Consider the following 144179-nt stretch of genomic DNA (forward strand, 5'->3'; position numbering starts at 1 on the left):
TGCCTCACGGCGCCAAGGTCCCAGGCTTGATCCTGGCTCTGGGTCACTGTCCGTGTGGAGTTTGCACATTCTCCCCATGATTGCGTGGGTTTCGCCCGCATGACCCAAAGATGTGCAGGCAAGTTGGATTGGCCATGCTAAATTGCCCCGTAATTGGAAAAAATTAATTGGGCACTCTAAATTTATTTTTTTTAAAGTATGAATGTATGAATGAGGGTCATGAGCCGTCCTGTTTTAGAAACATAGAACATAGAAAATAGGAGCAGGAGGAGGCCATTCGGCCCTTCAAGCCTGCTCTGCCTTTCATTATGATCATGGCTGATCATCCAACTCAATAGCCTGATCCCATCTCCCCCCATGTTCTTTGATCCCGTTCCCCTCCATAACTCCTTCTCAAAAACTACTTTCTGTGGTAGCAAATTCCACACACTCAACACTTAGTGGGTGAAGAAATTTCTCCTTATCTCTGTTCTAACTGTCTACCCCATATCCTCAGACCGTGCCCCTTGGTTCTGGATACCCCCAGCATCTAGAACATCCTTCCTGCGTCTAGTCCTGTTAGAATTTTATAGGTTCCTATGAGATCCCCCACCATCCTTCTGAACTCAAGCAAATATAATCATAACTCCGTCAATCTCTCCTGATATGTCATTCCTGCCATCCCAGGTACACAACCAGGTGGGGCCTCCCCAGGTCCTGTATAACTGCAGCAAGGCATCCCTGCATCTGTACTCCAATCCTCTCACTGACATACCATTAGCCTTCTTTTCCATCTGCTGCACCTGCATGCTTACCTTCAGCGATTGGTGTACGAGGACACCCAGGTTTCGTTGCACATTCCTCTCCTAATTTATAGTCATTCAGATAATAATCTGCCTTCCCATTTCTGCTATCAAATTGGATAACCTCACATTTATCCAGATTATACCAGGGCAGCATGGTAGCATAGTGGTTAGCACAATTGCTTCACAGCTCCAGGGTCCCAGGTTCGATTCCCAGCTTTGGTCACTGTCTGTGCGGAGTCTGCACGTTCTCCCCGTGTGTGCGTGGGTTTCCTCCGAGTGCTTCGGTTTCCTCCCACAATCCAAAGATGTGCAGGTTAGGTGGATTGACCATGCTAAATTGCCCTTAGTGTCCAAAATTGCCCTTAGTGTTGGGTAGGGTTATGGGGATGGGGTGGAGGTGTGGGCTTGGGTGGGGTGCTCTTTCCAAGAGCCGGTGTAGACCTGATGGGCCGAATGGCCTCCTTCTGAACTGTAAATTCTATGATACTGCATCTGCCATTCATTTTCCCACTCACTCAACTTGTCCAAATCACACTGAAGGATCTCTGCATCCTCCTCACAGCTCACCCTCCCACCCAAACAGTCCATTTTTAAAACTAGAACTGCATTTCTATATCTTACAAATCAATGGCATCAGTAATTAAGATTTTCAATTAATTATTATAAACAACACAACAAAATCTTGGAATTCCACCCAGGATACTGTACCCTTCTCTAACCCATTGCATCCTCTGCCCTTCCATCTATTTTGGACCCGGCATAAAATAACAAATTTTCAACCCTCTTTTTGTAATTCCAGTTTGCCTCAGAAAATGAAATAAAAATCGCTTATTGTCACAAGTAGGCTTCAAATGAAGTTACTGTGAAAAGCCCCTAGTCGCCGCATTCCGGCACCTGTTTGGGGAGGCCGGTAAGGGAATTGAACCTGCGCTGCTGGCATTGCTGCATTACAAGCCAGCTGTTTAGCCCACTGTGCTAAACCAACCCAGGGAAATCTGCCAGATTGATGGCGAACTTAACAAATGATTGTGTGTGTGTGTGCACGGCACTTGCGTGCGTGTGTATCCATATCAGGGAGGGACGAAAGGACAGAATTGCCTAAAACTTACAAGCCTAAATTTATTAGTGTGTCTGCTAAATTGACTCTTCATGGTTGTGCCATCAAATTCAAGGGAAAGACTAAGTAATACAATTTCCAAAGTAAGCAACAAAAGAAAAAGAGGGATGGATGCAGCAACCATAGAGTTACTGCCCTGCTTCTTCCATGTTACAGCCGTTTATACTTTCATTGTGTGTTCAATAATATTCGCAGACTCTCCATGCAGGTGGATCTTGTGTCGTGTGCACCAGGGGGCAGCATTACAGTATCTTTTTCAGCTTGTCCCATCACTCCAGTACTAATCCATTATCACCTGGTGCTTTTCCTGCTAAGGATTTAGCATCAGCGAGATCGATCACTGTAGGTTGTTTCAGTGTATTGCAATGTTAATGATATTTTCTCTTTTTGATTTTTTTGTAAAGGTTCACGTGCCATTTATATCCTGTGAAATGTTTATATGCACAACCTCAAGGAGATCCTTTGACCCAGAGCTCAGTTTCAAATACAACGTCACATCAATTGTTAAGTTCCAGCTCCACAATACTGTTTGGCTCTGCCTCAACTTTGCTTCTGTCTTCTCTGGAACCCGCATACATGCCCCTTGACTCAATTTTTCCAAAATACTTAACAGTCTCCTGAGATTTACTCTGAACAAAATTAAACTTGTTTAAAATTCTGGGACCTAGATACCCTTCCGTATTTAATCCCAATCACCTATCGTCATCGCACTGCCGCCTCCATCCTTGGTTATATCCATTAGCTTCTAATTTTCCCTAAATCCAAAATACTTGTTTAAAAAATGCAGAATATGGCACAACCCTTGCTACCATGCCCATCCCTCCCCCTTCCTCCCCCCTCATCTTTCTAGCCCTTGGACACTAAACATTACTCTGTTAAAAGTATGTCCCTCCTTACTCTCCTCCACCATGGGTGGCAAAACTTTAAGCCACTCTTGTCAATCCATTCTGCTTTGCTGCATATCCCACTCCACTTTGTGAAGACTCCTGAAAATCTACCTCTTTGACCACGACTTTGGTCACCTCTGACCCTCATCTCCTTCCTGATGTCCACGTCTGTCCTTCCTCCTGCCTTTTCTGAAGTGCCTTGGAGCGTCTCAGTACGTTAAAGGTGCTATCTTAACGTGAATTGCTTTTATTACTTGGATTTTTGTTAAAGAAGAGAAATAACCATGATGAACAGGATTGCTGATGCAGTCCTCAAAGTGTTTTTATATTGTTGTAATATATTGTATCGAACCTCAGTATAAACCAGCCGAGCTCTCTTTTTCAGTGACAATGGAAACCATGTATTCATGGGCTTCCAGGTTTTCCATTGAAACTACTTCATCTGTGGATCCAATTGGTTTGCAGGAAGAAGGTTATTTGGACATTGCTCTCCCAGAACCCAAATTGCACTGAAACAGAATGTAAATGTATCTTTTGTCTTTTCTGTTTGAAGATTGTATCCAGTCGGAGAGCATTGCATATGCAATGCCACTTCCTGTTTTCCCACATCTTCTACCCATTCACACCGACACTTGTGATTAACTCCTAGTTTCTATGTCCATGTGCTTTTTCCAGACTGATTGATCACTGACGGAGAACCAATTTGCAGTGTTGGTATGGTAACTGTATATAATCGGGTTTAAAGTGTCGAAGGAGAAACTATAGCAAGCAGTTAACATTTCGAAGCACATTACACACAAGAAATAGATCATATTGTCTGTCACTTTCAAGTTGTAAACAGATTTTCACTTTTGACTTGGAAGGATGAATGCTGGAAATGGCTGAAGCACTTCGTCTTCAGTTCCCAACTGCCCTGAAAACGTTGATGCTTTTTGCCCACTTGATATGCCCATTACTTACTTTCACGTATGCCAGCTTGGTTCAGAGGTGGCCTACTTGCCTCAGCATGAGTGAGTTATGTGGTCAAGGCCGCTACTACATATGTTGGCTCTGAGGGTTTGATGTGTTGCTGGGGATGGCAGCTAAACCGAACCCTTGTTCAAAAGCAAATCACCGTGGGTGCTGGAAACCTGAAATTGAAAACAGGAAATGTTGGGAGCACTCCGTAGACCTGCCAGCACCTTTGGAGAGAGGTTTGGGGTTAGTGTTTCAGGTTGATGACCTTTCATCAAATCCCTTGTCTTTTTGTTCATATGGATGTAAACGATCCTCAGAAAAATCTTCTGTGTTCTGAGCAACTTTTTAACCCTCAGTTGCTGTGCAAAAATTTGCTGCTTCATTTACCTACATAACAACTAAAATGTAAAAAATTGGCTATTTGACTAATGCTGTTCCCGTCCTTCATCACTTCCCAGCCTTCTGTTTTTTTGTGTGCTTAAATAAATAGAGAACTGTATTTAAACAAAACACTGCATGACTAAGTGTTTTAGTGCAGGCATGAATTACTCGTTGTTAACTCTACTTTGTCAACCCTTTCCCTTTCCCTTTTGTCAATGTCTTCAGGGCCTTTGGTCCATGTTCAGTTGGAATGCTTCGACCATGAGCATGGCTGCATCTGTTGTTCTTGTTATATTCTGCTTGTTGCACAAGCAGAGCTTCTATGTACATACTACATTCCAGTATTTTGTGTGGGAACTGAATAGTGCCATATAAACAGCAGATAATGTACTTGGAGTAATTGGTGCAAGAATTGTTGCTGTTCCAATTCACGGCTTCAATGCATAATCCGATTGCATTTGTTGGAGCCTGGCCCAACAGTCAGATCTGAAGCTATATTTAATTGGGTAGCCAAGACCGCAGCCAGATCCAGAACCCCTCTAACCAGACAGCTTGGAACTGTGGTGGAATCCAGAGCCTAAAGCAGTTAGGGAACCTGTCACCACAGTAAGATGTGCGCTCTCTTTGCAGTTGTAGAGCCTTACAGTGTAGTTAGATCTGATGCCTGTGTACCTGACACTCAAACCAGACCTGGAGGTGCATGTGCTCAGGAAGTCCAGCACTCCAGCTGGATCAGAACCTGTGCAAATGGGGAGCCTGACACTGCACCTAACAGTATTATAGATACATAGAAGATAGGAGCAGGCGGAGGCCTTTTGGCCCTTCGAGCCTGCTTCGCCATTCATCACGATCATGGCTGATCATCCAACTCATTAGCCGAATATATATATGTACCTGACAAAAGTCATAGTGGCTTAATTCATGGTTCTGCTATCCTGTTTAAAGTATTGTGCTGTGACATTCATGTGAAGGTTTTAACATTGTGAAAGGTAGTGTAGTGTGTGAACATTTTCTGAACTCTGGGTCCTGTCTGATAGACCATAATGGTCTTTTCATCCTGGGAACCCTATGTAATCCATCAGTGAACCAATCCTAAATATCATTCCCAAATCTCAAAGCTGATCCCTAAGAAAACATTTTTTTGCAGGATGCTCATTGAGAATAAAAAATTTGTAAAATTAATCAGTAGAAAACCCAAATTTTAGTTATATTTTTCACCATCTATGTAAACACACTTTTGTTAAATGGACAGTATTTTAAACCCATGACCGATTATTTCTTTAGTTCTTCAGGAAGCTGCGCCTCTGTATGATCTTGATGTAAAACCACAGAGCTAAGATGGTTCTCAGACACCTTAGTGAAGTAGAAAGATTTCTGCAAGTAATAACTTGGATTAATGTGGAGGAGGTTAAAGTTGGATCCATCCCGGTAATTGTTCTCTTCCTGTCAATGTTTTTGGTTCTGCTCCAGAACATCAGAGGTCAGGTTTTGAAACCTCTGGTAGATAATTTGTTTAGGCGGTCACGCATGGTTTCAGCTCCACTGAATAATTCCTGCCCTGAGTTTATTTTGTGAAAACACTTCATTTTGTTTTCATCTCTAATCAGAGATCTACTTTCCTGTCACAATTCTACGTTTGAATCACTGCTATTATAGAGTTATGCTTTATTTTTCTTTTGGCTTTTACCTTTTTAAGGAGAGTTGCTGAGAGCAGAGACTATTTATAAAGGATTATCTGTGTACGGAATTAGAAGTTTCCTCATATATTTAGTCTAAACCTGCTGTTGCACTTTACAATTGGAGAGATACCAATCATAATAAATATTTCTGTTGGGGCTTTTAAACTGAGCCCACAGTTTTACTTCAATGCACCCCATGCTGCCCTCGTTATGCCACCAGAAAGCACTTGCAGATGTGTTCCAGTGGGTCAGTGCTCAACAAGAGATGTGGTCACATTTCCCAGCATGCATCACAATAGGATAAAATTGCAACTTAACTTTGTCCCTAATAAGAACATAAGAACTAGGAGCAGGAGTAGGCCATCTGGCCCCTCGAGCCTGCTCCGCCATTCAATTAGATCATGGCTGATCTTTTGTGGACTCAGCTCCACTTTCCGGCCCGAACACCATAACCCTTAATCCCTTTATTCTTCAAAAAACTATCTATCTTTACCTTAAAAACATGTAATGAAGGAGCCTCAACTGCTTCACTGGGCAAGGAATTCCATAGATTCACAACACTTTGGGTGAAGAAGTTCCTCCTAAACTCAGTCCTAATGACGGTACTATTCCTGGAAATATGTATTTAAACCAACCTCGTAAAAACTGTTTGGAATTTGTGTGAAGGACAGATAAATCACAAATATATTAGTGACTGTTCCTCTAGATTTCTCTTTCAAAAATACTCTGGTTAGCGTGCATTTAAACTTGCTTTTCATATCAGTGAATAGCAGTTTCAGGGATGCATCAATGCAAACAAATGACTAACTCCAGACCTCTCTCAAGCCAGAAGTCAACTCATACTACTTTAGGGACAGCACAGTTGCGCAGTGGTTGGCACTGCTGCCTCACGTCACTGAGGACCCAGGTTCGATCCTGGTCCTGGGTCACTGCCCATGTGGAGTGTGCACGTTCTCCATGTGTCTGCGTGGCTCTCACTCCCACAACCCAAAAAGAAAGGTGTGCAGGCTAGATGAATTGACCACACTAAATTGCCCCTTAATTGGAAAAAAAAGAACTGGGTATTCAAAATTTATTTTAAAATACTCATACTGCTTTGAGTTATCTCCGTCTCAGAATAAAGCAGTTATGGTAGGACCGTGGTTAGCACTAATGCTTCACAGCGCCAGGGTCCCGGGTTCGATTCCCACCTTGGGTCACTGTCTGTGCGGAGTCTGCACATTCTCCTCGTGTCTGCGTGGGTTTCCTCTGAGTGCTCTGGTTTCCAAGTCACGAAAGACGTGTTGTTATGTGAATTGGACATTCGGAATTCTCCCTCCATGTACCCGAACAGGCGCCGGAGTGTGGCAACCAGGGGCTTTTCACAGTAACTTCATTGCAGTGTTAATGTAAGCCTACTTGTGACAAAAAAGATTATTATTTTTATTAAAGCGGAAGCGCCCACCAATTCTTCTAGCCTTGAAAATCAGTGTCCCAGCGAATGGAATTGACACATTTATGGAGAGCTATATTGTGACTGCACCTTTGCCTCAGTCAGTCTGAGGCCAGTCTGCAGCATAACTCCATTGGTTGGCTTCAAATCAATAACTGCACTGTGATTGCTGTCTCGCTCCATTTATATTCAGACATCAATCTGTCATGTTTTACAGAGCCCAGGAAATTCTGCAAATATTCTGTATCGGGGGAGGGGGAGGCCTTGAATGAAAAAGATCGTTGAAATAAAAGGAAGATGTGATTTTAAGATTAATTCTCTGCTAAGATGTGAAATCTGCCAAACAAACAGTCCATTTTGTGGTGTTTTGAGGCCTGTTTGTAACACATTAATGACATCAGCCAGGATCCTCCATTTCGATTCCATACATAGATGCATAGAAGATAGGAGCAGGAGGATCCTTTTGGCCCTTCGAGCCTGCTCCGCCATTCATCGCGATCATGGCTGACCATCCAACTCAATAGCCTCCCCAAGTGCTACACCTAGCGGCCTCTTGAATATATTCGAGCTACGAGAAGCTAGAGAATTCTCTGTTCTGTGGATTGTCAATGGGAAAATCCCATTGCAAGCACCTCATGCCGCCAGGAAACCCACGGCCGGGGGTGTGCTGCCGGCCGAACCAGAGAACCCCGTCACCAGCGAACGGATGGAGAATCCCACCCCCATCTCTTTAGCGAGGAAATGTACACACGCATGTGGTATTTGTCATTTTTATGACAATAACAATTTTTTGACAATTAGCAGAGATTTTCCATTCCCGATTTCAAACATTTATTTCACACCAGGGAGGAGGCAGCAGATTTGAGCTTCTGCCATGCTACAGCAGTTGGCCGAAAGTAAGACCTCATTGAAAAATGGGGGCAGAAATCTCTGCCGTAGGATTCTCTGTTGCACCGGCAGGGCGCCCACATCCGCGGGTCTCCCGGCAGTGTGGGGTGGCCAGGATGGAGAATCCCGCTGCCGGTGAGGGTGCGCCGCCGAGGAAAACACGGCTGGTGGACCAGAGAATTCCGCTCAGGAAGTTTCACGCTCATATTATTGGGAACGTACCATGGTTAACTTCCCACATTTTGACCCTATCGGCAAACAGTAACTCGTTAATGAGTTACTGAGGCAAATTTCCAAATCCAGTTTATTAGCCAGGATTGTTAGTGCAGGTCCATCGAATGGTGATTCGCCACTGCCAAAAGTAGCTATTTCTCACATTCGGTAAATCAAAACTGTAAATGCTAGCAACTAAAGTAACAAGACAAGGTGCTGAAAATATGCAGCAAGTTCATCAGCAGCTCGGAGAGAAAAGATGAGATGATGTTTCAGCTGTAGACCTGTGTCAAAATGTTCAATACAGTGGGCCCAGGGTTGCAGTTTGCATTTCAGGGTTCAGTCTTCTGAGCTGGCGGGGTCAGTGGATAATTATCGACCTAATAGCAGTGCCTCTCCAACCATTACTGGCACACATCTGCTCACTGTTCCAATCTTTCAAATCCTCCCTCTGAATGCAGAAAGCAATTTGCAGCAATCCCAAGGGGGGACGAGCCATCTCCCAATTCAGTTGAAAGTTCGTTCCTCGATGCAACGTGCAACAGAAACCCAACCAAATGAAACACATAATCCAAAACAATGTACACATTTGACACTTAGGCGATCAGATTTTTTTGTTGTCTTTTTTTTTGAGTTCCTTAATTATTTCCAAGCAGAAAAACCAGGCCATTACCTGCTATGCAATGCTGGATAGATCTGCAATGCTAGCCATGGAGCTCTAGACTGTAGATAATAAAAGGAAGCTGTAAACTTGTATATATCTGATTTTATTTGAATGAGCTGGTTATCTAAACCCCATTATCTTCCTTTTCATGGTTTATTTATATGTACATATCTCAGTATTTTTTACAGCAGATGCATTTTAATGGGTACCTTTTGGTTTGCTTCACACCCGACCAACTGCTTAGGAAGAATTTTAAAAAGATCAGATAAAGGTGATCAAGACACTTTATGCAAGGCGGAGTTAACCGTGCTGACACACAGCGCCCATTCTTGTAATGCAGTATACAGTATAAATTATAATATGCAATTTAAACTGTTACAGAAATAGAATTTGGAATACAAAGTTATTACTAAATAAACACGTTGAAACTGGCTCTTTGAGAGTGTATTTGATGATTGTTATCCTGAATATATGAATGCCACAAAAGTTACCTGTGGGGGAGGAACATGCCTGCCTATTAGTGCAATTGATATCAATTCCATCTTCCGAATGATGCAAGCAGACAGTGCAAGTCATCCTGGTGTTCCTATGCTGTCTGTGTCCATAAGTCGGGACATTCTGGCAGTGTCCAAGAGTGCACCCTCAAGGTTTTATGCCTGAAAATGAGTGCATAATATGAATCTTCGAAGTGTGGAACTGCAAATGAATGATGACTTAGAGCAACTTTGAAGACTGCTTTCAGGACTGGCTTTGAGGACGTGACCTTCAGTCATTGCTCCTGCATTTCCATGCAAATCAGTGTGGCCCAGAATTTCGCCCAATTGCCAAGGTAATTTGGCTCCCTGTACCATTTTCACATTTGGGAGGAGAAGAGTAGCATCCAACTGTGCACATGACACCGATAATCAAGAGTGTGATAATCAAGATAATCAATCATAGCTGAACCGCGCTCAGAGAGCAGGATTTTCATTGTCTGGAATTTTCTTGTGTAATATTATTGTATTCAAGCAATACTAGGGTTTGGTTTGACAAATTTAAAACAAAAACTCCTATCTTCATCCTTCCCTGAGTTGCCGTGAATATCCAGCCCTGGCAGTTTGATCTTTTTTTAAACCTGCCAGTGTGTATATCTCTGTCCCTTTAGAACATAGAACATACAGTGCAGAAGGAGGCCATTCGGCCCATCGAGTCTGCACCGAGCCAATTAAGCCCTCACTTCCACCTTATCTCAGTAACCCAATAACCCCATCTAACCTTTTTTGGACAGTAAGGGCAATTTATCATGGCCAATCCACTTAACCTGCACGTCTTTGAACTGTGGGAAGAAACCGGAGCACCCGGAGGAAACCCACGCCGACAAGGGAAGAACGTGCAGACTCCGCACAGACAGTGACCCAGCGGGGAATCGAACCTGGGACCCTGGTGCTGTGAAGCCACAGTGCTAGCCACTGTGCTGCCATGCTACCCTTTGTTATCTCTTTACATTCACAGCCAGGGGAGAGACCAAGACCGGAATTCTCGGGCTGTTGGGATTCTTACCGGCAATGCACATTGGCAGCGTGGGGTGGCTCCAATGGGAAGTCCCATTGATAGGCGGCAAGAGTGGAAAATCTCGCCACCAGCAAACAGCATGCCGCTGAGAAACACGCGGCTGGGCGACCCAAACATCAGCTAACCCTGCCTGGAGGACTAAAGATTTATCAGCTTTCTGGGCAAATGATGTTTACTGATTAATGAGATTGGCAAATTGCTTATTGGTCTTTGAGATGACAAATTTATTGCCAAAATAATTAATATTGGCCTAAAACCTCTGACCAATGTCAGAACCCCTGTGTTCTGACATTGGGCAGCACGGTAGCATAGTGGTTAGCACAAATGCTTCACAGCTCCAGGGTCCCAGGTTCGATTCTCGACTTGAGTCACTGTCTGTGCAGAGTCTGCACGTTCTCCCCGTGTGCGCGTGGGTTTCCTCCGGGTGCTCCGGTTTCCTCCCGCAGCCCAAAGATGTGCAGGTTAGGTGGATTGGCCATGCTAAATTGCCCTTAGTGTCCAAAATTGCTCTTAGTGTTGGGTGGGTTACTGGGTTATGGGGATAGGGTGGGGGTGTGGGCTTGGGAAGGGTGCTCTTTCCAAGAACCGGTGCAGACTCGATGTGCCGAATGTCCTCCTTCTGCACTGTAAATGATTCTCCGCGGGTCAGACAGAAAAGTATCTACTTAGCTACATACCTTGAAAAGGCTCTGACTTTCAATCCATGATACAGAATAATTTCCTCAGTGCAGGAAAGAACACTTTCCCTCCCTCCCACTTCAGCTCCCCCTCTCAACTAGATATCTAATGGCTGGGAGACGTGTGATCTGTTTCAACTATGGATGTGACTATTACTCGCTGTGAGTTTGGTACAGATGGTGTGCATATTTCCAGCCCGCAGTTCTTCAGCTGCTGAACTATTCTATATTTTGTAGAATCCACTATGAGAAAGCAAATAGACAGAATCAAAGACAAAATAAATCTGTGCATTGAAACAGATCTTTCTGGTTAAGTAAATGCCAATGTGTTTGAATACATCTCAAGTTTGACTTTGCTACCCTGTCTGGAAGATTGCTCCAGATATTTATCACCCCTTACCTGAAGTTCCATTCAAAAACTGTTCTTTGCCTTTCAATCATCAATGTTTGTGATCTCTGGTCCCATTATTCTACCCAATTTTTAATCAGTCAGAATTTACCTTTTGAGTATCTTTCTCAACCAGCTTCACTCTAAGCTGTAAATATTTTCTAACCTTGCTTTGTGGGTCATTCTAATTCTTTTCATTTTCTCCATTGCTACTCTATCCCTTTTTGCTGACTTAGAGCATGAACTGTACATGTAGTTTAGTTATTGTCTGACCTCTGCCTACTATTCATGGTTTTATATTTAAGTCAGAGTAAGAGTCACATTACTGGCAGTATAGGTTTTAAATCAACCTTCACCTTTTTGAGCCATTAAGCCAAATTATCACCAGTATTATACAAAGAACAAGAACAATACAGCTCAGGAACAGGCCCTTCGGCCCTCCAAGCCTGTACCGGTTATGATACCAACCTTTGCCAAAATCCTTCTTTGTACCATATCCATCTATACCTATCCTATCCATGTGTTTGTCAAGATGCCCTTTGAACACCGTTAATGTATCTGCTTCCACAACCTCCCCTGGCAACGCATTCCAGGCACTCACCATTCTCTGTGTGAAAAACCTGCCTTACACATCTCCTCTAAACTTTGCCCCACAAACCTTAAACCTATGCCCCCTGGTGACTGACCCCTCCACCCTGGAATAGAATGCCTGCCCATCCACTCTATTCATGCCCCTCATAATCTTGTAAACCTCTACCAGGTCACCTCTCAACCTCCGTCTTTCTAATGAAAACAGTCCGAGTCTATTCAGCCTCTCCACGTAGCTAACACGCTCCAGACCAGGCAACATCCTGGTAAACCTCCTCTGCCCCCACTCCAAAGCCTCCACATCCTTCTGGTAGTGTGGCGACCAGAATTGTGCGCAATACTTCAATTGCGGCCGTACCAAGGTTCTATACAACTGTAGCATGACTTGTCAGTTTTTATGTTCATTTTATAAGGCCTTTTGTAGTGTGTACTAATATTAATAAACTGGTATCGATACCATGTCAACTATAAAATGTCTTTTGGATAGAATATGCAAAACAGCTGTTTTAAATTTAATAGGCATATGTCTACCTGGGCTAAGATGGTGCCTGAGTATTGCTTATTCAAGAATAAACACTATGATGCCACATCTTGGGTACCACTGGCATTGTTAGACAAGAGCCAAACTATTAAAGGCTGCACACAGCTGGATCCTCTCCTCTGGAAGATGACCCTTGATGAATAATAGAAATGCTCTGTGAGACACTATGTGCCTCAAAGTCTATTATATGAGCACCCACCCTGTCTATAGTCTAAATATATGATCCGTGAAGTCCCTGCTGTTCAGGGTTGAGTACATTCTGAAGAGGAGTTATATCATGTGTTCATAAAGAGAGGTTTTATGTTGGGTATCCAGGATGCATTTCAGTGTCAGGTTTACCTTGTCAAAGGCTGTTTGATCGTGCTTCAGTGTGTCACAAACTTCAGCCCTTTGGATTATCAAGTTAATTGCCAAAAAGTGATGAATCTTACATTTTACCGACATTCTAGAGTCGGTGAAAAGAGGACCTGGAGGCAGTCACCACCACTTAGAGGAGTAGGCAAATCCAAATCAGTCCAGTCTATGCCTCTAGAGCGGAACAGTCAAGTTTCACTTACCTTAGAGTCAGAGGGACAGAGGGCTAGACAGCTCCTTGGAACTGAACCATACGGAGTTTGAAAGGAGAGTGAAGCATCAAACAGTGACACCACAGGAAAACTGTAAGTTTATTGGTTAGTAAATATAATAATCCTCACGAGACCCATGGGGGCACATCAATCAATCTCCCCTTGGGACTCACAGAAAACAAAGCTCCCCAGCTAATGGTCTTTGGCCCCGCACATTGGGACTCGTACATTCGCCATTTAAAAGCTGGCCCAGACTGGGACAGGCACTTCTGGTAGTCCCGATTGGGACCTGTGAGCTGTGGCCTTTATGTTTACAAATTAAATGTTGTTTAATTTACCTTCTTGGGCAGCCTGTAAAACGGTTTCCTTTATTCCACAACAGACTGGCATTGGGTGTCACAAAAAACTGTGAGTGTCTCTCTCCTGCAGATGTTGAAACCACAACCCAGAAGTGTCGCATTGGGACAGCTTCGCAAGAGAGGGAACAAGTCTCCCTGCTTATGCCTGACCAGTTACCTTGACTGCCACCTATGCCTGTATGAGTCTCTTTCCTGTTGATGGTGAAATGTCACCCAGAAGTGCCCCATGAGTGCAACTTCACAAGAGAGAGAGTAAGGGACCACTGTTTATCCCTCGCTAGTGGCCTCTCTTGAGTGAGCGTGTTCGAAGCGTTCAGATTCCTTTTGGGTCCTCGCCTACAGAATTATGTTCTGCCAATTATTGTGACTCAACCTGAGTGGACAGTGAAAGAAAGGGCATGGATGTCTCTTTGACTCTTCCTCAAAACAGACTGGTCCGTTTGGCTGCAGGGCCTTGATCCTGTGTAGTCTGGTGATCTTGTAGCCTGGGAGGAGCCCTGTAGCAAGAGAAGAGAGAGCGAAGCAAGAGAGAGAGAGCCTATTGAGTCCATAATTTTTAAGGGCAAAATCCTGAATGGAGCTGACTGGCCCCTCCCACAGGTGAGTTCCAGGACAAAGGCCTGCTAATTGCTGACAGGGTGAAACTGATGCGATTAGTTTCACAATAAAATGTGCATCCTGTGGGAGGTCATGGTCGTCACTGTCGCTGGTGTCCTAGGCAACCACATGTGCCAGCTGCAGAAACTTGAACTCCGGGTTTCAGAGCTTTAGGAGTGGCTGGAGTCATGGTTCTATATCAACGAAGCTGAGAGCTACGTGATAGTACATTGGGAGAGATGGCCACACCGCAGCTTCAGAGCCTGGAGGCAGAGATTGATTGGGTGATCATCAGACAGTCCAAGAGAACCAGGCCACTAGTGTAGGAGACCCTGGGGTCCCACTGTCAAATCAGTTTTCTGTTTTGGAAATTGATCAAGTCGCTGCTTCCTCAGCGGAGTGCAGTCAGTACCAACTTTGGGGCACCGCAAACTTCTCGGTTATACATCAGGGGACGAAGAATAAAGGAAAATCAATAGTGATAGAAAATTCATTAGTAGAGGAGCAGGCAGGAGTTTCTGTCGACATAGATGTGGCTCGAGGATGGCATATTGCTTCCCTAGTGCCAGAGTAAAGAATGTCACCGAATGGCTACAGGACATTCTTCTGATGGAGAATGCACAGCCAAAAGTTGTGGTCCATGTTTGTACCACTGACTTAGGTAGGAAGGGGAATTTAGGGAACTCTTAAAAAAAATAGAAAGCCAGACTTCAAGTGGAGTAATCTTCAGATTACTCCCAGTGCCGCTTGCAAGTGATGACAGAAGTAAGAAGATAAGGCAGACAAATGAGTAGCTGGAAATATGATGCAAGAGGTAGGGCTTTAAATTCCTGGGACTCTGCGACTGGCTCTGGGGAGACAGCACCTGTCTGTACGAGCCAGATGGAACAAAGAACAAAGAAAAGTACAGCACAGGATCAGGCCCTTCGGCCCTCCAAGCCCGTGCCGACCATACTGCCTGTCTAAACTAAAAGCTTCCATAGTTCCTGGGTCCGTATCCCTCTATTCCCATCCTATTCATGTATTTGTCAAGATGCCCCTTAAATGTCACTATCATTCACTATCATCCCTGCTTCCACCACCTCCTCCGGCAGCGAGTTCCGATGTCAATTACAAGGGGTCACGATTTCAAGTTGAGAGGGGGAAAGTTTATGGGAGATGTGCGTGGAAAGTTTTTTATGCAGAGGGTGGTGGGTGCCTGAAACGATTTGCCAGTGGAGGTGGTAGAGGCGGGCACGATAGCATCATTTAAGATGCATCTAGACAGATATATGAACGGGTGGGGAACAGAGGGAAGTAGATCCTTGGAAAATAGGTGACAGGTTTACATAAAGGATCTGGATCAGCGCAGGCTGGGAGGGCCGAAGGGCCTGATCCTGTGCTGTAATTTTCTTTGTTCAAGGTGTCGGGAGGGTCATGGAGCAATTAGTCACAGCATTCGCAATCGCGAGAAGAAGTGACCAATGGCCACGACTGGCTTTCAAAAATGCCGGCTCAGCGGGCTTTCAGAATGTCGCTGTCCTGAGGATGCGTGGCCCCTCAGTTGGATCTGGAAGTGTGTAGGCCAATAGCCCATCGCAGCAGACTGCCTCCTCCGGATGCCAGCGCACTGTTCCAGGAGCAGACTTTTAAAAACTTTGACAGTTCTTCCACCAGAACCGACGGCACAGAGCAGGTCACGCGCCCTGTACACTGACATCACATGCTCCAGGTGTGAAATTACTGAGGAGGGAGTCCCCCATTTTGTAACTGTAGCAAGCAAACAACAGGACTGTGTGAAGAACTGAAGATGGATCGTTTTGGAATAAGGAAGAGAGGGCCATCGACACAACTAGCACCCAGGCACCCACTACCCTCTGTGTAAAAAACTTTCCTCGTACATCTCCTCTAAACCTTGCCCCTCGCACCTTAAACCAATGCCCCCTAGTAATTGACCCCTCTACCCTGGGGAAAAGCCTCTGACTATCCACTCTGTCTATGCCCCTCATAATTTTGTAGACCTCTATCAGGTCGCCCCTCAACCTCCATCGTTCCAGTGAGAACAAACCAAGTTTATTCAACTGCTCCTCATAGCTCCTCATCCTCATGGGTTGCATCTGAAGAGAGTTGAGACTGAGTTCCTTGCAGAGCATTTTGCTAGTGCTGTTGAGAAGGCTTTAGACTAACTCAGTTGGTGTGTGGGAACCAAAAGAGAATATTAGAGAGGAATACCAGGATGCACATAATAATGGGAAAGACAGATAGTGCTTGCACAGAGCAGTGGTTTTCAAACTTTTTCTGAGGGCCCATTTTTACCTTTGGGACCCACACCGGTCGATCTTCGGATCAAGCCGGCCACCCTTTGTGACCCATGCCGCCCGAATGTATCGACCTACATCACCCGAATTTCGCGACCCACCATTTTCGCTTACCTTTATTACGACAGGTGAGCCTGCTTGGTCCTCATGATCTCACTTCCTTTGTCATTCAGTGTTACATTTCTGTATGGGTTGTTCATCAGAGGTCTTGGAGCTCACACCAACGCTGCTTTGTCCTGCTGTGGACTCTCCTGTGAAGCTCTCTTCAATTGTGGGATCCTGGCCTGTTTGTTTCGATGGCCCTCTCTTCCTTATTCCAAAACGATCCATCTTCAGTTCTTCACACAGCCCTGTTGCTTGCTACAGCTACAAAATGGGGGAGTCCCTCCTCAGTAATTTCACACCCAGAGCATGTGATGTCAGTGTACAGGGCGCGTGACCTGCTCTGTGCCGTCGGTTCTGGTGGAAGAACTGTCAAAGTTTTTAAAAGTCTGCTCCTGGAACAGTGCGCTGGCATCCGGAGGAGGCAGTCTGCTGCGATGGGCTATTGGCCTACACACTTCCAGATCCAACTGAGGGGCCACGCATCCTCACGACAGCGACATTCTGAAAGCCCGCTGAGCCGGCATTTTTGAAAGCCAGTCGTGGCCATTGGTCACTTCTTCTCGCGATTGCGAATGCTGTGACTAATTGCTCCATGACCCTCCCGACACCTTGAACAAAGAAAATTACAGCACAGGATCAGGCCCTTCGGCCCTCCCAGCCTGCGCTGATCCAGATCCTTTATGTAAACCTGTCACCTATTTTCCAAGGATCTACTTCCCTCTGTTCCCCACCCGTTCATATATCTGTCTAGATGCATCTTAAATGATGCTATCGTGCCCGCCTCTACCACCTCCACTGGCAAATCGTTTCAGGCACCCACCACCCTCTGCGTAAAAAACTTTCCACGCACATCTCCCATAAACTTTCCCCCTCTCACCTTGAAATTGTGACCCCTTGTAACTGACACCCCCTCTCTTGGAAAACGCTTGTTGCTATCCACCCTGTCCATACCTCTCATAATTTTGTAGACCTCAATCAGGTCCCCCCTCAACCTCCGTCTTTCCAACAAAAATAATCCTAATCTGCTCAACCTTTCTTCATAGCTAGCACCCTCCATACCAGGCAACATCCTGGTGAACCTCCTCTGCACCCTCTCTAAAGCATCCACAGCCTTCTGGTAATGTGGCAACCAGAACTGCACGTAATATTCCAAATGTGGCCTAACCAAAGTCCTATACAACTGTAACATGACCTGCCGACTCTTGTACCCAAGACAAACTCAACTTGAGTTTGATAATGACTGGAATAGAGAATAGTAAGTTAATAGGTGGAGTCGGAGTAATGGAGAAAGCAATGAAGTCTAAATTGGGATCAAAGTGCATGTAAGTGACTGCACAGAGTGCAGGAAAGAAGACTGGGGAGTTACAGGCACAGATTGCAATGTGGAAATGTAATGCTGTGGCAATAACAGAGACCTAGTTCAAGGAATGACAAGACTGTGTGTCAACTATTCCTGTGTACAAGGTGTTCAGATAGGAAAGGAAGGAAAGGAGACGGTATTAGTTAAGAACATTGCAGTGTTGGAGAAAGAGGATGCCCCAGAGGATTCAAGGACAGAATCTATTTGGCTAGAACTAGGAATGAAAATGGTGAAATTATATTCTAGTCCATGGACCACCAAATAGTGGGAAGGATGGAGAGAAACAAACCTGCCGACAAATTACAGAGAGATACAAACATTATAGAGTAGTTACAATGGGGGACATAATTACTAGAATGTCGGTTGGGACGGTGGTAATGTAAAGGGGGGGAGAGGGGCAAATGTTCCTAGTTTGTGTTCAGGAAAATTTTCTTGAGTGGTATGTGTCCAGTCCAACAGAAAGGAAGCAATAAAGAGAAAATGTAGGACAATCTCAATAGGTCTGGCAACATCTGTCGGGAGAGAAAAGAGCTAATGTTTCGAGTCCAGATGACCCTTTGTCAAAACTTTGAGAGCAGAAATGCTTCAGCCAGATCAGAACTGAAACTGGAAAATGCTTTCTTAAAAAACATGATGCCTTAGCTCCACCCAGCAATGACATTGTCTCACCAAGCTGAAAATGAATTAACTCCCCAGGGAACCCACTTAATCAAAACAAAGTTGCATTCGCCCAAACTTTTACGATGGTTAATTGCATCTCAGGCTCCTAAAAACTTTGTTGTCTTTCAAACCAAGCTTCTTTTAGAAACATGACTGCAGCAGTCAAACACACTCCAGCCCAGGCTTTTAACCTTTACTTCACCAAATACATATAATCCAATATTCATTACACCAGGGTCCACTGGGTCAGCGCCATGTATGTCAAGACCTGCACCAATTGTCACCCATGTGATTCCTGGCCCAGAGGACCGGAGAATCACGCTGGCCGGGGGAATGTGGTGCCTGGCCTGAACCTCAATCCCAACGCCAGCGGAAGACTGGAGTATCGGAATGGGATCAGTGCCGGGCGCCGATCCCGTTTTCTGCCCGACGCTGGATTCTCTGCCGCATTAGGAACTCGGCTACTGGTGGATGGGCAGCAGACAATCCAGCCCGTGATCTTAACATTACTAGACAACCCCATAAGGTGAATCAAAGTGTTTCAAAGGGAGATGGACAGTTGGTTATGAATTATTGACAAATACAGAGAAAATAAGACGTTCAGATTTTAAAATTTACCTCTTTGGCCGCTGCAAGTGTTGGTCTGGGTTCAATGGGCCAGATTGCATTCTTCATTCACTTTGCCCGTGTCACTCAGAGTAAGCACAACACTGGTTGATTACACCTTTGTATCAATCATCACTTGGTTTTCCAGTCAGATATCCTTCCTGGCCCGAACACTCCCCATTTATTCAGGCTTGGGACCAGCAGCATTGCACACTGGCTTTCCTGTACTGGTAGTGAGGTTCTTTCATGGACAACAAGTCCTGCTGTGCGTATTGACACTTGGGTCTTTAAGCTCAGAAACAGGAGAGCCACTCACAGAGCCACTCAAACTCCCATGCCACACTCCTGTCCTTATTATCTCTTCTGTTTTAATAGTTCCACATCCATATCTCACTAACTTAAGGTTTTGTTCAAGCGAACAGGCCATCCCAAACCAATGCATTTGGCAATAAAGTGAGTGGAAAATTATAATGGAGTAGAAATGGACTAGGCAAGTGCGATGGGGCCAATTGAAAAATCTGAAATATGCATTTTTTAAAAAATACAGTACAGAATAGGCCCTTCGGCCCACAATGTTGTGCCGAAACTTTGTCCGAGATTAATCATAGATTATCATAGAATTTACAGTGCAGAAGGAGGCCATTTGGCCCATCGAGTCTGCACTGGCACTTGGAAAGAGCACCCTACCCAAGGTCAACACCTCCACCCTATCCCCATAACCCAGTAACCCCACCCAACACTAAGCGCAATTTTGGACACTAAGGGCAATTTATCATGGCCAATCTACCTAAACTGCACATCTTTGGACTGTGGGAAGAAACCGGAGCACCCGGAGGAAACCCACGCACACACGGGGAGGATGTGCAGACTCCGCACAGACAATGACAAATCAAACCTGGGACCCTGGAGCTGTGAAGCAATTATGCTATCCACAATGCTACCTTGCTGCTCTGCTACCGTGCTGCCCACGGAGAAATTACGTCTCTCCTCTCATTAAGTGAAAGGGTTGGGGAGGGTGGGCAAGATGCAGTTTAAAGCAAAGAAAGACTTTTTAAAATGCTAACCTCCAGGTTTTTTTTTAAAGGCTGATTCACCAATATAATTGTATTTGCCAAACTGGAACAGTAAGGGATTAGACAGTAAACCTTCCTGTGTTGTACTGATCAGACAACCGAGCCTGATTTCTTTTAACATGTTTATGTGAATGAGAAGTTTCCTTGGAAACCAGGCAATGTCAGCTCTTGATGTTGTACCTCTACCTGTCCCTTAGGAGCGTTCCTGTCGCATGATTATATTTTCTTTAATTGGCAAATGCCCTTGAATGACTTTTGTTACGTCCTCCAATCTATCTAGGATTGCTAGCAATTTATTTTGGTCTATATTAAATGAGGAAAATGCCTGATGAATAAACCCAGGCAATGTAAGGTTGAAATATCAAAATCCACTCCTCTGTTTGTAATTGAACTTGTAGTTTCAATCAAATCTTTTAAATCGTGTAAGATCTTGTCAGGCAAGATGGGTGGGATGAAGTTTCGAAGCTGATCCATTGTGGGGAAGGGTCAGATGAGGAATCTCCCACCTCTGACTCTTCTTAGTCACACTAACCCTTGGTTCTCTTTGATCTAAGGGGCTGGTTTAGCACACTGGGCTAAATCGCTGGCTTTTAAAGCAGACTAAGGCAACCCAGCAGCACGGTTCAATTCCCATACCAGGCGCCGGAATGTGGCAATTCGGGGCTTTTCACAGTAACTTCATTGAAGCCAACTCGTGATAATAAGCGATTTTAATTTCATTTCATCCCATTTTGTATTCAGAATTCCCAAGGCATCATATTAGTGGAGCAAATAAAGTTGAATTTCAAAGTTGCAGCAGCCAGGAGGCCATTTGATGCAGTGACTAGTGTCTCTGCCTCTAAGTCAGAAGCTCGGGGTTCAAGTTGCACCCCAGGATTTATGACCAAGGGAGGAGCATTCATATTGCGGCCAACAGGTTGAGTATCAACCTGAAAAATCCTTCCAACATGATTGGCGGTAAGAGTGGGATAGACTCCTGGTCAACAATGCTTGATGTGGCATGGTGCCCCTCAAGTTATAAGCCTCTGGTGTCAGGCTAACGACCGAGAATCCCAATGAACCCCAACAGTGCAGAAGGATGCCATTCAGCCCATCAAGTCTGCGTTGACCCTCTGAAAGAGAACCCTACCTAGGCACACTCCCCCAGAACCTCACCTAACCTTTGGACACTAAGGGGCAATTTTGCATGGCCAATCCACCTAACCTGCACTGTGGGAGGAAATCGGAGCACCCGGAGGAAACCCATGTAGACACGGGGTAAAAGTGCAAACTCCACACCCACAGTCACCAAGGCCGCAATTGAACCCGGGTCCCTGGCATTGTGAGGCAGCAGTGATAACCACTGTACCGCTATCCTGTTCCAGGGTAGACCTCGCTATGGGAACAGATGAAAGCCTTCCTTGTGCACCACTAGGTGTGGGAAGAGAAATACAATAGCAACTCCTCCAGTCATAAATGAAAGGATACTTGGAAAAGGAAGCCATTTCAAAATCCATGGAGCTTTGAATGCCAATTATGCCACTGTTACTTTTTTTTTTAAAGCACATGTTAATTGTCAGTTCTCCCCATCTATGGCCTACTTCATGTATAGTGAGTCTTCTGCATGAAGTTTGGAAACAATAATCTGATCCGAGCAGTTCCGATTTCTAGGGCTTTGTTTCCTTTCTTTACTAAAATGTTTTTGGGGCTGCTATTGGACACAGGTTATACCACAAGTGGTTAATCATGGGAATTCACTGTTCGGAAATGAGACGGATGATAAGTAAATCCAAAACCGTACCATTAATGCAGGTACTCTACATCAATTTAAAGGATCTGAAGTACTTGAAGTCTTCCCACCATCAATGTATTATATGGGTCTGGCACACAGAAGGTTAATGTGGGATTGAGTGAAGTACCACACAGTGATGTAAGAGTGTTTGAGTGTTGGACAGAGCTGTGTGTACTGGCAAGCATGGAGACAACTCCAAGCTTACACCCTTCACTGTACATTTCTAAATAGTTATAAGAGATAATGGGTGCAGTTTAACCAAAACATTTCTAAGTGTGGTAGCGAGCGGGAACTTTATTTTTAATTCACTCATGGGATGTGGGCGTCGCTGGCTGTGCCAGGATTTATTGCCCATCCCTAATTGCCCTTGAGGGGGCAGTTAAGAGTCAACCACAGTCCTATGGGTCTGGAGACACATATAGGCTGGATCAGGTCAGGATGGCAGATTTCCTTCCCTAAAGGACATTAGGGTGCCGGACATCAGAGTTCTCAACCCCTATGGGGAACGGGCTTCGGAGGCTGCAGGGGTGGCCGAGGACCGAGCGGTAACCACTGTGGAGATTGGCAGATGGTGCAGAGCTGAGGATCCCATGTGTCATAATATACAAATCAGTATATAATGGTGCAGACACACACTGACTGACACACTGCAAGACCAATCAACACACACAACATAGCAGCCAATCACCAGTTAGGGCACGCTCACTATAAAGCCAGAGGGCACTAGATTTCCCGCTCATTCGGGGTGCAGCCTCTGAGAAGGACAGAGCTCGCAGCTTGTAGCACAGACCTTCACCAAGTGCTAATAGTCTAGATTGGTCAGGATAGGCATAGGTCTTCAGTTTAATCTAACATAGTGTCGACCCACAGTGAAAGTATGTTCAAAGGTTCCTAGCTTAATAAAATAGTGTTGTACTACTTCAAGTGTTGGTAGCCTGTCTATGTTAATGCTGAGGTAAACGCAGTCTCCACAGATCCAGAGTACCCAACACATCGCCATGGTCCCCACCGAGATAACCTGGCAGATGTAAGTTGTTAATGTCACACTGACCTATCCCACCACTGACCACATATCCACTCTCCCGCAGAACCTGCAGCGATGATGATGGCCTATCTGGGGTGAACACCACCGCACTTCTCATGAGACCACCTTGGAGGAAAGCTCTGACGATGCTACCATATTAGTCGTGGCACAGCTGTCATCGCCACCCCCTCCCCCCACCCCCCCCACCAACGCAGTACACACACCTCTGTGGGCAATGGTAGTGGACAGTATCTGGGGCCCTTTCTGGAGAGCACCACACACCTGCTGATGCACATCAGGTGGAGGCAGGAACGCCCAAGCAAGACCGCAGTCGGAGGTCTGCTGGGTCCCAGGACCCCGCTGGGTCAGACGCTGAGCCTCTGAAACATGTTTTCCTGGAGCTGGTGTGGACTGATGTGGCCGTGAGATTCAGAGGGGGACGTCAGAGATCCTCCTGCAGGACCATAGCCGATTGGAGGAGTTCCAGAGGCTACGGGTGCAGGAGATGGCACCGGCAATGTGTGGCACCAAGGCCAGCACTGCTAGGGTGGCGTCTGCAGTGGAGAGCCTGGTGAACAGCGTCATTCAGTGGCGGCCATGGCAGAACGCCTCTGAGCATGTCATGGTCACTGGGGGACGTGACCCTGTACCAGGTGGACCTTGATGAGGCGCTGCGGAACATGTCCCAGTCCCAGGTGGGCACATTTGAGGGACTATGGAGCATGTCCCGGTCGCTGAGGAGGATCGCGGAGGGCGTCGGCACAATGCTGCGGGCATTGGGGAGGCGCCAGGACTGGCAGTGCCAGTTGACACAGGGGCAGCCGGAACTCAATCCAGCTGTCCCTCCATCCTGAGATGTGCCCCAGGGCCCTATTGGCACCAACTGGGAGGAGGAAGCTCTGGGTGTCAAACCAGAGCCATCCCATAGAATGGTGATAGAGGCCGCCAGCTCCCCCACGTTCCATTCCTCTGACAACATGGCGTCTCACAGTCAGAACTCCTACAGTGTAGCATGGCATGGAATGTGCCTCTAGCAAGGCCCCAGAGAGCGCCTGCCAGGGACATCGAAGGCCGCGGGATGCAGTGCGCAGTAGGCTGCCTCAACCTCTGTTGTGCATCCCAGGGACACCTAGACATAGTGGTAGAGCAAGGAAGGATCACTGAGAGAGACTGGGGAGTGGTAGGGTTTGTAGAGGGCAGAGGAGGAAGGGTGTAAGTGGGCTGTGTTGGGGTAGGGGATGAGGAGGTGTGGGGGGAAAGGTGGGGTGGGGTGATTGGGGTGGTACTATCAGAAGAATGGGGCAGTTGGGGACACTTTTGTTCACCATTAAAGTCTGTTGGCCTTGGTCAATTTGGTGTCTTGGGCTCTCCCCCCCCCCCCCCCCCCCCCCACCCCCACCACCACCACCCCCACCACCATAGCACACGGCAATCAGGTGATGGGTGTCAGCGAGCACTCAGCTGACAGGCAGGGGTCAGATTACGGCACTGAACGAGGAGCTCCAGCGCTTAGCTCTCTGAGGGATATCATCACCCACCCTGCCCTTGACAGTGACCCGCTAACAGTGATGACAGTCCCATCTCCGTGGAATGGTGTTACACAGACCCTGGGAGGGGGGAATGGTGGAAGTGTGGGGGAGGAGGATGGTAAGGGGGTGGAGGAAATGCAGAGATATGGGGGGAGGGGAGGGATTGGGAGAGGGGGAATGACGGACGAGGCCACGTCCTATGTAAAGCAGACGAGGATGAGGGCCTGCTTGGCTCTCTGGCCTTCCCAGACCCTCACAGCTACGGCCTGTCCTCCATCCTCCGGCTGGTCCTATCGGTCCTTCCCGGGCTCGCCTTCCAGCCCCTCCTGGTCCGCCACCTCCTCGTCCTTGTCTGCTTCCTCATATTCCTTCACATATTCCTCCCCATCCACCTCCAGCACGTCACCCCACATCTGTGCCAGCTTATGGAGGCACAGCAGACCACCACAAGCGGGTGCTGTGCCGAGAGGTGTGCTGCAGTGCACCACCAAAGCGGCCGTGGCATTGGAACCACATTTTGAGGAGTCTGATGCACGACTCAATGACAGCCCGGGTGGCCTCATGGTCCACATCGTGTCGGGTCTCTGCATCGGTCACCAGCCTCTGTTCCAGTGTCATAAACCAGGTCCTCAGTGGGTACCCCTTATCCCCCAAGAGCCAACCGGCCATCCTGGGGTAGTCCTCAAAGAGGCCGTGGATGTTTAACTGCCCCAGGATGTAGCAGTCATGCAAACTCCATGGAAAGAGTGCACACACGTGTGTGATCTCCATGTGGTGGTTCCACACAAGCTGGATGTTTAGGGAGTGAAACCCTATTTGTTGACATAGGGTACTCCCAGACGGCCCAGTGAGAGCAAGGCGACTTGTGTGCCAACCACTACCTCCCTGGACCTGGGGCATCCCGGTGATGGGGAGGAATCCTGCTGCGCAGGCATCTTGTTGGGTTTGGTCCATGTCAAAGTTTATATAATTCTCTGCCTTGGCAAACAGGGCATCCATGACTTCAGGTGCCGCATCATCCCATTGTTGAGGTGGAGACCCCTGCCTGCAGCACATGCTGTCCGTCATCTGTTCAAAGGACCAGCGATGTCTGTGCACCTTGAGCCGTTGCTGGCCTCCCCCTCCAGGTCCCTCCCTGGCAGCCAGGTCCTCAAGGTGTGGGGCAGGGTCCTGCACATGGGCCACCGCCGCGAGCCTCTGCTGACGTTGTTGCCACTGCCTTCTCTGGCATCTGGCCACCTGGCCTGCCAGCAGCACCACTGGGGCAGCTTCCGCAAGGTCCAAGATATCGTCCATACCGTGTAATATCCGTAAGGAATTGGGAGACAGTGTGATTCTGACAGTCAGAGGTGTCCCCACCCCGGAACCCTCCATTCCCCCATTGCACCTCCCTCCCCTCCCGAACCTGCCCTGCCTACGCACCCCGGCCGCAGCAGAGGGCCCTGCTCACCGGACCCCAGACCCTGTACCCCAGACACCCGCACGTTACATTACCTGGACTGGGTTCTGGTCCCCTCCCTGGTGCACACACCCATTCTCTGGTGCTAGAGATGTCCTCGGTGCTGGGCCCAGCCCCTAGTTGTTCGGCTGTTGGTTGTTACGTTCTAGGTGTTGCCTCCCGCAGTGTTCAGGCCCAGTGTCCAGGCAGCATGGTCTGATTGGGATGCCAGGCAATAACTCCCACATGCTACATGGCATGCCTACCCACGGCAATCCAATTGGGATGTATGAATTGCTCACTTAACTACGATTACTAACTCCCTATTAGCAATAGCCTTCAGCCGTGGGGCCGGTGGAAGTTATGGATGGTCTGTGGGGCAGGTGGGCAGGGGCTGGGGTCGCTCCCGGAATGGGACCATGCTCCAGGGGTTAGCATGGCAGCTGAGGCACACATTTCCAAGGGCAATTTATCATGGTCAATCCACCTGACCTGCACACCTTTGACCTGTGGGAGGAAACCGGAGCACCCGGAGGAAACCCACACAGACGTTGGAGAAAGTGCAAAGTCCACACAGACAGATACCCGAGGCCGGAATTGAACCCGGGTCCCTGGAGCTGTAAGGCAGCAGTGCTAACCACTGTGCCACCGTGCCGCCACATTTAGAACCACATTTAGCAATCACCGCACATTGGACAACGTTGGCCCTTAACACATCCTTAACAAATGCAGTTTGATCTTCTCCAATCATTTTAGGAAGACAGGGTTCCAACCTCAGAGTTAGCACCTTGGTCAATATCTTGGCGTCTACATTAAGTAATGAAATAGAATGGTACGACCCGAACTCCACGGGGTCCTTGTCCTTTTTCAGTAGAAGGGAAATCGATGCTTGTACCAGCGTCACAGGAAGGAAGCCCCACGCTACAGAGTCTTCAAACATCCCCACCAGTAACGGAACCGCTCAGCAAACGTCTTGTAAAACTCCACCGGGCACCCAATGATGTTAATGGCTGCTGTTGCCTTTATAGGAGAATGCAAGTGTGCTGCTTACTTTTAGCTCTTCTTCAGATGGTTCATGATATTAAAATTCTCTTGTTTACCCTGTCTTCTCCGCAGGGTAAAGTCTGAGGAAAGCACATCTGAGCACTTCACGTACAATGAACATAATAAGCAAATGTGGCATTGCAGTGAAACAATGATTTACTTGCACTTCCTTCAGCTGAGTATTCTGTATTTGCTACTCATGATTCAATTTCCTCTAGACTGGGAAGGCCAATTGCAAATTGAGTGTTAGTTTACAGGATGCTTCTAGTTGTTTATCATTTGCATTTTCTTCTTCACTCCCACTCCAATCTATCTTTCCTTGACCTACACTTTATCTTTTTATATTTATTTATTCAAGGAATGTGGGCTTCGTTGGCCAAGCCAGTATATATTGCAACAGTCACTGAAGGTTGGCATGCAGGTACAGCAGGCGGTGAGGAAAGCTAATGGCATGCTGGCCCTCATAGCGAGAGGATTCGAGTATAGGAGTAGGGATGTCTTGCTGCAGTTATACAGGGCCTTGGTGAGGCTACACCTTGAGTATTGTGCGCAGTTTTGGTCTCCTAGTTTGAGGAAGGCGCTTCTTGCTATTGAGGGTGTCCAGCGAAGGTTCACCACACTAATGGTGGCACAACTGACATATGAAGAAAGATTGGATCAACTGGGCTTGTGCTCACTGGAGTTTAGAAGAATGAGAAGGGACTTCCGGTTGCGGCTATGACCAGCTAAGTCGCACGTTTGGCGGCTCCTGCTACAAAGGTGTTTTCGGGCCGATTGGAGGGCCCCAACGGTGCTGGAAGGACAAATCCCGGTGGGGGAAGGCTCCCTGAGGAGAACCAGACCAACTTTATGGTCGGTACCCGGAGTGGGGTGGTAAAGAAAGCAACAGCAGCTCCACAAAAAAAGCGGGGGAAGAAGACCAAAATGGCGGCCGGTGGCGCACCCGAGGAATGGAGGAAATGGGCGGAGGAGCAGCAGGCCGCTCTCCTGCGCTTCTTTACGGAGCTGAAAATGGAGCTCTTGGAGTCAATGAATGCGACGACCACCAGGCTGACGGGAGCCCAGGCGACCCAAGAGGCGTCGATTCGGGAGCTGCAGCAGGAGATGACTGCGAGGGAGGAGGAGGCCACGGTCCTCGTGGGAAAGGTAGAGGTGCACGAGGCACTCCACCTGAAATGGCAGAGCCGTTTTGAGGAGCTGGATACCCGAATGAGGCGGAAGAACCTGAGGATCTTGGGCCTGGCAGAAGGCCTGGAGGGGTCAGACCTCCCGGGATACGTAGCAGAAATGCTGAGCTCCCTGATGGGGGCAGGGGCCGTCCCTTCGCCCCTGGAGCTGGAAGAGGCCTACAGGGTCATGGCTAGGAAGCCAAGAGCAAATGAGCCCCCGAGGGCGGTGCTGGTGCGGTTCCAGCGACTCAGCGATCGTGAGAGAGTGCTGGAGTGGGCCAAGAGGGAAAGGAGCAGCAAGTGGGAGAATTCGACGGTGAGGGTCTACCAGGACTGGAGTGCGGAGGTGGCAAAGCGGCGGGCCCGGTACAACCGGACGAAGGCGGTGCTACATGCAAAACGGATCAGGTTCGGAATGCTGCAGCCAGCGCGCTTGTGGGTCACCTACAAGAACCAACACCACTATTTTGAGTCCCCAGAGGAGGCGTGGGCCTTTGTACAGGAAGAGAAACTGGACTCGAATTAGACCCAGGGGATACTTGGCGGCCGTAGCCGCTCGGGTACTTTCAGCTGAACAAGCGGTTTTTTTTCGGCTGGGTCGGAACTGGGCAACTCTTATTGGAACGGTTTCCTTTTTTTTCTTCTTTCTTTGTTTGGATCCTGAACTCTTGCTTTGGGTTTTTCTTCTGATGTTTTTTCCCCCCTTTGCCAACTTCCCTTAGTTATTGTTATTGTGGTTATTCATGGTTATTTATGGTTATTTATACTGTTTGGTAGAGGGCGACTGTTAAGTACATTGTTATTGGTTATCTATCTGTTATTTATAATGTTAAGTTGGGGAGGCGGGACGGGGGGGAGAGCAGATCGGGGATATGGGCTCCTAGGGGGGGTTCTTTACAGGCATGGACGGGGACGGGGGTGGAACTGAAGATGGCGTGGTGGGGTGTGGCAGGGCGAAAGCGCGGGCTTTCCTCTGTTTTCCCGCGCGCGGGGCAGAGGAGGGGGGAGGGGAGGAGCGCGGGGCGTGGCTAGCAATGGCGACCTTTCCCGCGTTGGAGCGGGGCCAGGGAGGAGTGGCAAGGGGGGGGGAGGGCCCCCCCCCCCCCCCCCCCCCCCCCGAGCCGGGAGGAGTCGGAGTGTGGCAGGAGCAGCCGGGTCAGCGTAAACCAGCTGACTTACGGGAGTACGATGGAGGGTACATCGCGGCTAGGAGGGGTCCTAGCCTGGGGGGGGGGGGGGGGGGGGGGGGGGGGGGGGGGGTTAGGGAGGGACACCGGGTTGCTGCTGGAAAGACCAGGAACGGGAAGTGGAGGACTGGAGGGGTGGGGGGAGGGGGCCATCGTCATGGGGAGCGGGTCAGAAGGGGAGGGTCGACCCGGGGCGAGCAGGGAACAGGACATGGCTAATCGGCAGGGGAAGGGGGCGGGTCGTCCCGCGACCCGGCTGATCACTTGGAACGTGAGGGGGCTGAATGGGCCGGTCAAGAGATCAAGGGTATTCTCACACCTGAACGGGACTGAAGGCTGATGTAGCAATGTTACAGGAGACCCATTTGAAGGTAGTGGACCAGGTTCGCCTGAGAAGGGGGTGGGTGGGACAGGTGTTCCACTCTGGATTGGACGCAAAGAACCGGGGGGTGGCGATTCTGGTGGGAAAGAGGGTGTCGTTCGTGGCGGAGGAGGTGGTGGCGGATAAGGAGGGTAGGTATGTGATGATGAAGGGTAAGCTGCAGGGGGAGAAAGTGGTGATGGTCAACGTATATGCCCCGAACTGGGATGACGCGGGTTTTATGAGGCGCCTATTGGGCCTCATTCCGGGACTGGAGGCAGGGGGCTTGATCATGGGGGGGGACTTTAACACAGTGCTGGACCCCGGGCTAGACAGATCGAGCTCAAGGACCAATAGGAGGCCGGCAGCGGCAGAAGTGCTGAGGGGGTACATGGAGCAGATGGGAGGAGTAGACCCATGGAGGTTTGGTAGGCCGAGGGCGAGGGAGTATTCCTTTTTCTCCCACGTCCATAGAGTGTACTCCAGAATCGATTTCTTCGTGTTGAGCAGGGGGCTGATCCCGAGGGTACGGGAAGCTGAGTACTCGGCCATTGCGATCTCTGATCATGCACCACATTGGGTGGATGTGGAAATGGGGGAGGCGCGGGACCAGCGCCCGCTGTGGCGGCTGGATGTGGGGCTGTTAGCGGACGACGAGGTGTGTAAAAGGGTCCGGAAGAGCATTGAGAGCTATCTGGACTTGAATGACACGGGTGAGGTGCAGGTGGGGATGGTCTGGGAGGCCCTGAAGGCAGTGATCAGGGGAGAGCTGATCCCATAAGGGCACACAGAGAAAGAAAGGAGAGGCAGGAGAGGGAGAGGCTCGTGGGGGAGCTATTGGAAGTGGATAGGAGATATGCGGAGGCACCAGAGGAGGGGCTGCTGGGAGAACGGCGCAGCCTGCAGGTCAAGTTCGACCTGCTGACCACCAGGAAGGCAGAGACGCAGTGGAGAAGGGCGCAGGGCGCGGTCTATGAGTATGGGGAAAAGGCGAGCAGGATGCTGGCACACCAGCTTCGCAAACGAGATGCGGCTAGGGAGATTGGGGGAGTGAAGGAGAGGGGCGGGAAGGTAGTGCAGAAGGGGCAAGAAGTGAACGGGGTCTTCAGGGATTTTTACAAGGAGTTGTATCGGTCTGAGCCGCCGACGAGGAGAGGGGGAATGGAGGACTTCCTAAACAAATTGAGGTTCCCAAGCGTCCAGGAGGGGCTGGTAGAAGGGCTGGGGGCGCCAATAGGGCTAGAGGAGCTAGTCAAGGGAATAGGTCAGATGCAAGCGGGGAAGGCGCCGGGGCCAGATGGGTTCCCGGTGGAATTCTATAAGAAAAATGTGGACTTGGTGGGACCGGTACTGGTACGAGCCTTTAATGAGGCGCGAGAGGGGGGGGGTTCTGCCCCCGACAATGTCGCAGGCTCTGATCTCCCTGATATTGAAGCGGGATAAAGACCCCGTGCAGTGCGGGTCCTACAGGCCTATCTCGCTTCTGAACGTGGATGCCAAGTTGCTGGCAAAGATCCTGGCAGCTAGAATAGAGGATTGTGTGCCAGGGGTAATCCATGAGGACCAGACGGGGTTCGTGAAGGGGCGGCAGCTCAACACAAACGTGCGGAGATTGCTGAATGTAATTATGATGCCGGCAGTGGAGGGGGAGGCTGAGATAGTGGTAGCGCTGGACGCGGAGAAGGCATTCGATAGGGTGGAGTGGGAGTACCTGTGGGAGACGTTGGAACGGTTTGGGTTTGGGGAAGGGTTTATTAAGTGGGTGAAGTTGCTCTACTCGGCCCCGACGGCGAGTGTAGTGACAAACGGGAGGAGGTCGGAGTATTTTGGGCTCCACCGAGGGACCAGGCAGGGATGTCCCCTATCCCCCTTACTTTTCGCACTGGCGATTGAACCGTTGGCGATGGCACTGAGGGGTTCAGGGGGGTGGAGAGGACTGACTAGGGGAGGGGAGGAACATCGGGTATCGCTGTATGCGGATGATCTACTGCTGTACGTGGCAGACCCAGAAGGGGGAATGCCGGAGATAATGGAACTATTAGCAGAGTTTGGGGACTTTTCGGGGTACAAACTAAATTTGGGCAAAAGTGAGGTTTTTGTGATACACCCGGGGGACCAGGGAGAGGGAATTGGGGGACTCCCCTTCAAGCGAGCAGGAAAGAGCTTTAGGTTCTTAGGGGTGCAGGTGGCAAGGAACTGGGGGACCCTCCACAAGTTGAACTTTTCCAGGCTGGTGGAACAGATGGAGGAGGAATTTAAGAGGTGGGACATGGTACCGCTGTCGCTGGCGGGGAGGGTGCAGTCAATCAAAATGACGGTCCTCCCAAGGTTCTTGTTTTTATTTCAGTGCTTGCCCATCTTCCTCCCTAGGGCCTTCTTCAAAAAGGTGACGAGTAGCATCATGAGCTACGTGTGGGCGCGCGGCACCCCAAGGGTGAGGAGGGTCTTTTTGGAGCGGAGTAGGGGCAGTGGAGGGCTGGCACTACCCAATCTCTCGGGGTATTACTGGGCGGCAAATGTGTCGATGGTGCGCAAGTGGATGATGGAAGGGGAGGGGGCAGCTTGGAAACGAATGGAGAGGGCGTCCTGTGGCAACACAAGCCTGGGGGCCCTAGTAACGGCACCATGGCCGCTCCCCCCCACGAGGTACACCACGAGCCCGGTGGTGGCGGCCACCCTCAAGATATGGGGGCAGTGGAGGCGACACAGGGGGGAAATGGGAGGTCTGTTGGCGGCGCCAATAAGAGGGAACCATAGATTCATCCCGGGGAACATCGACGGGGGATTTCAGAGCTGGTACAGGGTGGGCATACGGCAGCTGAAGGACCTGTTTATAGAGGGGAGGTTTGCGAGCCTGGGAGGGCTGGAGGAGAAGTTTGAGCTCCCCCCGGGAAACATGTTCAGATATTTACAAGTGAAGGCATTTGCTAGGCGGCAGGTGGAGGGGTTCCCCCTGCTCCCCAGTAAGGGGGCGAGTGATAGGGTGCTCTCGGGGGTCTGGGTCGGAGGGGGGAGGATATCGGACATCTACAAGATAATGCAGGAGGCGGAGGAAGCATCGGGGGAGGAGCTGAAAGCCAAGTGGGAAGGGGAGCTGGGAGAGCATATAGAAGACGGGACGTGGGCGGATGCACTGGAGAAGGTCAATTCTTCCTCCTCGTGTGCGAGGCTGAGCCTCATTCAATTTAAGGTGCTGCATAGAGCTCACATGATGGGGACAAGGATGAGCCGGTTCTTTGGGGGTGAGGACAGGTGTGTCAGATGTCGGGGAAGCCCAGCGAACCATGTGCATATGTTCTGGGCATGTCCGGTGCTGGAAGGGTTCTGGAAGGGGGTGGCAAGGACGGTGTCGAAGGTGGTGGGGTCCAGGGTCAAACCAGGATGGGGGCTTGCGATCTTTGGGGTCGGGGTAGAACCGGGGGTACAGGAGGCTAGGGAGGCCGGAATACTGGCCTTTGCGTCCCTAGTGGCTCGACGAAGGATATTAATTCAATGGAAGGACGCGAGGCCTCCAAGCGTTGAAACTTGGATTAACGATATGGCTAGCTATATTCAGCTAGAAAGGATCAAATTTGCCCTGAGAGGGTCGGTACAGGGATTCTCCAGGCGGTGGGGAGGGGGGGAGGGGAGGGGGGAGGGGGGAGGGGAAGGGGAGGGAGGGGGGGGGGAGGGGAGGGGGGGGAGGGGGGAGGGGATGGGGGGGAGGGGGGAGGGAGGGGAGGGGGGAGGGGGGGGAGGGGGGATGGGGAGGGGGGAGGGGGGGGGGGGAGGGGGGAGGGGTGGGAGGGGGAGGGAGGGGGGGGGAGGGGGGGGAGGGGAGGGGGGTAGGGGGGGGGAGGGGAGGGGGGGCAGCAATGGTCCTGGGGGACATGCACGCCTGTAACGCGGGCAAGTCCTGCTCGCTGCTCATGTCTGAAACTTTAGGCTGCCTGTTTGTTAAGTTGTTGCTTGGGGGGGGGGGAGGACTGGTGCGCGCGAGAGGGCGGGCGAGGGAGGGATATTTGCCTAGAGGGATTGTGTTGTAAATAATTTAAAAATTAGTAGGGGTAAATGTCTGTATGGAAAAACTCTTTCAATAAAAAAAAATATTAAAAAAAAGAAGAATGAGAAGGGATCTCATAGAAAAACCCAAAAAATCCTGGTGGTACTGGACAGGCTAGATGCAGGAAGAATGTTCCCGATATTGGGGACGTCCAGAACTAGAGGTCACAGCCTAAGAATAAGGAGTAAGCCATCCAGGACTGAGATGAGGAAAAATTCCTCTCAGAGAGATGTGAACTTGTGGAATTCTCTACCATAGAAAGCTGTTAGGGCCAGTGTGTTGGATATATTCAAGAGGGAGTCGGACTTGGCCCTTGCGACTAAAGGGATCGAGGGGTATGGAAAGTGGGAGTGGGATACTGAATTTCCATGATCAGCCATGATCACATTATTGAATGGTGGTGCAGGCTCGAAGGGCCAAATGAGTGAAGCAAGTGAAAGGAGGGTGTGTGAGTGAAACCAGGCTGTGCGAGTGAGTGAAGTGAGGGGGTTAAGTGAGTGAATCGAGGGGGATGTGAGTGAGTGAAGTGAGGGGGAGCGAGTGAGTGAAGAGAGGGCGGTGTGAATGAGTGAAACGAGGAGGTGCAAGTGAGTGAAATGAGGAGGTGCGAATGAGTGAAACGAGGAGGTGCGAATGAGTGAAGCGAGGGGGTGCGAATGAGTGAAGCGAGGGGGTGCGAATGAATGAAGCAAGGGAGATGTGAGTGAGTGAAACAAGGTGGTGCGAGTGAGTTAAGTGAGGGAGATGTGAGTGAGTAAAGTGAGGAGGAGCAAGTGAGTGAAGAGAGGGAGGCGAATGAGTGAAGCAAGGCAGAAGTGAGTGAGTGAAGTGAGGGGTTCTAGTGAGTGAAGCATGGAGTTAAGTGAGTGAATCGAGGGGGTTGCGAGTGAGTGAAGTGAGGGAGTACGAGTGAGTGAAGTGAGGTAGTACGAGTGAGTGAATCGAGGGGGATGTGAATGAGTGAATCGAGGGAGATGTGAGTGAGTGAAGCGAGGGAGATGTGAGTGAGTGAAGTGAGGGGGAGCAAGAGAGTGAAGCATGGAGTTAAGTGAGTGAATCAAAGGGGATGAGAGTGAGTGAAGTGAGTGAGTACGAGAGAGTGAAGTGAGGGAGTACGAGTGAGTGAAGTGAGGGAGTACGAGTGAGTGAAGTGAGGGAGTACGAGTGAGTGAAGCAAGGGGTTAAATGAGTGAATCAAGGCGGATGTGAATGAGTGAAGCGAGGTGGGTGAGAGTGAGTGAGGTGAGGGGGTTTAAATGTAACGAGGGGGATTGAGTGAATGAAGCGAGGTAGCTGAGTGAGTGAAGTGGGGGAGGTGAGTGAAGCGAGGGAGATGTGAGTGAGTGAAGTGAGGGGGAGCAAGAGAGTGAAGCGTGGAGTTAAGTGAGTGAATCAAAGGGGATGAGAGTGAGTGAAGTGAGTGAGTACGAGTGAGTGAAGTGAGGGAGTACGAGTGAGTGAAGTGAGGGAGTACGAGTGAGTGAATCGAGGGGGATGTGAATGAGTGAAGCGAGGGAGATGTGAGTGAGTGAAGTGAGGGGGAGCAAGTGAGTGAAGCATGGAGTTAAGTGAGTGAATCAAAGGGGATGAGAGTGAGTGAAGTGAGGGAGTACGAGAGAGTGAAATGAGGGAGTACGAGAGAGTGAAGTGAGGGAGTACGAGAGAGTGAAGTGAGGGAGTACGAGTGAGTGAAGCAAGGGGTTAAATGAGTGAATCGAGGCGGATGTGAATGAGTGAAGCGAGGTGGGTGAGAGTGAGTGAGGTGAGGGGGTTTAAATGTAATGAGAGGGATTGAGTGAATGAAGCGAGGTAGCTGAGTGAGTGAAGTGGGGGAGGTGAGTGAAGCGAGGGGGTGTGAGTGAAGTGATTGGGTATAAGTGAAGCAAGCGAGTGGGTGTGAATGAAGCTTGGGGGATGTGAGTGAGTGAAGCAAGAGGGATGTGAGTGAAGCGAGTGGGTCTGATTGAGTGAAGCGAGGGAGGTGCGAGTGAGTGAAGCGAGGGAAGTGCGAGGGAGAAAAGCGAGGGATTGTGAGTGAGTGAAGCGAAGAGGGTGTGAGTGAAGAGAGGGGGCTGGAAGTGAGTGAGTGAAGTGAGGAGGCTGCGAGCGAGTGAAGCGTGGGAAGCGAATGAGTGAAGCAAGGGAGATGTGAGTGAGTGAAGTGAGGGGGTGCGAATGAGTGAAGCATGGAGTTAAGTGAGTGAATCGAGGGGATGCGAGTGAGTGAAGTGAGAAAGTACGAGTGAGTGAAGTGAGGCAGTACGAGTGAGTGAAGTGAGGGGGCGCGAGTGAGTGAAGCAAGGGGTTAGGTGAGTGAATCGAGGGCGATACAAGTGAGTGAGGCGAGGGGGGTGAAAACGAGTAAAACGAGAGGCATAAGGGAAGCGAGGGAGTGCGAGTGACTGAAGCAAGGGAGTGCGAGTGACTGAAGCGAGGGAGTGCGAGTGACTGAAGCGAGGGAGTGCGAGTGACTGAAGCGAGGGAGTGCGAGTGACTGAAGCGAGGGAGTGCGAGTGACTGAAGCCAGGGAGTGCGAGTGACTGAAGCGAGGGAGTGCGAGTGACTGAAGCGAGGGAGTGCGAGTGACTGAAGCGAGGGAGTGCGAGTGACTGAAGCGAGGGATTGCGAGTGACTGAAGCGAGGGAGTGCGAGTGACTGAAGCGAGGGAGTGCGAGTGACTGAAGCGAGGGATTGCGAGTGACTGAAGCGAGGGAGTGCGAGTGACTGAAGCGAGGGAGTGCGAGTGACTGAAGCGAGGGAGTGCGAGTGACTGAAGCGAGGGAGTGCGAGTGACTGAAGCGAGGGAGTGCGAGTGACTGAAGCGAGGGATTGCGAGTGACTGAAGCGAGGGAGTGCGAGTGACTGAAGCGAGGGAGTGCGAGTGACTGAAGCGAGGGATTGCGAGTGACTGAAGCGAGGGAGTGCGAGTGACTGAAGCGAGGGAGTGCGAGTGACTGAAGCGAGGGAGTGCGAGTGACTGAAGCGAGGGAGTGCGAGTGACTGAAGCGAGGGATTGCGAGTGACTGAAGCGAGGGAGTGCGAGTGACTGAAGCGAGGGAGTGCGAGTGACTGAAGCGAGGGAGTGCGAGTGACTGAAGCGAGGGAGTGCGAGTGACTGAAGCGAGGGAGTGCGAGTGACTGAAGCGAGGGAGTGCGAGTGACTGAAGCGAGGGAGTGCGAGTGACTGAAGCGAGGGAGTGCGAGTGACTGAAGCGAGGGAGTGCGAGTGACTGAAGCGAGGGAGTGCGATTGACTGAAGCGAGGGAGTGCGAGTGACTGAAGCGAGGGAGTGCGAGTGACTGAAGCGAGGGAGTGCGAGTGACTGAAGCGAGGGAGTGCGAGTGACTGAAGCGAGAGGGGTGCGAATTTGTGAAGCGAGAGGGTGCGATTGAGTGGAGCGAGGGCGTGCGAGTGAATGAAGCAAAGGTGGTGCGAATAAGTGAAGCGAGGGGTGCAAGTGAATGAATCGAGGATGTGCAAATAAGTGAAACGAGGCGGGAGCGAATGAGTGAAACGAGGATGTGCGAGTGATTGAAGCGAGGAGGTGCGAGTGAGTGAAGCGAGGAGGTGTGAGTGAGTGAAGCGAGGAGGTGCGAGTGAGTGAAGCGAGGAGGTGCGAGTCAGTGAAGCGAGGGGAGTGCAAGTGAATGAATCGAGGATGTGCGAATAAGTGAAACGAGGCGGGAGCGAATGAGTGAAACGAGGATGTGCGAGTGAGTGAAGCAAGGATGTGCGAGTGAGTGAAGCGAGGAGGTGCGAGTGAGTGAAGCGAGGAGGTGCGAGTCAGTGAAGCGAGGGGAGTGCAAGTGAATGAATCGAGGATGTGCGAATAAGTGAAACGAGGCAGGAGTGAATGAGTGAAACGAGGAGGTGTGAGTGAGTGAAGCGAGGAGGTGCGAGTGAGTGAAGCGAGGAGGTGCGAGTGAGTGAAGCAAGGGAGGTGCGAATGAGTGAAGCAGGGATGTGTGAGTGAATAAAGCGAGGGGGTGCGAATGAGTGATGAGAGGGGGTGCGAGTGAGTGATGTGAGGAGGTGCGAGTGATTGAAGCGAGGAGGTGCGAGTGAGTGAAGCGAGGAGGTGTGAGTGAGTGAAGCGAGGAGGTGTGAGTGAGTGAAGCGAGGACGTGCGAGTGAGCGAATCGAGGATGTGCGAATAAGTGAAACGAGGCAGGAGTGAATGAGTGAAACGAGGAGGTGTGAGTGATTGAAGCAAGGATGTGCGAGTGAGTGAAGCGAGGAGGTGCGAGTGAGTGAAGCAAGGGAGGTGCGAATGAGTGAAGCGAGGAGGTGCGAGTCAGTGAAGCAGGGATGTGTGAGTGAATAAAGCGAGGGGGTGCGAATGAGTGATGAGAGGGGGTGCGAGTGAGTGATGTGAGGGGGTGCGAGTGATTGAAGCGAGGAGGTGCGAGTGAGTGAAGCGAGGGGGTAAGAGTGAGTGAAGCGAGGGGGTAAGAGTGAGTTGATCCTTGATTTTTTCCAGTGTTATGCAAAATGGGGTTGGCAAAAAACTCTTCTGCATTTATGTTGTAACACTGGTATGGGGCGCTGTGTTGCAATGGGATGTTTGTAGGCGGGGAGTTTAAGCACACTATAACATGGGGGTTCATGTAAACAGCATAATGACTGTACACTTATTGCTGCAAAGTCTGTTTCACATAAATGAGGTGCTTAAAAGTCATAAAAGAAATCAAACAAAGGCAAAGCCTTGCTCTTTGGTAAGCGCTATCTTTACATTGATTATTCGACCGATATATTTGACCGTATTGCTAAGTTATTTACCACTGTACATAGAACATAGAACATAGAGAAATACAGCACAGAACAGGAACACAGAATAATAAAATCTAAAAATGTGTCTGCAGATTGAGGTTTGTGTTTGAATGTGCTCCTGGACATACTTTGCATCACTTTTCAATTGGGATTTATCTTTTTACAGTTCTACAGTTCCCTGAGACAGCTCCAAAGTGGTTGTCCCTCTGAGGGGGTACGATAGATGTGCCAGCCCGCACCCTCTCTTTTCTCAGTCCCCACCCACTTCCTGGCCTCTGCTGGCAGCGCTGAATCTTTCCCAGCACATGTTTCATGATGGCTGTCTGTTAATTGACCAGCCAGCGGGAAAATGCTTTCTGGGGACAATTGGGGGCGGAGTGTGTTTCGCGCCCACTTTCGGGCCTACCGTGTGTACACGCCTGACAGGCTAAACATTCAGGCCCCAGTGTTCACTTCCAACTGGATATCATCACACCAGCTTTGAATTATTTTTTCAGCAGCGGCAGGAGAAATGGAGATTGGTTGCTCTTAACGACGAAGGGTATGTAAAGTTCCACTTTTGAAAAGCGCGCTTGTGAAACTAAATGATTGTGTTTCGTTTTTAAACTTAATTGGTGCCCCAGCTGTCCTCTACACATGATGTAACTATTGGCTATTGTTGTTGGTGTTTATTGTTTAATGGTCCCTGGTGAGTTTAATTAAAGCTAATTTGTGTGACGCACTAAAACACTCTTGCCAACAGAGACTGAAATGTTATCTTTGGAATTCCTGCTTCCTCCAACAGAAGCTGCAGAGAGGGGGCAGGTGGCTCCGAAGAATATTTTCAAGTTGGCAATTTTCTGAAGAATCTACTAACTGTTTAAACAACTTGTGGGTGACTCATATCAGTGAACGATTGAAAATATATTAACGAAAGAGAATGGATAAAGTTATTTAAATCCAGAAACTTCTCTCTTGCTATTTGTTCCTCTTCAACTGCTGAGTTCCATACAGATAACACACGGAATCTGACCACAGGTGCCATGCTCAGTCTGTAACTCTTCAGTTGCACAGATATTGGTCTCAATTCTCCGAGCCTTCATACCGAAATAGCGTCCGGCGCGGGGGCAGAGAATGGCCGTTTACCCGGAGAATCGTTTGGGAATTGCTCGTGCGCGATCTACGTGGCGCGGCTAGGGGGCCATTGACAGAGCCCACCACCCCCCCCCCCCCGCAATTCTCAGCGCAAAACTGGCCGCGTTCCCAACGGCATGGTTCTAACCACGTATCAGCCGTCTGGTGGTAGCTGCAGACTCAGACCGCGGTCGCCCTGATTTTGGGGGGGGGGGGGGGGGATCGATCACTGGGGGAGGCCTCATGGACGGGGCCAGGGGAGCGAGCGGGTGGCATGGATCAGCAGGCGTGCGCAATCTCAGGGAGGCCTGCATTTTGATGCCACCCCACGTTCCCAGTCCGCCATGTCGCACAGGGCGGCCGCCGCCGTGTGCATGCGCGGACTCCTAACCAGAAGTGCAGGGCCCCGTATCCGCAGCCAGAGATGCGAGAAGCACTCTGGAGCCCTGCCAGCCCCTTGCAGGTAGGAGAATTGCTCAGGACTTTCTTAAGGAAAGTCCAGAGTGAAACGCCAGCATTTTTACCCTAGCGTGGGGACATAGCCCCATTTTTGGAGAATCCAGCCCCCTTTTCTCTCCATATCATGAGCCACTTTAAAGAAAGAAAATGAGTGGATGAGGTTTACCCTCACTCCGGTCGGATGGGGTCTGATAGAGCATGCATCCTGCTCCACAGAGATCTGGGCGCCATCTTTAAAGGGCCCACCGGTATCAGAACCACCATGGAGATATTGGGGGCTCCATAGAACCATAGATAAGAACCATAGAATTCCTACTGTGCAGATGGAGGTCATTCGGCCCATCGGGTCTGGATGAACCCAAGAAAAGAGCACCCTACCTAGGCTCATCTATTTAGATGAAGTTCCTGCCCTTTGTGAGCATAAACCTCATGCCATTGCTGGTGAGGGATGGGAAAATCAGGAAATGCTCCAAAGAGAATCGCGTTTCCTGATGCTCTACAGATTTTCCGCCTGCGTTGCTGTTCACTCAGTCGGTGGCTCCGGCTGAAAATCGACCCCAATATATTTTCACATAGAATGCAAGGTGCTGATAATGGAGTACTGGTGCAAGAATGCAATATTTATTTTGCAGAAAGATTAGTATATGTTATGGGTCTGGACCAGAAACCCAATGTTGGTTAAGATCCAGGATTAGAACCCAACTACTTGCATTTTGGTAAAACTGTGAAGAAATGTTACTGCACCGTAGGAATAATAACAATGACCAGTAAACAGCTTTTATGTGAAAGCAAACTTTAATTTGAACATCAAATTTTTTTTCCCTATAAATTTAGAGTACCCAATTCATTTCTTCCAATTAAGGGGCAATTTAGCCTGGCCAATCCACCTAACCTGCACATCTTTGGGTTGTGGGGGCGAAACCCACGCAAACACGGGGAGAACGTTCAAATTCCACACGGACAGTGACTCAGGGCCGGGATTCGAACCTGGGACCTCGGCGCCTTGAGGCAGCAGTGCTATCCACTGCGCCACCCTGCTGCTATTTGAACATAGAATTAAGCAGATTAGCAACAAAGAAGTAGCTTTACAGTTAACAGATACAACATCCTAACTTTCTTCCTTTAACCTGCCCCTACTCTCCAACACATATATTTCAAATAACACATATAAAGTCAAAAGTTTGGTTTTACATGCTTATCTAGGTGCAGTCTTTGGAGAGTGAAACCTTTTTTTTGCAGCAAGTTGAAAACATTCTTCGCTGCTTCGAGCCCTGGAAGTCACTCCCTTTTCCAGACAGAACCTGTCCCCTCCCATTAGCTACAGCAACTGCACTCAAAGCACACGGTATTCTTTTGTCTCTTCTTACAAGATGCGTCTTGACTTGTTTAGCCTGGCTCAAATTGTTCCAACATTACATTAGTTCCCTATCTGTAAACAGGTAAAGTGGTTTTTCATACCTATTAGCAAAACTCTTACCCTACAAAAATCACTGATTAACTCACTTGTAATCACAGCTCCGGCAGACATACCGCCTGTACACATTCTAAGTTAGTTTTTACTAGTATCACTGCAAAAATACAAAAAACAAAAAATATGACAATTTCTTATATTCATGACATATACCATGATGTTCTTTCTCTTCAGAGGATTTTGCCTACCTGCAAAGTAGGTCACCTGACGTTGTGAAGATTTTTGGTCACTGTTAACAACCAATCAAATGGCGACCAATTCAATTTTGTCATTCATGGATTTGGCTGGAAACCCAGAATGAGATTTTCCGCCTGGCCCAGTTACAGATTTGAGAGCAGGTCAGGAATTTGCGTGAAGTAACTACTGGGGGGTGGGGGGGGGGGGGGGGGGGGGGGGGGGGGGGTTTGGGGCAGCGTAAGCATGGGGGCAGGCCAGAAGGTTGATAGAAGTCCAGGGTGGGGTCCAGAATTTGGGGGAGGTCCAGCGTTCAGGGGCCCAGAGTTCAGGAGGCCCAGAGTTTGGGAGGCCCAGAGTACCCCAGCATTAGTCAGGCCCTGGAATCCAGTGGCATTGGTGAGGTCCAAGGCCTGGATACTGGAGAGGTGGGTGGGGCGGGGTAGAATGTGGGCACTGGAGGGATAGAAAGGGGATGGGTTGGAGACTTGAACACTGGAGGGAGAGAGGATGAGAGAGTCGAGACTGGAAAAGGATCTACGAGAGAGTTGAGATGAGGGGGAGAGAGGGGGACAGTTTATACTCTGATACTAAAGGTGGCGGGAACGAGTTTAGACCCTGAGACTTTGGGGTGTGTGGTAGCATGCCCATTTAAGGGGGCCGGTCCCCAGAGGTCAAGTGACCCAATTGGCCAATGGGGTGGAAGTGTGCGAACTCTGGTTCCCAGTCAGTTAGGAGTTTGGAGTATTGGAACTTGGTAGCTTTTATCTTACTCTCCGTACATAGTTGCTTACTTTAACAAATCGTTAATTTGTTAATCTATCTGGTGCTCACCCGTCTGTCAGGATATTACATTAGTGACAAGGAGCAACAGGAGAACCTTCCTGTTGCTACAGAAATCGAGAGTGCAGACCTCATCTGAAAATTTCACCATTGAAGCAAACTCATTTCACAGTCCTTAAGTGACAATGTCCCTTTTTGGTAAACTAGGACATTTGACCAGCTGTACGGAGCAATGAGCACTTTGCATAGAGTGTCTCAGTTACCTTTTCAAGGCAAATGAAATCAGAGGCGAGGAAAAGCAGTGGGTAATTCTATTAATGGCCTGCCGTGCTCCAACTTCCAACCCATTTGGCCTCTGTTGCTGCCCCCGACTCCAAAACATTTGAGGAGTTGGTGGAGTTAATCAAGGGTCATTACCACCCAAAACGCTCAATAATAATGCAGTGTTACAAGTTCAATTCGATAACAAGGCCCCAAGTGAGACGATCGTGGTATTCATGGCACGCCGAAAACAGACGGCTGAACAATGCGTGTTCCGTTCTGCACTAAATGACAAGTTGAGGGGCAGACTGATCTATGGTGTTAACGACACATCCATACAAAAAAGATTGTTAGTAGCGGCCGAGGTTACCTTAAGGAAGACATTAGAAGTTGCCCAGGCTATGCAAAGTGATGAGAGGAGGGTGATAGAGTTACGGAGCGGGGAGGTCCACCAGGTTTGGCGGGAAGCCTTTGGCAGCCATAGCTTCAAGAATGAAGACACCAAAAATAACAAGCAAAGGGGTTTAGAACAATACAACACAGGAGCGAGCTCTTCGGTCCTTAGAGCAGAAGAGAGTGCAAAGATACAAGGAATTTAGTCCACAGACCAGGAGCTATGAAAAATGCTACTGGTGTGGGTGAGACCATCCCCAAGGAAGATTAGATTCTGGGAAGCTACATGTTATCCCTGCAATAGGAGGGGGCACCTTAGGACAAAATACACGGCTTGGCAGACAGCAGCCATAAAAGAAACTCCAACTCCAGTACACAGTGTTGAGAATAACTTTGAAAACGGATCTGGAATGTACAGTTTGAACATAAAGTCTGGCAAGACATCCCCAAATACAGCTGTACTAATGATGAATTGTCAGCTGGTTAGAATGGAAGTGGACACAGGGGCCTCCATACAGTTGTTGGTGAACAAACACATCACTACTTTCAAGGGTTCCAGCCTCTAAAGTTAAGAAGAATGTTGGCCAGGCTGGTCACGTACACTGGAGAAGTTTTAAGAATTCTAGGAATGACCACAACACTCATAAGCTACTCGGACCAGTCAGCTCAACTGCCGCTAATAATATGCAGGGCCAAGGTCAAGTCTGATAGGTCGAAATTGGCTCCACCAAATTAAATTTACTTGGCTGGAGATCTTACAAATTAATGAAAGAGGCCTTCATGGCATCTTAAAAAATTATGAGGAGATTTTCCAAAATGAATTAGGCAAGATACCAGGCCTTGTGTTGATCCGGAGTCAACACTCCACAGTTCTTAGAGCTCAACCCATCCCCTATGCCTTAAATGAGAAGGTTGAGTCTGAACTCAAGCGACTAGAAGAATTAGCTATCATCAAACCTGTACAGTTTTCGGAATGGGTAGCTCCAATTGTGCCAGTGATGAAGTCAGATGGAACCATCAGAACATGTGGGAATGATAAACTAACTGTGAATCGGGCAGCCTATTTGGACCAATAACCAATGGCAAGAATTGAAGATTTATACACCACATTAATAGGAGACTTAACTTATACCAAACTTGATATGACTCATGCGTACCGACAATTAGAGTTAGATTAAACTCCCAGTGAATTTTTTATCATAAATACCAACAAAGGCTTGTACCAATATACCTGGCTGCCCTTCGGAGTCTCATCTGCCATTGCGATATTCTTGTGCATGATGGAACATTTACCACAGGACCTACCCAAGGTGGTTGTCTATCTAGTTGATGTACTAATTACAGGAGTGGCTGAGGAGGAGCACATAGCAAGAAGTATTAAAGAGATGTAAGAAGGTTGGAGTAAGGCTCCATCCAAGCTCAGGAAGTAACATACTTAGGATTCAGGATAAATGCCAAAGGGGGGACCCTATGGAGGAGATCAAAGTGATTAAAAATGCACCGCCCCCCAAAAATACATTGGAATTAAAATCCTTTTAGGAATGGTAAACTATTATGGTAGATTTATTCCCAATATTTACACATTGTTGGCACCCTTACACACCCTAATCAAGAAGTGCCAGAGATGGAATTGAAAAGAGCATCAGAAAGAAGCTTTTGAACAGGTTAAATTAGCCTTACAAAAATCCAGTCTCTCGTTCCATTTTGACCTATCAGAGGAGATAATCCTTTTATCTCTGACACGTCCCCTTATGGAATAAGAGTGGTTTTAGCCCATAAGATGGAACATGGTACCAAAAGGCCTATTGCCAATGCCTGAGGACTTGGACCAATGCTGAACAAGCCTATTCCCAAAATGAAGTGGGATTGGCTGTGATCATCGGAGTAAAAAAGTTTCACAAATATGTCCATGGACGACATTTCAAAGTCGTTACCACCCACAGCCCTTGTTGCAGCTATTTAGGGAGGATAAGTCCATTCCCCCCATATCTTCAGCTGTGGTCTAATGCTGGGCTCTATTGGTAGCAGCCTATGAGTATACATTTCAACATTGGCCGGGCACTCACATTTCAAATGCGCACGCTTCAAGCCGCCTTCCCCCACCTCAGTGTACATCACCAGTACCACAGGAGATCGTTCTTGCTTTGCATTTCCTTGATACATTGCCAATGTCGACGAGGCTGCTCAATCTTTGGACTCAAAACGATCCCTTATTAACTCGAGTTAAACACATGGTCCTTCACGGCTGGCATTATGATAGCAGGTCTGAATTGCTATGGCCCTTTCAGATAAGAAAAGATGTGTTAAGTTATGAAGATATCTTATTATTGTGGGGAGCTATGGTGGTTGTTCCCTCCCCCGTTAGGAAGCTATTATTACAGGAGCTACACTGTGCCTATTCGAGGACAACGGAAATGAAGATGCGCGCACGTAGTTATGTGTGGTGGCCTGGAATGGACATTGACATACGGAATCTTGTCAATCAGTGTGACTAATGTCAAACTGTCAAGGGTGGCACGGTAGCACAAAGGACGTTAGCACAGTGGTTAGCACTATTGCTTCACAGCGCCAGGGACCCAGGTTCGATTCCTAGCTTGGGTCACTGTCTGTGCGGATTCTGCACATTCTCCCTGTGTCTGCGCGGGTTTCCTCCAGTGCTCCAGTTTCCTCCCACAAGCCCCGAAAGACGTGCTGTTAGGTGCTTTAAACATTCTGAATTCTGCCTCAGTGTACCGACCAGATGCCGGAATATGGCGACTAGGCGATTTTCACAGTAACCTCATTGCAGTGTTAATGTAATCCTCCTTGTGACACTAATAAAGATTACTAAATGCAGCAACACTTGCTGTCTGCAGCCCTCAGGGACCCTTGAAAGTGGCAAGGTTGCCTCCGGGTGAGACTACATGTCGACTTCACTGGCCCATTTATATGCTCCATGTTCTTGCTTATCATTGACATTAACTCCAAATGGTTGGAAATACACAAAATGATGTCCACAACCCCAATGGTAGAGAAACTGTGGCAGACATTTGCCACTCATGGGTTACCTGATGTTCTGGTCTCAGATAATGGGACTGCTAGCATAAGTGTAAAATTCCAAGTTTTGTGAAGACCAACGACATCCAATATATTCAAACTGCTCCCTGCCAACCTGTTTCAAATAGACTGGCTGAGGGAGCCATCCAAACAGATCAACAGTGAATAGGATTTCCAGAATCTGTGTACAGCAACTGTTTATTGCATACATGATGTGTGTTTACAGTTTACAATAGTTTAATGGGCTACAATTAGTGCGTAATTCAGATTCTATCGGCACTTTTTTAAAGGAAATGTTCTTTTAGGTACAAGTTTTATGACTAACAACAGTGTCTGCTACATCTATATAATGCTAATAGTCTTTATTAGTGTCACAAGTAGGCTTACATTAACACAGCAATGAGGTTACTGTGAAAATCCCTTAGTCGCCACACTCTGACGCTTGTTCGGGTACACAGACGGGGAATTCAGAATGTCCAATTCACCTAACAGCACGTTGTTCAGGACTTGTGGGAGGAAACCAGAGCTTGTAGGTCAGACATAATACCGCCCATTCTGTACAAACCCCAAGGAAGAAAACATGCATGCCTCATTTCAGATTTAATTTTGGTTCAGGCTACTTGGGTTTTAGTTTGAGGAGCTTAAAGCATTGCATGTTGAGCTCTGATCAGCTGTATGCTTCTATCGTGATGGCGTTTGTGAAACCGACTGCGGTGCTCACTGTCTATATGCTGCTGGCTCATGTTTTTCAGTGAACTGGTAATCAGTCAGCCTATTCTCATGCAAATTAAACTGCATTAGAGAAACAAAGGCCTTCACTGCTACACTGCTGCCTTCCATGTATCATGTTTATCTATCCTCTTCCAATAACTCAAGCAGCACCCAGATTAACCAACCTGCAGCCTGGCATGATGAATTGCAGTGATTAGAAGCATTTTCAGAAGCCATCAGTAACCAACTGAGGATATGATCCAGTGTAAAGCAACTTGAGGCTATTTTGGTCAAAGGTAATAAATGGATGCTTTACATGCAAACATGCGAAATAGGAACAGAAATAGGTCCTTCGGCTCCTCGAGCCTGCTCTGCCATTCAGTAAGGTGATAGCTGATCTGTTGTGTTGAGTTCCACATTCCGATTTACCTCTGATAATCTTTGAATCCCTTGCCCAGCAGGAATCTATCTCCCTCTGCTTTCAAAATAATCAGTGACCCTACCTTCACTGTCTTCTGAGACAGAGAGCTCCAGAGTCGCACAACCCTGTGAGAGAAAAATGTTCTCCTCATCTCTGTCCGAGAAAGGTGACCCCCTAATTTTAAATCAGTGTCCCCAAGTTCTGGACTCACCCACATGAGGGAAGACCATTTCCATGCCGACCTTGTGACTGCCATTCAGGGACCGGAATTTTCTGGCCGTTCACGCCGGTAGGATGTTCTTGTCATCCCGCCAATGGCACACCCCTACTGAGGGTTTCTTAGTGGTGAGGGGTGCATTGGACAGGAAACTCCACTAACAACGGCGTGACCTGAAGATCCCACCGCTGGCCGATGGCCGGCTGCTTACGCAAGACCAGGATCTTATATACTTCAATCAATTTACCCCTCACTCTTCTAAACTCCAGTGGAAGCAAATTCAACTTGCCCAACCTACCCTCATTAGACAACCCGCTCATTCCGGGTATCAATCTAGTAAATCTCCTTTGAACCGTTTCCAATGCATTTACACCCTACCTTCATGGTAATAACTATATTCTGAAAATTCAGATTTATTTTACAATTTTTGTTCTGAATGCTGATTAACAGAGTAAGGCTTGTGTGGAACATAAATGCTGACATAGAGCGGTTGGGCCAAATGGCCGGATCCTGTGCTGTAAATTGTATGTAATCCCCAGGTTAATCAGAGGTGCAAATACAATAAGGCAGTGCGAGTCATCTTTTGTAACAGAGATAGACCCTGTTAATGGGAGTGCTCAGATAACAAAGCCTTGAAAATATTCATGGCAGATTCTTAACTATCTGCCACACGTAAATAGCACCAGTGGACAAAGCTGCTCTCTTTAAATAAAATAGGAAGGCTTTTTATATTTTCTGGATTGGGATTTAAATTGTAAAATTTTACAAATGATAAAGCACTGGCTGGATTATTTTGTAAACAATGAAACCCCTGAAAATGAGATGACAGTGTGAGCCTTTAAGATAGATGAAATGGATGTCACTTTACACAGATGGAGCTGTCTAAATCTCGATGAATGTTAGGAATTAAATTCATGGATCAGGTATCATACGGTTGTGCTTTTCTTTATTCTAACCATAATTGCTGACGTTGACACCCATGAGAAGGAACTTGCGAGTTTCTGTTTTTGAATTTTATGTGTTTACAGAGCAATTTGATTATTCTTTAACATGGCCAATGGCATTTGTAAAAGGATCAACTATCCAACCGAGTCTGGCGATTGTTTGACGGAATGTCTGGAAATCGTGATATTGAGAAGTGGCACCATTTGGTCAAAAAGTACAGTGTTGCAATAAAAGCATTTATAAATAGTTTAGACATTAACCTTGTTGGCATATCTCAATGGGCTAGATTGGTGTCTTTTCAAACATTTTTTCCTGGGACCCAATTTTGTCAACCGGCCAACCATCATGGTCCACGTCGGCCGGCCTTTGCAACACACACCACATTCATTTACCTTTAATGTGAAAGAGGAGCCTGCTTGGTCCTCACAATCCCACTCCGATCAGGTTCACAGAAGAGGAAAATGCACATATCAGGTGCAGACTTCAGCCAGTTCCTTTGTGTCGTCTTCATCTTTGTGAAAATGGAAAATCCAACCTCGCACATGTAGGTCATTGTGAAGAGCAATAGCAACAACATGTTTGTTTTACTCAGCACTGGATGCTCCTGAGAAATGAAACTCCGGAATACTGACCGCTTAATGGGGTTTTGGCGTGTTTGACTCTGGGGTCTCAACCTCAAAAGGAACCTTTCACCCCCCACATCTCTATCAAAATCTGTATCTTCTCCTCTCATTCACCAGTGCGTCCCGGCAGATAACACACATGAACTTTGCATCCTTATTTGCATTGGCACAATTGATAAAGCCATAGCTCAAGAAATCATTTTTATACCGCTTTGTTCCCGCGTTAAGTTTCTTCTTTGTAGGCTGTTGACCAGAGACCCTGGAGCTAACACTAGCACTGCTCTGTCCTGCCCTGGAATCTCCTGAACAGCTCCCTCCAGCAGATTCAGTTGTGAGATCCTGTTCAGTAGGTGAACTGCCTATTTTTGTGTTTGCCTGTCTATTTGTAAGAAAATTATTCATCTTCACAGTCCTCTTGCCTTGCTTGCCGTCAGCTAGAAATGGAAGAAGCTTGCCTTTGAGATTTTGTGCCAAAATAATCAACTTTACTATTGTCACAAATAGGCTTACATTAACACTGCAATGAAGTTATTGTGACTATTCCCTAGTCGCCACATTCTGTCGCCTGTTCGGATACAATGAGGGAGAATTCAGAATGTCCAATTCACCTAATAAACATGTCTTTCAGGACTTGTGGGAGGGAACCGGAGCACCCGGAGGAAACCCACGCAGACACAGGGAGAACATAGAACATAGAACAGTATAGCACAGAACAGGCCCTTCGGCCCTCGATGTTGTGCCGAGCATTGTCCGAAACCAAGATCAAGCTATCCCACTCCCTGCCATTCTGGTGTGCTCCATGTGCCTATCCAATAACCGCTTGATAGTTCCTAAAGTGTCCGACTCCACTATCACAGCAGGCAGTCCATTCCACACCCTAACCACTCTCTGAGTAAAGAATCTACCTCGGATATCCCTCCCATATCTCCCACCCTGAACCTTCTAGTTATGCCCCTTGTAACAGCTACATCCACCAGAGGAAATAGTCTCTGAACGTCCACTCTATCTCTCCCCCTCATCATCTCATAAACCTCTATTAAGTCGCCTCTCATCCTCCTCCGTTCCAAAGAGAAAAGCCCTAGCTCCCTCAACCTTTCCTCATAAGACCTATCTTGCAAACTAGGCAGCATCCTGGTAAATCTCCTTTGCACCCTTTCCAATGCTTCCACATCCTTCCTATAATGAGGTGACCAGAACTGCACACTATACTCCAAATGCGGTCTCACCAGGGTCATGTACAGTTGCAGCATAACCCCGCGGCTCTTAAACTCAAGTCCCCTGTTAATAAACGCTAACACACTATAAGCCTTCTTCACGGCACTATCCACTTGAGTGGCAACCTTCAGAGATCTGTGGACATGAACCCCAAGATCTCTCTGTTCTTCCACATTCCTCAGAACCCTGCCGTTGTCCCTGTAATCAGCATTCAAATTTTTTCTACCAAAATGAATCACCTCGCACTTATCAGGGTTAAACTCCATCTGCCATTTTTGGCCCAGCTCTGCATCCTATCAATGTATCTTTGTAGCCTACAACAGCCCTCCACCTCATCCACTACTCCACCAATCTTGGTGTCATCAGCAAATTTACTGACCCACCCTTCGCCCCCTCCTCCAAGTCATTGATAAAAATCACAAATAGCAGAGGACCCAGCACTGATCCCTGTGGTACACCGCTGGTAACTGGTCTCCAGTCTGAAAATTTTCCATCCACCACCACCCTCTGTCTTCTATGTGATAGCCAGTTACTTATCCAATTGGCCAAATTTCCCTCTATCCCACACCTCCTTACTTTCTTCATAAGCCGACCATGGGGAACCTTATCAAACTCCTTATCAGACTCTGCACAGACAGTGACCCAAGCGGGAATCGAATCTGGGACCCTGGCGCCGTGAAATGAAATGAAAATCGCTTATTGTCACAAGTAGGCTTCAAATGAAGTTACTGTGAAAAGCTCCTAGTCGCCATATTCTGGCGCCTGTTCGGGGAAGCTGTTACGGGAAGCAACTGTGAAGTAATTGCTAAGCACTGCTACCGTGCCACCTAAGAGGACACTTGACACCAGGTGTGCGTGCAGAGCGCGTGACCTGCTCACTGCTGTTGTCTCTGACCGGAAAACTGCACACAGTCTCAGTTGTTCTCAGTTAAAAGGCAGCAGCAAGCGTCATTCTCAATAGAACATAGAACATTCAGTGCAGAAGGAGGCTATTCGGCCCATTGAGTCTGCACTGACTCACTAAAGCCTCACTTCCACTCTATCCCCATTACCCAATAACCCCTCCTAACCTTTTTTGGTCACTAAGGACAATTTATCACGGCCAATCCACCTAACCTGCACGTTTTTGGACTGTGGGAGGAAACCGGAGCACCCGGAGGAAATCCACGCAGACACGGGGAGGACGTGCAGACTCTGCACAGATAGTGACCCAGCGGGGAATCAAACCTGGGACCCTGGCACTGTGAAGCCACAGTGCTAGCCACTTGTGCTACCGTGCTGCCCAAGAAATGCTGGTTGCGATGGTTGGCTGCTTCTGCCGCGATTGGGATCCCCCCACAGAAACGCTCGACTGATCGCCCTGCGACCCTCCCAACACCCACCCGCGGGGCGCGACCTGCAATTTTATAAACCATGGTTTTGATCATTTATTAACTTTCAGACTCTTATCGCACAGATATTACAGACCAGTGAATAGTAATCACACCCAGGAAAAACAGACCAGTTCTCACAATCCAAGTCAGCATATTGTTCAACCAATGGTATGTCAAATACCACAAATGATGGTCATTATTGAGTGCAGCTGTAGTAGTTATAAATAAATGTTTCAGTGCTCAGTTTTTCTTTCTCTTTGAAGTTGTTGGGTACTACTGATTTGAATGTAAGTATTGAAGCTTTCCAATTGGATGAAAAGATATTCCGTATGATATTATACACTTTTCTAAATTTTAGCTCATCCATCCAAAAGAATAAAGAACTATTTCCCTTTCCAATTTAATCTTCTCCATCCCATTCTCCTCAACAACAAAAGAAGATCAACACTAAGTATGTCTTCAAAGGTTCCAATCTTTTTACCTCAACTTTTACCGGAGAGAAGGCGTTACTCCTCGCCTCAGTCCTAAATGGCCGAACCTTTATCCTGAGAGCGTAGGCCAGATTTGTCTCTTCCAATGGAGGCCTGAATCGGGTCACAAAATGTTGAACCTAGTTTTTTTTGCTGGAATAATAATTTTCCCTGTCTTCCAGAACACATATCAAAGCCTTGGGTGCAAAATGCGCATACAAATCCTCTAAAGCTGGGTTCCCCACAGGAAAATTATATTTTCTCCCATACGCTATTTGTGTGTGATCTCCCATGTAAAAAGGCAAAGGCTCTGGGCAAGGTCACACATTGATCGGGTCTACATTTTGGAGCGTGCAGAGTTTTCCCACGCCGACAAGCAGCGCCGGCCCTAGGATTGCTGGCGCCCCGGGCAAGCTGAACTTCGGCGCCCTTGGGGGGGGGGGGGGGGCCGAGAAGGGGGGCGGGGCCGAGAGGGGGGAGGGGCCGAGAGGGGGGCGGGGCCAAGAGGGGGGCGGACCCGAGGGGAGGGGCGGGACCGAGGGGGGGGCGGGCCGAGCGGGGGCAGGGCGGGGCGGGGGCGGGGGGGGCAGACCGAGCCGGGGCGGGGCGGGGCGGACCGAGTTGGGGCGGGGGAGGGGGCGGACCGAGCGGGGGCGGGGGGGGCGGACCGAGCGGGGGCGGGGGGGGCGGACCAAGCGGGGGCGGGGGCGGGGGGGGGGCGGACCCGAGGGGGGGCGCGGGGGGGGGGGGCGGACCGAGCGGGGGGCCGCCCTGGGGGAGGGCGGCCACCGCGCATGCGCTGGTTGGCACCGGCCCAACTGCGCATGCGCGGGACCCGAGTCTGGCGCCCCCTAGCACATGGCGCCCCGGGCGACTGCCCGAGTTGCCGGTGCCTTGAGCCGGCCCTGCCGACAAGGAAATCCTGCCCTCTGACTTTTGGGTCTGGACACCCTCCCAGCATTAAGCCTATCAAGCCCTCTAAGCATTTCACTTGGTTCAATGAGATCACCTTTCATTCTTCTAAACTGAAGAGAGTAGAGGCCCGTTCTATTCAATCTATCCTCACAGCACGACACTCTCATCCCAGGGATCCATCTGGGGCAACAGCTGTATACAGTTTTGAGGAATAGCTGGGCATCGGCATGCATATTAGCGTTAATATTTAGCAGCCACTATCGGCAGTGATTAGCTGGAAAACTCAACCACTGAGGCCAATTGAAGTGTAACAAAGCAGATTTATAAACTAAGTTTTGATGTGATTGTGATCTCGGACCTGCAGGTGGTACCATTTCACAGTGCAGTTGACCTTTGCTGAAATCAAGTGACTCCAATTAAACCCCCTCCTGCACCCCATCCAATTTTAAACTTGTCCTTCTTCAATCTGTGTTCAGTTTTTTGTGATTCTTTTTGTTTGTTTCTCCAACTTGTGCTGTTCAAGGCAACTTTTTTCTTGCTTAAAATGTGTTGCTGCGTTGCCACCTTCTGGCAAGATTCCATAATATGAATCGTAGAATAGAATCATAGAATCCTTACAGTGCAGAAGGAGGCCATTCGGCCCATTGAGTTTGCGCCAACCCTCCGAAAGAGCACCCAACCAGGCCCAGTCCCTCACCCTATCCCCGTTACCCCACCTCATATTTAGACACTAAGGGGAATTGATCATGGCCAATGCACCTAACCTGCACACGTGAAATGAAAATCGCTTATTGTCACAAGTAGGCTTCAAATGAAGTTACTGTGAAAAGCCCCTAGTCGCCACATTCCGGCGCCTGTTTGGGCAGGCTGGTACGGGATTTGAACTGTGCTGCTGGCCTGCCTTGGTCTACTTTCAAAGCCAGCTCTTCAGCCCTGTGCTAAACCAACCACTTTGAAGCAACTTCGATTTTTAAAAAAATTTATGCTTTTAAATACAATGTTTTTGGTGTTAATTTTAAATCCCTCTCTTCGTGTTTGTTTCGGGGCTGGGGGGAGGGAATTATTCAAAATAGGATTTTAGACTCTGCGCTTAATCTATTAAAGCACAATTTTTTATTTCTTTCCATTTAGGAGCATGACTGCTGAAGGAAAGAGTTGCATCCATACAGCAGCTTTCACAGAACATCTCAACGTGTCTGAGAAGTAATGAAATGCTTTGCAATGTAAATCACTCTTGTAATGTGGGAAAGGCAGCTGCTAATCTGCACACAGCAATTTCTCACAAACAGCCACGTGATAATAATCAGATAATCTGCTTTTATGATGTTGATTCAGTGATGCATATTGGTTATAACTCCCCTTCATTTCTTCAAAATAACGGCCCAGGATCTTTTGTGTCCTCCTTAGAGGGCAGACCTCGACTGAGAATCTCATCCAAAAGACTGCACTGACATCAGTGCAGCTTCTACCTCAGCACTCCAATAGAGGGTTAGCCGTAGATTTTTGTGCTCATGTCCTGGAACAGGACTTGAACCCACAATCTTCTGACTGAGATCAATGGTGCTACCCACTGAGTCACAGTTGGCACAAGGAGAGTGGAGGTGGGCCTGGCCGTGGTCATGCCACAATTTGGAAATAACCAGTTTACCCGTCTGCAGATTACCCTTGAACAAATGATGCTTTGTGACACTAAGCCTCAACTGATTTACCATCAAAAGAAGTAGATTTGACTCCTATGCTTGGCAGACAACAGAGAACCACACTTGTCACTTTGGAAAATCCAAACCAAGATATTGGATGAATCGATGATTTAAGTCCTGCACTTTTCTCTTCCTTAATTCAGAAAAGATGCTCAAATGGCGAGATTTTAAAAGCTTATTGTCCAGCAATGAGAGAACTACTAAATAGCATGGCGACCGTATGCAAACAGACACTGGAGCTAAGGGAAATGGAGTGAAACATCCCTTTGGCGTTGGAGGAGCTGTACATTTTATACACAGCAGAATTAACAAAATTGATTAATCTGCTTTTTAAAATTTAACTTTGCAGCTTTGGCCAAACCAGTTATGTAGTGATCTGCGTATCTGTGTATATATATATATATATCAGGGGTCAATGTAGACGCACTACAACTAAGCAATCACTAGGGGGAGAATTGGAGATGTATAAATACACAGCCAGGAAGTCAGGACTCTTCACAGGAATGGCAGCTGGTGAGCAGGACAGGTAGCTCAGATGTAACATAGTATAAATGCTGTAGAGAGAACAAACTCATACAAATAAAGCATCTATTTCAACTGTAAGACTACGAGCTTTATTCAGACACAAGGAATAACACATGGTATCAGGTAACTTCAGAATGCTTACGAGAAGATTACACAAGATGCAGACAAAGAAAGATCGAAATGACAAGAAAACACGTACCGGACATTCGACGTGGGAAGACTTTGCTGATTCAATGAAATTTGTTGGAACTCCACCGCAGCTGAACACAACCGATAATTTAAGTCATAACTGGAAACGTTTTAACCAAGTGTTCGACATATATCATAGCTAATGATTTGAAAGAAGCCTCAGAAGAAATGAAAATAGTACTGCTCCTCGCAGGACATGAAGCTAGAGAAATATATAACGGATTTAAATACTTGAAAAGTGAAGACAACACCAAATTAGAAGTAATACTGAAAACATTTGAAGATTGCTGAAACACCAGTAACAATGCTGCTATAAGACATACAATGCTTAGAGATCAAATTGCATAGGAAATGAGTGATGCGAAACTCAACCAATCATTACCAGAACAGAAAGGTTTAATGCTGGAAATCGCGATTGAAAAGTGCAGAGTGCAAGAAAAAGATAACTTTAAGTGCTTACCTAGAAAAAACACCGATAAAGTTCTTTTCCACGGGTCTAAAGCAGTTAAAATGGCGTCGGAGCACATTTTAAACTGCCTGGGGAACAAAAGACATAAATCTGGGTCTGTGCATGCGCAGGAAACCTCAACTGCGCATGCGCAGGTGAAAAAAATATGTTTTGGGTGCAGATCGTTCTGCGCATGTGCAAGTCACGCAGGCGCAGTTTACAAAAGAGCGCACAGTAAAGGAACATCAATTTGTGCATACGCAATTGATTCCTATGCTTTACGTCACGAGCATCATGACGTCAAATGACTCAGACCACACCCACTTAAAGGGGAAATGCCCGAAATTCACAAACAAGACGTTTAAAGGCACAAAACCAACAAATTTAACCTCAAAAGGCAGAACAATGCCTGAACTTCTACCAGCAGTTAAAAATAACTTTTGCAGCACCATGGAACAAGCAGTTTGCACCACCCAAGTTCAGAGCATAATAACAAATCCAAAACAAAGGAGATGATTTGTTCATTGAACATGAAGAGAACAATAAAAACTCTGAAACAAAAAGAGATGATTTGTTTATTGAAAAATACTACTCAAACATGGCTGAGTCGGCTATGCTGATCACAGCATCAGCAACATGGTTGCAAAGCTCATCACGACTCTACTCATGGGAGATGAATCCAATACCTTGATGCAATGTCAGATCGTCGATACATTGGATGACAGCAACCTGTCAAATACCCAAGAAGAACACAACGCCACACAGCGGGTACTGACCGACTCTGTTGAGAGAGCACAGATCGACTCCACAGAGAGAACACTGCATGATACCACACAGAGAGCGATGAAAGACTCCACAAAGAGAGTGACACAAGCCTCCACAGACAGCTCGTTGACAGACTCCAAAATGGAAGCAATTAAAGACTCCATAGCGAATGTCATGCATGAACAAGACCATGAAGGTCTACCTACTGGTAGGGGTTGGTTTACCTAGGGGCTGGTTTAGCTCACCAGGCTAAATCACTGGCTTTGAAAGCAGACCAAACAGGCCAGCAGCACGGTTCGATTCCCGTACCAGCCTCCCCGGACAGGCGCCGGAATGTGGCGACTAGGGGCTTTTCACAGTAACTTCATTGAAGCCTACTCGTGACAATAACTGATTTTCACCTACCGTATCTGAGCAACCAGAAGCAGACTATGAAAGTCTACCCAGCTCACATAATCAACTAGAAGATAATGTAAGTCTACCCACTGTATGTGAAAAAAGTGACAATGTGATCACAATCGACATACAGGATGTGCAGGATCACAGCAAGGCTGACAGATCTCAGCTCATCTGTACAGAAGCGCTCAACAATCAGAGTAGAGCTACTCATGAGTCCAGAGAGACCATGTCAATTAAAACCTCATTCACTCTAAACTACCCACAAGAAAATGAAATCTTGAAGATTTTGACTCCAGAAGAGGAGCACCAAGACCCACAACAAAATGAAATCTTGAAGATTTTGACTCCAGAAGAGGAGCACCAAGACCCACAACAAAATGAAATCTTGAAGATTTTGACTCCAGAAGAGGAGCACCAAGAAACCAAAGATGATTCAAACATACCAGCAATGGCTCCAGAAGAGGAGCACCAAGGAAGCAAAGAAGAGGAATCAAATCCACGGCAGATGACTGATGCCACCAAGATCAATGCAACATCAGATCATTCTCACAATCCTCAAGAAGAAACACTCAATGAAACAGCAGATACCACAGAGGAAACTGACACTAATAACTCGGAGAATAACTCAAATTATCCACACGGAATAGTCACTGAGCACAACAAGAAGCGCAACAGAAACAATAACAATAACAGCAACAACAAAAACATCAAGAAGCCCAACAAGAACAACAACAAAAACTACAAGCACAACTACAAGAACAACAACAAAAACAACAACAACAAGCATAACAAAGACAACAACAGCAACAACAACAACCACAAGCACAACTAAAACAACAACAAGAACGACACCGAAAACAACAAAGACAGAAATGACAGAAACAACAACAATGAAACAACGACCTGTTCAACATGGTACAACTCTGCACATGAAGGACATTTGCAACATTACACTCGAAAGCAATGACAAGAGTACAAACATACCATGGCATGACAACGAATATCATAAATTCACATTTGCTCCGGAACAAACGAGCACACCAGCTTTCAAGGCAGATGACACACTAAACCGATACCACAAGCACAGAAAAAGTCCACTTCAGTCAACATCAGTGGTTCAACCATTCAAACACCTCGTGATGACTTGTTGGTTACTTAAAACACAAGAACACTGATGACATTCACAAAGAAGTTACAATATCAATATCACCACGTCAAGAACAGAAAGAAAAACTCAACCGAACAAATTCATAAAGTTTGGACTCATACATTTTTTTATTAAGATTGGACTCATAAATATTAATTGGCTTTGTATAATAACCAATATCACCACCACTTGTACAGAAATGCATATCACAATTAATCTCACTGTTTTGTACAATTTTCTTTAACACTGTACAGAAAATATGTAAAAGAAAAAAGGGGGATGTAGTGATCTGCATAGTAGATGCACGACAACTAAGCAATCGCTAGAGGGAGCACGAGAGCTGTATAAATACACAGACAGGAAGTCAGGACTCTTCACAGGAACGGCAGCTGGTGAGCGGGACACAGACAGGCAGCTCAGATGTAACATAGTATAAATGCTGAAGAGAGAACAAACTCATACAAATAAAGCATCTACTTCAACTGTAAGACTATGAGCTTTATTCAGACACAAGGAATAACACAAATTACAGAGACTTCCACCTTGTTAGTGAAATGACTGATAATCCAGCTGACATGGAAGATTTCATACTCCTCACCTTGTGGTCAGATCAGGAAGTACAGTTTGGTACAATCACGCTTGTCATTGTGCTTCTTGTAAAATTAACTTCTGCCTCATTCTTTCTGATTCCGTGTTCAGTCCTTAACTAATTCTGGTAATTTCTAGTAATCCATTGTTTGAACAGTTTAGTGCTGTTGCTTTGGGATTAACTTAACATTTTCACATAGAAGTTCAGCTTGCATTTCCTGATTCTATCCCTGTGTCTTTGTGAAGTCTTTATTGGAGCAGTCCTTTCGGAGTTTGTGATCAGAATTGTGGGTTGAGTTTCTTCTTTGGCTGATTTGATGTTGATGGTAGATTGTGCGTTGTGTATTGGAAATCTGCACAAAGATGGGCAAGTTCACAGGAAAACCCGCATGCAAGAGCTCAAGTACACGACTGGTGAATCCTCTTCAATTCTGACAGACTTTTAAAAACACCAGGTACCATTCCACCCGTTTCAACAATGCTCAAATTTGCCCTCAGGTTCCAACCTTTGTGCTTGTGAAAATTATGTTGCTGATTGGCTAAACTTGTTAAAAACTTGTTTGTGGTGGCACCATGCTGGAGTTGGTGGAAATGGCAAAGGGTAATCCTTTGAATGCAGAGGCTGGTGGGGTGGAAAGTTGACAGGACCCTGTCTTGGTCTTTGGTATTCGCTGCTCCCAATGCAGTCTCCTCATTTGGGAGACCAAAGGCAGACTGGGTGACCCCTTTGCAGAACACCTTTGCTCAGTCCATGACCTTTTACTTCTAATGGCTTGCTCTCATACCCACAAGTCTTTCACAGGGCTCCTGCAATACTGCTGTGATGCCCAACGCAAACATATCATCCTCCGTCTTGACACATTACAGTCATCTGAACTCAACATTGGGCTCAACAAGTTTAGACTGTGAACTTTTCCCTCCATCTTGACACCCCCTCTTTTGTTAAGATAACATTCTGATATCTTATTTGCCACTATTATCAATCTTCAGAATTTAATGGCACCATTAACGCCGTTCTTTGTCTTGTGTCCTTTGTCAATCTCTCCTCCTGTCCAATTCTATATTTCTTTACATTTTTACCCCTCTTCAGTTCTGTGGAAGGGTCATATGGAATCAAAGCGTTAACTCTGTTTCTTTCTCCATAGATGCTGCCAGACCTGCTGAGCATTTCCAGCATTTCTGTTGTTAAAAATAATCATTGTGTTCAACTTAGGGCAGCACGGTAGCATAGTGGTTAGCACAAATGCTTCACAGCTCCAGGGTCCCAGGTTCGATTCCTGGCTTGGGTCACTGTCTGTGCGCAGTTTGCATGTTCTCCCCGTGTGTGTGTGGGTTTCCTCCGGGTCTCCGGTTTCCTCCCACGGTCCAAAGATGTGCAGGTTAGGTGGATTGGCCATGCTAAATTGCCATCAGTGTCCAAAATTGCCCTTAGTGTTGGGTGGGGTTACTGGGTTATGGGGATAGGGTGGAGATGTGGGCCTGGGTAGGGTGCTCTTTCCAAGAGCCGGTGCAGACTCGATGGGCCGAATGGCCTCCTTCTGTACTGTACTGTAAATTCTATGAAATCTATGAAACTCTTCAGAATGAGGGTTAAGGACAATACCCAAGAATTACATGTTTAATTTTCCCAAAAATATTTTGTTTAGGAGGCAACTTTCCAATATTGTGCTTTGCTAATGATACCAATTAGAATCCAGGTTCAGGATAATGTTCCGTGGATAATTCTCCGTGGCGGAGAATCTCTGCCACGGCGGGGGCGGGATTTTAGGCGCCCCCAGGCGATTCTCCGACCCTGCTGGGGGTCGGAGAATTTCGCCCCTGATATTTGTTTAAGTGTATGTTGGGCCAGCTTGCACAGGATGTGGGAGCCATTCACCCAATTGTTCCGGGACCTGTTTGTGGCCAATAAACAAGCAGAAGAGCAGCCAGGTAGCCAGGAAACATGGGAAAGTAGCCAAAGCATGAGAGGGAGAGATAGACCGGGAGTGGGGCGGGGGACAGCTAAATCTAAGAGGAAGGAAAGGCAAACCACAGGGGTGGGGGGGGGGGGGGGGGGGGGGGGAGGAGAGGGGGGGGGGGGCAGAAGCGGGGGGAGGGGGGTGGAGGGAAGAGACAGGGAACAATAGAGGAGAGCCAGGGAGGGGGGAGCCAGGGAAACGTTAACAAACTTGGCATCCACAGGAACAGAGAAAACGGGGAAGACGGGAGGGCCGCAGAAGCGGAAGTGCGCACGAGACGACAACGGCAGCGAACTCCGTCCAGGAGAAGCAAGGGACAACACCACGACCAGATGCCTACTTATGTATGAATAATTTTGCCAAGTGTATACGTGTTGAACGGGGGCATAATACCGTCCGTTGACTTCTTGGGGAAAATTAAAACATCAGCGGCAGCAGCGATCCATTGGGGGGGGGGGGGGGGGGGAGGAGTGAGTGCTCCGTTGGGAGGGTGTGGGAAGACTGAGGCGCGTGGGGTAACGTCTAGTTAATTGCTATTGTATATTCTCTTTCTGGACTATGTTAATGTTCACTCTCTTTTGTTGTGTTAGGATTATTACTATTATGAAAAATTTTGCAAAACTTTAATTAAAATATTTTAAAAATAAGTGTATGTTGGGCACATCAATTAGCTCTGAGACTTTTGGAGAGTCCTTTAAAGAATCAATTTTACCATGAGAAATGTGCCTTCATACTGTAGGTTTTCAGTAGAATCTGATGGTTGAGCAGACTATTTTGACATGAAGGGAAGCACCAGCTGACAGGTTTTAGGTTGATATTCTAGCTGCCACTTTATGTTGTAAAGAAATATGCACAAATTAGCAAAAATATTAAACTTGGCCCTCAAGGAGGGTGATGATGGCAATGCTAATTGGAAGTACGTTGTTCAGTTCTCAATAGACTGAGAGAGAACTTCGATATCAATCCTTGTGCTCGGAAGCCATGTATACAGGCGCAGGTTTAGGGTAGGTGCAAAAAGAGATGGAGAAGGAAGGAAGGAAATCATGGCTGGAATTCTCCGGTTATTGGGCTTCTCTGTTGCCACCGGCCAGCACAACCCCCACCTGTGGGTTTTGCGGTAGTGTGGGGTGGTTTCAATGGGAAATCCCATTGACAAGTGGCAGGAAGATAGAATGCCGCCGCCAGTGAACAGCGCGCTGCCAAGAAACATGCAGTTGGGGGGGGATCGCGGAATCCAACTCCATATGTTGTAAAAGACTGCTTCACCGGAGGTTTTTAAACTGAGGGGTTTCTCCCCACCAGCCTTGATGTACTCAGAACCTTCGCCTAACTTCTGAGACACTGTCAACAGTTCAAATGAGAAGATATCTATTGGCTCACATGATGGAAATGACAATATTTTCTTTTCTTGGTCAGAACCCTAATATTAGGATCAAATGTGGGTCCCAACCTTGCACCATGCCAATTTCTGTTGGATTCGCCAGTTAGAGGCCTGGGCCGGGATTCTCCCCTACCCAACGGGGAGGGGGTTCTGGCGTGTCGGAGTGGCGTGAACCACTCCGGCGTCGGGCAACCCCAAAGGTGCGGAATTCTCCGCACCTTTAGGGGCCAAGCCCTCACATTGAGGGGCTATGCCCGCGCCGGAGTGGTTCCCGCTCCGCTGGTTGGCGTGAAAGGCCTTTGCGCCACGCCAGCCGGGCCGAAAGGACTTCGCCGGCCGGCGTAAGTCCGCACATGCGCCGGAGCGTCAGCGTCTTCTGACGTCATACCGGCGCATGCACGGGGGAGGGGATCTCTTCCACCTCCGCCATGGTGAAGGCCATGGCGGTGGTGGAAAAAAAGAGTGCTCCCACGGCACAGGCCCACCAGCCGACCGGTGGGTCCCGATCGTGGGACAGGCCACCGTGGGGGCACCCCCCCGAGGTCAGATCGTCCGCACGCCCCCCCCCCCCCCCCCCCCCAGGACCCTGGAGCCCGCCCGCAACTGCCAAGCCGGTCAGGTAGGTGTTTTGATTCCCGCCGGTCGGAGAGGCCTGTCAGCGGCGGGACTTCGGCCCATCGCGGGGGGGCCCGCCGACCGGCGCGGCGCAATTCCAGCCCCCGCCGAATCTCGGGGGGCGGAGAATTCCCAGGGGGTCGGAGAATCCTGCCCTTGAGGTCACACTCACCTTTCAATTAAGGATGGTGGGTGGACTCTCAGTGCAAGAGGGTCAATTGGAGACCCTTCTGCTTGACAGGAGCTGCAGTCTGCCATTTCCAGTAAGAGGGAGAGGGCACCACCATCTTGCACAATGTTATTCATAGACTCCCTACAGTGCAGAAGAAGGCCTTTTGGCCCTTCGAGTCTGCACCGATTAATATCCCTGCATAATTAACCTTCACATTCCTAGACACTAAGGGGCAATTTGGCATGGCCAACTCACCTACTCCATACATCCTTGGACTGTGGGGGGAAACCAGAGCAACCGGAAGAAACCCACACAGACACAGGGAGAACATACAAACTCCACACGAACAGTGACCCAAGGCCAAATTGAACCCAGGTCCCTGGCACCAGGAGGCGGCAATGCTAACTGTGGTACTATGCCTATGGGCTCTTTCATAGTTGGAAGGTATGCAACCTCCAACCAGTAGGCGGCAGTACAGACACACCATGAGGTCTCTAGACCAAGGTCATGTGACCTGTGACTCCGCTATAAGGGGAGACACTGCCAGCCATCTTCAGAAGAAGCTTGAGAAGGTAATAAGACACACATATGAATGGTCAGTGCTCGGTGCAAGTTCCAAAGGAGTAATAAGCAGACTCCATGATAATGTGCTCTGTATTAGATTGCTATCTTATCACACAAGACTCAATAAACATTCTGGTTGGGCAAGTCGAGGTGTTTGGTGGATTCCTTTGTAAAGTACAAAGGACCAAACACAACACTAACCACTGTGCTACCGTGCTACCCCTGTGCTACCGGGCTGCAGGGGGGGGGGGGGGGAGAGAGGGGTGGGAGATGCCTCAAAATGATCCTGGAATTCTGGCTCAATAGACAGCTGCCAATCAGCATTTGCTGTGGGCCTGACGCCATGGGGCTCTGACCCACGCAGGCAAAGTGGAAAACTCCAGTCCAGCTCTGATCAATGGCCTTACTGGCCTATTCATTCACAACAGCTCCCTAATGTTCATGGGTGGGCTGCCAGTCCTTTTCCAATCGGCCTCCAGGAAATGGCTAGGAATTGGAGCCATGCAGGCGACCAACACGTCAACCGTCACCAGCAAATTCTGTGCCTTTCCCACTCCTCCATCAGCACCAAAACCGTGCAGGATACATTTTTCTCACAATCACAAATCAACATAAGTAGTATGTTAGTAAGTTTTAAAAGTACAGGACGTGAAAAGACATTTGACCGGAGGACATATGGAATTCCTTTCTTAGATCTCAGATTAAAAACCTAAAATTTAAGGAATGGAGAAGGTTAGTTAAAAGTGAATTCTAAATAAATATCGAGCTACTTAATTCTTAAAATGTGTTGTGTCATCTTTTGTTGCCCTAGGAAAAGTTTCTTATTATTTTGAGTGATCATTGCTATTTTTAGACCTCAACCTTCCAGAGCAGAATCTATAGAAACATCTGAAATATCACCTTCAATTAAAATTTAGTTCAACGGAAAGGTTTTGTATGAGATTGCACTAAAGCTGTCCAGATATTCGGATGTACTCCTCAGACAAAGTTTCCTGGTGATCTCAAATCCTGTAAATTCTTAGCCAGTGACCGACTTGCAACCGAGGAAAAACAGTTAACACAGACACCATTTACTGTCTTTCTGATGTGTCCTCATGTCCTTTACTGTGGCTTGCATTTATATTGCACTTTTTATGTTATAGCATTTCCAAAGACGCTTCCCGGGAATATTATGAACCAAATTTTGACAGCGAACCACATGAGCTATTAGTCCAGGTGAGTGATAGATTGGTCAAACAGCTAAGGAGGGGGATGAGATTAGATGAGATGACACTCGCTTATTGTCACAAGTAGGCTTCAAATGAAGTTACTGTGAAAAGCCCCTAGCCGCCACATTCCAGCGCCTGTTTGGGGAGGCTGCCACGGGAGCCAAGTTGTAATTCAAGTCAGACCGATGTGGTAGAGGATGTCTTTGTGCTTTTTGTCAGTGACATGTTGCATTTCTGTAACTTCCTTTTTACAACTACAGGGGCGGGATTCTCCAAGCTCCCGCTGTGTCGGAGAATCCCCGGGGGGTGGGTGGCGTGAATTTCGCCCCGCCGTCCCAACGCCGGCTGCCGTATTCTCCGGTGTTGTTTTTTAGGCGGGGTTCACGCCAAGCGGTCGGGGGACGTTGGGGGATGTAATGAGGAACAAGCGCTAGAGACTTAGGAGAGAATTCCAAATGTTAGAGTCGTGGCAGCTGAAGGGACAAAGTGTTGACGATATTGATGAGATCAGGCAGCCGATGTGATTCTGACTGTTTTCCACCATGACACTGATTTCCACACCAAGGTGTGAATAATTCAATGGGTATGATCGGCGGATCTGGAAGTGGATGTGAACTGGACTCAGAGCCGAGAGCAGCAGCCGATTGCAATCACCTGCTGCCTGGACAAAGAACAGATGCTCAATGTGGAAGCTGCTCTTTGAGAAGGTCTGTGGTGCCTGGGCTCGGTGGCAACAGGGTGGCTGTCTCCATGGCTAAAAGGACAGAGGGAAGAAAGCAGTGAAGATCAGGATGAGGCACGGTAACATAATGGTTAGCACAATTGCTTCACAGCTCCAGGGTCCCAGGTTCGATTCCCAGCTTGGGTCACTGTCTGTTTGGAGTCTGCACGTTCTCCCCGTGTCTGCGTGGGTTTCCTCCGGGTGCTCCAGTTTCCTCCCACAGTCCAAAGATGTGCAGGTTAGGTGGATTGGCCATGATAAATTGTCCTTAGTGTCCAAAAAGGTAGATAGAGTTACTGGGTTATGGGGATAGGGTGGAAGAGTGGGCTTAGATCGGGTGCCCTTTCCAAGGGCCGATGCAGACTCGATGGGCCTAATGGCCTCCTTCTGCAATGTAAATTCTATGATTCTATAAGACTCCAGGAGAACGTTTTGATCTCCCCATGTCTGCGTTGGTTTCCTCCGAGTGCTCCGGTTTCCTCGCACAATTCCGTACCCTGCTGTTAGGTAATTTGGACATTCTGAATTTTCCTTCAGTGTACACGAACAGGCTCCTGAATGTAGTGACTAGGAACGTCATTGCAGTGTTAATGTAAGCCTATTTGTGACACTAATAAAGATTATTATTATTATTATTATTATTATTATTAATGCTGATTTTTGTTTCAAATGGACTGTACCTTCAAGCTCAAAATAAAGGTGGTCCTGATCTGCTGATGTTTAATGATTTCAAACCAATGAAATATAGCTGCATCTCTGCACTAATCTTGCCAAGAAGGGAGAACAGTCGGATACGTAAGACTTCGACCAACTAATTTTCAGTGGAGGCTTGTCGCACAATGCTTGTTGCAGCTGCTGAAAAGCAGTTGGGCATAAAACGTCCGCTTGTGACCATGGAGTGATTGGTCACATGAATGGCTGTTCCTGTTCAAAGTCACAGAAAAGGGCTCTTTTACCCAGATCTGGGTGGAATTTTGATGAAAAGGCGTAGGTGAATGTTAGAGGAGTGGTTTACCACTGGAATGGTATGTCTTCTGATCACCGGACCCGGCAGAAAACAGTGAGAGGTTTGGCTGGAAAGTTGAAACAGTCTTGTGCTTCACAGACAGTCTCTTCCCGCATGCAGGCGGGGGAGGGGCAAGCTGTAAGGCCCCAGATACAGGAACTGCTGACTTTTATCAAGGAGGAATTCCATAAACGGAGGAAAGAAATGCATGAGGATCATGCAAAGGCCATTTCAGAAGCTGTGGCACCCCTGAAGAGTACTTTGGAGCGGATGGAGAGGTCTTTGGAGGTGCAGGGGTCACAGATTTGGGAGATTGAAGGAGTGATCTTGGACCACAGCGATCGTGTGGTGGTTCTGGAGGCAGAGGTGGATCTCCTAGGAGACCTTTGTAAAATGCTGAGGGCAAAGGTTGAGGAGCAGGAGAATGCCTCGAGAAGGCAGAACCTGCGAATAGTGGGCCTGTCTGAAGGAGTGGAAGGTGTGTGTGCCACGAGGTACGTCTCGAGGACGCTGGCGGGACTGGAGGCAGAAGGGGTGCTGGATAAGGCACCTGAAGTGGACCGAGCGCACAGGTCTCTGAGGCAAAAGCCTAGAGCTGGGGAGCCGCCGTGGGCGGTGATCGTGAAACTCCATAAATTTGTGTAGAAAGAGAAAATTCTACGGTGGGCCAGGGAGCAGCGTAGCTGCGACTGGGAGGGAAATGACTGGGACGGATTTATCAGGACATTGGAGCCGAGTTGGCAAAACGGCGGGCAGGTTTCAACAAGGCCAAGGCGGTGCTGTACCGGCGGCAGATCAGGTTTGGGGTGCTCTACCCGGCGAAATTATGAGTGATGTTCGGAGGCCGGGAGTATTATTTCAAGACCCCAGAAGCGGCCAAAGACTTAATTAAGGAGCATAAACTGGGTGAGAACTGAGTGGACAATGCTTGGGAACTGGGGTGCTGGCACTATGTAATGGGGACAGCTACAGGGGGGTTTAAAAGGACAGAGGGAAGAAAGCAGTGAAGTTCAGGATAAAGAATCCAGGAGAACATGTTTGAAGTGGGTGTAGGAATTGGGGGATTTTGCCTATTTTGTGGGGTGGGGGGGTTCTGTTCAATGTTGAGATTGTAAGGAGTTGGGAAGACAGGGTGCATGTGACTCAAGCGAGAATGAGTGAGTTCTTTCAGGGGGTAGCAGATGAGTGTGAGAGGTGTGGGCGGGGGCCAGCGAATCATGCGCACATGTTTTGGGGTTTTGAAAAATTGGGAAGATTCTGGGCAGGAATGTTCGCGGTCTTAACCAGGATAGTGGAGGAGGGAGTGGACCCGGATCGTTTGGTGGCGATATTTGGGGTTTCAGAGAAGCCGGAGCTCATGGAGAGGAGGAAGGCCGATGTCTTGGCCTTCGCCTCTCTAATTGCATGGTGACGAATTTTGCTGGAGCTGTGGTTGGCATCGCCACCGGTGGGTAGCAGCATGGTTGGGTGACCTGTACGACTTCATGCGGTTAGAGAAGATAAAGTATGAGTTAAGGGGCTCAGCAGGAGAGTTTGAGAAAAGGTGGGGAATGTTTATGACCGTGTTTGAGGAGCTGTTCGTCGCAGGGGGGGTGGGGGAGTGGGTGATGAGGAAGGGGGGGTCAAAAAGGAGAAAAATCTGTACAAACCATATCGTTGATTGTTGGAAGAATGTTTCCCAGGGTGTTTATTTGCTGTAACAATTTGATACAAGTTTGAATAAAATGCGTTTTAAAAACAGAAAAGGAGTTGGGGCAGGAGGAACATGGCCTGGGGTGTGGAAAGTGAGGGAAAGCTTGGGGGAGAAATTGGGGACTGTTATTGTGAGGTGCTGGCTGAGGTGACTATAAGCTAGTCTCTATATAAATATTGTATCACTCTCGTAATTAAACGAGGCATAAAAGGATTATTTGACACGGTGATGTATAACCAGCCTACACCACACCAGAAGCTACTAAGCTACTATCCATCTCCAGCGACTTCTGAGATTATGCTGTTCACTGTGGGTATGCCCTATTAAAATGCATCTGCAGTCTTTGTAGTGCGTGCAAAGTTTTAGCCTGAGGCATTGTAATTATATGCCTTACGCTAATAAATTATGCAATATATAAAATAATTGGGTACCGCCAGCATTTAGGGGTAATGCATTTTTCATTTGGAATTTTCAAGAAGTACTCACTCTCTTTTCCTCTAAGTATAGGTGGTTGTGTGAATTCTTAGATTTGTCGATTGCCTGTAGTCTGGGGTTCATAATTGCCGCATATTTGGATTTTGTTGGCCTTTCCTCCTGAAATCATTGTATTACTGGTTCTAGCAAGAACCTCAGAGGGGGCAAACTAATTAGTGCAGTGGGTTAGTGCACTCACCTTTCAGCCAAGTTGTAATTCAAGTCAGACCGATGTGATAGAAGATGTCTCTGTGCTTTTTGTAAGTGACATGTTGCATTTCTGTAACTTCCTTTTACAACTACAGGGGCGGATTCTCCAACCACCCCCCTACCGAGTCGGAGAATCCCCGGGGGCGTCGTGAGCCCCGCCCCGCCCCGCCCCGCTGCCCCACCGCCGTATTCTCCAGCTCCATTTTTTGGGCGGGGGGGAGGGTTCACGCCACGCCGGCCGGGGGCCGTTGGCAGAGGTCCCCTGGCAATTCTCCGGGCACCGATTGGCCAAGCGGCCATCCGTTTTTGGCCAGTCCCGCTGGCGTGAATCACTCAGCTCACGTACCGGCGGGACCTGGCAGGTAAGTCGGCTGCGGTGGACATCGGGGTGGCTCTGGGGGATCCGACCCCGGGGGGTGCCCCCAGGGTGGCCTAGCCCGTGATTGGGGCCCAACGATCTGCGGGTGGGCCTGTGTGTGGGGGCACTCCTTCCTCCTGCGACTGCCCCTGTAGGGCTCATGCAATGGCCGGCATGGAGAAGAGAACTCCCCATGCATGCGGCAAAATACGCCGGCTGGTCTGCGCTTGCGCAGAACCACGCCAGCAGTTCCGAGCATGCGCAAGATCACGCCGGCCCTTTGGCGCATGCGCAAACTCATGCCGTCCCTTCGCTGCTGGCTGGAGCGGCGACAACCCCTCCGACGTCCACCTGGCCCCCAGGACAGGTGAGAATTCCTCACCTTGGGCCCCGTTGACGTCGGAGTTGTTGCCGCCGGTTTTCCCGCCGGCTTGAGGACTTAGACCCCGGAAGGGAGAATCCCGGTTCCAATTCTAGCCAAGTCCAACTCCTATTCTTCCACTCCCCAATTCACAATCCTGGAGAAATTCAGTCTCCCACCATGTTCTTGGCCTTTTGAGAAGATGTCTTGGAGACAGAGGGCTTTCATCTTCATCTAGTAGGACATCATCATCCGCAGAATAGGATAACACTTTGGCAGTATTACTGGGAAGCAAAGGGTTGGTTTCAGGATGTCTGAACTGGAGGGACAATGAAGACCTTTCAACAAAACTGTGATCAAAACGAGAAGACTGAAGAGGATGGACCCTCGGACCCTCCCGGACTGTAAGTGAAGAACTTAGGACACTCTGAGGAACTTGTTTTTCCCTCAAAGCACTTTGATAGAAAACTTCAGAAGAAGAATGATCTTCAGCTCCAGGGAAGACTGTCACAGTTGCATCATCCACTGCTCTGTCAATGATTGAAGATCTGCTGTGGGATTCTCCGCTCCTGAGACTAAGTGTTGGCGTTGGGGCAGGATTTGTGGACTTCAACGACAGCAAAACTGCCGCCGCACCTGGAACGATTCAGCGACCATGGAGGGGCTAGTCCCAGTGGCACAGGGAACACAATCGATTCCAATGAGAAATGGTGCTGGATTCACCGGGTCCATGATTGACACTCGGTAGGCTGACAATCTACAGCCGCATATACAGATTACAATATCCACACACACTCATCTCAGCCAATAAGATGGCACTGGTTGTGCTGGAGTGCCCATCCCACTGATGCGTTGACTGGGGCCAGAGGTCACCTTGGGGTTGCCCTAGGGAGACACCCATATGACCTGTGGCTCTAAGTTCACAGTGGGCAGTCAGCAGCAAGCGCAGCTGCATGGCTGCTTGATGTTGGACACTTTCCGTACCCGCGCTCTCTCCCTCAGCAGCCACGGCGCCTGTTTCATGATTTTTGAAAGCATAAGTGAACCTTGCCATTGGGAGTCCGCCCCAGTGGAGGCGGAGAATCGCGGAGGCCCCGGAGAATACCGGCTCGCACCCGCTAATGATACGCCAACGGCGTTTACTGTACTTGCATTCTGGAACGCATTGACGCCACTGTCGAGGCACTGGAGAATTGTGATTTGGCGTGAAACTGGCACCCACCATGATTTCAGCGTCAGAATCGATTCTCCGTCCAATCGTATTTCCCAATTCCAGCATCAGCCAACAGAGAATCCCACCCCTGAGGTTTCAATCAACTTAGACGACCAAGGAAAAAAATCACCAACTTCCTGTAAGATTGTCAGGAAAAGAAGAGATGTCCTCTGATGATATTTCAGAAGGACTGTCTACTTTCAGTAGGCAATGGTGAGATAGCCACACTTCTCTCTGTCCAAGGTTGCACCACAACGTGTAATGGGAAGAATTTCTGAGAATATGAAGGCAAGACAACCTCGGCTTGAGCAGTGTGATTGTCTATAGCTTGTGACCTGGACTCTGTGGAAGACTCTTCATGGACAACAGGAAAGTAGACAATACATTGGTAGATTCAAGACCTGAATCCTGCTTACCCCTGGATGGAAGAGACTGCGTTTCAGCTCTCAGGCAGTTGTTTCTGATTGAGGTCTGTGTCAGTGGTCAGATGGGGGTTCTGGTTAGGGGGCTGGGAGAGGGCATTCGGTCAGGGGTAGGTCAGGATTTGCATTATGGGAGGGAGTGGGACCTACTGATGGACTTTGGGGGCATGCCCATTGAGCACTGACTTGCTTGATCCACTGCAGGGTCCACCACATCAGGGCCATGCTTGAAAATACCTGCGCCAATCCATGCCCGGGTGAATCCGGGCTGAGAGGGCTGGAGCAACACAGGAGGAATGGGGAAACGGTCTTCCAGCCCATTAGTCAGATAAAAATGGTTGTAAATGGTCCATGGTGCCGCCAGCAAGGGGCATGTAGCTCGCTGCCGCCGCTGCCAGGGGACCGCAGCAGTGGAGTCGGACTGGCGCCCGGGTGCTTTGTGGCCAACCCTCGATTCACTACTGGATTGGGGAACCTGGTAGTGGCAGCGGGCAGCAGAGAATCCACCCCGTGATACCAGAGCCACAGAAATGTGGCTGACTCTTAAATGTCCCCTGAAATGGTCGAGCAAGTCAATCAGTTCAAGTGAAAGTAGGGGTGGGCAATGATGGCCCACATCCCATGAATGAATGTTTAAGAAGTATATGTTCTGGGGCGCTTGGTGCCTCTGCAGAAAATTTGACCTGAGGACTTGCTGGATAGCAGGAAAGGAAAAAAGATGTTTTCGCCAGAAATGATAATAGGTACCTTCTATTGATGACGTTGTTCAACTCCAAATTTCTCCTTTAATTTTTAAGAGCACTAACATATGAATCACGCACATCCAACAGAATTCTCCGTTTGAGAGATGCCAGGACTGAAACGCGAGTGTTCTACGTTGACAAAAGCGGTACTGGTCCCGGAGCAAGTCAGGTCCCATTAATGGGCTAGTGCCACGTAGAACGCCCGCAATTCCAATGCCTGCCGACCCTCATCCCAGCCAAGATGTTGGCACTGATTGTTTTGGAGCACGCCCAACCCGTTGATGGGTTGGTTGAGGCCAGAGGGTTGGGAGGGTGTGGGAGCACCCATACGGCTCATGGTGCTAAGTTCACAGTGGGCAGTCAGCGACATGTGCAGCTGGATGTCTGCCTTGCAGACTGCGGTAATGGTGGTCTGTGCTCATCGATCTCACTAATCCCCCGGCCCTGGCAGACAGCCCCCGGGGAGGAGCAGAACTGTCAGCACATTATAGCGATGTTGGGCCCTTTTCGTACCTCCTCGCTCTCCCTCAGTAACCATCTTTTTGTGTTGTGAAGTCAAAGTGAATTCTGAGTCCTTTAGAGCACTAATTGGGTTGGCAGAATAAGGGAAAATCAGGTATATCTGGAAGCTGTGACCGGGTGATGCGTAATTGTCGGATGAATGAAAAAACAGCGAGAATATGCATTCCATCCTTTAATGCTCTTGCAAACCCAAGAGTTATAACAGGCTGATATCAGTAGTGAGGGAGGAGGAAAAATGCAGAGGATTATTTATTTAGATTCGAAAATGAACCAAAGATAAAACTGTTTGCTGTACCAATACGATACAGAAGAGGTTATGAAAGGAAATGTTATGTCCTGATGAGGGATTGCTGAACTGAGTTTTTCCTCAGGAGCATGAGGAAAGTCAGAGGAAGCTCCCCAGATGCTGGTGTATTAATCAAGCCTTTGACTAGACAGAAACAATCTCATTTAAATTGATTTTCAAGATTATTCCCCTTTGCCCTGGCAAAGGTCAGTAATATAATTGTTTTTCATTGAGATTGAGAAAAGAAATTTTGCTCGACTTCTTTTCCCTTTTTTTAATTATCCCATTGCATAAAATGTCTGAAGGCAATTTGAATAGTCCTGGTCCTTAATAATTTTTTTGTGTTTAGATCATTATTCATTTTAGAAATGTTTACATCAAAAATAATTCTATTGTGGGTATTAAACTCATGGTTTGAGCCAACAAATGAGCATCAAAATTACCATTATGTTGACACATTAAGATGACCTATCTTGCTGTGCTTTCGTTTTACAGTAAGGACCCAAACTCAACTCTGATTTGAGTGTATTACAAATAGACATTGATATGACTCATACCTTTATTAGAGTGTTTTAGAAGAGAAAATGAAACAGGAGACAAAACGGATGAGATAAGCCACATCCGGAGGGGTGTATGACAACATTTTGAATGACACACTCTACCTAATTTGGACCAAAATGCGTCAATTTATGTGCAATTAATCAATGCCCTTTCCATTCAAAAATAATGTGGCATTGTGCACCCAAATTGTTTACCTGTCTCTGACTCTCATTCTTGCTCTGTTTTTCTCTCTCTCTTTCTCATTCTGACGGCCTTGGGTCATCCTTGTTTCTGGTAGAATTCTTGCCTCAGATGACAAGTTCCAGTTCGACTCTGGAGTCATGACCAACTAATCTCAGCTGACAATTCAGTGTGGTACTCAGGAAATCCTACACCACCAAAGGCTCATCTTCCATCTGAGGCATTAAAGCAACTCCCTGTCTAACCTGTAATGTGTCTTGGACAACATTTAATTCTCAACCACCGTCACAAAACTGATTCTCAGTTAATGAACTTGTATTGTTTGTCAGAACCTACATTGTGACAATTGGCTGCTGCATTTCCTGATATTCTAACAGTGACTTCATTCTAAAAATACTCCATTGGTTGTGGAGCACTTTGGGACATCCTAAAGTTGGCCAGAAAAATGCATGTTCTGGGGGATGCTGTAATCTCGAAATAGGAGCCTCGCAATTTAAAAGTGAAACACTCTCATGGAAGGGTTGGTAGAATATCTGAAATCTCTACCCCAAATGGCTTTGGATACTCGATCAATTGAAATGTCAAGACTGAGATTCATAGTTTTGCTCGGCAAAGGAATCAAAGGACATGGAACATAGATGAGTAAATGGAGTTGTGGTACAGACCAGTGCGAAGCTAACTGAAGGGCAGAACATGCTGGAAGGGCCGAATGCCCTACTTTCTATTCCTATGTATATCTCTGCACGAGGTGTGCATTCATTTATGTGTTCCATTTTTTTAAGAAGATCACACCTGTCAACTATACCATTAGTCATGAAGATTCTCCAATGGGAACTGGGGCAGCAACAGGCATTGAACTTCTGGGAATGACATCCACACAAATTTAACCTTGAAAATTTTTCAATTTGCCAGAGCTATTGATTAACACAAAAGTCAAAATAAATATTTTCAGAACTCATCATAAATTGTGCATAACTTTATAATATCCAATACTTGTGTATCAAGTGACTACTTTAACTTACCTGGTTCAAATAATGTAGTTACCTTTCTTTGAAAAGGTACTGAAGAAGGTGAAGGAAACTTGTCCCTAATCTTTTTGTGCACCATCTAGTGGCTGACAGGTGATTCCTTGCTTTTAGTCTTGGTTAGTGGCTATGTAGAGTGTAATTTAATGGAAAGGATTCTAAGTATGGTAGGAAGCGGGGAAGCATGGAGGGTAATGGGTTTGGGGAGAAGTGGGGCGTGGAGCGGGGAGTGGAGGGAGGGGGTGAGGTGACAGACAAAGCCATGTCCTATGTGAAACAGGCGAGGGTGAGGTCCTCCCTGGCCTTCCATGCTTGCTGAACCCTCGTTGCTGCCAGCTCCAGCTGGTCCTGTGTATCCTCCCTTAGCTAGACCTCCAGAGGCCGCCATGGTCAGTAAGAGTTATGGGTGGTCAGTGGGACAGACTGGCAGGAGCCCCTGTGATGGGTTTACACGATCCAGGGTTTGGCAGGGCCGACCTGCAGGTGCTGAGACACCCACCACCCCTCCCCCCAGCCCAGGTGCCACGCCCCCACTGGTGTCACCCCCCCCCGACCAAGGCCGCCTCCCAAGGGGACTCTCCTACCACCCCCCTCACCCCACGCCCCCCCCCCCCTCTCCCCCACCCCTCGAGCACTGGGGCAGCAACACCCGTGCCCCAGGGGCTGATTGCCCGAGAGCGAAGGTCGCCTCTTTGGATTCTCACAGCAGCTATTCCACCAGCTTCACATTTTATAAAAGGATGTATTAATCGGGGCTCGCGTGACCACTTGCTGGGGAAGCAGTCAGATCAAGGAAGCCATTGGATAGGAGCTCTCCCCCGTTAACTATTGGTTTCCCGCCACAGCGGGATCCTGATTTTGCCAACGTGAGTGGGCCGGTTAGATCACAAACCGATCGGCGCCCAGTGCGGTTCCCGTTTTTAGCCTCTCCCGCAATCTAATAGCCGTGTTGCCCTCTCGTTCAAGCGGGACAGAGCCGGAAAATTGGGCCCTAAAAATAGATGCACAGAATCCCTACAGTGCAGAAGGAGGCCGATCAATCCATCGATTCTGCACCAACCCTCTGAAGGAGCACTCCACCCAAACCCGCTCATCACCCTTACCCCAATAACTGCTTAACCTAAGCTATACATCTTTGTATGCTAAGCGGAAATTTTACGTGGCCAATCCATCTATCCTGCACATCTTTTGGACTGTGGGAGGAAACCAGAGGACCCGGAGAAAACCCACGCAGACACGGGGAGAACGTGCAAACTCCACACAGCCAGTCACCCAAGACTAGAATTAAACCTGGATCTCTGGCGCTGTGAGGCAACAGTGCTCACCACTGTGCCACCATGCCGCCCAAGTGGCTGATGCATGGCCCGGGGGAGGGGTAATACATGAAACAGGAAAAATGCCTCCGATTGAAACGGCATTTTGGAAGAAGCGGTCCATGAGGGAAGCATGGTAATGACTGTGTTAATACAGGTCTCTCTTCTAAATGTGCGTAATAAACAGCTACCGTTAACCACTCAGGAGTTCACGGGCACCATTATGACGCACATTGGGGACCTTCTAGCTGTCAAGGTTTGAAATGGATGCTGGACTGAGGATTCTGAGTCTTTCAGAAGGAATATGTGTTTTGCCTGTGGGTTGAAATCTGTCGCACACAGTATTGGAGCCTGCAGTCTGTGACTCAGTCATTCTATACCTAAGGAGGAATACTGGATTTAAAAACGAACAGACAGAACAAAGCAGTCAATATTAAGCCGTTTTGTACCTCCGTGTCTTTTCTCTCCTTCTTACAACATTTCCACGCCTGGTGCTAATTAAATGGCACACTCACAGTTGATGTTAATTTTATAAGCAACGTGGTCTGTCAATGAAAGGCTGTTCTAATTTTCTGTCAACTGGTGTATTTTCCTAGTTATTTGTACCTTTATGTGACTTGCACATAGCACAACGTTTCCTGTTTTGTTGCAGTTTTGCTGGCATACGTTTGTCAATCATGCAAACAACTACAACATGTTTGTTCTGGAAAGTTTGGAGTAGATTTGTCTGTGGCGTTTTAATATTAGAGATCGTAGTCATGTCCAGCAGGTCCACTTTGCCAAACTACATGTTTCTATTCGAGTGCAACTTTATCCCAACGAATGGGCTCAATAAAACATCAAGAAATCAGAATTGACCGTTAAAGAGCATGCAGATTAAATACAAGGAAAGCAGATGGACTAAATCCAATGAGCTGCCGAAGACTCAATGAGACAGCAAATTAAATATGAGCAAGCAACAAATTGAGAAGCTGACTAAATAAATAGCTTTTGAAATGCTTCTGTTCTCTTGGTTCCTCCACTAAATTGAGCAGACGTAAAGATTTATAACAATATTTACAATGTCTGTTGTATAAGTATTGGGTTCCAATAACTGGTGACCAGGGACTAACAACAGTTGATGTTTATTAACAGTTACTGAGCAGTTCTTACATGCTGGCTCTCTGCCCAGACTCAAGTGCTCGCAACATGTGATTCCCCCGCTTTTATACCCACATCATTCCAACATCCACATTGTCATAATATACACCAGTATATCATGGTGCAGACACACACACTGATGGACATACAGTGGGACCAATCAACATGCATAACACCGCAGCCAATTACCAGTTAGAGCACACTCACTATAAAGACAGAGGGCATCAGTTTTCCCGCTCATTCGGGATGCAGCCTTTCAGAAGGACAGAGCTTATAGTTTACAGCACAGATTCTCACCATGTGCTGAGTGATTAGACTGGTTAGGATAGGCACAGGTCTTTAGTTAATCTAACATCGTGTTAACCCACAGTAAGAGTATGTTCAACAGTTTATAGTTTAATAAAATAGTGTTGTACTATTTTAAGTGTTGGTGGTCTGTATGTGTTCCACAGACCCAGAGCACCCAACACATCATGGTACCAGTAGTTGAGGGATGTTAGAACTTCTTAGACCTACCTGCAAGTGATCTGCCTTCCACCAGCATACAGCCGTCCTGCAACATAAAAATCCTAGGCTCCTCGAAAGCCTCCTTGCTTGGCGCGCAGGCATGCAAGCTGTTGAACCTAGTTCAGAGGGTTCACTCTCTCTCTCCTGCTGACGTGTCTGCCTTTCCGGTCACTGACATCAGGGCGCAACTCGACGCCATTATCAACCAGTACCACGACGTCTTCGAGGGCATGGGCACGCTCGCATACACCTACAAGATTTTATTAAAGCCGAATGCCACGCCTGTGGTGCACGCACCTCGCAGGGTCCCAGCGCCCCTTAAGGACCGCCTCAAGCAGCAGCTGCAAGACCTCCAGGACCAAGGAGAGATCTCAAGGGTCACGGAACCAACCGACTGGGTTGGTTCCATGGTATGTGTAAAAAAGCCTTCCGGCGAATTGAGAATTTGCATCGATCCCAAGGATCTTTGTCGCAATATCATGAGGGAGGACTATCCAATTCCCAAGCGCGTAGAGCTCACATGTGAAATGGCTCACGCCAAACTCTTTGCCAAACTCGACGCCTCAAAAGGATTCTGGAAAATCCAGCTTGATGAATCTAACAGACAGCTCTGTACGTTCAATACCCCCTTTGGAAGATATTGCTGCAACAGAATGCCGTTTGGGATCATCTCGGCGTCCAAGGTGTTTCATAGGATCATGGAACAAATGATGGAAGGGATTGAAGGTGTTCGCGTCTATGTCGATGACATAATCATCTGGTCCACCACCCCGCAGGAGCACATTAATCGCCTCCAGCGCGTCTTCAGACGCATTCACGAACATGGCCTCTGCCTCAACAGAGCCAAGTGCTCTTTCGGTCAGACAGATATCAAGTTCCATGGGGACCACATCTCCCAATTGGGTGTGCAGCCGGATGCGGACAAGGTAGCTGCCATCACAGCTATGAGAAGGCCAGACGACAAGAAGGCGGTCCTCCGGTTCTTGGGGATGGTGAATTTTTTGGGGAAGTTCATCCCTAACCTTGCCTCTCATACCACGGCTCTCAGGAACCTGGTCAGGAAGACGACAGACTTCCAGTGACTCCCTGCCCACGAGCGAGAATGGAGGGAACTCAAAGCTAAACTAACCACGGCCCCGGTCCTGGCTTTCTTTGATCCAGTGCCACGTGCTAGCGAGTCGAGGAATAGGGAGAGAGAGCAGTTGAACACGTGGCTGCAGGGATGGTGCAGGAGGGAGGGTTTCAGATTCCTGGACAATTGGGGTTCATTCTGGGGTAGGTGGGACCTCTACAAACGGGATGGTCTACACCTGGACCAGAGGGGTACTAATATCCTGGGGGGGAGGTTTGCTAATGCTCCTCGGGAGGGTTTAAACTAGTTCAGCAGGAGATTGGGAACCTGAATTGTAGCTCCAGTACACAAGAAGCTGAGAGTAGTGAGGTCATGAGTAAGGTTTCAAAGTTGCAGGAGTGTACCGGCAGGAAGGAAAGTGGTTTAAAGTGCGTCTACTCCAATGCCAGGAGCATCCGGAATAAGGTGGATGAGCTTGCGGCATGGGTTAGTACCTGGGACTTCGATGTTGTGGCCATTTTGGAGACATGGATAGAGCAGGGCGAGGAATGGTTGTTGCAGGTGCCGGGGTTTAGATATTTCAGTAAGCTCAGGGAAGGTGGTAAGAGAGGGGGAGGAGTGGCATTGTTAGTCAAGGACAGTATTACGGTGGCTGAGAGGACATTTGATGAGGACTTGAATACTGAGGTAGTATGGGCTGAGTTAAGAAACAGGAAAGGAGAGGTCACCCTGTTAGGGCTTTTCTATAGGCCTCCGAAATGTTCCAGAGAAGTAGCGGAAAGGATTGCAAAGATGATTCTGGATAGGAGCAAAAGTAACAGGGTAGTTGTTATGGGGGACTTTAACTTTCCAAATATTGACTGGAAACACTGTAGTTCGAGTACTTTAGATGGGTCCGTTTTTATCCAATGTGTGCAGGAGGGTTTCCTGATGCAGTATGTAGATAGGCCAACAAGAGGCGAGGCCGTATTGGATTTGGTACTGGGTAATGAACCAGGACAGGTGTTAGATTTGGAGGTAGGTGAGCACTTTGGTGATAGAGACCACAATTCGATTACGTTTACTTTAGCGATGGAAAGGGATAGGTATAAACCGCAGGGCAAGTGTTATAGCTGGGGGAAAGGCAATTATGATGCGATGAGGCAAGACTTAGGATGCATCGCCTGGAGAGGAAAATTGCAGGGGATGGACACAATGGAAATGTGGAGCATGTTCAAGGAACAGCTACTGCGTGTCCTTGGTAAGTATGTACCTGTTAGGCAGGGAGGAAGTGGTCGAGCGAGGGAACCATGGGTTACTAAAGCAGTTGAAACACTTCTCAAGAGGAAGAAGGAGGCTTATGTAAAGATGAGACGTGATGGTTCAGTTAGGGCGCTTGAGAGTTACAAGTTAGCTAGGAAGGCTCTAAAGAGAGAGCTAAGAAGAGCCAGGAGAGGACATGAGAAGTCTTTGGCAGGTAGGATCAAGGATAACCCTAAAGCTTTCTATAGATATGTCAGGAATAAAAGAATGACTAAGGTAAGAGTAGAACCAGTCAAGACAGTAGTGGGAAGTTGTGCGTAGAGTCCAAGGAGATAGGAGAGGTGCTAAATGAGTATTTTTCGTCACTATTCACACAGGAAAAAGACAAAGTTGTCGAGGAGAATACTGAGATACAGGTTACTAGACTAGAAGGGCTTGAGGTTCATAAGGAGGAGGTGTTAGCGATTCTGGAAAGAGTGAAAATAGATAAGGAAGGATGTGGAAGCATTGGAAAGGGTACAGAGGGGATTTACAAGGATGTTGCCTGGTATGGAGGGAAGATCATATGAGGAAAGGCTGAGGGACTTGAGTCTGTTTTCGTTAGAGAGAAGAAGGTTAAGAGGTGACTTAATTGAGGCATACTAGATGATCAGAGGATTAGATAGGGTGGACATTGAGAGCCTTTTTCCTCGGATGGTGATGTCTAGCACGAGGGCACATAGCTTTAAATTGAGGGGAGATAGATATAGGACAGATGTCAGAGGTAGGTTCTTTACTCAGAGAGTAGTAAGGGCATGGAATGCCCTGTCTGCAACAGTAGTGGACTCGCCAACACTAAACACATTCAAATGGTCATTGGATAGGCATATGGACGATAAGGGAATAATGTAGAGGGACTTTAGAGGGGTTTCACAGGACGGTGCAACATCGAGGGCCGAAGGGCCTGTACTGCGCTGTAATGTTCTATGTTCTATGTTCTGTGTTCTCGCAAAGGAGACCAAAATTTCGACAGATGCCAGTCAGTCTGGCATTGGAGCCGTGCTCCTGCAATGTGATGAGGCCTGTCATGGGCCCCTGTTGCATTTGCGTCGTGGGCGATGACCCCCACGGAGCAGCGCTACGCGCAGATAGAAAAGGAGTGCCTCGGCCTTCTGACCGGTGTTGTGAAATTTCATGATTATGTCTACGGGCTTCCCCAATTCACCGTCGAGACCGACCATCGCCTGCTGGTCAATATAATACAGAAGGACTTGAACGACATGACGCCTCGCCTCCAGCGTATTACGCTCAAGCTCCGGCGATACGATTTCCAGCTGGTGTCCACCCCAGGCAAGGACCTCACCATTGCGGATGCTCTCTCCAGGTCAGTCAACACTCCATATGACCCAGCGGGGTTTGTCTGCCAGGTTGACGCCCAGGTAGCGTTCAAGGCCTCCAATCTACCTGCCTCAGATGAACGCCTTGTCCAAATTCACCACGAAATGGTGGCTGACCCCCTGCTACAGCGTGTCATGCACCACCTGACAGACGGGTCGCTCAAGGGCCAATGCCCTCAGTTCTATAACGTCAGAGACGATCTAGCAGTAGTTGATGGGGTTCTTCTGAAACTGGACCGCATTGTCATCCCGCACAGCATGTGCCAGCTTGTCCTGGAACAGTTACACGAGGGCCACCTGGGCGTGGAGAAGTGTCGCCGACGGGCCTGAGAGGCTGTGTACTGGCCCGGTATCAATGAAGACATAGCCAACACAGTGCTCAATTGCCCCACCTGTCAGCGCTTTCAGTCGGCCCAACCACGAGAGACACTGCAGCCCCATGAGTTGGTCACGTCACCTTGGATCAAGGTGGGCATCGACCTGTTTCACGCACTGGGTAGAGACTATGTCCTGATCGTGGACTACTTTTCAAATTACCCAGAGGTGATATGGTTGCACGACTTCACTTCGTCCGCAGTCATTCGGGCGTGCAAAGAAACCTTTGCTCGACACGGCATCCCGCTCACGGTGATGTCGGACAATGGCCCCTGCTTCACCAGCCAGGAATGGTCCAGCTTTGCCCGGTGGTACAATTTTGCCCATGTGACATCCAGTCCCCTGTACCCCCAATCCAACGGCAAAGCGGAGAAGGGAGTACACATCGTCAAGAGGCTCCTATGCAAGGCTGCCGTTACTGGGTCTGATTTCTATCTTGCCTTGCTGGCCTATCGCTCCGCCCCACTGTCCACTGGCCTGTCGCCAGCCCAACTACTCATGAATCGCACCCTGAGGACAATGGTGCCGTCCATCCATGTACCAAATCTCGACCATGTTCCAGTTCTTCGCAAAATGCAGATGTCTCGTGCACAGCACAAGGCAGCTCATGACACCCGTGCTGCTGATCTCCCCGCTCTCACTCCAGATGACAATGTTCGCGTCCATCTCCCGGATGGTGGCTGGTCTGCAACCCCTGTTGGCCTTAGGCAGGTGGCCCCCAGCTCGTTCCTGGTTCGGCTACCAGATGGCTCTATTCTGAGCCTCAATCGACGCGCCCCTTCGCCTCATTCCACGCTCACCACGTGATCCTCCGGTGTTGCCTCGCCCTCCTGCTGACCCTACCACAGACTATGCAGAGCTTCCTGTCACTCTGCCTCCCCCTATCTATGATGTAGTCCAGCCCGCTCCTGAACCGGCGGCTCTCGACCCACCCTTGAGGCGGTCAACCAGAATTCGCCGCCCACCTCAGAGACTAAATTTATGAACTTTACAAATTTATGGACTCTCTGAATTGTTTTGTTGCCTTGTTTGATCGTTTTCCTGGTTTGTATATAATGTTGTTCTCGTTCCTCTTGTATACTGTTTCTCTGCACCAGGCACCTTCCCCTGTAAATAGCTTACTTTTCATGTACATAGTCCTGTAAATATGTCTTCGCACCCCACACGTAGTTAGGAACATTATCAACACATTATTTATTGCCACAAACATACATTTTTTTTTAAAAAGGGAGGGATGTCATAATATACACCAGTATATCATGGTGCAGACACACGCATTGATGGACATACAGTGGGACCAATCAACATGCATAACACCGCAGCCAATCACCAGTTAGAGCACACTCACTATAAAGACAGAGGGCATCAGTTTTCCCGCTCATTTGAGATGCAGCCTTTCAGAAGCACAAGAGCTTACAACTTACAGCACAGATTCTCACCATGTGCTGAGTGATTAGACTGGTTAGGATAGGCATAGGTCTTTAGTTAATCTAACATCGTGTTAGGGGCAGCACGGTAGCATTGTGGATAGCACAAATGCTTCACAGCTCCAGGGTCCCAGGTTCGATTCCGGCTTGGGTCACTGTCTGTTCGGAGTCTGCACATCCTCCCCGTGTGTGCGTGGGTTTCCTCCGGGTTCTCCGGTTTCCTGCCACAGTCCAAAGATGTGTGGGTTAGGTGGATTGGCCATGCTAAATTGCCCTTAGTGTCCAAAATTGCCCTTAGTGTTGGGTGGGGTTACTGGGTTATGGGGATAGGGTGGAGGTGTTGACCTTGGGTAGGATGCTCTTTCCAAGAGCCGGTGTAGACTCGATGGACCGAATGGCCTCCTTCTGCACTGTAAATTCTATGTAAATTCTATGTAACCCACAGTAAGAGTATGTTCAACAGTTCACAGTTTAATGAAATAGTGTTGTACTATTTTAAGTGTTGGTGGCCTATATGTGTACCACGGATCCAGAGCACCTAACACATCACATGTGACCCCCCCCCCCCTCCTGTTATTAACAGGAATAACAATACTTAATTACTTACAAGGTGCATAATACTGATTGGGCTACTGCAGCTGGTGTATTGCCCACCACGTCTAAAGCCCCCCCCACCTTTTAAAACCAAGTCCACAACATCGTCTTTGAACCTTGGATTTGGTTGGCTTAGGTGCCCTGAACATGTGACTGTACCAGTTGACGATGCTTGAGATGCCCTTGGGTTAATCTCTTCAGTGTGAATGGCATCAGTTGACCTTACGGTGTACCCCAAGGCTGCAGGACTTGATGTGTTGGCCTCGGGCGGGGTCTCCATTTCCATTGGTCTGGAGGGCCTGTGTTGCATGGCGTATGGTGGTGGTTGATGGTGGTGGTTCAGAAACCTGCAGTAGGTGACTCTGATTTTGTACATACTGAGCATCGTCCAAGGAAACCACATGGCTGTTTGGCTTTGGGGCATGATCGTGTACCACCATCAACTTGTCCTGGCCACATGAGGTCATAGAGTCATTGAGGTTTACAGCATGAAAACAGGCCCTTTGGCCCAACATCTCTATGCCGCCCAGTTTTTCCCACTAAGCTAGTCCCAATTGCCCGCATTTGGCCCATATCCCTCTATACCCATTTCTCCTATATAACTGTCTAAATGCTCTTTAAAAGACAAAATTATACCGCCTCTACTACTGCCTCTAGCAGCTCATTCCAGACACTCACCACCCTCTGTGTGAGAGAATGGCCCCTCTGGAACCTTTTATATCTCTCCCCTCTCACCTTAAACCTATGCCTTCTGGTTTTAGACTCCCCGACCTTTGGGACAAGATGTTGACTATCTACCTTATTTATACCCCTTATTATTTTATAGACCTTTAAAGATCACCCCTACGTCTCCTATATTTCAGGGAAAGAAGTCTCAGTTTATCCAGCCTTTCCTTATGACTCAAACAGGTCTGGATCCTGACCACTTGAACAGATTCTAGAGGACAAAGTGTGTGAGCATTTCAATCGTAATAGCCCTTTCCCCATGCCGCCATTTCATAAGGGCATCAGTCACGTCTGTTTAGACCTTTGGTTACAAAAGGGCTTGGCAATGGGAATCTTGGCCCTGGTGTGCCGAGAGAACGTGCTGTGCAGATGATGGCAGACCCTGTCTGGGTATATATTGTAGGCTGAGGAGTGTAGAATAGAATCCTATGTGGTCTCAGACATGTTTCTGGAGCAGGTGCTTCGCTGAATGCATTGCCCTTTCTGCCAGGTAATTGGACTGTGGATACAGTGGGCTATTCATGATGTGCTCAAAGTGGCATGCATGTGCAAAGTCCCTGAACTCTCTGGAAATGAACTGACGAACGTTGCCTGCCATTATACACTGATGGACCGTGTGTGATGAGATGTCTCTTGAGCTTGCTTATAAACATCTTGGGCAGGATTCTCCGACCCCGCATCGCGCCGCGAATCACGTGACGCCGTTCTGACGCCCGTCCGCCGATTCTCCAGCGACCGGTGACTTGGCCTCGGCGCAGTCAGGGGCTGCTCAACGCAATTCTCCCCACGCGATGGGCCAAGTTAGGCTCCGAGTTAGGCTGAGTCCTGCTGGCGTCGTTCCCGTGTGGTCCTACTCAGCGGGACCTCGCCGTTCATGTTGTGGGGGGGGGGGGGGGGGTGGCCTGGTGGGGGGGGGGGGGCAATCTGATCTCGGGGGGGGGGGGGGCCTCCACGGTCGCCTGGCCCGCGATCGGGGCCTACCGATCAGCGGGCTGGCTTATCCCGCTGGGGGCCTATGTTCCTCCGCGCCGGGCCCCTGTAGCTCTCCACTATGTTGCGTCGGGGCCGGCTCATGATGGCCGTGGTGCGCATGCGTGAACTCGCGAAGGCCGTGGAGCGCATGCACGGACCCGCAGAGCCTGTCCTGACTCCGGTATTGGCAGCTGGAGCTGCGTGAGTCGCTCCAATGCCGTGTTGGCCCCCTGTGTGGTGGACGATCACTGCTCCTAGGGGCCAGATGAGGCCGTCGTAAAACGTGACGGCATTTACGACGGCGTCAACACTTTGCCCCAGGTTCGGAGAATCCCACCCATTGCTCTTCATATCTGGTAGGTCATCGATTTCAAACCAGCCAACAAGCGAGTTGACCAGGACCAAATGCTACCTACCACTCCATTCAAAAATATCAGCCACCATAGACAACCGTGGGAGATCCTGTAGATGCAGTGGCTCCTTGGTTTGATGCGACTTGGATGCATTGCAAAGCACATTCTTTGCTCTCTGCATACATTAATGGCCAGTATATGAATTCCTTTGCCCTGTACCTGGTTGCCTCCTATCCTGGGTGCCCTTGGTGGGGTGGCTGGATGTAGTATATCTGCAAGGAGGTAGAGATGACATCACTGACCATGCAGTAACAGCCCGTCTTGGAGTTAGCTGCTCTCACATCGTGAAGAATCTGCAGAGCTCCCGGGGAAGTTCCCTTAAGGACACGGGCAAGCTTTTCAGAATGACTTTGTGGAGTTGCCTGCATGTGAAATCTGCCTGAAAGGCATCCTCAAGTTCCTTGATTCGTCAAGATGACAGGACCTATGTGGTCATGATGTCAGTGTCTTCCACTTGTGGTAGGTAGGAAGGCTCTGGAAAGAGCATCAGCAAGGTACATCTCCTGACCACACTTATAGCCAACACTGGTTGTAGTGCTGCAGCTTGAGCTCTATGCACTGTCGTCGTGCAGATGCAGTGTGCAGTGGCTTTTAAAGAATAGTGATGAGCAGCTGATGATTCATTTCAGCACACTTACAGGATGACCATATATAAAGTTATGAAATATCTGACTTCCGCTGGTGTCTATGAAGGAGTAAGTCGCACATGTGGTGGCTCCCGCTCTGGTCGGACTTTTGGACCTTTCCCCCCGATTTTCTACTGGACTTGAATTGTAAAACTAATGACAGAGGCAATTGCGTACTCAATTCCCACATCGGTGCATGGAGAGAAGGACTAGAAGTGCTCGTAAAGACAGAGAAACAGAAAGACAGAGAAGGTTTGGGCTGAAGCTGCAGCGGGAGACAGCATGGCGGAGGACCGGACCTCTGGTTTGTCGACCCAGCGGTCAATGGAGCAGCTGATGCAAGTTATCCAGGAAGGCTTTGCTGAGCAGTAACGGGACTGCTTGGACCCGATAAAAGAGTCAATTGAGCGGCTGGAGCTTAGATTGGACACCCAAGATCGGGCGATCCAGAAGGTAGAGAAGGCGCTGACTGAGCAGGAGGAACATCAAACAGCAGTGGAGTTGGAGGTGGGGGATGCTGAAAGACCAGCAGAATAAGCTCCTGGAGAAGGTGGAGGACCTAGAAAATAGGTACCGCTGGCAGAACTTGAGAATCGTTGGGCTCCCGGAGGGATCCGAAGGAGCGGACGCTGGGGCATACATCGCGGACATGGTTGAGAAGCTGCAGGGGGATGGGGCATTCTCTCGGCCCTTGGAGGTGGACAGGGCTCACAGAGCACTCGCGAGGAAGCCGCGAATGGAAGACCTCCCCTCCCCCCCCCCTCCCGAGGGCAATGGTGGTGAGATTCCACAGGTACTTGGATCAGGAGCGCATTCTACAGTGGGCCAAGCCGACATGGAGCTGTAAATGGGACAATAGTATCCTGCGGGTTTACCAAGACCTGAGTGTGGAGGTGGCCAGGAGAACAGCAGGCTTCAACCAGATGAGGTTGATCCTTTTTAAGAAAAAGGTGAAGTTTGGACTGTTCTATCCGGCCCGTCTCTGGGTCACGCACGAGGAACAGCACTTTTACTTCGAGTCACCTGAGGACGCGCTGGACTTCGCAAAAAGGAAAGGACTGGTTGTGGACTGAGAACTTTTGAACTTTGCTGCAACATTCCTGTTTTTTTTTTGGTTTCTGTTCTTTTGAAAAAAAAATTCTCGTTTTTCGTTTTGTGGAAGCTGTTTGTAATGATTTTTGCATTGATTTGGGACCAGTGGCAGACCTGAGTGAGTTAAGGTTTTCATTTGCACTGTTGGGGGATGGAGGTGTGCTTGTTTAGATCTTGGTGTTTTTCTGTCGGGCAATTGTGTGGGGATTGTTTGATGTTGGAGTATGTTTGCATGAGCAGAGGGGAGGGTGGGGAGGGAACAATAGGTGAGAGACTATCCGGCGCCAGGGATGGGGGCCACCAAGCTAGCTGGGTGGGCTAGCTCATGGAGGCGCAGTGGGGGGTGTGCATATGTTCGGTTTATTAAATGGGTTGGATTACAGAGTGTTGTTACTAGGGTGGGGTAAATGTTCTGCTGACAAGGGAGGGACTTGGGCTAAGGGACAGGGAGGAGGTTGTGGACGGAGGCTGCCTGGGGGCAGACTGATGGAGGCGTGGAGCATGGGCTGGAGGCGGGCCCAAAAAAGGGGATGGCTGATCGGCGAGGAGGGGGAGCAATGAGCCCCCCAACTAAGCTGATCAACTGGAATCTTTGAGGGTTAAATGGGCTGGTCAAGAGGGCACGTGTGTTCGTGCATCTTAGGGAACTGAAGGCGGACATGGTAATGTTGCAGGAGACGCACCATCGAGTAACTGACCGGATTAGATTGAGGAAAGGCTGGGTCAGTCAGGTCTTTCACTCGGGACTAGACTCAAAGACTAGAGGGGTCGCGATCGTGATCAAATGCGGTTGGTGTTTGAGGCGGGTAGAATAGTCTCGGACATGGGAGGTCGGTACATTATGGCCAGTGGGAAAATGGAGTGGGTGCAGGTGGTATTAGTAAATGTGCATGCGCTAAATTGGGATGATGTGGAGTTTATAAAGAGGATTCTGGGGAAGATACTGGACCTGGACTAGCACAGGTTGGTCATGGGAAGGGACTTCAACACAGTTATTGACCCTGGCTTGGACCGGTCAAGCTCGAAAACGGGCAGGGTGCCAGCAATAGCAAAGGGTTCATGGAGCAGATTGGGGGGGGGTGGATCCATGGAGATTTGGGAAGCCGAGGTTGAAGGAGTTCTCCTTCAACTCACACGTGCATAAAGTATACTCCCGGATTGATTTCTTTATTTTGAGCAGGGCCTTACTGGCAGGGGTGGTGGACATGGGGTACTCGCCGATCACAATCTCAGACCATGCTGCGCACTGGGTTGACCTGCAGGTTAGTAAAGACAGTAACCAGCGTCGGCAATGGAAGCTAGACGTGGGACTTCTGGCTGACGAAGGGTTGTGTGAGCGGCTGAGGAAATGTATTCAGAACTATCTGCAGGTCAACGACATGGGGTAAATTTCAGCAGTTGTGGTCTGGGAAGCACTTAAGGCAGTGGTTAGAGGGAAGCTGATCTCGATACGGGCCCATAGGGAGAAGGTGGACAGGGCAGAGACGGAACGACTGGTAAAGGAGATACTACAGATCGTTAGGAGGTATGCGGAGACCCCAAAGGCAGGGCTTTTAAGGGAACGGCGGAGGCTACAAGCGGAGTTCGGCTTGTTAACCATAGGGAGGGTGGGTGGAGCAGCTGTGAAAGGCGAGGGGGGGGGTGATCTATGAGCATGGAGAGAAGGCCAGCAGAATGCTTGCACAGCAGCTTAGAAAGAGGGAGGCAGTCAGGGAGATAAGGAAGGTAAAGGACGGAGATGGGAACCTGGGTGGAGATTCAGCAGGGGTGAATAAGGCGTTCAGGGATTTCTACAGTAGGCTGTACAGGTCGGAACACCCTATGGGGCCGGAGGGGATAAGGCACTTCTTGGAGGGGCTGAATTTCTCAAAGGTGGATGGGGAGCTGGTAGAAGGGCTGGAGTTCATGATTGGGCTGAAAGAGATAGTGGAGGGCTTGAAGGCCATGCAGTCGGGTAAAGCCCCGGGTCCTGATGGGTACCCAGTGGAGTTTTATAAAAAGTTCTCTGGCATATTGGGACCGTTGTTGATGAGGATGTTCAATGAGGCAAGGGAAAGAGGGTGCTGCTTCCGACGATGCCACAGGCCATGATTTTGCTGATTCCGAAGCGGGACAAGAGCCCGGAGCTGTGTGTGTCCTACAGGCCCATATTCCTGTTGAATGTGGACGCCAAATTGCTGGCCAAATTTTGTCCTCCAGGATTGAGGATTGTGTTCCAGATGTTATTGGGGAGGACCAGACGGGGTTTGTTGAGGGTAGGCAGTTGGTGGTCAATATAAGAAGGTTGTTAACATGATCATGATGCCCCAGAAGGTAGGGAGGTGGTAGTGATCGCAATGGATGCAGAAAAGGCTTTTGATCGAGTAAAATGGGATTATCTGTGTGAGGTACTGGGATGGTTCGGATTTGGGCAGAACTTTATTGACTGGGTCAGGTTGCTGTATCAGACTCCTATGGCAAGCGTACAGATGAATAGGACAACATCGGACTATTTTTGACTGCTCCGGGGGACGAGACAGGGATGCCCCCTCTCCCCACTGTTGTTTGTGCTAGCTATAGAGCCATTGGCAACTGCTCTGAGGGCCTCAAGGGGCTGGAAGGGGCTAGTCCGGGTTTGGGGGGGGGGGGGGGGGTGGAGCACAGAGTCTCGCTCTATGCAGATGACCTGCTTCTTTATGTATCGGACCCAATAGAGGGGATGGAAGAAATTATGAGGATTCTGGGGGAATTTGGCCGGTTTTCGGGGTATAAGCTAAATATGGGGAAAAGTGAGGGGTACAATTCTCCCAAAGGGAGACAAACAGCCGACGGCGGAGTGAAACCCGGAGTGTTTCACTCCGGCTTCGGAGGCCGCTCCTCGCCCCCTATTCTCACCCCCAGGGGGCTAGGAGACGCGGCGCGTGAATCCGAGCGCCCGGCCTTGACGCTTGCATCAAAGCGGCGCGCCGGGAATGACGCGGCCAGCGGCGCCGAAGTGACGTCAGCCGCGCATGCGCAGGTTGGCCGGCGCCAACCCGCGCATGCGCTGTTGCCGTCTTCCCCTCCGCTGCCCCGCAAGACATGGCAGCTTGATCTTGCGGGGCGGCGGAGGGAAAAGACGCCGGCCCGACGATCGGTGGGCACCGATTGCGGGCCAGACATCTGCTGAGCACGCCCGTGGTGCTCGATCCTCCCTCAGCCCCCCACAGGCCCCACACTCACCGGTCACGTGCTGTTCACACCGGCAGCGACCAGGTGTGGTTGGCGCTGGCGTGAACCAGTCGGGTTTGGCAGGACGCCTGGCCCATCCGGGCCGGTAAATCGCCGGTCACAGTGAGAAACGGCAAGCGGCGATTCTCCGAGCGGCCTGTCGCAAAACGCGACACGCCATTTTGGGGGGTGTGGGAGAATAGCGGGGCATGCCAGGGCGGCGTGGCGTAATTTGCCCAGCCCTCCCCCGATTCTCCCACCTGGTGTGGAGTGCGGAGGATCGCGCCCGAGATGTATGCAGTCCAGGCAAGGGGACAGGAGAGGCGATTGGAGGAGCTGGAGAGGCGATTGGAGGAGCTGGCATTTAGATTAGTAGGGGGAAGCTTTGGGTACCTAGGCATTCAAGTGGCGCGGGAATGGGACCGGCTGCATAAATTAAATCTGGCCCGACCCATAGACCAAATGAAGGACGATTTTCGGAGATGGGACGCGCTTCCGTTGTCACTGGATGGGAGGGTGCAGACGGTGACAATTACGGTCTTCCAAGATTCCTGTTTGTATTTCAGGTGTCTCCCCATCTTTATTATTATGCGGTCCTTTTTTAAACGGGTCAACAAAGTGATCTCTGGTTTTGTTTGGGCGGGCAAGACCCCGTGGGTAAGGAAGGTAATGCTTGAGCAGAGTCGGGGAGGGGGCGGGCTGCCAAATTTTAGTAACTGTTACTGGGCGGCGAATATAGCCATGATCAGGAAGTGGGTGGTGGGGGAGGGGTCAGCATGAGAGCGTATGGAGGCGGTTCATGCAAGGGCACCAGTCTGGGGGCGTTGGTAACTGCGCCTCTGCCGTTCCCACTGGCACGGTACTCCACCAGCCCCGTGGTGGTGGCCCTGAGTGTCTGGGGCAATGGAGGAGACATGTGGGAGCAGATGGAGCATCGGTCTGGTCCTCAATCTGTAATAATCGCCGGTTCGCCCTGGGAAGTATGGATGGGGGTTCTGGATATGGCGGAGAGCGGGGATTGAGAGGATGGGGGATATGTTTATAGAGGGGAGCTTTCCAAGTATGAGGGCTCTGGAGGAGAGGTTTGGGTTGGCGAGGCGAAATTCAGGTATCTGCAGGTGCGGGACTTCCTATGTAAACAGGTGTCAACCTTCCCGCTCCTATCGCTAAGGGGGATTCAGTACAGGGTAGTTTCCAGAGGGTGGGTAGGAGAAGGGAGCGTCTCCAACATTTACAAGGAACGTATGGGGTCAGAGGAGACACAGACCGAGGAGCTGAAGCGCAAGTGGGAGGAGGAGCTGGGAGGAGAGATAGAAGATGGTCAATGGGCGGACGGGTTGAGTAGAGTCAACGCGTCCGCAACATGTGACAGGCTCAGCCTGATACAATTCAAGGTCGTTCATCGGGCTCACATGACAGTGGTCCGGATGAGCAGATTCTTTGGGGTGGAAGACAGGTGTGCAAAATGTGCGGGAGGACCAGCGAACTATGTCCACATGTTCTGGACATGTCCGAAGCTTCGGAGATTGTGGCAGGGGCTTGCAGATGTCATGTCCATGGTGTTAAAAACAAGGGTGGCACTGGGTCCAGAGGTGGCGATTTGCAGGGTGTCGGAAGATCCGGGAATCCGGGAATCCAGGAGGAGAAAGAGGCAGACGTTCTGGCCTTTGTTTCCCTGGTAGCCCGGAGACGGATACTATTAGCTTGGAGGGACTCAAAGCCCCCGAAGTCGGAGATGTGGCTATCGGACATGGCTAGCTTTCTCTGTTTAGAGAAAATCAAGTTCGCCTTGAGGGGGTCACTGTTAGGGTTCGCCCGGAGGTGGCAACCGATCGCCGACTTCTTCGCGGAAAATTAATCGTCAACAGAAGTGGTGGGGCTTAGTTTAGCTCAGAGTAGGGGGTTAATAAAGGTGGGACCTGTAAGGAAGGGAGACGGCTTCTGCACTATGTTTATAGTTTCATGTACATTGTTTATTTTGCTGTTGTTACAATACCAAAAATACCTCAATAAAATGTTTATTAAAAAGAAAGTTATGAAATCTCTGACAAACAAAGATGAGGGTAAGATAAAAGTAAAATCGTGATAGTCCCAGGTGACCATAGGCTGCTTTATCATTTCGAGGGTGAGAACTGACAAGTGATGATTTAACCTGAAGATCACCACATTGTAGGCGAGGCACAGCCTTCATGAATAGCTTCAGCTGGTACGGGAATTGAACCCGCGCTGTGTGGCCTTGCTTTGCATCACAAAGCAGCGGTCCGTCCAAGTGAGCTAAACCACTGAGGACGAGCATAAGGACAGGACACTTGGCTCCTATGTTGATCTTTTTACTTTTAGATGCCTTGCTGCAGGCATTGTTTAATGTAGTAAAAATCTCACCCTTCTCCATAATGGTAACGGCACTCCAATGGCAAAGTGTGTTGGAGACTCCATGCCTCGTTTATACTGATTACACTCCAATTGATTGACCCTGTTCGTGCTCTGGAACCTGGAGAACTGACAGGCAGTGGTGTGGCTGGTTGCAGGTGCAAGCTGCTGTGGCTTGGATCTGCAGCTTTTCACAAAATGGTTCCATTTGCCACACTTGTTGCAGCGTCTACCAAATGCCAGACATGTTCTTCTGTTTGTGAGTCATGGCCACCGCAGTTGGAGCAGCGCGTGCCCTGTACAACGGCAAACTCTGTTTCCCACCTTAACTCTTTGCTGCTTCTTTCTCACTGTTAATTCAGCGTAGAGATGCTGATGGCAGATTCTAAGGTTAAACCTTTCTCGCAAAAATGTTGCTTGCGGACATCATCATTGTCACTACTAACTCATCGCTGAGTGTGCCAAACTTGCATTTCTTTGTTAGAATTTTTAAAGTGGCAGCGTATGATGGAATAGATTCATCAATCTTTAGGTTGGTTGTATTGAACATGTGTCATTCCAGTATGATGTTCTTTACTGGCATGCATATGTGCTTAAACTTCTTCAGCAATATTTCAGAATCCTCCTTCTCTTCCTCTGTTTCAAAAACAAAGGACTTATATTTCTCACCTGCCTCAGGTCCCACTAAATTCAGGAGAGTGCACCCCTGTGTCTTCTTTGATTTGTCCAATCAGCTGGAACCACAGTAGACAGACCACGCTTTGTCAAATTTAGTCCAGTTGTCTGCGATGTTTTCGTCAACAAGGCCGGGTTGACACAGTGAAATTCCTGAGCCATTTTGCCAACTCCTGACACCATGTAGAAGTATTGGGTTCCAATAACTGGTGACCAGGAACTAACAATAGCAGATGTTTATTAACAGTTGCTGAGCAATTCTCGCATGTAGCGTCTCTGCCAGCGCTCCGGGAGAACTCAAGAGCTCACAACACGTGACCCCCTTTTGTACCCGCATCATCCCAACACCCACGTGACCACCTGTGACAGTGAATTCATGCAAGCTTTTGTGCCGGTTAATGTGGGGCGAGGAAACTGATCTTAGCTGGGGGCTAGTTTGTAAGCAACCAGTTGAATACAAAGCAAGAGGAAAGCCTGGATGTTCAGATATATGTGGTTTTGTACATGTTGGATGTTGGATAGGCAGGAACTTTAAAAGGCATAAAATGGAGAATGCTGAATTCTGCTAAGTTAAAGATATGGGGCGGAACACCCCATTGGCTGATGTCAAAATCGGGAAATGCGATTGGGCGGAGACTAGGTTTCGATGCCAAAATCGTGGCTGGTACCGTTTTGACGCCAAATCGCAATTCTCCGTCAACTCGACAGTGGTGTCAACGCAGTCCAGAACGCACGTACAGTAAAGACCGTTGCATATCATTAGTGGGCCTGACCCAGTATTCTCCGGAGCCTCCGCGATTCTCCGCCTCCTATGGGTTGAGCTCCCAACGGCGCGGTTCACTTGTGCTTTTAAAAATTGTGAAACTGGCGTCGTGGCTGCTGAGGGAGAGAGGGGTAACAGAAAGTGCCCAACATCGCCATAGCAGAGGGTAGCGAGGAGGTGGGCTGTGGGGTTGATGTGGATGGGCATGGAGCACCATTGCTACAGCCAGAAACACAGCCATGCAGCTGCGCATGCAGCTGACAGTCCACTGTGAAGTTGGGGCCACGGGTTGCATAGGTGTCTCCCCAATGCAACCCCTCTAGGTGCTCTCTCCCATCAGTTGTATGGGCATGTTCCAGCACAACCAGTGCCATCTTGTTGGCAGTGTGTATATGCAGCTGCAGCTTGTCAGCCTCCCGAGTGTCAATCACGGACCCGGCGAATCCCACACCATTTTTCATTGGAATCGATTGTGTTCCACATGGCGCTGGTGCCAGCTCCTCCACAGTCACTGAATAGGTCCAAGTTCGGTGCCAGTTTTTCTGTCTTGAAAGTCCATGAATCCTGCCCCAAAGTCAATACTTAGTCTCAGAAACAGAGAATCCAGCCCATGTTTCTTTTAAGGCCATGAAGCCTATTTCTTAAACCTAACTGGTGAATTTGTAAAAACAACATGGAGGCTCTTGATGAGGGAAATTTGCAAACTGGAAATTCCTTGTAAATTTCAGGTTAAAGGTCAGGATTATCGGGATGCAATGCCTTAGTGGTTTTTTTAAACCTGGACTTGCTAAGATCCTTTGGGACTTGACATTCCAACTCCTGTGTCATGGAAGCTAAAGATGCTGGAGGAGTGTGTTTGGGTTTTGAAGTGTGTAAGGGCCCTTCCTGTTTATTCCCTATTTTCCCTTATTTCGTATTTTGCCGCTATGATTTTTGACCCCTGGGTGATTAATGGACTTGTATCTTTAAATCAAGCAGCAGAGAGAATGGGAATTCAGAAGTTACAGGAGTGAACTCCCTACTGTGCCTGCTAGTTTGAACAAGAGCTTCAGAGGGAAAGATGGGTTGGGACTCGGTTTGATTGATTAGCTGGGGCCAATGAATTGGCCAAAAAGGCTGAACGCTGCCCGACAACAGGTGATGATTGGATCTTAACCCCGTGGTATGGTTCTCAGAGACCTGAATGTTTCAGTTTGACTGCTGGACACAGAAAGACATGGACCTGTTTATTTCTCCCTCTCCAGAGAGGCTGTGGGTGCTGTATTCCTGAAGCTGCAGAGAAGCTGGATGAATGAGTCTGTAGGAAACCTAATACAGGCTGCAAGCTCAGACCTGGGCAATCTGTCTCGATCCAGGAAGGCTGTGAGTGCTGTGTTCCTGAAACCTCAGAAGCCTGAATGAATCTGCAGAATTGAAAGCAAGGTCTTAAGAGGAGCAGGTGCTGGAAACACCATTCTGAATCAAAGACTCTTTTTCTCTTTTATTTTTTTTTTTAACCCCCTTTCTTTGCCTCTGTGTTTGTTTGTCTTGTGTGTCTGTGTGTGTAAAGGGTGGGGGGCAAGTTAAAGTGGGAAATTAGGAATTAGATAATAGCTAACCAGTTGTATTTGCTGGATGTTTCATTAAAGTTCTTGTAAGAAATAAACAGTAATTGTTTTTGAACTTACAAACCCGGTGACTGTGATTATTGGACAGCCAAGGGCCAAAGACTTTTGGTATTTTTTCCTAAGAATTATTGGTTAATTCACTTGTGTTGCAACTCTGAGCCCAGGGTGTCGTAACAAATGCAACAGTACTGCATGTCCTATCTGGCTTAATCTCTGCCATGAGTTAAGCACTGCAAGCTGCCATCTCACAGTGAGTTCAATAAAGACACTCCTCAAACTCGAAACAGAGTTCCTGTGTGCACCAGTAGAGAGACTTTTGCTGGGGGACCACAGTCTCAAATTAAGGGGATCAGCCTCTTAGGACTGATTTAAGGAGAAATGTCTTCACTTAAAAGGCTGTAAATCTTTAGAATTCTCTATCCCAGGGAGTTACATAGATACATACATAGAAGAGAGGAGCAGGAGGAGGCCTTTTGGCCCTTTGAGCCTGCTCCGCCATTCATCACGATCATGACTGATCATCCAACTCAATAACCTAATTCTGCTTTCTCCCCATAGCCTTTGATCCCATTCTCCTCAAGTGCTATATCTAGCCAGCTCTTGAATATATTGGCTGGTTTAGCACAGTGGGCTAAGACAGCTGGCTTGTAATGCAGAACAAGACCAGCAGCGTGGGTTCAATTCCTGTTCCAGCCTCCCCGAACAGACACTGGAATGTGGCGACTAGGGACTTTTCACAGTAACTTCATTGAAGCCTACTTGTGAAAATGATTGTTATTATATTCAATGTTTCAGCATCAACTACTTCCCACGGTAATGAATTCCACAGGCTCACCACTCTTTGGGTGAAGAAATGTCTCCTCATCTCTGTCCGAAATGGTTTGCCCTGAATTCTCAGACTGTGACCGCTAGTTCTGGACACACCCATCATTGGTAACATCTTCCCTGCATCTACCCTGTCTAGTCCCGTTAAAATTTTAGAAGTTTCCATGAGATCCCCCCTCATTCTTCTGAACTCCAGCGAGAACAATCCCAACCTAGTCAATCACCCCTCATATAACAGACCTGTCATCCCTGGAATCAGTCTGGTAAACCTTTGCTGCACTCCATCGAGAGAAAGAACATCCATCCTCAGAGAAGGAGACCAAAACTGCACACAATACTCCAGGTGTGGCCTCACCAAGGCCCTGTACAATTGCAGCAACACATCCCTGCTTCTGTATTCAAAATCTCTTGCAATGAAGGCCAACAGTCACTTTATTGGGAGTTTTCTATAAACCCCCCAATAGCAGCAGAGGGATGGAGGAACAGATTGGTTGGCAGATCTTGGAAAAGTGCAGAAGTAACAGAGTTGTTGTCATGGGTGACTTCAACTTCCCTGATATTGACTCGAAACCTCCTTACTGCAAAAGGTTTGGATGGAGCAGATTTAGTCAGGTGTGCACAGAAACAATTCCTGACTCAATATGTAGATAGGCTGACTAGGAGGCCATATTGGATTTGGTGCTTGGCAACAAACCAGGCCAGGTGTCAGATGTCTTGGTGGGAGAGCATCTTGGTACAGTGACCACAACTCGTTGACCTTTACCATAATCATGGAGAGGGACAGGAACAGACAGTCTGGGAAGGTATTTAATTGGGGGAGGGGAAATCATACTGCTATTAGACAGGAGCCGAGGAGCATAAAGTGGGAACAGTTTTTCTTGGCAAAATGCACATTTGGGGAGTTTTTAAGGAGCACTTGCTGCGAGTGCTGCATAGTTTTGTCCCACTGAGACGAGGAAGGAATGGCAAGGTGAAGGAGTCTTGGATGACAAGAGAAGTGGAGCTTCTAGTCAAGAGGAAGAAGGAAGCATACGTAAGGTTGAGGAAGCAAAGATCTGGCAGGGCTCTAGAGGGTCACAAGGTAGCCAGGAAGGAGCTCAAAAATGGACTTAGGAGAGCCAGAAGGGGCATGAAAAAGCCCTGGCGGGAAGGATTAGGGAAAACCCCAAAGCATTCCACACTACTGTGAGAAATAAGAGGATGATCAGAGTGAGAGTAGGGCTGATCAGGGATAGTATAGGGAACTTGTGCCTAGAGTCTGAGGAGATAGTGGGGGGCCCTAAATGAATATTTTGCTTCAATATTCACTAGAGAGAGGGACCTTGTTGCTCATGAGAACTGCGTGAACCAGGTTAATAGACTCAAACAGGTTGATATTAAAAAGGAGGATGTGCTGGAAATTTTGAAAAGCATCAGGATAGATAAGTCCCCTGGGCCTGACGGGATATACCCAAGGTTACTACAGGAAGTGAGGGAGGAGATTGCTGCGCCATTGGTGATGATCTTCGCGTCGTCACTCTGCACTGGAGTGGTACCTGATGATTGGGGATAAGGGGAATGTTGTTCCCCTGTTCAAGAAAGGGAATAGGGAAATCCCAGGGAATTACCACAGTCTTCCGTCTGTGGTGAGTAAAATATTGGAAAGGCATCTGAGAGATAGGATTTATGATTATTTAGAAAAACATAGTTTTATTAATGGTAGTCAGCATGGCTTTGTGAGGGGCAGGTCATTCCTCACAAGCCTCATTGAATTCTTTGAGGATGTGACAAGACACATTGATGAAGGTCGGGCAGTGGATGTGGTGTATATGGATTTCAGTGAGGCATTTGATAAGATTCCCCATGGGAGGCTCATTCAGAAAGTTAGGGGGAATGGGATTCATGGAAATTTGGCTGTCTGGATACAGAATTGGCTGGCCGAAAGAAGACAGTGAGTGGTAGTGGATGGAAAATATTCTGCCTGGAGGTCGGTGACCAGTGGTGTCCCACAGGGATTTGTTCTTGTACCTCTGCTCTATGTGTTTTTCTAAATGACTTGGATGAGGAAGTGGAAGGGTGGGTTAGTAAGTTTGCCGATGACACAAAGGTTGGTGGAGTTGTAGATAGTGTCGGGGGCTATTGTAGGTTACAACAGGACATTGACAAGATGCAGAGCTGGGCTGAGAAGTGGCAGATGGAGTTCAACCTCGATAAATGTGAAGTGATTCATTTTAGAAGGTTGAATTTGAATGCTGAATGCAGGGGTAAAAAGTAGGATTCCTGGAAGTGTAGAGGAACAGAGGGATCTTGGGGTTCACGTACATAGATCCCTCAAATCTGCCACCCAGATAGCGTTGTTAAGAAGACGTATGGTTTATTGGTTTTCATTAACAGGGGGATTGAGTTTAAGAGCCGTGAGGTTTTGCTGCAGCTTTATAAAACCCTGGTTAGACCACACTTGGAATATTGTGTCCAGTTCTGGTCACTTCATTATAGGAAGGATGTGGATGCTTTGGAGAGGGTGCAGAGGAGATTTACCAGGATGCTGCCTGGACTGGAGGGACTGTCTTATGAAGAAAGGTTGAGGGAGGTAGGGCTTTTCTTACTGGAGCAAAGAAGGAAGAGAGGTGACTTGATAGAGGTGTACAAGGTGATGTGAGGCATGGATAGAGTAGATAGCCAGAGACTTTTCCCCAGGGGACATAATTTTAAGGTGGCTGGAGGAAGGTATAGGGGACGTGTCAGAGGTAGGTTCTTTACACAGAGAGTGGTGGGTCCGTGGAATGCACTGCCAGCAGAGGTGGTGGAGTCAGTCATTAGGGACGTTTAAGCGACTCTTGGACAGGCACATGGACAGCAGTAAATTGAAGGGGTATAGGTTAAGTTGATCTTAGATTAGGGTAGATGGTCGGCACAACATTGTGGGCCGAAGGGCCTGTACTGTGCTGCACTGTTCTATGTTCTATACCATTAGCCTTCTTTACCGCCTGCTGCACCTGCATTCTTACCTTCAGTGACTGGTGCACAAGGTGCTGTTGAATATATTCAAGACAGTGGTTCATAGATGTTCAGTTAAGGCAAACAGAGATTGTATAAGAATGGATTTGAGAAGATCAGTCCCGACGCTTTTAAATGGTAAAGTAGCCTTGAAGGGCTGAATGGTCTGCCTTACTCCTGTTTCTTATGTTCTATAAACGGTTGCTTACATTCTTTTTTGAAGTGTCAACAGAAATTTGCGTCCATCCCTTTATGTGACTGAAATTTTCCACGTGTGTGTTTCATGTCAGTTCCTTGGGATTTCATACCTCCTAACTGGCTCAAACTTTATCGGAGCAACAATTATCTCAAATGGTGGGCACAAGAATCAAAAACGAGAAAACTAACAAGAAGGCGACAATGGTAAAAGTGGATATCAAATGGAAGTGACAAATTCAGGATGACGAGTAAAGTAAACGTACAAAAAGCCATGTGGAGGAAGATGGAATGTTTGCTCCAATCAAACATTGGAAAGATTGAAGCCATTATCTTCAGCCCCTCCACAAAATGTGCTTCCAGCCACTGATTCTGCCTCCCTCTCTGCCTTGGATTCAATCAAACTCTTTGCAACCTTGACGCCCTATTTGGCCCTGCGATGAGATTCCAACCCCATTTCCTCACAAATATTATCATCTCTGTGATAGCGACAGCCTCTGTCTATCTTTCAGCCTATCTGCTTCAAACCCAACTATTACACTGCTCTCTGCTGGACCTCCAACATCCATAAAATCATAAAATTTACAGTGCAGAAGGAGGCCATTCAGCCCTTAGAAGAAGCACCCTACTAAAGCCGACACCTCCATCCTATCCCCGTAACCCAGTAACCCCACCTAACCTCTTGGACAATAAGGGCAATTTAGCATGGCCAATCCACCTAACCTGCACATGTTTGGACAGTGGGAGGAAACCGGAGCACCCGGAGGAAACCCACGGAGACACGGGGAGAACGTGAAAATTCCACACGGACACTAACCTGAGGCCGGAATTGAACCTGGGACCCTGGATCTGTGAGGCAGCAGTGCTAGCCATTGTGCCACTGTACTGCCTTCAGTAAACTTGAGCTCTTCCAAATTGCTCTGCTGTCTGTGTCCTATCTCACTGCAAGTTTATTTTCCCATCGTTCCTGTGCTCACTGACCTACATTGGGTGACAATGGATTGTTTTGGTACGCATAAATTTCACTGGAACAATTTAATAGCTTAGCTCCTGTAAAAATATTTTCATAAGAAGTAACTCCGCTGTTCTCCCCAGTATGTGAGTCTGCAGATCATTGTGGATCATTGTCACAGTAACAAAATCATAGGGCTTGCAATCTTTCATATTGATATTGCTGTAAATTAGAACCTAAGTGCAGTTGGATTTGGGTTGGGTATTCTCTACTACTTGGCTTATTGTAAATCACAACGTCTAACAAAATCCCATTTGTCACAGAGTTGATGGCCTAGGCCTGGGAGCAGTGGAATGTATTCATCCTGTTGAATTTACTACATGTAGCACATGCGTTGTTGGTGTCATGATATGCAGACCTGCAGATAATGATATACTGACAGGCACAGACAAGCAGTTAATGAACACAGAGAACAGGACATGACCAATGAGCAAGCAGGACACTCAGGGGTGGTATCTCACTATAAAAGGCACGAGGCGCTCCTACTCTGCCTCTTTCCACTGATGGACATCTACAGAGTGATTCAGGGGGTATGTACAGTATCACACCTCCAGCACGTGGCTAAGAGCTAGTCTGGTTCAGTCAGACAGAGCAACCACACTTAGGTTAGCAGAGAGTCGAACTGATAGAGAACTGTGCTAACTGTGCTACTGGTTCAATAAATCAGCTTGAACTAACTTCAAGGTCTGGAGTATCTTTTGGTTAAAGCTGCATCCAGTTGCAGCCTGTGTTATCCCAGAGTACTTGAAATGAAAATGAAAATCGCTTATTGTCACGAGTAGGCTTCAATGAAGTTACTGTGAAAAGCCCCTAGTCGCCACATTCCGGCGCCTGTTTGGGGAGGCTGGCACGGGAATCGAACCGTGCTGCTGGCCTGCCTTGGTCTGCTTTCAAAGCCAGTGATTTAGCCCTGTGCTAAACAGCCCCTGGCGGGATTCTCCCGTACCCAGCACTTGCAGAGGCTAGGCCCGCCCCGGAGTGGTTGGCGCCCTGCTGGCTGGTGGGATAGGGGCTTGGCGCCACGCCAACCGGCACCGAAGGGCATCCTCCGGCCGGCGCGAGTCGGCGCATGCGCGGGAGGGTTCGTCTCCGCATCAGCCATCGTGGAGGACCACAGCGGCCGATGCGGAGGAATAGAGTGCCCCCACGGCACAGGCCCGCCCGCGGATTGGTGGGCCCCAACCGCAGGCCAGGCCACAGTGGGGGCACCTCCCGGGGCCAGATCCCCCCGTGACCGCCCCAGGAACTCCAGAGCCCGCCGGTAAGGGACCTACTCTAATCGACGCCGGTGGGACTGGCTACAGACGGGCGGGACTTTGGCCCATCGCGGGCCGGAGAATTCGGGCGGGCGGCCCCGGCACCCATTGAGTCGCGCTGGACCCCGCCATTCTCCGAGGCGGGCGGCGCGACTCACGCCAGGCCGGTTTTTGGAGGGTGGGAGAATTGGGAGGGCGGCGGGCGCGCAATTCACGTCGACTCCCGGCGATTCTCCTACCTGGCGGGGGGTCGGAGAATCCTGCCTCACGACACAACAGCTGGCTGCTGCAAAGCTTTTTAGCATGGACTATGCTGTCTGACTTGCAGACAGAAAGAAAAGTGCATGGAGCTAATGGGGAAACAACCAGGATTGAAAAGCACGCTTCACTGCAAATAGTAGCCCAAACATCTGAATTAACAAAACAAATGCTGCGGAACTTGGACTATGAACTGGTTTTCTTCCTGCCAACTGCAGATTTAGAATCAGAGGCAATAGACAATATTTGATGAGTATCAGCAAATGATGGCAAGGTGGATGGCAGTAATTGCTGATCATGAGTTATGTGAATTTAAACATGTATGTTACATTGGGCAAATTGAATCAACACGTGTGACTTGCCAGATTCAGAAGCTGATTTTGGAATGTGGTAATATGAGCCACAAAGGAAAGAGTATGTGGCTGTTCCGTAGATGATTTCGCAATGCTCTGCTTGATGTATACATTTTGTAAAGTAGCCTTTCGAGCCTCTGCGTGTAGTGGTCCTGTAACCAAGCTCAGCTGCTTTTCTGCTCTGGGTTACTGAGCACACACGGTGCATTAGGCCTCTGAGCATTTGCTGGCTGAGGAGTTGGAAATGTTGCAGCTGTCTCTCCTGCCACGGCTCCAAGAGGGATAATGAGATGGGATGTCTGCAGCTGGTGGCAGGCTTGATGAACGGTGAGCCGCAGGCAGCCAGCACCCAGGACCCTGGCTCCTCTCACAGAGTAAGTGTTAATGAAGCCAGCAGGCTGCCTTATTCTGTGCTGATGCTCATTCGCAGTAATAATTGGGAGTTTGGATGTGTCTCTGTTTGCTGTAACTGTCAAACATAAGGAAGTATTGTGTTCTTGGCTGAACGCACAACCCTTGATTCCAGGTGTATGTTTGTCTGTGAAGCAGAGTTGCTGACAAGTGACTGTTGCAGGTTATCTCTCCTAACTTTACTCATTTCTTTTAATTTCTGTTTCTTCCCATTCTCTTTGATCATCGAGGTTTATATAACTGATGAAGTCTCAGAAGTATTGAAGTCTGGTGAAGACTGGCAGAGGACGTTCGAGGCCAGACTGGAAGGTATTGTGATACAAATTCAGTGGGCAAATTAAGACATCTCTTGTGGCGGCGGAATATGGGCTGGTGGCTGAAGGAGTTTGTATGTTAACAATGCAGATTTCGTTCCCAGACAAGCATGGGGACATTTTTTTGTACTGTGTTCAGTACAAGTGGTCAACGGGCTGTGTCATTCAAGCATGCAGTAAGTGTTTTCAGTTTTGTAACTGCGCTTTAGGGCTTTAACATGCTCCTTCAGGCTGACTTTAGATCTGGTACAAGAATTGAAAATATCACCATTGCCCTCTGTGTATATTTCATCAACAACAGTGGGATGAATATTCCGAGGAGGATCAAGTCCTGTGTCAGGGTCAAAAGCGGGAGCCTATCCTGCGCTGGCGGGCACCGAAACCATGAGATGGCATTTTACTGGTGGTAGCTAATTAACTGTTACCAATGCCACTGTCCAATTGAGGATAAGAGCCCCCCACCCAAACCCCTGCTCGGGGTGACTATTGCTGAGGCTCCAGAATGATGGAGCAACCACCTCAATGCCAAGGCACTCTCGAAGAATTGCTAAGTTTGTTTTAAAGAGATGGGGTCATTCAGGAGGGCCTGGCGAGCAGTGTGTTGGGAGATGGGGGGACCCTGAAAGTGATGGTGCGCAGCTGTAGGGTGGCCATTGCCAAGAACCCACTGAGAGGTCACAGGTGTTTACATAGTGGTTTCACCATGCATGGTGAAGCCCTCCTGACAGGGGAAAATGGCAGCAGGGACAGGAAGCAGTCTTTAAATGGATGCTTAAGTGAATCAGATGGTCATCTAGAGGGTGGCTGGCTCATCCGCTGAATACCCTGCTGCTGGTAATATATTCCCCTCTCGCATCCTCCCTCACCAAATTACCAGCCCTCCCGCCTCCCGGCCCATCAGCCCAATGATTTGTTTGTTCTGTGGTCTCATGTCACTTATGGTGAGAGGAAAGGCCATCTGCAAGCGGGCTTCTCCAAACCTGCAGTCAGATAGATGTGAGTAATCCAGGGGTGAGCATAACCTTTCTCTTCTGGCCTTCGTAGCAATGTAGCCAAAATTGGGATATCTTTTTCAGGTCACCTCTACACCATGGAAGGTCCAGCCATTCTCAGCTTTGGAGTGGATGATGCAGGAAACATTTAAGATATTTGTGATGTCAGCAAGGTGTTTTGTTCGTGTGATCCGTGTTCTTGAAAAGCAGTCCACTCCCAAAATAAAGTTGAAGTTGTCAGTTGTTACGATCCCAGTTGATGTTACTATTGGTCAGAGCAGACTCAGAATGCAACCCTGACTCAAAAAAACATTTACTCTTCCAGAAAACGCAGATGAAAAGAGTCACAGGAATTCCAATTAACTTTTGATAACAGAAAAAAATAATTTATTAAACATGAAAGAATTGACTACAACACAATACTCCTTCACCTACTTATCTTCACAAATGTACACAGATTCTAAGGATAACGCAGCTTACAAAATATATCTTATGCTATAATGTTCCCAATAGATTACAGTCCCTGTAACTTAATCGACTACTGTGGGCAGACACACCACAATCTGAAACCATATGGTAAATGCCACCTAACCAAATTTCTGTGGATTTCTCCTCAAACCCCAGATGACTATTACACTGTGAGCCAACTGATCTCACTGGACTGTGGATTCCCCACGAATATTTCCAAACTCCATTCTCAAAAAACACCCTTTAGAATCTTCGTACAAAAGCAATGCTTTCTTTCAGCTGTTTTCAGCAAGGATCCACTTCCAGGATTTACAACTCTCCTTTCAGTATTCTTTTGCCTGTATAGCCATGGGCTTTCAGACTTTCAAAGAATCTCTCAGGGATCCAGACACGATTGCTTCACAGGTTGTCGTAAGATAATACCAACCGTAGGTATGGTTGAGGTTTCTCTGGCTTCTCACTAGCCAACTTCACCAGGTCTGTTCTTTTCAACTCTATCCTTGCCTTCAGTGAACAGTACACACATTCCAATCCCAGTTCCTCTTTGTTCCTTTGACTTCAGACTTCTTGTAGCTTCTCCTAGGGGCTGTAAGGGCTGGTTTAGCTCACTGGGCTAAATCGCCGGCTTTTAAAGCAGACCAAGCAGGCCAGCAGCACGGTTCGATTCCCGTACCAGCCTCCTCAGACAGGCGCCGGAATGTGGCGACTCGGGGCTTTTCACAGTAACTTCATTGAAGCCTACTCGTGACAATAAGCGATTTTCATTCATTTTCATTTTCTTCACTCCCTGGTTTCTGGAACTAACTGTAGTTTTGGGAACTTGTGTTCTTGCCCATTACGCCATTGTTCTACTTCTGTTTCTGGCAGAGCTGAGAGAGCTGTTCTCCCTCTAGCTGTTAAGCTCATTCTGCCAATGGGTTCAGTTATACTAAAGGTGGTACCTGGTTGCTAAGCAACAGTTCATTCTTGCCAAGCTCTTGTTTAGCTTTCACAATGAAAAATCTCGAAGCACAATCAACACATTTTAAAATGAAACCAAAAACCCCCATACATGAAAACATTTTTGTTTAACATCAACCTAACTAGTGTTTTGTTCTTTCCTCATCTACACCTGCGGCTGGATTTTCAGTTCTAATTATTGACGCCGGGACAGAATTTGTGGGCTTCCCCAACAGTTGAACTGGCGCCGCACCTGGACCGATTCAGTGACTGTTAAGGAGCTAGCACCGGCGCCATGTGGAACACAATCGATTCCAATAAGAAACGGAGCCGGATTCGCGATTGACACTCAGGAGGCTGCCAAGCTGGAGCTGCATATATGCATTTCACTCCCCACACACATCATCCCAGCCAACAAGATGGCACTGGTTGCGCTGGAATGCACCCATACAGCTTGTGAGTCAGCTGGGGCCAGAGGTCAGCTCGGAGGGTGGCCTTGTGGGAGATACCCATATGGCCCGTGGCCCTATGTTCACAGCGGGCAGTCAGCGGCGTGCGCAGCTGCATGGCTGCCTTTCCGGCTGTGGCAATGGTGTTCCATTCCCATCCACCCCAACCCCACAGCCCGACCTCCTGACCACCCCTGCTACTCCCCCTAGCCCTGGCAGAAACCCCCTGGCCAGCGGCACAACTTTCAGCAAACTGTAGCGATGTTGGACACTTTCCATACCCCCTCTCTCTCCCTCAGCAGCCACTAAGCCGGTTTCACGATTTTTAAAAGCACAAATGAACCTCGCCGTAGGAATTCGTCCCATTGGTGGTGTAGGATCATATGGAGACCCGGAAAATATGATATGCCAAGGGTGTTTACTGTACGTGTGTTCTGGTATGCATTGACGCTGCTATCGAGGTGACAGAAAATTGCGATTTAATGTGAAATCGGCATCCGTCGCGATTTCTGTGTCAAAACTGATCCCCCACCCAATCGTGTTTCCTGATTCCGTCATCGGCCAACGGAGAATCTTGCCCCTTATTTCTATCATCCAACAACAAAAATATCAGATAAAACGACCTCTGATGCTTGACACAGTGGGCTGGATCCTTTGATTTTGAGCCTATGTCTGCAGCATGAATCTAGTATTATGATCAAAAAATCGGCGACGCCCCCGCACTGATGCTCCATCCGGTGTCACGTAAAACCCCCGGCTTTCCCTGCAGATACGGACAGAGAATTTACGGGTCCATGGTCGCACATGCGAACGGTGATGGCCTGCAGTGGACGCGCCGTACAACATGGGGCTGGCTGCAGGTGGACACGGCTGCCAGATAGTACCCCCTGTAACCTCTCTCGTTACCCCCGGACCACCCCCACCAGTCCCCCCCGCCGCCACTGAAGCCCCCTGGCCAGCGGAGTGATTCCCCCCCGTACTGTGGCGGCGCTGGACACAGTCTGCAGCCACCATGCGAGGTTGATGAAACCTCAAACCACAAGTGATCCGCGCCATCGGGAAGTCGGCCTATCGGGGGCGGAGCATCGGGGGTAGGCCTTCAGGTGACGTCCTGAGATCGTCCCAATGGCGTGCGCCGTACTCACCGATTACTCCGTTTTGGAGGGGGATGAGCATCCAAAAAATGGCACCGCCTCCAATTTCGGCGTCAAAAGGGATTCTCGAGCTAATCGCCGAATGCAATTTCGGCGTCAGCAATTGGAGAATCCAGCCCAGTACTTTCAAACATCTTCAGCTGCATTCTGCCTTCTGTTTGGTTTCTTGCATTTGGTGTAAATTCTAGCTTTTTGATAAATATGTTTTCAAGATGTTTTTCATTGGTAGCTTTGACTGCTTCCACAGGCATTAATTTTGTGGGTTAACACGGTGTCTGTATGCAGGAAGCAAAGCACCAAATGTGCTCATTGGCATTTTCAGTTATTTGTGTTGCCTCAGTCATTGCTAACCATCTCTAAGTAAAGCAGAGAAGTTAATGAAGCATCCAAAAGCACAAACCTCGTATTGTTCAGTATGAATAGTGGAAGTAAGGTGTAGTTGAGGTGTCTGCTCTTGAGCAAGCTCCAACCTGCATGCTGCGCCATACTAACTTCTGTTTGGTAGCTGGCCAGCTGCAGTAAGGACTGAGCAGCAGAGTGAACCTGGAAACCAGCTAACACCAACCTTACATTAATTTTAGCTCATGTGGCAATAGTTCTCTCCACTCTAGTATTGCCTTGATGTTGATTTCAAAAGCATTTGTCTGGCACCATTTCCCCAGTACCAGCGGAGAATGGTATTCTTTTCAAAAATTCATTTGTGGGATGTAGGCATCGCTGGTTAGGTCAGCATTTATTACCCATCCCTAGTTGCCCCTCAGAAGGTGGTGGTGAGCTGCCACATGAACCGCTGCAGTTCTTGAGGCGTAAGTATACCCACTGTGCTCTTAGGGAGGGAGTTCCAGAATGTTGCTCCAGCGACAGTGAAGGAACGGCAATATATTTCCAAGTCAGGATGGTGAGCGACGTGGAGGGGAAACACCAAGTGGTGGGGTATCTGCTGCTCTTGTCCTTCTAGATGGTAGTGGTCGTGGGTTTGGAAGGTACGTTGCCGAAGGAAAGTTGATGAGTTACTGCAGTGCACCTTGTAGATGGTACACACGGCTGCCAGTGTTCATCGGTGGTGGAGGGATTGAATGTTTGTTGAAAGGGGAGCAATCAAGCGGCTGCTTTGTCCTGGATGGTGTCGAGCTTCTTGATTATTTTTGGAGCTGCACTCATCCAGGCAAGTGGAGACTATTTCATTATACTCCTGACTTGTGCCTTGTACATGGTGGACAGGCTTTGAAGGGGGGGGGGGGGGGGGGGGGGGGGGGGGTCAGGAGATGTGCCCTGAGATGATTTAATTACTATGAGGTGTGAGGAAGACCATTGCACTTTTTGGTGAGCCCCTGCTTGATCTTTCCAGAAGGACATCCAGCCCCTTTGTGATCTGGACCAGAGCTTGGATATAGTTACGGGAGATACGGAAGTCCACATTTGCAGCCTTTAATTCTGAATCTCATAAATTTGCCCTTGCAGATCCTTTTGTCATCCTCACTATCAGCTGTGACCAAGGGGATAAGGTTGCAAATGTAGCCCAAGGCCAGAGTGTATTGCATGAGTGGTCCATGATGCTCATCCTACAATGGTACACTTGATCGTTGCTAACTTACCAGTCGCCTACCTGGTGTAGGTAGTACCATTGTGACATGCTCACAACCCAAAGATAAACATTATTGACCCAGATCATGAGCCCAGGTGAGTTGAACTGCAGGGAAAGTAGTTTATTATATGACAATTGGCCTCATTATGGATAGCTTGTCATCTGATCCACTGAGCTCCGAAGGGCCTGTTCCTGTGCTGTACCTTTCTTTGTTCTTTGAGCTGTATTCACCTATGAGCAGACTTCCCAGGATCAGCCTGATATGAGGACATCTGTAAGACTATGGGCCAAATTGTACGGCCCCTCCCACCAGTGGGATCTTCCGGTCCAGCCGAAGTCAATGAACTTTGGAAAGGCTCGCTGCAATTTGTGGCTGTGCTGCAACGGTTGTGCAAAATTCCACCTCATGATAGGATCCCCTGTCAACTGATATCAGAGAACCTCATAAAGACCCAATAAATAATGGGCATTGTCTAAAAACCGACGGGGTGGCACTGTAGCGTTGTTGCTTCAAGTTACAGGGTCCCAGGTTCAATTCCTGGCTTGGCTCACTGTCTGTGTGGAGTCTGCATGTTCTCTGCGTGTCTGTGTGGGTTTCCTCCGGCTGATCCGGTTTCTTCCCACAGTCCAAAGATGTGCAGATTGGCCATGATAAATTGCCCTGAAGAAAAAAAAAGTATTGTCTAAAAACCAAGCGATGTGTTGTATTGCCAAGCTTCACTTGTACTCTCGTTCATACCATAGGTTTGGCAAAGGCATCTTCAGTGCCTCGGACTACTTTCTCCTACATGTGCCAGGAACCTCAATAGGGCATTGTTAAGAGCGAGCCTTAGAAAACGAGGAGATTAAAATGATGTGTGCGGCTGTGCAAAAACATAATAATAATCTTTATTATTGTCACAAGTAGGCTTACATTAACACTGCAATGAAGGTACTGTGAAAATCCCCGAGTCACAACATTCTGGCGTCTGTTCAGGTACACTGAAAGAGAATTCAGAATGTCCAATTCACTTAACAGCATGTCTTTCGAGACTTGTGGAAGGAAACCAGAGCACCCGGAGGAAACCCAGGCAAACAGGGGGAGAACGTGCAGACTCCTCACAGACAGTGACCCAAGCTGGGATCAAACCCGGGTTCCTGGAGCTGTGAAGCAACAGTGCTGACCACTGTGCTACCGTGCCATCATACCATGCCATCAGCTAAGCTTTCTTTTATAAATTTAGTGTGCCCAATTCATTTTTTTTTCCAATTAAGGGGTAATTTAGCGTGTTCAATCCACCTACTCTGCACATCTTTGGGTTGTGGGGACGAAACCCACACAAACACAGGAAGAATGTGCAAACTCCACACGGACAGTGACCCAGAGCCGGGATCAAACCTGGGACCTCAGCACGCGAGGCAGCAGGGCTAACCCACTGTGCCACCCTGCTGCCTTGCCCTCAGCTAAGCTTACCATTCCCATTGTAAATTATGCCTATGTGTGACACAGTCAGAGTACTTTTAGGTTCCTGAGTTAGGAAGCAGGAACTCTTATTGCGCATTCACGACACAAATAGCTAAGTTTCTATCAGTATGAATGTTGCTGAGAATATAATACGAAGATTACCCACCTCTTGGCACCATTCTGATTCTTCAGATAAATATATTGTTGTTCAGGGCGAAGGCTCTGTTAATTGAAACTTTGCTCAGTATTAGATTTCAGCACAATACATTGCTAAGCTTGAGGCAATGGTACAGTTATATAGCACACTGAGGGCATCTTGTGACAGTTGTATAGTATTGCACATATGCTTTCCCCCTCAGACTTACTGGCAAACAAAACCACAGACTGGTAAAGGAATGCAAGTCCTCTGTGGTCACACGAGGCATAACTTTATTCTTAAGTAATTTAGGTAAACAGTGTCTTGAATTAACATGAAGCTGAGCTGGAATATTTTAAATTAGTGCTGAAGGTCTTTAAATTAGGAAACTATTATTGAATCCCAAGTCGCCAAACCCAGTTGTCATCAATCTCACCTACTATATACCTCCTTGTATTCCTCAATCTTTCTCTGTAGGAATAGATGCCCTGAAACTTATACGTGCTATTCGTTTTAATCCTTTTTCTGATAACTACTTGTGTATTTGCAATGCTGAACATAGATTGATTGCACAGTGAGTCGAAATGCAGTTGCCTCCAATGACACCCTTTTATGTAATTTAGTAAGTGACGTTTGAACACCTTTTTTGTGACCATCAGATGTGCATCATGCACGTCTGCGCCCAATATCCGGGCAGTGGGCATGAAGCCTTCACCCTGGCACACTCGACGATTCCTGATCTCTTCAAGCCGCACCCTGGCTGAGGGGTTGGTTCCTGGGCGACAGGGGTTATCCGCTGCGGTTGTGGCCCTTGGTGCCTATCCGGAGGCCGCAGACCGACCTGAAGACCCGCTACAACGACGCCGATGCAGAGACGGCATGCGTCCTCCACAACATTGTGCAGAAGAGGGGTGATGTGCTGGAGGAGGGGGATGAAATCCAAGCCTGATCTGATGAGGAGGATGTGGAGGAGAATGAGGATGGGCAAGACATGGGCCTGGGCAGGCGTGGGAGGCTGCATAACCTGTGCGCCTGGTCCGACAGGCAAGGGAAGCTCTGATCACCTGCAGGTTCACCGACTTGGGGGTCTGGCCAATGGCACGGGCATCCCATCCCCCACCCCTGGCTGAACATCCCCTCCCACCAACACTCTTTCCTACCTGCCTCACTATAGCGGGCCCTGGGTTGGCCGTAACAGCGGGTCTGGTCCATGGAATGGAGGATGTTGACAACCTACTCTGGGATGAGCTGTGGTGCTCCACATCATTCAACTTCGTCTGGCTCCTGCCGACAGTAGCATTTCCCACCATCCACCTGGGTGATCCCTGCATGCGAGCTGGCCATTCCATCACACGGTCCCATCGAATCCCTCGAGGTGGAGGCAGGAACGGTGGCGCGGGAGGAGGGTGGGATGGGACACCGGAATGGTGAGGACTGGCTCCCTGAGCCAAGCCCACCCTCAACGTTTGCCCATCCGCACCCCCCCCCCCCCCCCCCCCCCCCCCCCCCCACAACCCATGCCGTTCAGACCACCCCATCAACAAGTATATATACAGCTTTGTGCCCTAGCCACTATCGCTATACTGTGCCCTGCACCCATGCCATCATAAATGGTGTCTACCTTTCTGGCTTGACAGGCCCTAATGCAATGCCCATGTGGATCCCCAGGTGGTATAACAGGTGTGGAGGCGGCCTGATGCGATTCCCGCCCTGTGACCTGGGTCCCCTTTGGCAGCCATCTTCTGAGGCGACCGGGCCTGGATGGGTCTGGCTGCTGCTCAGGTATCCCAGCTGGCGTGGTGCCGCCCTGTTCTGCCTGCTGCCCACCAGATGCACCAGGGACAGGAAGGGGGAGGTCCAAGGCACTGTTATGTTCCGACACATCTGCGGGAGTCATCGGCCCGATCACCTCCTCCACCCTCGGTGTGCCCGATGGCCCCCAGGCTACTCCATAGGATGGGGGTGTAAGCGGAACTAACCCCTGAGGCTCCCCCACCACCTGGTGCTGCCATTCATGGAGGCCCGCGCCCGCCCGGACCAGGGTCCCGATGTTCGTAGCCATGAAGCACAGGGAGTTTACCACCTCCTTCTGGTACGGCACCACGTCACGTTGCAAAGGTGCCACCATTTCTGGATCTGTGGCACATCAAACACTGACTGTGCCACCTCTCTCTGGGTCTGTGCCACATCGGCCAGCACCCGAGCAATGCAGCTGATGCCCTCAGCCATGGACCGCTGTGACTGGGCCATTCTCTGGAGCACCGCTGCGATTGCCAGGTGATTCTGGCACATGGCTGCCTGTGAGAGGGCAGCCCACTCCTGGGCCCACTCCAAGACCTCCACCGTGGACACGAGCCGTGCGGTGTAGGCCTGGTTGGCACGCCTGGCCGGCACCATCTACAGCTCCTGCAGGCAGTTTGAGTCCTCCAACTGCGTCTGCAGGTGCTGGATGCTCACTGACAACCCTTCATGTAGTCCCTGGCTCAGAGACTGCATTTGCACAATGGATGGGACTGTTCTTGGGGGCAGGCCGTCCTCTGACCGTCCATCCCCTCAGGGGTTACTACCTCCACCTGCTATACCGCGGCACGTGTGTGGTGTGCACCAGGTAATGCCCCAGCAGCCTCCTCACCAACGAGGTGTGTCTCCGTGATGGTGGATGGAAAAACCTTGGACTGATGTGCTGGGTTGAGGGCTCCCGTTCGTGTCCATGTCCTCCACTTCGCTGCTCTCCTCCTGAGGTTGGGGTTGTGGTTGAGGTCGGGTGCAGGGGACACCAAAAAGGCATGCGACATTGCCAGGTAATCCGGCAAGATACAAGACAAGACACATGATTAGACCTCGTGCTGTGTGTGGGGGGGTGGAGGGGGTGGTGAGGGCTGGTGGGGAGAGGGGAGGTGTGGTGGGAGTGGAGGCAGGGACTGTTGGGTAGGTGTGGTATGGTGGGGGAGGTACAGGTTCAGTGTAGAGGGGAAGGTGTGGGGGTGGTGGTGGTGCAGGGGACAGTATGGAGGGAGGAGTTGGGGGTGAATCACAGAATTTCACAGAATGTACAGTGCAGAAGGAGGCCACTCAGCCCATCGAGTCTGCACCGGCTCCTGGAAAGAGAACTCTACCCAAGCCCACACCTTCACCCCATCCCTGTAACCCAGCAACCCCACACAACATTTATCATGGCCAATCCACCTAACCTGCACATCTTTGGACTGTGGGAGGAAACCGGAGCACCCGGAGGAAACCCACGCACACACGAGGAGAACGTGCAGACTCCACACAGACAGTGACCCAGAGGGGAATCGAACTTGGGACCCTGGAGCTGTGAAGCAACAGTGATAACCATTGTGCTACCATACCGTAGGGTGGTGTGAGTGTGGGGGGAGGATGGTAGTGGAGGGTTTGTGGTGGGTGTGAGGTTGGGGATGGTGGCACACGTGCCAATGGGGAACTGCAATTCAGTGGGGTCTCACTTGCTCGCCCAATGCCGATCTCTGCCTTGATGACTGTCCTCTTCCCGGGCCCACCAATCAGGTCCAGTGCCGGTTGCTGTTCTGCGGTGAGGGGGGCGCAGGTCTGGCAGTCCCTTTCTGGTTTTCTCCCTCTCCCAGCAGTTGTGTGCTGCCTTCTCCTGGGGCTGTGGGGGGGGGGGGGGGGGGGGGGGGGGGGAGGGGGGGGGGGGGGGGGGGGGGAGGAGAGATAGAAAATGCACTGTGTTAGTCAGTGGGACGCATGCAGCACAGGGTGTGGCTGGCTGCCGGTCTACATGGCCGGGGGACCTGGCTATGGCGGTCGGTATAGGTGCTGGCAGGCAGTGCAGGGTGGGGGCTTGCGCAATGGGTGTATGGTTGCATTCTCACTTAAAGTAGTTAGCACTTTGTCTTGTGGTGAAATAGCTGGCTCTGAGAAGAATTAAAGGCTACCCAAATATGTCTAGATGTTTATCAAATGTAGCTTCAGTTTCATTGGGACCACTGGAATGTGTTAGCAGCATGTAGCCGAGCTGAATAATCTGCATGATAATGTTTGGTATCCTGCAGCTTTTGTCTTTTTGAAGTTGGAGAGAAATTTCAATTTTGTTGCAGGATTTGCCTGTGATAGTCACATCTGTCAAGATCAAATAGGTTCACGAGGGTCTGCTGGTGCAATTATATGTGTTGTGTTGGGAAGAGCGTACTGTGCTAAAAGAGCTCCATCGTTCTCTACTTTGTTCTTACCTGACACTCCTCCAGAGACCACAACAGTGAATTAATATGACATCTGTGGTGCCTAGGCATGCATATGCAAACTCGTAAGTTTTGAGGAGGGAGAGACAGGAGAAACTGCTGCACTGCTTATTTGAAAGGTGTCCTCTGAAAGGTGGAGGGCTTTGCGTAGGTTAAAGAGGTTTACAGAGCATTTGCAAGGAGATTACCTTGGTTCAGTGGTAGCAGTCCTGGCTGAGGACTGTGGACTCGAGCCCCATTTCTGTGACTTGAATTTATAATCTAGGCTGTCACCCAAGTGCACGACTGAGGGAGTGCTGCACTGTCGAGGGGCCATCTTGTTTACGGCATTAAATTGAAGCCCGAATTGCCCTCTCAGGTGGCTGTAAAAGATTGTACTGCACTATTCAATAAAAGAGCAAGAGAGTTCTCAAAATGTATCCCTCAATCAAAGCAGGTTATCAGATCCATTTGTTAACTGCTATTTGTGAGAGCATTGCTGTGCGCAAAATGACCACCATGTTTAGAAGGAGGAGGTGGTGGAAGCAGGTACGATGGTGACATTTAAAGGGCATCTTGACAAATACATGAATAGATGGGAATAGGGGGATACGGACCCAGGAAGTGTAGAAGATTGCAGTTTAGTTGGGCAGCATGGTCGGCACGGGCTTGGATGGCCGAAGGGCCTGTTCCTGTGCTGTACTTTTCTTTGTTCTTTGTTCTTTGTTCTATCTCATGGGGCCTCACGGTAGCATGGTGGTTAGCATCAATGCTTCACAGCTCCAGGGTCCCAGGTTCGATTCCCGGCTGGGTCACTGTCTGTGTGGAGTCTGCACGTCCTCCCTGTGTGTGCGTGGGTTTCCTCCGGGTGCTCCGGTTTCCTCCCACAGTCCAAAGATGTGCGGGTTAGGTGGATTGGCCATTCTAAATTGCCCGTAGTGTAAGGTTAATGGGGGGATTGTTGGGATACGGGTTACGTGGGTTTAAGTAGGGTGATCATTGCTCGGCACAACATCGAGGGCCGAAGGGCCTGTTCTGTGCTGTACTGTTCTATGTTCTATGAAGAATTGCAGTGTGCACTGGTGGCTTAAACGCTTGTGTATCAATTGGATCCCAAGCTGGATGGTGAAGTATGAAATCAGCCACAAATCTTTTTCTTGATAGTTGGTATATTTAGAGGGTGCAGCATTATTTATGTCTGCCGTCTATCTACTAACCCAATGCCCCAGCAGTCTCTCTTTATAAGTACTCTCAGTAACCTAACTAGACAACACCCTTCACCTGTGTATCTGAAAAATACAATAATCATAGCGTTAACATCATGTGCTCTGTTTGACTCCCTCCTAGCCAGCTCTGTTCCCATACCCACACTGCTATTTTCGTACTGTCACCAACTGCTGCTGCAATGTTTTACAAGTACATTTGGGAATGAATTCTTATTGTCTGACATCTCTAAAGAGTTGAAATCTGATAGGTGTCATATTTGTGTTCCTACCTGAATTAAAACCAAAAAAAAAAAGAAGAAAATCTGTCATCGGAAAACTTCCTTGCCTGTAAAACTCTAATTTGGCTCGATTCTGCTAGTTGGAACTAGGTTGTTAGCAGATAACACTTCCAAGTCCAAAAAAATGACATTGCCTTCGTCTTCGAGTTGCGATTCTGATGTGGCTTTCAAAATCTTACACGACACCAAGACGTTTTTTAAAATAGGTAGAGATATTTCAAATTGCTGAAATATTCATTCACTGAATGGAAATGTCAGAGCGTTAATGTTTTGAAGCACAGGTTTTTTTTTTGAAGCCCATTTCTTTTATTTTCTATTGTAGATAAATTTACTGCACCGTGTGGAATTTTTTTTTTAATCGAAACTTCAAACAGTGTCCTTGCGAAATGAAGTGTTTGAGGCCTGGCAGTTACTCAAACCGAACATTTTTAATGTTTAATTAATCTCGCCTTCTGCAGTTGAGGGAGGTGAGCAAGTGGTATATTAATGTCAGAATTACACAGAGATATTTTTGGCTATTTAAGGGGATTAAATGCAAAATGTGTTTTGGTAAACTTGCAAAAAGCAGGTGTTGAACTAAATACCTTTGCGATGAAAATGTGTACCTATGAAATTCTACTTCCTCATTCAGTGCCATGTAACCAGTGCGGGAACGTTTTACAAGACTTCATTTCTATGGGATCAGACAGCTACAAAAAAATATAAGTCGGGAAACATTTTATTTCGCTTTATTTTCAGTCAGGCTCTTCCTCTGAAAACATCAGCTGTCAGAGTATTTGATATATTTTTAATTCTCAAATTTTAAAAATAATTTTATAACACACTGAAAAATGCAATCGGTCTTGAAGACACATTTGTGTGCTAAAGTCCAGATCCACAGATGCTGCTCGTTTTCAAACACTTTGGGATGTGTCTATTCATCACAGAAGCCGAGAAAGTATGTGCTTTAAGATTATGCAGTGTGTCTGTGCATATTTGTGCACATATATTGTACATCTGTGTATGTATCGATAAGAAGCCATGTGGCTTTGTACATTTCCTGTTGTCACACTTACATCCAGCATCATGACTTTTGCACATCTGTCACACTTTCTCAATGCCAGCTTGAATTGGCTCTCACTGCTTGCACTTGGAGGTAATGTTGCTGCTATTGCAAATTTGCCTCCCACTTCAATTATTTGGCGTGGCATTGGGGGAAGGTTACATTTTTAGTTTGCTTTCTGCTTTTCTGGATCTGCTGTCTCACTCTCCAACATCCTGCCTCCCCTTTTACCCAGGTTTCTGCGAAACCTGCCTATCCACTTTGCGCTACCACCTGCTCTACACCTTGAGCACTCACAATGGCTACTTTAGCCTCCCGTGTTGGAGTCTTTGGCATTTAAACGCCCAAACTAAAATGCTCTTGTGCGCAAGCACAATTCCTCTTTTTCGCTAAGAAGAATTAACCCAGCGCGATTTACTGGCCACATTGCGCTCTCATTTGAGCGTGATACGGCGATTAAATTACAGGGGAGGCCAAAGTCCAGAACTGCGCGATCGGTTTGCGATTAACTGGTCTGCTCCCGTTGGCGAGATCCCGCCGCGGCGTAGTGAGAAACCAATATTCACCAAATAAAGCCAGTCTCCACACCATTAATGGGAACGACCCCCAGTCTAACAGCCACCCGTGATCCACCAGTAAGTGGTCACGCGGGTGCCAATTAGTACACCTTTTCAAAAACGTGAAGCTGGCGGAATAGCTGCTGTGAGGATCCGAGGAGGTGAGTAGCCATCTTTGAACCCCAGCAGTGAGCCTACGGACACGGGGGCTGCAGCCCCACTAATCGGGGGAGGGGGTTGGGGAGACCCCAGAGTGGGAGGACATCGGGGGGGAGGGGGGGATCCCGGGGGGGGGGGGGGTGGCCTCGGTCTGGGGGTGGGGTGGGGGGAACGCCATTGATGGGTAAATGTCTGGAACACCTCAGCAATGCCCATCTGAGCTTGGGACATGCTCCACAGTGCCCTGGTAAGGTTCTCCTGAGACTGGCACACTTACCCCAACATCCAGGACATGCTCTGCAGTGCCTCGGCAATGCCCACCTGAGACTGGGACATGTCCCCCAGCAACCCGGACATGCTCCACAGTGCCCTGGCAATGCCCACCTGAGACTGGGACATGCTCCACAGTGCCCTGGCAATGCCCACTTGAGACTGGGACATGTGCAGTACCTCGGGAAGGGTCACCTGCATCAGGGACAAGTCTTCCAGCGACTGGGACATTTGCTGAAGTGCTCAGACATGGTGTCACTGACTGAACCACCCATGGTGCCAACGTCATGCTCTAGGCTTACCACTCCGATCGCCACCAAGCAGTGTTGGCCTTGGTGCCACTCATTGCGGACGCTATGTCCTGCGCCTCTAACCTTTGAGCGCGTAGGAGGTAGCGCTGGCTGTGGACCTGCTGGTATGATGCTGACATCCCCGTCTGAATCTCTCGGCCACACCCAATCGATTGCATCAGCTCGGGGTAGACCTTAGCATCTGACTGGGACCCAGCTGTGTCCTGGCATCCAGCAGACCTCCGACCGCTGTCTTGCCTGGATGTTTCTGCTTCCCCCTGATGTGCATCTGCAACTGTGTGGCGCTCACCAGCTCGTGCCCCAGAGGTTTGTCCACTGCTTTCACTCACCGAGGTGTGTGTCTCTGCCCTGGTGGAGAGTAGTGATGACAGCCGTGAAGTGACTATTATGGTGGCATTCTCGGAGCTCTTCTCCAAGGTGTCCTCTTGGGAGGCATAGGGACGGACCTCCCTTGATTGGCCGGCGCCATTGGATGGAGATCCCGTGGGTGAATGTAGTCAGTGGGGAAAAGGATCAACATGCTGGCATGAACAACTCACATGTGACTGGTCATTTGGTTGAGGGCCGGTGCTCCTTCACCTCTGCGGTGCAGGCCAATCCCAACATCAGTGACCAACCTGACCTTGGCCACTGCTGCAACCTCCAGGTCCTGTTCCTCGGAGGAGGTGAGGACTCTGATGTCTGGCACCCTGTCGCCCATCTACGCCATCTCCCATCTGTTATGGGCCAGCTTCTCCTGCGGGACACAGAGAGGGCATGGTGAGCTGAATGCTTCAAGCACCGGGGCTGGAGGTGGGATGCGGCATAGAAGAGGGAGATGGATTGTGGTAGGGGGCAATGGGGGGGGGGGGGGGAAGGTGTGAGTACCACTGCAGGGCATGGGTGGGGTGGGATGCAGCATGGTGCTGGACAGGGTCGGTGGTAGGCATCTGGTTGTCAGGGCGGATGGGGGTGACAGGCAGGAATGGTGCCGACAGCTGATGCCAACTCACCTTGCGACCTGGTGATGGCCGTTTACCTTTTTGTGGCACTGTGTGGCGGTCATCCTTGTGACACTGCCCGCGCTGACGGCCGCTGCCAGTTCCTCGCAGGTGGCACTGGCTGCCCCGTGGCTGACCTGCCGAGCCCCTCGGGAGAACAAGGGGCGGAAATTCGCCCATCAGGAGACAAACAGCCTACGCCGGAGTGAAACCCGGAGTGAGGCTGCTCCTCATCCCCTAGGGGGGGCTAGGAGCAGCGGGGCCTGAATTCCGTGCGCCGGACCTTGACGCTTGCGTCAAAGCAGCGCGCCGGGAATGGCGTGGCCGGCGGCGCCGAAGTGACATCAGCCGCGCAGGCGTGGTTGCCGTCTTCCCCTCCGCTGCCCCGCAAGACATGGCGGCTTGATCTTGCGGGGCGGGGGAGGGAAAAGAGTGTGTCTTTTAGAGACACAGTCCCGACGATCGGTGGGCCCCTGATAGGCGGGTCAGACATCTGCGGAGCACGCCCGTGGTGCTCGATCCTCCCTCCGCCTCCCACAGGCCCCACACTCACCGGTCGAGCGCTGTTCACGCCGGCAGCGACCAGGTGTGGTTGGCGCCGGCGTGAACCGGTCGGGTTCGGCAGGCCGCTTAGCCCACGCGGGCCGGAGAATCGCCGGTCGCCGTGAGAAATGGCGAGCGGCGATTCTCCGAGCGGCCTGTCGCAAAACGCGACACGCCATTTTGGGGGGGGGGGAGAATCGCGGGGGGTGCCAGGGCGTCGTGGCGTGATTCGCCCAGCCCTCCTGCGATTCTCACCCCCGGCGTGGGGTGCGGAGAATCGCGCCCAAGTTGTCCCGGCTCGACTCCTCCGCGTCCAACTGATGGCCCGGTCTGAATCTTGGAGCTTGTGTCCTTGATGGTACGGCTGCTTGCTGTGTGGGGTTTGCTCTGTGGGGATCAGTTTAAGTGCTGCCCCCCTTGTTAGTGGTTGGCCAGCACATGTCCTGGCAAATCAGCCGGTGTGACAATCATTTGTGGCGGGAAGCCCGTGGGGCCTCGCTAAGTGGAGCAATTAACGTTAGATACTGATGACGGCTTCGCTGTGTCGGCTGTTGGGAAACTCCCGGTGATTCCCGCTCACCACCGAAGTAGAACGTATTCGGTTAGATCGCGCCCAATTTTTGGGGGGGATCAGGCAGAAAACCAAAGCGGCCACGGGCATGTGTCTGTCCTCTTTGAAATGGGTCCCTGTTTCTCTTTCTCCTTCGGTCTCTTTAAAAAGCACACTGGCAATTAATTAATCCAGTTAAAGTGTTTTTTCAAATACCTCCTTGAAATTTAATTCCAAAAATCTTTGAAGAACCAGATAGGTTGCGCTGGAAGCAGAAGAGCCAATTCGCAGTGCAATGGCAAAGGTGTAATGTTACGGGAGGTAATTGCAACACATCCAGGAATAGTGGGAGGTTCTTGGAGTATAATAGATGCTGGATGATCAGATGTCATGTTGTTGATGGAAATCTAAGGAAGTAGTGTTTCATCAGGAAGTGGTGGGGTGATGATGCGGTGGTGATCGGGACTGAGAGAATTAATTGGTGGCACTGAGATCCCTGAAGCCACTTTTCTCCACTCAATGGCCATTCATTTAATTAATTTATGGCTGGCTCACTACTCCCGAAGGCCAATTTTCATTTATTCACAGCATATTTAATTAATTGGCTGGCCTGTTCTTCTCTTTCCTTTCTGTCTCTTTCTTCTTCCCTGCTCCCCCAAAGCCTGACTGTGTCTGAAGGAGGATTTTGTTATCCACTGATTTTTTTTGGCTGGAAGACATTCCCCTGAAGCCTGATGTGATTTTATTTTGATTGCTTCATTTAATTACTGGGTGAGTTCCCCGCTTCCTCCCACATGCCCCACCACCCCCCGCTCCCCCCACCCCGCCCCCCCGACCCACGCACACACCTATCCTGCTCAGAAGCCTAAATACACCTATTTGAATGGTATCTATTTACCTAATTACTGACTGGTCTGCCAACACTGAAAGCCAGTTGAGTCTCGAGATCACATTTATCGCGCAGTGGTTAGCATTGCTGCCTCACAGCGCTGAGGTCCCAGGTTCGATCCCGGCTCTGCGTCACCGTCCGTGTGGAGTTTGCACATTGTATGGGTTTCGCCCCCACAACCCAAAGATGTGCAGGCTAGGTGGATTGGCCACACTAAATTGCCCCTTAATTGGAAAAAATGAATTGGGTACTCTAAATTTATTTTAAAAAAGAGATCACATTTATCCTGAAATTATATGTTTAATTGATTATGCATTCCAAAATACCTTCTCCTAATGACCAGGGTGTTGATTCCTGTTCCAGCGGCACACTGGTTAGCACTGCTGCCTCACAGTGCCAGGGACTCATGCTTGTCACAGCCTTGTCAAGCTGTACTTGAATGCTGACTGCTGTTGTAACTATAAATACTGAACAATCCATTATAATTTACAGAGTGAATATTGCCTGCATTGTGTCAAATAATGATTGGGACACGGGGCAGGACTTGTGGTTTTAATTTAATGTAAGGCATCGCGTAGTGTGTCTGAAAGCATGACTGATAAACTGCTGCAAAACTGGGTCTTCCAGGTGCTGCAAGATTATTTCTCCAACTGAGTCGAGGATAGTCAGAACACAGATTATGCCCTGGAAAATCAACCCTGCAGCAGTTTGTTATCAAGGCCTGGTTGGCCCGAATATCCAATCATCTGTGTGCTGCTTAAAACGTGCGGTGTCACTTACCGTTGTGTCAACTGTGATTTGGTTCCGAGTATTCTTACCTCACAGTGCTAACCACTGTGCTACCGTGCCACCCAAACACTTTTGAGGCGTAGTCACTGTTGTAATGTCGGATATGAGGCTGTCAATTCAGGTATAGCAAGCTCTGACAAATGGCAATATGTTAATGATCAGATGATCTATTTGTGTGGGGTATAAATGTTGAACAGGAATCTGGGGATAACACTTCCTTAAAATGTTACCATGTGATCTTTCGCATCTACTTGCAAGAGCAGAGAGGGCTAAGATTCCACTGAAAGACAGCACTTCTGATAGTGCAGCATTCCCGAAGTATTGTCCGAGAGTGTGAACCTAGATTGCTGTATTCAAATCCTTGCAGCGCTCCTTGAACCCGCAATCATCTGTCTCTGAGGTAAGATTATTCGCGACCACACCACAGTATGGAACAATCTACTTGGACTGTACTTTTCACTGTAGCTAGATGCACTGGATAATAAATCTAAATCTAATCTAAATCTTGTTGTGTTCTGTGTTATGACCGTGTAATCTAGTTCTTTAACGAGAAAGATGATTTATTAACAAACATGTGGAAAGATAACTAAAGAACTATGATACAGATGATGGATACCAAATTAATTCAGTGAATTCTCCTGGAGCTACTCTAAATGCGACTATCCTCTTTTATGACTTACTACCAACTGGCGGGTATCTGAAGTCACATGGTGGATCTCTAACACCACCTGCTGGTCAAAGGTCTTACCGATAACTATATACATTGATAGACAACTATATAAATCTATGTGTACATGCATATCGCCACAAATCTAAGATGGTAATACAGTGTGTGCTGCCACAAGGGGTTGGATTCTCCGGTCCCCCATCACCATGAGTCTCATTGGTGTATTGTTTGGTGGTGGCGGGATTCTATACTCCCGCTGTTATACTCGCATCGGGAAACCCACGGGTGGCTGTGCGCTTCTGGCGGGAAAATGAATCGCAATAACCGGGGAATTCTTGCCAAGGACTTTTTTATGTACAATTTTTTGTTTTTAATTTAGAGTACCCATATCCTTTTTTTCCAATTAAGGGGCAATTTAGCGCGGTCAATCCTCCTACCCTGCACATATTTAGGTTGTGACAGTGGGTCCCACGCAAACACGGGGAGAATGTGCAAACTCCACATGGACAGTTACCCAGGGCCGGGATCCAACCCGGGTCCTCGGCACTGTGAGGCAGCAGTGCTAACCACTTTATTATGTACATTGTAAAAGTATTTTTCTGATTGTGTCTGCATGTGAGTAATTTAAGATCTTTGTGCTTAACATAGGAGCAGGGGAAGCAATTATTAATTGAATGTGGGTTCAAGGCGTTGAGTCAGTTGCTAGGATCTTGGGTAAACTAGACAAGTCATGCTGCACAATGCAACTTAATTTGAAAAATTACTTCCAATAACCTAGTTTTGCAAATCTTTGACAGTGACGAGCATTGAGTTTCACTAGTCTGGGAGTTTCATACATATGGGTATTATCTCCATCTCCCTCAGGGTTGGGAACTGTTGTAGTGAGCACCACACCCTGACAAGCCTTCTTTGCCAGCCCAGACCTGCTCTAAAAGCTGGCTGGCTGTGTGAGACGACACTTCCTTGACCTATGGTTTGCTAAATGATTGTGATGGGTGTAACTGACATCCTTACCTGAGGATTATAACCGTACAACAATGGCCAGTCACTTTTACTGTCATGCACTTACGTTAAAGTCAGTGAGCTTAGATGTCTAACCATGCAGACTGATTCCTGATGTCCTTTTTGTGAGGTTTTTTAACCCCCATCAATAAAAGTTATGGATTTGATTGAGCACCATTTCTCCTTCAACACACTGACCGTCTCCACTGACAGACTCTCGTGTCTTATGATCTGAAATCTGCTGCTTTGCTGCCTGCTCTTACCTCTTGCCTCTGCTTTGGCCTGTGGCTCTGGGCATTAACATGGTTGTCTCAACATGTGTTGAGGTGACTGGATCAAGCAGTCTATTGCTGGGATGTACTCCTTCACTGAAAGGAAGATATCAACCACAAAGCAGATATTTGATTTTCCAAATAGAAAAAAATTGGATTATTTTATCAAATTGTGCAGGATTATAGAATACAGCAAACCGGATTTCTACACGACCAGACAATGAGGATTTATAATCTCTAATTTATCAGCGTTCTCACCAGCCCTTATCCAATAGTTGGGATCGTCTTTTGAAATTGAAACATTGTCTGGGGAGCTGGAGCAGTGATTAGTAACAGTCCAACCACCTCATGGCCTTTGGCTAATCTTGTCTCGAGTTTTGTCCAGAACATGTCTGAACAATTTTCGGAATCCAATAAGAAATTTATAGATGTTAATTGCTTTTATCCACTTGATATTGTTTGATGGAAAAAAGCAGACAGATTTTAAAACAGAAATACAGTGGTATTCTACTTGTCACTTGCACACACACGGTTGGGCTGAATGATCACACCAGGGTGGGAAACAGGAGTCGGGTTTGTTTTCAGGTCAGGAAACCCCTCCAGGGACAAATTGATTAGAGTGAAGATTTTCACGTGAGTAAACCCTTAGTTGGCATGGAGATGGGTTTCCCCTCCAATTAAGGGTAGAAAACAGGCTCTCAAAGCTGGAGGGCTAATCAGGACCTTTCACCGGGTTACAGTTAAAGCTTACCAGTGCACGTCAACAAGAAAGTGCCCTCTCCGCCACTTCTAAAATATGTTAATAGAAAATGCAACCTGGCCACCATTACTGGGGGAATCCCTTCTGCGGAGTGTTCTTTAGCTGTACCTTCATCCAGGTCGGCAGAGAATCATAGAATCATAGAATTCTTAGAGTGCAGAAGGAGGCCATTTGACCCATCGAGTCTGCACTGACCCACTGAAAGAGCACCCAACCTCGGCCCACTGCCCTGCCCTATTTCTGTAACCTCATAATCCCACCTAACCTTTGGACACTAAGGGTCAATTTAAGACAGCCAATCCACCTAACCTGCACATCTTTGGACTGTGGGAGGAAACCAGAGCACCCAGAGGAAACCCACGCAGACATGGGGAGAATATGCAAACTCCACACAGACAGTAACCCAAGGTCAGAATCAAACCTGGGTCCCTGCCGCTGTGGGCAGCAATGCTATCCACTGTGCCACCCTAAGAGAGGGCCTGTAGGCCTCCAAACACGACCTGCTTGGTGCTCACCTCCATGCAGTTGATTTTTCATGTTGAGGATCCCAGTCAACGTCTTGTACCTATACAAGGTTCTTATTGGACCCTAAATACCTGCTCACCTTCTAGGGGTTGGGGAAGCTTCCTGAGCATTTAGCTCCTCTTCCCAAAATAGTAAGAAGTTTTACAACACCAGGTTAAAGTCCAGCAGCTTTGTTTCAAATCACTAACTTTCGTAGCACTGCTCCTTCCTCGGGTGAATGAAGAGGTAGATTCCAGAAAAGTATATATAGACAAAGTCAAAGATGCAAGACAATGCTTTGATTGCGAGCATTTGCAGGTAATTAAGTCTTTACAGATCCAGAGAGAGGGGTAATCCCAGGTTAAAGAGGTGTGAATTGTCTCAAGACAGGGCAGTTGGTAGGATTTCACCCAGGCCAGATGGTGGGGGATGAATGTAATGCAACATGAATCCAAGGTCCCGGTTGAGGCTGTATGCATGTGTGCGGAACTTGGCTATAAGTTTCTGTTCGGTAATTCTGCGTTGTCGCGCGTCCTGAAGGCCGACTAGGGGCTTTTCACAGGAACTTCATTGAAGCCGACTTGTGACAATAAGCGATTATTATATTTTCCCAAAGGTAGAGGAGTAGAACTAGAGGGCATAGGTTTTAGGTGAGAGGGGAGAAATACAAAAGAGACCAGCGTGGAACTTTTTTCACACAGAGGGTGGTGAACATCTGGAACGAGCTGTCAGAGGCAGTGTTAGAGGTGGGTACAATTTTTAAAAACAGTTAGACAGTTACATGGGCAGGGTGGGGAGAGAGGGATATGGGCCAAATGCGGGCAAGTGGGACTAGCTTAGTGATAGAAACTGGACGGTATGGACAAGCTGGGCCGAAGGGCCTGTTTCCATGCTGTTAACATCTCTGACTCTGTGACTCTATAACCCATGAATACCATCCTCCTCAACTACAGCCCTGAACGCCCATCTGGCCCCTAACCCCCTGACTCCTCTCCTGAAATCCCCCTGATCACCCTCTCTCCTTGCCCCTGATCACTCTAAACCCTCCCCCTCACCTGATCACATGAGCCACCACACCCCACCTCCTTACAGCTCACCATCCACCCCGACCACCCAAACCCATCCCCATCTACCTTAGTCTTTCTTCTCAAAGTGACTGGGACTTTTAAACCTGATTTACAGCAGCTAGTGCTGTGAAACAGGGAGTTGGGGGGGTGGGGGGGGGGGGGGGGGGGGCTTAACTTCCCCAGGCACTGCTGCCCAGTACAGAAGGGGGTGAGGAGCTGCTGGACTGCATATTTCTCAGGACAGAAGATCAGGTGAGGAATGTGCAGCACCCGACCTGGGTAAGTAGAAAGCAGTGCAGTGGCAACCTGACTGTGATTGTCACTCCACGGAGGGTCTTGGCACTGGTCTACTGAGTATTGTCCAACTAAGTGTCTAAGTGCTGAGCATCGTCTTCCCTTTCTCCACTTTCCCTCCTATCTCTCTCCCCTTCCCAAAAATTAAAGAAATAAAGCTATTCAAGGAGTTCCCGTATTTGGAGTCATAGGAGCAGGAATTAACCATTCTGCCCCTGAAGCCTGCTCTGTTATTTAATTAGATATTAGATATAAGATATGCCTCCTCTCTATTTACCCACCCAAACTCCATTTTCCCTGATACTTGATACAGGCCTATCATCCTGAAATCGTTAAGTGTCTGAACATCCGTAGCCTTTTGGAGGAGAAAATTCCAGATTTCTATGATCCCAACCTCATATTTATAGGGTAGCAGGCTCACCCAGAATTCAGGGAGTGGTTATCCTATCCCGTTTGCAAGCCAGGTCAGGTCCAGGTAAAGGTCCCATGGCCAACAACAGAAACAGCAAATTTTCGGTGGCAATGGCGGAAGGGCTGGAACCTTGAGGGACATTGGCTGCTTATCTGCCCTCCCAGGGGTCAGAGCGATTGGCAAGGCGGACATGACCTCATGGGCTACACTAATTCAGTAAGGTATCGCTTGAGTGGTTTCAGCCCTCCCGACAGATGACTCTGCAACTCATCATTCGTCAGGTAGATACTATCCCACTCCCAATTAGACTGAAATCGGGGTCTCCATCACCAACAATCTCCTCCAACGCAGGCCATGGAACAAAGCAGCAGCTCCCACCTCCACCCCAAACACCAAACCCACTCCCCCAGGAACCATCACTCTATTTATTTCTTGACATCAGGCAATAATTACACACAGATCTGATTGCTGGCATAATCAGTATGATGAAGGATAAGTTAATGGCAATACAGACTGAGAGAACATCACCCACAAAATACATCTGGCAATGTAATGTCTTGAGGTCTTGCCCACTTCTGCAGGGTCCTCCCCATATGACTGAGGAGAGGTTGCAGATAATCCGCTCCTTTGACTCTGCTCGGAGCTGAGATTTCCCAGCTTCCGACTTCATTGTGGCCATTCTCATGGGGGTTCCTTCACAGGCGCCCGCGTCTGTGTCATTGCAGCGGCAGACTCTGTCACAGGCCATTGCTGGATGGATGATTTCTCAGTCGGACTGTCCAATGAGATGAGGGATGATGCTGGTGACCACTGAGGAGTGGGCCGCTCTTCAGCTTCTCTGATTGCCTCAGCCATTTTAAGGTGCACTTGGAAGGCAGATGAGGTGACTGGCTGGGACACATCAAGCAGCAATGCACCATCCGCGACACTGGGTGATTCTCACTCTTTCCGTGCTTGTCAGTGCATTGATTTTGCATCCACTCAAAGCAGTGCTCCATTTGGCTGTCCTGTAGGTTAGCCCCTCTCTCAATGGAAGAGTTCATACATTCAAAACCCGGAATCATCATGGAGCATAGGTGCTACATTGACTGCCCCATGACGTCTTAATGCTTCCGCGATCCCAAATTTCAGAGCTGCTCAAATTTCTTCTAGTTTCAGGGTGGTCAATGGAAGGGGCTTAGTAAACCAGAAGACATAGGACTCCACCTCCTCAGTATTTTGTGCAGGTATACTAACATGGATGCAGCACTAAGGACAGCTGTGGTCTGGTGCTTATTCTAGACATATCCTGTATTGGTGTCAAACCTTATAAACCATAATCATAACCTTTGAATTCGGGTGGCATTTTCACTAATTCCTTCATTTTAAGCCATGATAAATCTGGATTATAAAATTGAGTCCCAGAATGTATTCCAAAACATCTTACAAGTCCAAGTGATGGCATAAGGCTACTCTGCTTCTGTCAGTGCCCTGGAGGCATAATATACTGGCCTGTGAAAGCCGTCTCTCTGAATTCTGAACAATACCACATCTAGTTCAGTTGACAATGCACCTGCCGTGACTATGGTGGGTAAATCTGGGTCGTAATGGGACAATGTTTCCGTAAACATGAGCACGTTCTTGATTATACTGAATGCTTTCTTCTGGTGCTTGTCCCAGTACCAGGACGTGCTTCACGAGTTGCCGTAACGGTTTGTTGATGCCTGCAAGGTTGAGCAGGAACTTACCCTGCTGACCAACCATGCCCATAAAAGTTCTGAAACATTAAAATATGCTGGTAAATTCTCGATGGCTGTGGTTTTCTGAGAATCTGCTCGGCCGCCAGATATGTGAACGATTTGGCCTCAGGAATTGGTAGTGGGTTTAGAGACCTTTATGATTTAATTATAAATCCCGTGGCCTATAAACATTGTAACACAGTTCATACCCTGACACCACGCTCCTCAGTGGTGGATCCATGAATGAGAATATTGTCCACGTGGCAGATAACTAAACCCAGCCCTTACAGAATGCCAGTCATGGGGCGTTGAAAGATCTCAGCCACTGAAGCAATTCCGAATGGTAGGCAGTTTTAACGGTATTGGCCAAAGGCAGGGATAAATGCAGTTAACAATTTTGACCCTTCATCCAACTGGAGCTGCCAGAATCTGCAATTGGTATCAGGTTTAGTGAAAACTGAGCTCATCGCAAGCTCCCTCAGGTTTTCATCGATAGATGCCATCTCTACAGCCTTGTTCAAATGGGTGAGATTTTCACAAATGCAAAATGAGCTGTTAGACTTGGATACAGGTACCAGGCCGGAGCACCAAGAAATATTACTGGGAACATCAGTCCCTTGTGTAGCATGGAGCCGATCTCTTGCCTTACCTTTTTCAGGGTGGTGGGGGGAAGAGCAGGTACCTTTCGAGTGGTAAGTAAACACACCAGCTCGGCATCTGCCTTCAAAGTAACGTGGAAGGCTGTGTGGGTCGTCTCCAGAGCTGTAAAACTAACGGCATAACAGTGAAAAAGACATGGGGCGGGATTCTCCAACCCCCCGCTGGCTTGGAGAGTCGCCCAGGGCTGGCGTCAATCTCGCCCCCATTGTGTTCCCGGGAGCAGGAATCGCACCGTGCCGGTCGGCGGGCTCCCCGCGGTTATTCTCCGGCCTGAAGTCCCGCCGCTGACAAGCCTCTCCCGCCGGCGTGGATTAAACCACCTACCGGCGGGACTGGCGGTGCGGGTGGGCGCCGGGGTCCTGGGGGGGTGGGGGGGGGGCGCCGGGCGATCTGACCCGGGAGGTGTCCCCACGGTAGCCCACTGATCGGCAGGTGGGCCTGTGCCTTGGGGGGCATTCTTTTTCTTCCGCCTTCGCCATGGTCTTCACCATGGCGGAGGTGGAAGAGACCCCCTCCCCTGCGCAAGCGCCGGTATGACACCAGCAGCCGAAGCTGACACTTCGGCACATGCGCGGACTTATGCCGGCCGGCGAATTCCTTTCGGCACTGGCTGGCATGGCGCCAAAGGCCATTCACGCCAGCCGGCGGAGCGGGAACCACTCCGTCGTGGGCCTAGCCCCTCAATATGAGGGCTTGGCCCCTAAAGGTGCGGAGACCTCCTCACCTTTGGGGTGGCCCGACGCTGGAGCGGTTCACGCCACTCCAACACGCCGGGACCCCTCGCCCCGCTGGGTAGGGGAGAATCCCGGCCAAAGTTTTTTTTTAATTTAAAGGACCCATTCAATTTCTTTTTTCCCAATTAAGGGGCAATTTAGCGTGGCCAATTCATCTACCCTGCCCATTTTTGGGTTGTGGGTGTGAGACCAACACAGACACGGGGAGAATGTGCATGGACAGTGACCCAGGGCAGGGATTGAACCCCGCGTCCTCTGTGCCATGAGGAAGCAATGCTAACTACTGCGCCACCGTGGCGCCCTGAAAAGGACAAAGTTAATCCAGATTCTGAATTTGCAGACAAGGACACGGAGCGGGAACTGGAGAAGGGAGTGAGTAGGAATGGTAGGCAGAATACTGGGTCAATTATAACATGGTAAGCCTGGGGATAGACTGTCTTGCTGGTACAGCAGGCTGTCTTTTTATTCATCTTTTTCCACGGTCAGGAAGCCTATTCCTTTGCTTGAGGCATACTTTCATGTTATTTGAAGCAACTTGATCCTTGCAGTAAAATCAAAACATGAACCATTTCTTTGAATTCCAGGTGAAAGCGAGAGGCTATAAAAGAGCAGGAAACAATCTGATTACTGAGTGGAGGTGTAACCCTTTTAGGGGCACATTGCCCTCTGTCTGCGACACAAAACCGGGAAGTGTACTTGTATGAAAACTGAGATGGCTTTCGGTTCGGGAATGTTGAATCCCTGCAAAGGTTATGTCTGGTCCTCCATCATACCTGTAATCTTTATCATTTCTGGTATAATTATCTTGAAGCCCACGCAAACGTAATTGCCTTAACAATCCACCCAGATCCCATTGAGTGTGGATGTAATGTAGTCGTGGTAGAATTCATTTGTTGCCACATAATGCCTTCCCTTGTACTTCACAATAGTCTTATGTTTATACAAGGTCATTGAATCCGTCAGAGGGTCACTCAGACAGATCTGCACTATATATTTGTTGACTCTTGCTATTGCAACGTTTTAAAAAAGATAAAAAGGAAAAGGCTTGCATTTACAGGTACTGGACCTTGTATCCAGGAGGCTCGGGTCCGGATGTGTGACGGATTTGGGGATTTTACGCAATTCGGGTTCTAGGCCTAGCATGCATTTATAATACATAGAATAAAGTATGAAAATAATGAATAAAAGGGTTTTATTCAACCTGATAGCTAGGGTGCCTGCTTCAAATGTTTTTTGGGTCCTTCCAGATTTTGGGATATGAATAAGTGGCCTGGTATCTGCATATTGCACCTTCCATGGTCTCAAGACTTTCCAAAGCACTTTCCAGCTAATGAATAACTTTTGAAGTGTAGACACTGCTGTAATATAGGAAATGTGAAAGCCGATCTGCGCACAGTGCGCTCTCACAAACAACAATTGATAATAACCAGCGTGGTAGCGTGTCCCCTTTAAGGCGTATGCCTTCGCAGGTCACGTGACTCACCTGGCACCTATGGGGGCGGAGCATGTGAACCTCAGCCTATCGGGTGTTTAGGCCCGGACCTGGCTGTTGGGGTATCATCAGAGTAAGCTTGGGAATCAAGGGAACAAGACCTGTGTTAGAATTGTACTGTCCTGTATATAAAGTCCTTCTTCGTTAAATAAATCACCGTAATGTTTTAATATGGCCTTGTCGCTTTGCCTCGCACTACAACAGCCAGATAAAATGTTATTTTTTTTGTCACATTGCTTGAGGGTTAAGTTTAGCCAAGAGACTGGGGATAACACCTTGGTTCTTCAAAACCAAAAGATTTTCTGAATCTACTTGAGACAGTAGACCGGACCTTGACCTAATGTGTCATCCGAAAGATAGGACCTCCAACAGTGCAGCATTTCCTCAGTATTGTACTGGAGAGTGAGCCTCAATTCTTCTGCTCAAGTCCTGGAGTGGGCTTGAAACCTGAACCTTCTGACTCAGAGGAAAAAGTGCTACTTTTCTCCACTGAGTTGACAATGTTAAAACCATTTCTTCCATCCATTTCCATGTTTAAAAGTTTTTTTATTTAAAATTTTAAAATAATTATAATTTAGAAAAATACAGACAGGATACAACAAGGTTTATTCTATTACTCCACAATACAATAACTCTCCCTCCACTCCCCTCGGTCCTTTTCCCTGACCTACTCCCAGGCCGGGGTTTATATCCTGTGGGGGTTCCTTCAATTGGGAGGAAGCTCCGCTCCCTAATCACCTGGGGAGTTCGTATTCCAAGGTGTAGGAGGGGAATCTGATACAATGTAGGTTCAAACCTCTTGTTGGTCGTAACAGATTTCAATTTGAATCTGGAGCAAATAGCACCCCAGACTGATGCTGGAGCACTATCACCCACAATAAAAGAATCATCTAAGTGACAGCTTTGTTGCTAACTGTGCCTGACCTACACTATTGGTCTTAGGAGAGTATTTTTGCCTTGGAGGCAGGAAATGCTGCACTGTATTGGGGCCCGCCTTCCAGATCAACCATGAAACCATGTCTTTCATTTCCAATCACATAAAAGATTCTATGGTGCTATTTTGGAACAGGGGCATTCTCCACAGTGTCTTGGTCAATATTAATGCCTTAATTAGCATCACCAAACCGATTAGCTTGTCATTTTACTGTTTGTGGGACACAGTGTACACAAATTGACTGCTGTGTTTAATCCATAGAAACAGAGATTGTACTTCAGAAGTATATCTGATACTGTTGAGGGCGATGGCTCACCAGGGGAAGCCAACAGTAGCCAGGTTCTTGGCACTGTGGCTGGCTCTGCTGCGCAGGAGGACAGGAAGAAGAATGGCAGGGCTACAGCGATAGGGGACTCAGTCTTAAGGGGAATAGACAGGCGGTTCTGCGGATGCAATTGAGACTCCAGGATGGTATGTTGCCTCCCTGGTGCAAGGGCCAAGGATGTCTCGGAGCGGCTGCAGGACATTCTGGGGGGGGGGGGGGGGGGGGGGGGGGGAGAGGGTGAACAGCCAGCGGTAGTGGTGCACGAAGGCACCAACGATATAGGTAAAAAATGGGATGAGGTCCTACAAGCTGAATTCAGGGAATTAGGAGTTAAACTAAAAAGTAGGACCTCAAAGATAGTATTCTCAGGGTTGCTACCAGTGCCACGAGATAGTCAGAGTAGGAATGTCAGGATATATCGGATGAGTGCGTGGCTTGAGAGATGGTGCAAGAGGGAGGGCTTCAAATTCCTGGGACATTGGAACCGGTTCTGGGGAGGTGGGATCAGTACAAACCAGACGGTCTCCACCTGGGCAGGACTGGAACCGATATTCTAAGGGGGTATGTGCTAGTGCTGTTGGGGAGGGTTTAAACTAATGTGGCAGGGGGATGGGAACCGATGCAGGAAGTCGGAGGGAAGTAAAATGGGGCCACAAACAAAAAGCAGTAATGGGGAAAGTGTAAGGCAGAGAAGCCATAGTCAAAAATCAAAAAGAGCCACAGTACAGAGTACAGTGACTGAGGAGAGTGTGAAAAGGGAGGTGGTCAATGCATGATTGAGGGTGTTGTATCTAAATGCCTGCAGTATATGGAACAAGGTAAATTAGCTTATTACACACATTGAAATTGACCGATACGATGTTGTGGGCATCCCAGAGACGTGGCTGCAAGGGGATCAGGGCTGGGATGTAAATATCCAAGGATATATGTCCTACTGAAAGAACAGGCATATGGGCAAAAGGGGTGGGGTTGCATTGTTAGTAAGGAATTAAGTTCGGATCAGAAGGCATAGAATCTCTGTGGGTAGAGTTCAGGAAACGCAAAGGTAAAAAGACCCTGATGGGAGTTATGTACAGGCCCCCTAGCAGTAGTCAGGATGTGGGGCAGAAAATAAATCAGGAGATAGAAAAGGCATGTAAAAAAGGCAATATTACAATAATCATGGGGGACTTCAATATGCAGGTGAACTGAGAAAATCAGGCTAGAAGTGGATCCCAAGAAATGGAATGTGTGGAATGTCTAAGAGATGGTTTTTTGGAGCAGCTTGTGACAGAGCCGACTAGGGAATAGGCAATTCTGGATTTGGTGATGTGTAATGAAGCAGACTCGATTAGAGAACTTAAGGTGAAGGAACCCTTAGGGAGCAGTGACTACAATATGATAGAATTTACCCTGCAGTTTGAGAGGGAGAAGCTGCAATCAGATGTAACGGTATTACAATTAAATCAGGGTAACTACAAAGACATGAGGGAGGAGCTGGCCAGAATTGATTGGAAAAGGAGCCTGGCAGGGAAGACAGTGGAACAGCAATGGCAGGTGGTTTGGGGGGTTATTAGGGAGGTACAACAGAAATTCATCCCAAGGAGGAGGAAACATGTTAGGGGAGGACAAGGCATCCATGGCTGATGAGGAATGTCAAGGACAACATAAAGGCTAAAGAAAAAGCATACAAAATGGCGAGGATTAGTGGGAAACCAGAAAATTAGGAAGCCTTTAAAAGCAAGCAGAGGACAACTAAAAATGCAATACAATAAGGGGGGAGTGAATGAAGTATGAGTGCAAGCTAGCTAGTAATATAAAGGAAGAGAGGAAGAGATTTTTTTCAATATATAAAAGGTAAGAGAGAGACAAAAATAGACATTCTACTACTGGAAAATGTGACTGGAGAAGTAATAATAGGAAACAAAGAAATGGCAGATGAACTGAATAGTTATCTAGCATCAGTCTTCACGGTGGAAGACACCAGTGGGATGCCAGAGCTCCAGGAGAACCAGGGGGCAGAGGTGAGTGCAGTGGCCATTACAAAGGAGAAGGTTCTGGGGGAACTGAAAAGTCTGACGGTGGATCAGGCACCTGGACCAGATGGACTACACCCCAGGGTCCTAAAAGACATAGCTGAGGAAATTGTGGAGGCATTAGTGATGATCTTTCAGGAATCAATGGAGGCAGGAAGGGTCCCAGAGGACTGTAAAGTGGCTAATGTAACACCACTGTTTAAGAAGGGAGAGAGGCAGAAGACGGGAAATTATCGTCCCGTTAGTCTGACTTTGGTCATTGGAAAGATTTTAGAGTCTGTTATTAAAGATGAGATCGCGAAGTGCTTGGAAGTGCATGGTAAAATAGGACTGAGTCAGCATGGCTTTGCCAAAGGAAGGTCGTGTCTGACAAATCTGTTAGGGTTCCTTGAGGAGGCAACAAGGAAGTTAGACAAAGGAGAACCAGTGGATGTGATTTATTTAGATTTCCAGAAGGCCTTTGTCAAGGTTCCACATAGGAAACTATTAAATAATTTAAAAGCCCATGGTGTTAAGGGTAAGATCCTGGCATGGATAGAGGATTGGCCGACTGGCAGAAGGCAGAGAGTGGGGATAAAGGGGTCTTTTTCAGGATGGCAGCTGGTGACTAGTGGTGTGCCTCAGGGGTCTGTGCTGGGCCCACAACTTTTCACAATATACATTAATGATCTGGAAGAAGGTACTGAAGACACTGTTGCTAAGTTTGCAGATGATACAAAGATCTGTACAGAGACAGGTAGTATTGAGGAAGCAAGGGGGCTGCAGAAGGACTTGGACAAGCTAGGAGAGTCGGCAATGAAGTGGCAAATGAAATACAATGCAGAAAAGTGTGAGGTTATGCACTTTGGAAGGAGAAATTGAGGCATAGACTATTTTCTAAATGGGGAAATGCTTCGGAAATCAGAAGCACAAAGGCACTTGGAAGTCCTTGTTCACGATTCTCTTGAGGTTAATGTGCAGGTAAAGTCGGCAGTTAAGAAGGCAAATGCAATGTTAGCATTCATGTCAAGAGGTGGTGAATCTGTGGAACTCTTTGCTGCAGAAGGCTGCGGAGGCCAATTCACTGAGTGTATTTAAGACAGAGATAGCTAGGTTCCTGATTAATAAGTGGATCAGGGGTTATGAGCAATTGATGCCTTCATGACGTTATAACACACACAACTGTAGGCACTTTATAAATGCAGGTTTTTTATTTTATTTACAGGATCTTGCTACATGCCAATTAGCTGCTGTTTTCCTCTCCAACAGCAGTGATCACACTTCAAAAATAATTCATTGACTGTGAAGCACTTTGGGGCCCCCTGTGGATGTGAACAGTTTTTCAGAGGTAAGAAAATTTAGCACCGACTTTGGCTGCCAGTTTTAGCTCCGAGATCATCATTTGCACCAAATGTCACTGGTTGACATGACCTATGCAGGTAATGGGTGTCTCGGTTAAGATCATTTGATTTTTTTTGGTTTAAAGATACCTTGCTGTTGTGCTAAACCTGCTCAGTAGCCCTGTGTGATCTGCTTTATTAAAGCCTGGAGCAATGGGAACTGCTTGTTGTATTTCGCTGTGCTTTTCTTTTTTTATATTTGTTCATAGAGTATGTAGGGCTGGGCCAGCATTTATTGTCCATCCCGACTTGTCTTTGAACTGAGTGGCTTATTGGGCCATTTCAGGGGACGTTTTAAGAATCAACTACATTGCTGTGGATCTGAAGTCACCGGGGAAGGACGGCACATATCCTCCCTTGAAAGATATTAGTGAAATATGCTCCTGAAATGTGCTGGAGTGCATAAGAAATGTGAGTGAGAATGTTTGGCTGTCACTTAGTTTAAAGGGACAGGTTAGACCGGAATATTTCAAGTTCAAATTACTGCTAATGTTTGTTGGGTTGAAAAGCGGCCATGGAGCTGTGTTTGGAGAGACAGCTTTAGGGCAAATTGTATTTTCTATCAACTTAAAGTACAGCCCCTGGAATTACTAATACCTCGGGGTGACAATTCAATTGGTTTTCCTTCAGCATTCATTCCCTCGTGACCTTGCTTTGTGGAAAAACAAACTCTTTCATTGCCACACTTTTTTCTTTGGGGTTTTTGCTTTGTAAGGAACCCGTGTCGACATAGGTTATTTTGCAATCAGTAGAAATAGCTCAATTCCCACTGAAAACTTCATATTTAGGGACAAGAACTGAAGTGAAACTGAGCCCCACAGTGACGAAACATGTCGGGAGAGGGAGTGGGTGGTGAATGGTTGATCCTGAGGTAGCAGAGTTGTGGTCTCAGATCACCCTGGGGGCTGTTTGTGACTCCAGGCTAACGTGTAGATCACAATACTGAGCATTTAGGGCTCACACAATGACAATTTATAACTGGGTCTAGCCCACTGCAAAACTAATTACAGCAATGTAGTTAGAGGCAAGAAAGTGGGAGTAAGAACAGAGGAGATTAAACTCATTCCTTTAACCCTTTCACTGGCACTGTTTAAATCTTTGCAATTTCTGAGTCTTTGCATGTTTGAATAAATTATGATGGATGTAAAAAGTTCACATTATGCCCAGTTTAACAATAAAGAACAAAAGGTGCATACTTCACTATAATATTATGATGGCACAACTCCGTTCATGGATAAACGCCTGAATTTTTGTGCAGACAATGCCGGCAGAGATTCAAATCTAGAAGTTCCTCCCCGAACCCAGCCTCTGCCATTTTCATAGCAGGGGAATGGACGCTGATTATAAATGGCTCATAGAATCATAGGATCCCTACAGTGCAGATGGAGGCCATTTGGCCCATCGAGTCTGCACCAACCCTCTGAAGGAGCACCCTACCTAGGCTTATACACCCACGCTATCTTTGTAACATCACCAAACCACTTGGACACTAAGGGGCAATTTAGCATGGCCAATCCACCTAAGCTGCACATCGTTGCACTGTATGGGAAACAGGAGCATCCAGGGGGAAACCACGCCAGACACGGGGCGGGGGGGGGGGGGGGGGGGGGGGGGGGGGGATGTGAAAACTCCACATAGTCACACAAGGCCAGAGAACCCATGTCCCCGGTGCTGTGAGGCAGCAGTGCTAACCACTGAGCCACCACGTTGCCATCTGTGGTTCAAGGAGGCAACTGCCCACATACATAAATGAATGAGTAAAGAACTTAAAAAGCAAAAAGGAACAATCACATTGCTGGGAGTGTTCTATAGGTCCCCTAACAGTCCCAGAGAAATAGAAGAGCAGATATGTAATCAAATTTCAGACAAGAATAAAAGTAATAGGGTAGTGATAGCAGAGGATTTCAACTTCCCCAACATTAACTGGGGTAAGCATAGTGTGAAATGTTTAGAGGGAGCAGAATTCTTTAAATGCATCCCGGAGAACTTTTTAAGTCAGTATGTAGAAGGAGCTACAAGAGAGGGGCTGGTCCTGGACTTAATTTTCAATAACGAAGCTGGGCAAATGGTTAAAAGATCAGTGGGGGAGCATTTTGTAGATAGTGATCATAATTCTGTTAGATTCAAGGATGGGCCAGAAATCAAAGTTCTAAACTCGGGAAAACTGATTTTTTGTCAGATCAGATATGATTTGGCCAGAGTGGAGCAGACACTTTTTGGTAAACCTGTGACAGAACAGTGGGATACATTCAAGAAGGAAATAGGGAGCGTATAGGGCCAACATGTTCCAATCAAGAGAAAGGGTGGGACCAAGAAATCCAGTGAACCCTGGATATCCAGGGATATACAGCATTGGATAGAGAGAAAAGGCGAGGCTTATGACAGATATCGGGGGCTCAAAACACCAAAAGCCCTGGAGAATTAAAGAATGTGCAAAAGGGAACTTAACAAGGACATGAGGAGAGCAAAAAGGGACCATGAAAGGATAAAAGCAATTTACTGTAGATGTTGGAATCTGAATCAAAAACAGAAAATACGGAACAGTGCCACCCTGGAAGTGCCACCTGGCACCTCAGCATTGCCAGGCTGGAACGCAGGTAGCATTGTCAAGGTGCCAGGTGGCACTGCCAGGGTGCCAGGCTGGCACTGCCAGGGTACCTAAGTGGCACCATGTGTCCAGGGCACCATCCTGCCCAAAGGGCATGCAGCTGGGGGCCTCTGATCCCCTGGGGGACCCCCACAAGTGCCGCTCCATCTGGGCACTGTTTGTCGGGACCCCTACTGAACAGACCTCACCCGAAGTCTCTGAGCCGAAGGGATTGAATCCCAAAGCCTCAGTTACCTTGGGAATCTGCACATGAGAGTAAAGCTTACTGCCTCACTCTAACATGCCGATTTGCCAAAAAGTCATCCCGCCCATTGTGAGGGGGATTTACATCGCAATACCTTGCGAGATCGCGTGGTGAGCTGGGTAGATCCCGGGAGACGGGCCTGCCAGCTTTTAATGGCCATGCAGCGCCATGCTGAGCTGCTTTTCCGATGCAGCATGGCTGTTGGATCATTTTGGGCTCGTTTGGCTGGGTGTTTCGCATTGGAATTTTGGGTGAGATACAGATCTGGATTCACCCACACTTAGTCACTTTTTTGGGCCTTGTGGATTTTCTCCTCGGCCTCGCTCACACTTCGAAATCTTTTCATTAGTGAGGAGCTGAACTCACCAGCAAGACTGGCTACTCAGAGATTGGGACACCTGATTTCTAAGTGAGCTTGAGGACTCCCCTACATCCCCCACCCACAGACAATGCACCCCCGCAGACATGGGCATTACTGCCCACCCCCAAGTGAGCACACTCTATTATAGGGGCACTGAGAGCCCCACTCGTTCAGTCACCCAAACTTCATGAAGCCCCTTCATATCCCCTTCACCACCCTCCCCCCACCCCGCCCCCACAGGCCCCTATCCTTGGCAGTACCAACCAGGCACCTGGGCATCCTGGCACTGCCAGCTTGGCTCTTAGGTAGTACCACTGGCACCCTAGCAGTGCCAACCGGTTACCGGATGCCATGGGGAATGCCTGGTTACTGCCCTGCCCTGTCTCAACCACTGGGGTCTCTAATGGCCTTTGAAACCCCCAAAGTAGCCATCATGCCAGGTCCCTTGTGAAGACCAGTACTAATCGGTGCCTGGGTGAGGCCTCACGGTGCGTTGGTAACTCCCAGGTGCTGAGAGAATGAGGACTCAACTAGGCCGTGCATATTTAAATGAGCCTAATGTAGACAGTTCGAACCGGTGATTAACTGCCATCCGCCATCGCTCTTTATTGGCCTTTAAAAAGTCTCTTCCTACTCTTCTGGACAATTAAAGAACAGAATCCTGCCAGACAGTTGCTGGCGAAGCCATTGATATTACACTTGGACTGGACATTCCACTTCGTTGGAGTATTTGCTCCTCCACTGGACTTTTTCTGGCTCATTCTGTCCCGCACATGCCCGTGCTGTGCTGCAGTCAAATCATCGGCTATTTTCTCCAGCATGTTGCTCATCAGCCTGTTCATGTTTTCTCACCTCCAAGCACTCCGATCACAATATTGACCATCTCTACCACCATGCTGATAACAGGTAAGCTGGGCTTTAAATTTATCATTCGTACAGGCTTGTTATTGTCATAAATTAATGAGCATTACAGTAATGAGGCAGTGATTTGGGGTTTCTGTGCCTTGCATATTGTGCATTACAAATAATTTATCATCAGTACAGACGTGTTGTTGTCTCAAATTACAGCCTGCAGCAGCCAGTCTGTCAAGCAGCGATTCTGGGTGTCTGTGTCTTGCATTGTGTGAGCTGAGGGTGGGTGGGGTCAGGAGGGCATTGCTGTCATTCGGAGTGGGGCTCAACATCATTGGGTTGAGCTGCCGTGTCGCCATGAGTGATGTGGAGCCCCGACAAAGAGGGGGAGCGCTGGATCCTCAAATGTGTAAGCCCGCCTCTGACAACAGGTCCACGTATTGGACATTAACATTTTGGAGGGGCCTGGGAAGCCAAATCTACTCATCTGAAGTTTAGACTTCCTGGGAAATTACTGCACATGTCCATGTGGCAGGGCTTTCAAAGGATCCCGATGCACAACAGCCGTGTACATCTCAACATTCACTGACAGCAGTGGAAGATCCCGGCCAATGAGTTACTGTGTGAGAAGGTTGAAGGGACATCTTTGGAGAAATCGGTGGTGAGGTCAAGGGGCAGTAAGCAATTTTTTGGAAAGGGTGACAGGGTTGATGAAGATGAACCTCGGCTCCTGCTGCGGTCAGTGGGAATTCCCGTTAACCACCCCATGCCGAACGGAATCCCACAGGTGGGGGGCACGCTGCCGGCAGGACCAGAGAATCCCTCCACCAGCGAATGGTTGAAGAATTCCGGCCTAGGTATTCTGAAGGGATGTGCAAAAAAAACTCCAAGGTTCCTTATGCTGGATGGCTTAAAAATCACTCCACTTGTTACTATAATTTTAGAATAAATTTTACAATTTTTATTAATCAACCATCAGCTTGTGTGTTAACTTTAACACATTGAACACCTTCACCAACTATTAAAGCACGTGAAAATTCAACCACGGTTATCATTTTTTTTGAAGTAAGGCACACTCAGTCCCCAGTTCTTCAGGAAGATTTCCCCTCTATCCCCCTCTATTGAAACATGGGAGCATCGAGAAAGCATTCAATTGGCCAAACTATTCTTACCTTGATCCAAATTGTGTTGAAAAATGAACAATAATTGGCAAAGATGAAACTGAGAATCTGAAATAAAGATGGAGCATACTGAAAGCTTCTGCCAGGAGCAGAACATGATTGTGTTAATATTTGGATTGTCAAATCTGAAACGTTAATCACTCCTCCAACAAAAAATGAAGGAAGTTGAGGAACGGGGACATAAGAAGAAGAATAGGCCATTAAGCCCATCAAACCTCCAGATCCAATGATCATGGCTGTTATGCAATTTTACACCCTGTACCCACCATTGCTCCATATCCCTTAATATCTTTGGTTAATTTTTCATATTTTAAATTAATAATTGATCAAGCATCAATTGCTGTTTCTGGAGGAGGGTTCCATATATATATCACACTTTGTGTCGAGAAATGTTTCCTAATTTCACTCCTGAAAGTCTGATTCTAATTTGTAGACTATGTCACCTAGTCCTATACTCCCCAACAAGCAGGAATTGTTTCTCCAAAAGTAACCTATCCATTCTCCTCAAAATCTTGAAAACTTCTGTCAAATTATCCCTTACCGTCCAGGGAATACAATCCTACTTTGTGGTCCATCCTCGCATCTTAACCCTTGGAATCCAGCTCTCCATCTGGTAAGTCTATGCTGCCATCGCACCAAGGCCAATATATCCCTCTGAAGGCTTGGTATCCAGCACTTCTCACAATACCCCAGGTTCGGTCGAACCAGCGCCTTGAGGGGATGCCATCCACTTGCAGAAATGTTCACCTGATTATGCAGAATTCAATGGTTAGAATCGTATTATAATCTTTTCAAAGTATCAGGCTCTGACTGAAAACTGGTGTGTAGCTCTCTAGCTGCACAGACCACTTTTCACTCCAGGTCTTGGGCCTCTCTGAAGAGCTCTTGTGTGGCACGATGCCACAGTGGTTCGCTCTTCTGCCTCACAGAGCCAGGAACCCTGATTCCATACCAGCTTGGGTCACTGCATGTGTGGAGTTTGTTTGTTCTCGCTGGTTTTTTAAATTCGTTCATGGGACGTGGGCGTCGCAGGCTGTGCCAGCATTTATTGCCCTTCCCCAATTGCCCCTAAAGGACATTAGTGAACCAGATGGGTTTTTATGACAACCGACAATGGTTTCATGGCCATCATTAGACTTTTAATTCCGGATTGCTATTGAAATCAAATTTCACCATCTGCATTGGCGGGATTTGAACCTGGGACTCCAGAGCATCACTCTGGGTCTCTGGTTTACGAGTCCAGTAACAATACCACTACAACACCGCCTCCCCAGGGCCTGTGTCTGCGTGTGTTTCCTCCAGATGCTCCGGATTCCTCCCACATTCCAAAGATGTGCAGTTTAGCTAGATTGGTGATGCTAAATTATCCCTCAGTGGCCAAGGATGTGCAGCTTAGGTTATGGGGTTACGGAAATAGGGGGCGGGGAAGGGGGATGGGTAGAGTGCTCATTTGAAGGGTCAGTGCAGACCCGATGGGCTGAATGGCCTCCTTCAGCATGATAGGGAGCATATGAAAAAAAAAATGAGTGGACTTAGTTTACGCTGTCACTCTGGTGGGACGAGGCCTGATAGAGCTGCAGCGTGCCATCTTTAAAGGGCAGCCCAATCAGAACTGGACATCAACTCCCCCCACTCCCCCACCTGCCCCCCCCTCCACACACGCAGACAATCATCGGAATTTCTCTACTTCCCCCCACCCCAACCATCAAGATCTCTCTCTCTCCTCCCCCCCCCCCCCCACCCACTCCACCCACAATCACTGGGATCTCTCCCCCTAACCCCCACCGCGAGATATTGCTCGCATTCACTCCTCACTGCCTGTTCTCTCCCGTTCATCCAAGTTCCCCTTTCAATGGCCTCGGCTCTCCGCCCCCCCCCCCCTCCCCCCCAACCCCACCACACATAATGGAAACTTTCCCCATGTTGCTCCTCAGAGGGC

Source organism: Scyliorhinus canicula, chromosome 1, assembly GCF_902713615.1.
Source record: "Scyliorhinus canicula chromosome 1, sScyCan1.1, whole genome shotgun sequence".
NCBI lineage: Eukaryota > Metazoa > Chordata > Chondrichthyes > Carcharhiniformes > Scyliorhinidae > Scyliorhinus > Scyliorhinus canicula.